General features: G+C 44.9%; 1 protein-coding gene across 5 annotated transcripts; it reads right to left on the bottom strand.

Annotated features, from left to right (window-relative positions):
* Window positions 1-68,653: 68,653 nt before the first annotated feature.
* On the bottom strand, window positions 68,654-140,527 carry Capn8 (calpain 8). 5 transcript variants are annotated; one of them, XM_074048242.1, is made up of 21 exons: window positions 139,622-140,527; window positions 130,566-130,635; window positions 103,455-103,573; window positions 102,803-102,936; window positions 101,835-102,003; window positions 100,966-101,049; window positions 98,989-99,074; window positions 97,096-97,170; window positions 96,230-96,390; window positions 93,443-93,618; window positions 90,258-90,269; window positions 87,325-87,536; window positions 85,014-85,050; window positions 84,483-84,551; window positions 81,295-81,352; window positions 79,755-79,819; window positions 76,309-76,377; window positions 75,829-75,907; window positions 74,676-74,792; window positions 73,666-73,724; window positions 68,654-72,179 (listed from the first exon to the last, which is right to left on the bottom strand). In XM_074048242.1, the coding sequence occupies exons 1-21, from the start codon at window positions 140,021-140,023 to the stop codon at window positions 72,156-72,158; spliced, it is 2,277 nt and encodes a 758-aa protein (XP_073904343.1). In that variant the 5' UTR covers window positions 140,024-140,527; the 3' UTR covers window positions 68,654-72,155. The 5 variants fall into 5 exon arrangements, 3 of the variants coding, with proteins under 3 accessions (XP_073904343.1, XP_073904341.1, XP_073904342.1); XR_012438951.1 differs by lacking the exons at window positions 68,654-72,179; window positions 73,666-73,724; window positions 74,676-74,792; ... (1 more) ...; window positions 76,309-76,377; window positions 79,755-79,819 and having other exon boundaries at window positions 81,294-81,352; window positions 90,221-90,269; window positions 139,622-140,522; XR_012438952.1 differs by lacking the exons at window positions 68,654-72,179; window positions 73,666-73,724; window positions 74,676-74,792; ... (2 more) ...; window positions 79,755-79,819; window positions 81,295-81,352 and adding an exon at window positions 81,560-84,402 and having other exon boundaries at window positions 90,221-90,269; window positions 139,622-140,522.
* Window positions 140,528-144,179: the final 3,652 nt, after the last annotated feature.

Genomic DNA, 144,179 nt, shown 5'->3' with positions numbered 1-144,179 from the left:
GAGTCCAATAGCAATCTCATCTAAGTCCTCAGTGGGCTCCAGCATTAATTCCACACCACCAGACTCCAGGTCTGAGCCCCAAGTGCTTTGTGAGTCATAGTTTCCCCTCCCTACTCCTGTGTGGGCCTAGTGTAGAGATGACAGGTATATTACATTCCTTATGCTAACCCTTAGTCACTGGTAATGACTGAGTACAATGTAGTGTTGAGATTGTTTCTGGAATAATCAGGGAAAAAGCATGACCAATTAGTGATGTCTACCATGGGAGCAGCAGTGGGAGGAGTGGTCTATATACTAAGTGTTTGCCATCCATTTGACAGAGTTCCTACCTCAGTTTCCCTAAATAGCTCTGACTCTGCTGATTCTAAAGTCCAATGCAATCTCTAGCCTGTATCGCTGAAGACCCAAATCCTTTCCATCTCCTCTGACCTAATCGTCTATCCCCTCTACCCTGGGAACCTGCCTGCAGAAAACTAATCATTTGAAAACTATGCTACATCCATTACCTAACCACTCTCAAGTGTCCTGACATAATCATCTCCTCCAGCTGCCATCACTCTCCTAAAAATTCATTCATTGGCTCAAAACCATCACGAGATCTGAAGGCTAGAATCAAAAACAATGTGGAGAAATCAGCAAGCCTCACACACTGCTGTTGGGAATGTAAAATGGTATAGCTTCTTGGAAAATGACTAACCACAGAGCTTCCATTTGATGCAACACCTCTACTCCTAGATTTACACCCAAGAGAAATGAAAATGTCTATACATAATCTTGTGTGCAAATATTTATAATAGCACTATTTACAACCAAAGGTGGAAACAACCATTGCCTACAGATAAACAAAAGGAGACATATCTATACATAAAAGAGAAATAAAGTACTGATGTAAGCTACAGTTCAGATGAACCTTGAAATCACGGTGCTATGAAAAAGCATCCAGTCACAAAAGACCACGTATTATATGATTCCATTTGTACAAAAGTCAGGAACAGGGAAATCTATAGAGACAGAAAGATTAGCCCAAGGCTGAGAAAGGAGGGGCTGCTGTTAGCTAAAGAATGCTGGGTTTCTCTTTGTGGTGATGAAAATGTTCTTAAGCTGACTGGTAATGGTTGCATCTATCTGTGACTATACCAAAAACTATTCACTTGTACACTTTGAATGGGTGGGTTATATGGTTTGCCAATTACATATCAAGAAAGCTGTTAAAAATAATTTTTTAAATGGGCCCTGTTGCCAGCATTTGCCTCAGCCAAGTTTGTGGTCCCTGTGGACTCCTGTCTGACCTAGGCAGGGCTGTATCTCCAACTTTCTACCTGGGGAACTTTGTACCCAGCACCACCCAACTCTACCTCCAGTGCTTGGGAATAAAAATACAGACATGGTCATGAAACACAGGCACACAAAGCTGAGAAAGGGAACCGTGAGCTTGAACAATGAAGGCTGTCAGAGTGGATGTCCACTCTTCCTAGTAAAGGCTGTCAACTCCCTCCTCAGTCCCAGCTGCCTCTTAAGGAGGCCAACTCCCATACTTCATCTGAGGCTGGTTGCCCCCCAGGGGTCTCCACTCTCTCAGGATCCCTCACTAACCCCTTCTCCACAGTTCTTTTTCCTCCTAGTCCTCCAGCACAGCCACCGGCCAGGATGTCTGTCTCCATTGTAGGGCTGATGTGACCAGAAGTCAGAAGAAAAAGGAGGTGGGAAAGAGAATCATTTCAAGGGTTTAGGGCTTAGGAACATTTTTCTCAACCTCTTTTCCACTATCACCCCCCTCAGGAACTCTTTCAGATGTTTTTGTCTGACAATCAAGAATCTCACCTCATAAAAACTTAAGAACACAGATACACTATGCATATGTTTAGGAACTATTGCTCTTTGTTTTCTTCTTTTTTTATTATTGTTGTACTGGAGGCACATCGTGACATTTACAAAAGTTCTCACAGTATATCATAGATGAACTTACCCCCTCCATCGTTCTCCTTTATCCCCCCCGCCCCGCCTCTCCATTCCTGGAATGGTTTCAACAGATCTCACTTTTCCATTTACATACATGTTTCCATAATATTTCTACCATTTTCATCCTCCTATACCCTTTCCTTATATCCTCTCCCTTCCACTGCTACCTACCCCCTCATATAAGACCTGTTTTACCTTCCTGTTCTCTGTTTTTTAAAGAAAAAATGATAGTTTTGTTTGTTTAACACAGCAATACAGGGTTTTGGTTTTTGAAAAACTTTACATTCATCCTTGTATAGGAAGTACATTAACCACATGCACCTTCCTAACTTTCTTTAACCCTCCATTTCTCGTATGTGACCTCCCCTTACCATGACCCATTTTTCATAATATTGCTTGTGTTTGCATTGTGTCTATAGTCCACATATGAGAGAAAACGTGTGGCCTTTGGCTTTCTGAACCTAGCTAACTTCACTTAAGATGATGTTCTCCCGTTTTATCCATTTACCTGCAAACAACAAAATTTCATTCTTCTTTATACCTGACTAAAATTCCATTGTGTATAGATACCACATTTTCTTAATCCATTCGTCAGTGCTGGGGCATCTTGGCTGTTTCCATAACTTGGCTATTGTGAATAGTGCCGCAATAAGCTTGGGTGTGCAGGTGCCTATAGAATAACCTGACTTACATTCCTTCAGATATATCCCTAGGAGTGGAATTGCTGGATCATATGACAGTTCTAGTTTTAGTTTTTTGAGGAAACTCCATACTGCTTTCCAGAGTGGTTGCACTAGCTTGCATTCCCACCAACAGTGTATGAGGGTTCCTATTTCCCCACATCCTCACCAACTTTCGTCATTTGTGTTCTTGATGGTAGCTATTCTAACAGGGGTGAGGTGGAATCTTAGTGTGGTTTTGATTTACATTTTCTTTATGGCCAGGGATATTGAGCATTTCTTCATGTGTTTTTTGACCATTTGGACTTCTTCCTTTGAAAAAGCTCTGTTCAGTTCATTTGCCTATTCTTCATTGGGTCATTGTTTTTGGGGGGAGTTTAGTTTTTTGAGCTCCCTGTATATTCTGGTTATAATCTCTTGTCAGATGTATATCTGGCAAAGATTTTCTTCTGTTCTGTGGGCTGTCTCTTCAAACTATACTGCAGAGCCATAACAATAAAAACAGCATGGTACAGGCACAAAAACATATATGAAGATCAGTTGAACAGAATAGAGGACCCGGATATGAATATATGCAGCTATGCCCACCTGATGTTTGACAAAGGTGCCCAAAACATACGATGGAAAAAAGATAGCCTCTTTAACAAATGTTGCTGGGAAAACTGAATATCTGCATGCAGAAAACTGAAACTTTAACCCTGTACAAGTATCAACTCAAAGTGGATTAAGGACCTTAATATCAGATCTGAAACTTTGAAGCTAGTGTGGGAAAGAGGAGGGCATGCATTAGAATTAATAGGCATAGGCAAGGACTTCCTAAATAGAACTCAAATGGCTCAGCAACTAAGAAAAATGATTGACAAATGGAACTACATGAAATTAAAAAGCTTCTGCACAACAGAAGAAATGGTCACGAGATTGAAGAGGCAGCCCACAAAATGGGAGAAAACCTTTGCCAACTATTGCTTTTTGGAGGGTCACAAACAATTGTAATATCTAAGGTTCTTTTGCCCCAAGAACTAATTTTGCCTCATATCATGACTGATAGGGGATGAGGATATACTGGGGCTCAGAGCCATAGGTGTCCAGAGCCTCAGAAATAAGCCCTAGTGGTTCTGATTCTCTCCTCCTGCCCTACCTTACTTATCTGTATATTTGTTCTCTCTCTTCCTCTCTCTCTCTCCAAAGATGCTTTCTTTGCCATGTAGCCACTTGTAGAAACATGGTTCATAGCTCCCTAGTGTTTGCACTCACTCTGTTCACTCTCTTCAAGGAGCCAAAGCAGATAAAGGTAGAAATCATCAGTCTCCATCCCATACGCTCGTGAAAGGAATTCTCTCAGCTCAGACTGGAGACTGCTAGCTCCTGAGAGAGTGGACTAGTAATTAGGGTCATTTTGTAAAAATGGCTGCAGGAATCTATCACTGTTACTAAGTGGACAAAAAATAATTCCCAAATAATAAGATATGACACTATCTTAGAATCCCAGTTCTTCCAGATGTTCATCTTTTCATAAATCACTCATAAACCAATCTCAGACTCTGGTTTCATTTCTTCCTCCACTCAGTCCTGGACCTCTTCCTGACAACCTGCAGTCAATTCACATTCAACAATGTCCTAGAGAGCCACTGACACAAGCAGGAACCTGGCCCGTGGCTGACTTTGGCCAGCCGCCTGTCTTTTCTAGCTGCTAATACTCAGTGTGTTGTGTGGGTTTCACAGTCTCTTTCCATGCCCAGCTCCAGACTCTGGTCTCAGCGTTTCCCTTAGTGTCCTCCTGGCACCTTCCTGAACACCAGCTCTGCCCTCTCCTTGTCCACTCTGCACAGAGGTCCTGTAGCCAACTGTCTATCACGTGTTGATGCTGGCCACATGTTACTTGCACACTGCCTTCATCCTGTCCGCTCACCCACAGCTGCCCTCATCTCCAGGATACACCTGAACCATCCCCTTTGAGAAATTTCCCAGACTCACTGAATCTACCTCCAACTCAATGACATCTTCCCTGACACATGTCACCCTCAGCAGCTCTGGAGTTGAAGACTCACCCTCTTCTTCCTCTATTTTACCACCCTTCTGAGGTGTGGCCCCTGCCCAGCCCTTGCTCCTTGCCTCTGCACACTTGGTGCTCATTGCCTTGGGGTATTCTTCATCTGTTCTCATCTCCTAGGCATCAATTTTTCGAAGAGGCTACAGCTGCTGGTAGTTTGAAGAGAATTTGAGCAACATATTCTCTGAGCCAGAAGCTGGCAAGATGGTAAGAAATTCTGGGAGGTACACAAACAACTTGGTTTTTTCATTCCAGAGATAGCAGCTGGGTCCTTGGTGTCCAGGTTAACATTTGTTTGGCCTGTAAGACTTGGAGTGGTAAAAGCATGGACCTCCCAATCGGGGTGCTGAGTTTCATTGTCTCAGTGGGGCCTAGACAGATCTTTACATTTAGCTTCCAGGAGCCTCATGAACCCAAGGAGAGGTGGAGGCAGAAACAGATGCAGTCATCTTTAGAATGGAATTGTGGTATGACAGCCCTAGGCCCATGCGTCTAGGCAAACTACATGACCAGACAAGAGCAACTCCAAATGTGTCAGATTCACAGGCAGCCAGACCTTCTCATGAGAGGAGCAATAAATGAAACATGTGCCCAGTGATCTCATCAAGTGTGGTCATGGTGGCCACAAGGATAGGACTCAAAGACATGGGTTAGAGCCCACTCCTGAACTTCAAATGGGAGGGTGCCCTCCTCTTTGTCCCCCATCCCTTGTCCACCACCTCATCTCCTGCATCTGCTTCTCTCATGCACTGAGTCCATTCACCTCTGTCTCTTTGTGCACATCCTTCCTCTGCTCTGTGTCCATCTTGGCTGTTCCCATAGACAATTTTCAAGGGACCATCTGGCTCACAGAATCCCCACTTCTCGAAAAGACCCCTGACACTCAGAAGTGAGCCCCAGGAACTATTTCTGCCCTTGTGATCTTCTGACCCAACTGTTATCCCAAGGGTAGACACCCAACCCAAGCTGAGCCATCTAGTTTCTCTTACAAATTTTAACTTGGAAAGGAGAGAGAAAACAACTGAGGTAGAACCATGTGCACAGCAGCCCAGGAGACCTACTGCTGTCTGAAGCTGTCTTTTCCTCTAATTCCTGTGTCAACCGGAATTATTATGAGTACCTAGTTTTTGCACAAGTGAACCAAGGTTAGACTGCACTGATTGTAACAAAAGAAGTCTGAACCATTTTCTCCATGTCTCTATTCCAGGTTCCCTAGAGGCAGAGAATCTCTGCCTCCCATCTGGGATGGCTTCTCCTGGGTCAGTATCCACCCCAGGACTGATCCACTGAGTGGGTGGGAGTGGAATGAAGCAAGGCTATAACTGCCAAGTTATACTGGGAGTTTTAGAGAAGCTCAGTGCTGAGAAAGGAAGACACCCCTTTGGATGGCCAGAAAACGGGACTTCTGCAATAAGATCGTGCAGGGAAGCCAGAGTAGGAAGGAATTTGGTCTGCCTGAGGCAAAGGGCTTGTGCTGGCAGGCAGCCCCAGGTCAGCCTCAAGTGAGCCTGAAAAAGTGTTTCTGAGGCAGAAGGAAAGGTTTTCTAGAATTCTGTCTACCTCCAGTCAACTCTGCAAACTTTCTAACCACGGAGCCTTGGTGTACCCCATGGGCCTCAGAGACGTGATTTAAGGTAAAGGATAGCTGTGCTGACTAGTATGTTCCATAAGAAACAACTTACTGGTTTTTCTGAGGTCTGTCCAAAGCTATGAGTCTAATTAGTTTTAATATCCTCTTTGCAGCAAAAACCTAATGTGGAAATACAAACACATGTGAGGAAAACACATTTGGTTAGTTAGCCTTGTGAAAACAGGGGTCTTTACTAATGCTCTTGCAGGTCTCTTCGCTAGGCAGCCAGAGCCATAGCTTCCTGGAGAAAGCCAAGACCCTATCACTCTGATTATGACAACCTGCCTGCCATCCTCGGGCTCTGAAAGTGGACTGTGCTGACTGTCGCAGGTGGGGAGTCAGGACCCAGGTCTGGAAGAGAACTGGAAGGTACCTAGCAGCTCCCTCTCACTTGATTTGATTTCATCTCTCTATCTATCTATCTCTCTATCTATGCATATTTTATTGTGGTAAAAATACACTTAACATAAAACTCACCCTTTTGGAGGCTGTGTGCGTGTGTGCTGGGGATCAAACCCAAGGCCTGGTGAATGCTAAGCATGCCTCTACCACTGAGCCCAGATTTACCCTTTTCACTTTTTTTTTTTTTAAGCAGTACTGGTATCTGGAGTCAGGGCCTTGCACTTACTAGGCAAGCACTCTATCACTTAAACCACACCCTCAGCCCTTTTTACTTTAGTTATTTTTCAGATAGGGTTTCACACCTTTTGTCTGGGACTGGTCTTGGATCACCATCCTCCTACTTACACCTCCCAAGTAGCTGGGAATACAGGCACGGGCCACTGCACTCAGCCCTTTTAATTAGGGGACATTCATACTGTTGTCCGACGGTCACCATCATCATCTCCAGAACACTTTCACTTTCCCAAACTGAGCCGCTATATCCATTAAGTACTAACTCACCATGACCCTCCTGAAACTCCAACCCCTTTCACCCAGCCCCCTTCTCCCTGGAATTTATCTTTTCCAGGTATCTCATATAAGTGGAATTGTACCATATTTGTCCTTTTGTATCTGGTTTATTTCATTTAGAGCAATGCCTCCAAGTTTCATCTACATGACAGCACGCGTCAGCATTTCCTTCTCTTCTAAGGCTGTTTGTATATTCCACGCTTTGGTGATCCATTCATTTGTGGGTGGACATTTGGACTGTGTCCATGTTCTGCTGTTGTGAATAAAGCTGCCAGGAACATTACTTTACAAGTTTATTGTTTTTAATTTTAAAGTTTTACTACTTAGGTAACCTATTCTCATTGTGGGAAAGTTCAAAAATTCAGATATACAAAAAACAAATCAAAGTAACTCATTATTGAGAGATAGCCATTATGATTATTCAGTCAGTACTTATCCTTCCAAACAATCTCTCTTGATCCCTCACTGCCTTTCTTCTTCTAGATACATAGATGTAGCTATATTTGTAAACAAGTTGCAAAAACACTGTACATTAGTTTGTAAACTACTTTTTATTTATTTATTTATTTTTATTTCTTTTATTCATATGTAAATACAATGTTTGGGTCATTTCTCCCCCCTCCCTCCCACCCCTTCCCTTTCCCCCTCACCCCCTCGCTACCAGGCAGAAACTATTTTGCCTTTATCTCTAATTTTGTTGTAGAGAGAGTATAAGCAATAATAGGAAGGACCAAGGGTTTTTGCTAGTTGAGGTAAGGATAGCTATACAGGGAGTTGACTCGCATTGCTTTCCTATACATGTGTGTTACATTGTAAATTAATTCTTCTCGAATTAACCTTTTCTCTAGTTCCTGGTCCCCTTCTCCTATTGGCCTCTGTCGCTTTAAAGTTTCTGCATTAGATCCTTTGCATTGAGGACATCAAATGCTATCTTGTTTTTTTTGGGTTTCTTGCCTATCCTCATACCTCCCTTGTGTGCTCTCGCCTCGTCATGTGATCAAAGTCCAATCCCCTTGTTGTGTGTAAACTACTTCTTAAACTTATTTTATTACTGTGTGCATGTCTTCCTCGTCCTCTCTCAGATAGACAGATTTATAGAGAAATTGATCGATAGATAGGCAGACAGATACTTTTAGAGCTGCAGATGCTGTTACCTGGTTTTAAAGACTTCACTGTGGATGTACTGTCATGTGAACCACTAGCATCTAACTTTTGGTTTCCTAGTATTGTTAGACATTTAGATTATTTTTAATGTTTTGCTACTATAATGAATGCTATAATATATCATTATACTGTGTATAGTCTTTTTCTCGTAGGATAAATTCCTTAGTCAGGGTAATAAGAAACTTCCTGATTTTACAAATATGGAATCTGGGGTCCAAAGAAGTGATGTGACTTACCCACTTCTACATGCATAATTTTGTTCCAGTAGGACTGGAAAGGTTTTCAGAGCCCTTTTGGAGGCTACCAAGAGCCAAAATCCTTCATCTTTTACTGATTAGAGACCTCCATTGTGCTGATAGCCTCCTGAGCCCCAACCCCAGTCATTCATGATCCTCCTACTGAGTTCCTTAGAGACATCTAGGTGCCAGGGTTCTCTGATACACCATGCAGGGGTGCTCATGGTTCACAGGGGCTACCCCTCCCGGAGAGGCAGCAGTGACTACAGATGCTTGCATCCAGGTGTCCTAGCATCCTAGTATCCCAGATGTAAGGGTGAGATAAATGAACTCTGCACCTGGATTTCAGATGTACTTATAGTGCTATGGAACATGTGCTCAATAAATACTTGTTAAAATAGAAAAAAGGAAGGAAGGTGGGGGAGAGAAGAAGGAAAACAGGAATGGAGCAAATGAGGAGGGAAAAGAACATAGTCTAATTCAGCCCTTCCCCAGTCTTGTCCCCTTCCCCACTTCACCCTACCCTTGCCCCATCCTTCCCCAAGTTTAGGTAGAATAGGTCTTCCTGACAAAGACACTGACAAGGGAAGGAAGATAAAAGATCCACCTCACCTCTCCCCCAAGCTCCATATTCATCAGGCCGTGAGTTTGGAAGTGTTGGGTGATTTATGGAGCGCTGAGCCTCCATCATTTAGAGCAGCGTGATGAATTAGGGTGGTAATGCATTGAAGGCAAAGCCCTAATGCAGTGTGATACTTCAGCCTGGAGAATTTATGGAGATAAAATTGTGGCTATATAAGGAAAGTGGGGAAAATTCATCTGATAAGGAGTCACTGGGGAGAGGGAATGACTCTGGAGTAGGCCTGCACCCAAACTCACCTGCCATAAGTCTTCTGTTTGTTTAAATGGATCCACACATGCCTGGACTCATTGGATTTGGAGCACACAGATTATAACCAATTGCTGCCCTGAAGAGACAACCTATGGTCAGCTAAGTGTAAGCAGGGTCTGACTTAGTCCAGTCAGTACCTCATGGATATGGCCCTGAAGGGTTCCATGGTCACTGAGTCACTGGACCCCTCAAGTAGACTGTACACTTCATGGGGCAGAGACCCCTTTCTCCCAACTTTGAATCCCAATCAGGTGGCTGTCATGACAGGATACAGCCTGTGCCCTCTCAGTGTTTGCTAAACAAACAAGTCATTCTCATTGCATTCGTTTTCTTAATAAATAGACTTAAGCCACATATGAAATACCTATAACTCAAAGCTGAATGTGACCATCCCACAGGAAGGTACAGAGAGTCACACAAGTTTAGAGGCTGAAGGAAAGATCACACAAGAGATACATGGAGATTTCATGGAGAGCTCCTTAGAGTAGGAGTCTTAAAGGATGAGTGGGATTTCACTTAAAGGATGAGTCTTAACAGATGGGTGGATGTGAGGCTGGGGGACACTGTAAGATGAGAAGATGAGTGTACAGTGTGTAACTGGAATTGTTGGAGAAATGGGAAAAAGGTAACCTGGAGCCAAAGCATGCTGAGATGCCTATGTATCATGACAAATGGGAATGAATATTTAAAGTTGATACTGTCTCCCCAAATTGAGATATATATGAATTCACCCAGATATGAGTGTGCTTACAGAGATGCATAGGAATAAGTGGATACACACAGAGGGATACATAGATACATGCATATAAGTCATATCAGTTCTCGATGAGCTCCCATTTTACAGATGAAGCCAAGCAAGGTTGAATGACTGGCACAAGAAGAACAAGCAGACCCAAAGCTTCTGACTCTGTTGTCATAGTCACCATAGCACATGGTGCCTAACAAGGATGCTGCCCAAAATGAATGCAGGGACAAGGTGAAGGGCATGAGTCACTATATTATTGGGCAGCTATAAATGGGCTGCATATCACCTCTAATTCAGATGCCTTTGGCACCTCACCCCACATAGAGGCCCAGGTCCTCTAATGTCATCTTGCTCAGGAGTGTCCCACGATTGTGCATCATTGACCCTCACCCCCTGGCTTATTCTTTCTTCCATCTCTAGCCCAGTTGTCAGCATATCCCACTTTCCAGTTTTCCCTAACTCTATGTCACCCAAAACCCCCAGAAGCCTGCATTGTTCCCTGTGTCTCAGAGGCATTCCGTCTCCCAGAAGTCCCCTCCCCACAGCCTGCAGAAGTTCTTGGGCCCCAGGCTGAAGGCACAATCTCTAAGAATGTGAAGGCACATTCATCTGCCTGGAACAGTTTTTCTCTTCAGCATCTTCATCCTCTTCCCCTCCTTTGGGCCCCTTACCGACAAATAAATTAGCTGTATACAGGGCCTCCTTGACATTCTCATCAGACATGCCTGAGAGTGGTCTCTTGTAAAAGGCACAACTTAGGCTTCACCAGGACTTCATGAGGGCGTGTACACACCACACGACAATTCCTAATTAAAAGCATTTTTGAAAATTGGTTATTGGTTACCCAGGATACAATCTCCCCTAAGAACAATGCTATAATTACTGGCTAGACCTTCAGAAACTCATTTAGTCCATAATATAGAACTTTAGTTTAATACTGACTTGGTATTATTAGTATTGACTTAGTATTGACTCCTGGGATCGGGCAGAGGGGCAGGATACAGCAAAAGAAAGGAAGAAAATATAAAGAAAGAAAAGAAGAAGGAGGAAGAAAAGGCCCTACCTGGAAACTGTGATCCTTTCCAGTCACATCTCAGGTCCCTCAGGCTTTCATAGTTGAATTTGAATGTGGTTTGTCCTCACGGTGTCCACTGCCTCAATTCTTGCCTCTTTTCAATCTACTTCAGTGAACCTTCCTTACCCAGGACTCTGCTGTACCTAATTTCCACTGTCAAGGTCTCCAATGGCCACTAGCCCAATCCAACAGTCAAGTTCTTGTGCTCATCTCACTTGACCTCCTGGGACACTTGACACGTTAGACCCTCTTTCCTTCTGGAAGCAATGTCTTTTCTGGTGATCCATGGTAGGGAACACTGGTGGCTGCCATTCTCCACTCCTCCCTGCATGCTCATCCTCTGTGTGGTGATTTTGCAACTCCTTCTACCAAAGAGGAAAGTCTATTTTCCCGCACATGACTTTAGTTTCTACATTGTGACTTTCTTTGGCCAACAGAAGGTTAGCCAGGGTGATATGACGAAAGGCTTCAAAAGTGCTTGCATGAGCTTGCTGTCTAGCACATCAGCTATCACTGAGAGAACTTCACTGATCCACTTCACTGAAGGATAGAATCATGTGCAGGGGCAAAGAACTGCCCTAGCTGAGCCAGAAAAGATGAGCTGATCCCCAGAGTGTTGCTTATTGTCAAACGTCCTGTAAGTTTGAGGGATGTTTGTTACATACTAACAGCTGACAACTACACCTTCCAAGGAACCACTCTCAACTCTTCTCCCACTTGCTGCTCATCTGAGTGTCCTTTTTGACCACTCCATTCCCCACCGGACCTCTAAATCTTGAGCAGCCTTGGCCTTTTATATCTTCTCTCTGCACAGTCTCCTCTCCAGGGAAGTGATCTAAAGTTATGGTTTTAAACTCTATGCCAGTGACTTGCAAATTTATAGATAGATATATTCCTGAATTCCAGTTCAACATAGCCAACTGTCTTTTCAACCTACCACTTTGCTGGGTCTCTGTAAGGATACAGAGAGCCAGGACTGCATACTCACCATTTGTGCTTCAGAAGGCATCAACCTCCCCCTCTTTACCCTCTCTGTACTCTCAGGAATGTTGTTCCAGTAAGAAACAGACCAAGCAGGTTGGCACTTCTCCTGCTGGGGAGTGCAGTGATGTGCAGAGAAATTGAGTGCCATGAGGAGTCCTGAAGTCCTAGCTCACCTGGCTGCAAGCCAGGGGAGAGTCCTGTCTGTGAGGCAGCCTGGCTGGGACTCTGTTCTCCTGGCAAGTGGCCCTCATCCATCCTGCTGTCCTCCACTCCCTCTTTTCCTCCATTTATGACCTCACATAGCCTCTAAAACTCAGTATTTTCCCCACAACTCCTGAGACAGCAGCAGCCGTCTCCAGGTGTTGTGCAGGGTATCTGTGGTATGTTGGGGTGTCTGTGGGTGCATTGCATGTATGTGGTTTGTATGAACGTATGGGCTGAATGTGTGTTTGTGTGCTGGGATGGGGTGTCTGTGGGATGCATGTGTAAGGGGAGTGTTATGACGTGTGGTAGGAGTATGTGTGTGTTCCATGGATACAGGTATGTGTTTGCATGTGTGGGCATGTGTGTTAGGGGAAACAGGACAGGTATGAAGTGGTAGTTACAGGAGGCTCAACATCAACTTTGTGATAACCTTTTGTATGAATGAGGAATTTGTAATTACAGTCTTGTGAGCTAGTGCAGTGGCTCATGTGGTAGAGTGGCTGCCTAGCAAGTGAGAGGCCATAAGTTCAAACCCCAGTACCATTAAAAAAAATTAATTACAGTCTTGTGTGTCAGAAACTACAAGAAGAGAAAGAAGAGGAGAAAGGAAAATTAATGACATGAATAATTTGTCGTATATAGATATTTGTTTTGCTCATTTATATGTTGTTTAGCCCTTAAGAGCTCTAAAAAAAAAAAAACACACAGCACAGTGGCAGGCCCAATTAGATGCTTAATAAGTATCTTTCATGATAACAAATGATAACAATGACACTGAGTCTTCTCCCCTCCTCCTTCCTCTCCTCTAGCAGTGCTGGCTCTTCATACTTAAAGCTCTCCGTGTAGCAAGCCCCACCCTCCTCACAGATCCAGCCCTGCAGACAGGGCCTCCCTGGATCTTTTCATCTGTGGACACTGTGCTGTGTACCTATTCAGGTGCTGACTCAGAGCAGGTACTCACTGAAAGTTTCTGTCTTTGACTCAAAGAAGTCAAGCTTCTCCTTGAGGGAGCTGTAATGAAGGCTGAATATCTGCCATACTCTCATTCATGTTCAAACTCACATGTACATGTTCACAGCACTGCCCTCACCTCAAAGCTCCTAGGAGCTCTTGCTCCCCTCAGTGGGTATCAGGGTTCATAGCCTTCCTTGCACAGCACCCAAGAGTTTATAGTATGCTTAACCAGAGCACTTCTCTGTCCATCTGTTCTTGTAGAATGTGTGTTGGAATCCATGGCTCCTGAAGTGCACTCAACACACCTAGAACAGCATGCAGTCCTCCAAGGTTGCCTCCACAGCTGTCTCCAGACCTTGCAGCTCATTCATTCAGTTTACACCCATCTCTCCAATCGGCCCCCTACCCATAGTGTAGCTTCTAAAGTTAGACTCCCAAGGACATGTGCTGTCTTTTTTGTTTACCTTTAAACTCCAGGCTGGAATAGGACCACATAGTAAAAGCTCAAAGCACTACATACTATGAATAAATAAACAAACAAGTGCTAAAACAGCAAATATCCTTAACAACATATAACGTCACCTTCCTAAGGACAAAACTCTCCTTTCCTGAAAGGAAACTAGGCCCTGTTGGAACTATGTGGGGAGGCCTAAGAGGGTCTTGGATTATGTGGAGACTCCTCCCCTTCCTGCGTACCAGGTGTTTTACCTACCAGCCTGACACTGGAGTGCCTGGGAGGATGAGGACTCTATTTGCATTTCAAAGATGATAAGGATTATTAATTACTCAGATGTGGCTCTCCTTCACTGTCTTTTGGAAAATGCTGTCAACCCCCAGAACACTAGAAGCTGAAGGAATGTGAAGTTAATAATTATGACTGCCTCACTCAGACCCTTCTCCCTGTCATACCTGGTTTGACAATTTTTCCTACTGCCTTTGGTCTTCTAAGACAGGAGGCCTCACAGAAGCATCTTCGACGCTACCAGGTGTTGGGGCTCAGTGAGGCCCACATCAAAGACATATCCAGGAGAGTCCTAGGAGGAGCTTGTGAGATCAGGTGGAGGCAAGCCCACAACTGCCTGGGTGGTGGCCTGAAATTCCCCACAAGCTGTCACATTGATGGCTAAAACCCCACAAATCTGTGTGCCTGGCAGGACCAACCTCAGGATTTTCTCTTCAGCTTCTCCCAAACCATCTGCACATGTGTCAGCACCACTTCTGTGATGCCTCTGGCTTCCATCATCCCCTGCACCCCACTCCTGTCACCACTTGGACCTGGCTGCCTGCATCTCTTGTTCCCCCACTGTAGCCCACCCTGCAGATTCTTTGAGCTGGTCACCCACAGCTGTTAATCCTGCCCCTGTCTTACATCACTCCCAGCATGCTAGGGCTGCCATAACAGTGCCATAAATGGGGGGCTTAAAAGATACACAAACACTTAGTGTCTTGAAGTTCTGGAGGCTGTTAGTCTGTCATCAGGGTATTGGCGTGTTTGGATATCTACCTTCATCTTCATGTGGCATGTGTGGTGTGTCTGCCTCCAAATATCCTCTTTTTAATGCCACAGTCCTATTGGATTAGGGACCATGTTACCCAAGTGTGGCCTCATCCTAACTTAACTAATAGCATCTACCACCACCTACTCCAAATAAGGTCACATCCTTAGATACTGGAGGTTAAGAATTCAACACATGAGTTATAAGGGACAGAATTCAACCTGTAACAATAGCTGTCCACAGAATAAAATCCAAATTCCTTATGTAGCTGTCAAGGCTTTCTCTAATCTTGTCCAGATCTGTGTTTCCAGCTGTTTCTTTCCTGCATTCCCCATGTGCACATATGTGGTATTCTTAGGTGAAGGTGGGAGAGAAAGGGGAAGGGTTGAGAGGGAAAGTGACATTCACTGAATGTTTACTAAATGCTACACCACATAACAAATGTTCCATTTATCATACTTCCTATCGATCATCCTCACAACACTCTTGTGAGGTAAGCATTCTACCCATTTTGCAGATGAAAAATGGAGGCTCTGAAGGACCTCCCCTCTTGCAAAAGGGGAACCAGGAGCTACACTGAAGACTGTGAGGCGCTGGAGCCTTGACTCTTGCAACTATGGGACAGGGAAGAGCCTTTGAAAAGGCTCAGGACAGGAAGAAGGTAGTTTGGACAAAGCAGGGACCAGAGACTGGAGTGAGCACAAAACAAGAACCGAGGACAGTTGGGGGTGTCTGACAGTGAGATCCCACATGAAAGGATAATGGAGATTCTGAGTGTAGGATGCTGTCATGAAGCAGATCAGGGAGAGGGGCCTGAGTATCTGTTGGAAGCTGATGGCATTGCTTCAGGGTGAGAAATGACAGGAGAGTCTCTATAGTGTTCAGTCAGCCTCCAGAGACCTGGGGACACCCAGAGGGACCCTGTGTCACAAGGCGGTACAATGCCAGATGAGTCCCTGCAATGGGTAAAGTTGGAGCTGCCTTCTGGAGACACGTTCTTAATTAATACCTTGGCATAGGCCAGGAATGTTCCAGAACACAGTATCCCCAGATCTCCTTAGCAGCCTGGGGCTTTCTGGAGAGAGGGAACAGGCATCAGTATAAAGTTGCAGCAGGTCACATGTAGTTCTGTCAGGCACCTGGAAGAGCTGGGAGGTTTTCAGACTAGGCTTGCAGATGGCTCTGAGGTGGCTGGGGGTTGGTCCACCTGCTGAACTCCATTTAAAGAGAAAGATCAGGAACACTCAAATTCTGCCCCTATAAATACTTCTGGTTTCTCAAGGGGCACATTTTGCCAGATCATCTTTTTTCTTGTAACCTCTTCAGAAGTATCAATAACTTAATTCCTTCTTCAAGAAAGAAGGGAGGGCAGTGGCAACTGAGCTCAGAATCAGGGCTCTGGAAGATGGGGTAGCTGGCAGAGTTTGCTCACCATGGTGGCTCCCAGCCTTGGCTTAACATCAGAGCCATCAGGGAGCATTGAAAAGCACCAAGCTGGGTCCCACCAGGGAGTCTGACTTCACAGAGCCAGAGTGCAGTGTTGGGCACCCCAGTACTACTTCATACCCATTAGGATGACTACTATCCACAAAAACAGGAAATAACAAGTGTCAGGGAGGATGTGGAGAAGGTGGACCCCTTGTGCACTGTTGGAGGGGATATAAGCTGGCACAGATGCCATAGGACACAGTATGGTGGTTCTTTAAAAAAAATAACCATAGGATTACCATAGGATCCAGAAATCCACTTCTAGGTACATACCATTTACCCAAAGAACTGAAAGCAGGGACTCACACAGCTAGCTGTACACCCATGTACAAAGCAGCATTACTCACAATTGCTAAGAGGTATAAGCAACCCAATGTCCACTGACAAATGAGTAAACAGAAAGTGGTGTACACATTCCGTGGAATGTAATTCAGCCTTGAAAGAGAACGAAATTCTGATATACACCACAACATGGATGAAACGTCAGCAAACAAAATGAAAGAAGCCAGTCACAAAAGACAAATACTGTTAGTATTTCACTCATATGGGAAACCTGAAATAACTGAATTCAAAGTCTATTGATGGAAGTTAGAATGGTGATTGCCAAGGGCTGGAGGAAAGGGGATAGGAAGTTACTTTATTATTATTGTTGTTGTTTTGCTGAGGGTACTTTGTGACATTTATAAAAGTTCTTTCAATATATAGTAGCCTAATTCACCCCTTCCATCATTCTCCTCCCTTCCTTATTCCTGGAATAGTTTCAACAGGTCTCATTTTTCCATTTACATACATGTGTAAATAATATCTCCACCACAGTCACCCTCTACATCCTTTCCTTATATCCTCCTCCTCCCACTGATACTTACCTCCAAAACAAGACTTGTTTTGCCTTCCTGTTCTCCATTTTTGTAAGAAAAAAAAAGACATTTTTGTTTGTTTAAGATAGCTACACAGCGTGTTTCATTGTGACATTTCCATGTATATGTGCATTATAACCCAAATTGGTTCATCCCCTCTATTTTTCTCCTTTCTACCTTAGTCCCCTCTTGCGGTGACTTCAACAGGTTTAAAAATTCTATATTCATTCTTGTAAAGAAACCACATCAACTCTATTCACCTTCTTAACTTCCTTCTTTTATCCTCCCTCTCATTTTAGTGACCTCCCCTTAGTGTAACCTGCTTCTCTTACTATTGCTTGTATGTGTATTAGGTCTATATTCCACATATGAGAGAAAACATGCAGCCTTTGGCTCTCTGGCCCTGGCTAACGTCACTTAAGATGATGCACCCCAGTTGGATGGGGAGTTGTTGCTTAGCAGGTTTGGAATTAATTCCAGTTTGGGATAATAAAAAAGTTCTAGAGATGGATGGTAGTGATAGTTGGACAACAATGGAATATACTTATTTCACTGAATTGTGCACCTAAAAATGGTAAAAATGGTAAATCTTGTCATGAATATTTTACCATGATTTTTAAAAAATTCAAAGACAAGGGACAGGGTACTCAGCCTCATATAGGGTGTGAACAGGCCTCTGAAGGGTCAAAAATTTGTTTCCAGATGATCTCAATATGAAGCCAAGATGTGGAGTCATTTGTCTTAGACTAATTCTCTCCATCCCTTCTCTCAGGGAGAACATTTGCTCTTCTGTAAGCTGAAGACAGTCCACACCATCAGTGGATTTTAATAAGGATCCCATGTGTATGAGCTAGCTGACCTACAGTATAGGACTGTAGACTTGGACTAGAGCCAAACTGCCTGGGCTGAGTCCTGCAAGCACCCTTTGCTTGTATGCCTTCAGCCCAGTTACTTCACTTCTCCAAGATGTCATGGGACTACAGAGCACCTGTCCCACAAGTTGTATTGTAAGAATGACATGAGAAAAGCCCATGCAAAATGCTTGCCACGTAGAAAAATCTTCAATAAATGTTGGTTAATATTATAAGCTTTCAAATCAACCTAGAGTGAATAAATCTTACTATACTCCATCAGTTTTGGCATGAGAATACAAAGATTTATCAGAGCCAGTTCTTGCCTTCAGGAGTTACAACTGTATGACTTTCAACTAGGAGCACTGTGAGAGATATATGGGCCAAATGCTATGGGAATCATAAGAGAGAGCTTTAAAACCCACGGTGTTGGGAATTAGGAAAGTCTAAAGGTAATGGCCTTTGAACTGGGCCTGGTGGGATATGAATACAAAGCTGACCTCCCAAGACCTCATCTGGTAATGTTCTTGTCATTTTCCAGTGAGATACCAAGCTTCACAGGGGTTAGAGCCCCCCTCCCTGGGGTCATAGACAGTTCATATTCACATCACAAATATGGCGTGCACAGTGCTGGACCCTTTGCAAACATTGCTTCATTTAAGCTTTCCCACACCTTTACAAGGAAGGTATTTATTATTATTATTCTGGTTTTGCAGATATAAAAAATGAATAAGTAAATGAGATGAATACATGAATAAATGACAATGCCATTTTTCTCTTCTTTTCCATCATGCAAAGATGGCTTACTTTCCTGAATTATAAAAGCTTTTTCAAAAAGTCAGAGGACAAAAAAAATATTAAAAACAGATTAAAGCCGTGTGATTTCTGAACCATTCAGTAAAGGATGAAAATAGCTTTGTTACCCAGAGCCTGACTTCATAAAGTCATTGTTATCATGAGTTAGAACCTGTATTAACTCAGAAATTATAATAATGGCCCCATGTAGGGCAAATTCCGAAGATACGATGATTTTCAAAGCACCTATTATTATCCTCCTGAACTTTAGCTAGATCCAAATGATTTATCATAAGAGAATCCAGTTTAAATGTCCTACTTCCTAAAGACAAAGTAACAAAATGGAATGACACTGAAAACCTTTTTATGTTAATTAGGACTGAAACGATCAGAACAGCACTGGCATTTGTAGAAGTCTTTGCATGCATTTCCCAAGAGTTTTGCCAATGGACAGTTCTGCCCCAACCCACCACCCCTCAGCAGACCTCAGTCTATGTGGGATGAGATTGTTCAAGGCTTCTTTCCAAAGGAGACCAGGAACTAGAGAAAAGGTTAGATTAAAAAGAATTAACCTAGAAGGTAACACCCACGCACAGGAAATCAATGTGAGTCAATGCCCTGTATAGCTATCCTTATCTCAACCAACAAAACCCCTTGTTCCTTCCTATTATTGCTTATACTCTCTCTACAACAAAATTAGAGATAAGGGCAAAATAGTTTCTGCTGGGTATTGAGGGGGGGAGCGGGAGGGGGTGGAGTGGGTGGTAAGGGAGGGGGTGGGGGCAGGGGGGAGAAACAAACCAAGCCTTGTATGCACATATGAATAATAAAAGAAAAATGAAAAAAAAAAAGGCTTCCTTCCAATTCATCCATACAGCATCATGTAGGACAATAAATTTTAATCAAATCTAAAGGCAAACTTAGGAGATATGAACATTACTAAAATAAAACACACAATGCATTCTCCTGAGATACGTCATGACACTTTCTAGAGATTATTCCCAAATGATGGAATTGGGATCCGCAATTGCATCTCTCTAGCAGGTGAAGGTCTGGAAGGAATATTCCTGTTCTCCCCTCAGAATATATTGCACTCTGTGTCTGGCACTTTGCATCAGTTTATGACTTCCTGTTCTGGGGCAGCTCACCATGGTGGGTCACTCCAGGGATGGAGTTTTCCAGGTGCTCACAATTTTCGGCCCTGGGCAAAAAATTCTTCGCTGAGCCCTCCTTCCTTAGCTCACAGAAACACTACTTTGGGCAAGGGAGAGAGAGAAGACTACAAATGAACCAGGATCCTTCTATATTGCTTAAAATGTGCCTTCCCCCAAACTACCTAAGGACAAACTTGATGCGGTACCTCTCACAGCATCTGCAATCACAGGTACATGGCAGATGATAGAAGGAAGGCAAAGAGGGGAGAGACGGGAAGGGAGAGAGGAGGGAGGAATGATGGGAGAAAAGGAACCCAAGAATAAAAAGTCCAAATTATGAGAAAAGAGTTCTTTCTAGCCAGAGATCAACTACAAAACTAGAGATACAGTGAACTGAACTATTTCCATTCTCATTTAACTCTCACAGGAGAAAAGGATCCATGCATGCTAAAATATTACTCCCATCTGAAGAGCTCACATGCACAGTCTTTCCCTAACAAAGTCGTACAGTTGAACTGATTCACAGGTGGCTCATAAACCTCCATCCTCACCAGCCCCCTTCCTCTAAATACACACCAGAAAGTGAAATTTAGTAGTCTTGAGGCCCTTAGCACTGGACAGCACTCTAGAGGCTGATGGCCAGAGATGGCTTCCTGGCACCTGTCTTAGAACAGTGGACCCAGCACAGTCATAGGCAGCCTCAGAGGCTCCTCTGCTCACCATCTCTGCTGGAGACCCTAGGTATGAAGCAGAATTGGAGGTGGCTGAGCTCGGTTCACGAGCTGGGTGGAGGGAGGGTGGTGGCCTGTGTTCTGTCAGTGATCTTTCTTCACCCTCACTCTCCTGGCATAAAGCTTTCATGTTGGAGAAGCCTCCTGCAGAGCCTGCATTTTTCCTTACCTCAAAACAAGCTTCAGGAACATCTTTGGGGGCAATTTGGCTATTACACTGTGGGGAAGGGAAGTGTTTCTCTTCCTGTTGACTGCATGGCATTTGTGTAATTTAGGTTTCTGTTGCACAACTGGGCCGTGGAGGCAATTGGAGGAGTGTACTTACAGATTTGCAGTGGCCCAAGAATGTCAAGCATGCAGGTGCACCTGGAAGATTAGCTTACCTGAGGGGCTGGCAAATTACAGCCTGCAGGCCAATCTAGCCCTCACTCGTATGTGCAGTAAACTAACATATTAAGGGATTGTAAAACAAACAAAGAAGACCACACAACAGAGATATCAAATGCCCTCTGGCCCTTTATATAATAAGTTTTTGAGCCTCTGGTAGGTGGGATAGATCATAACATGTCCGAAGTATGAGAGAAAAGATAAAGCCCCCGAAGAATTCCTGAGGGCAAACATTCATTTCCATTTGAGGATGAGGCCACCTGAGCCTGCCGGGGGCTCCTCTCTCAGCTGATCCCTGCCTGCTTACTGTGGGATATGGTGTGTTAAGGACATGAGGACAGAAGCCTCCTGGGACTGAAATGAACTGTACAGGTGGAAGGTGTGGCGGTCAATGTTATGTCCACTTGGCTGGGTCCTTGTACCCATGTACTCGCCAAATGTATCTGTGATGGTGTTTTCAGATGAGCTGACATTTACACCAGCAACTCAGTAAAGCAGGCTGCCCTCCTGTAATGGTTTGGATGTGGTCTGTATGTCCTTCAAGGCTTCATGTGTAGAAATTTAAGTCCCATTGTGGAGTATCAAGAGGGTGGAAATTTAATCTGATTGTGGTGTTTAAAGATGGGGTCTCTGGGAGGGGGTTAGGATAAGGTCCTTAGGGTAGAGCCTGCATGTTTGAATCCTGGTAACTTTATAGGAAGAGAGAGACCACAGACATACACATGGCTGTGTACTACCTGTCTCTTACCAGGTGATGGCTTGTACCACCTCAGGACTCTGCCAGTAAGACGGCCATCACCAGATGTGACCCCTTCACCTTGCACCTTCAGAATCATAAATTAAAATAAACCTCTTGTTAGTTTATAAAGTTATCCTGCCTTAGTTATTTCATTATAGTAATGAAAATGGCTAATACACTTCCATAATGTGGGTGAGACTCATGCAGTCACTTAAAGTTCTTATGAGAACAAGGATTGACCTCCCCTGAACCAGAGGGAATCCTGACAGCAGATGACCTTCAAACCCCTCATCCACTATTCCCTGGGGCTCCAACCTGTCAGGCTACCCAGCAATTCTGGACCTACCAGCACCTTCTACTATCAGACAAGCTGATTCCTTGATACAAATCCTTCTCTCTTATCAATATCTTATTGACTTTTTCTAGACAATTCTGACCTATTATTAAAAGGGCAGACCATATACAAATTTTTGTAAACTTGCTCTCTGACTAGGAGTAAGGCCTAGTGTGCCTTGTTCCTATGCAACCAGTGGGCCTCTGTTTTCTCTATTTTTCCCAAGCTCCGATGGGCTGGGGACACACAGGAAATGGGCTCCAGGTACCAGCAACTCTCTCTCTCTTTCCAGGGACTCTTGTCATTTGTGTGCTCAGGGCAGGGCTCACATTGGGAGTGTCAAGGTTGGTGGCAGGTCTTTGTCTAGCTCTGCTCACTGTTATTCCTCCTACTTAGGAGGCTGTGTGGTGATGCAAAGACCATGGCCTGGAGCTGAGAAGCAAACTCTGGGAGGGAGCTGAGCAGACAGGAGGGTTACTGAGCAGTAGTCCTGGACCAACACTTTGGCTGAGTGAAGTGAGGGAAGCACAGTTGGGGGGAGGGAGTGGATGAGCTGTGATGGAGTCTCAACAGAGATGTTCTACTATCTGGAATTTGCCAAGCAGGTTGAAAAGATGCCTCTTATCCATGGCAATTGGAGGCTGCCCCACTAAGAGACTATCCTACCAGAATTATGACAATCCTGCCCAAAATGACAACAAACAAACTGGTGCTCTGTCACAGTGCATTTAACAAAGAGATAGAAGGAATAAATGCACCTTTTAACCTATCCCAACCTATATCTAGATGATGGCCACAGCTGTCCTGGTTACACCCTCATTATGGCCTAAACTGGGACCCTGGCAGGGTAGATCAGAACAGCTTGAACCTTCCCCCATTTTTCCCTTTTAGCTGCATGCAGTTGTCCTAGGTGAAACTTGACTTTCTCATCTGTAAAATGGAGACATATCATCCTTGACTATTAGAGTGTAAACTTGGATATTCAGTGAAGTGACACCTGTGAAAAGATTGTGAACTATAAATCACACAAATGAAGAATCTATTTTCTGTGTGATTGTCTAACAACCGTGCTGTGAGGTCATTACTAAATGCTCTGTTCTCTGTCCCTTAGCCTTTGCAGAGGCAGGGACAAGTATTGGAGTCATCTGGGGGTGGGGGCATAGGTCAGCACACACTCCTAGTAGTCATCATCTGGTGAGGATGTGGGTTTTGAAAAAGCTCCCCATACAGTTCCACCATGAACCTCCACCTCTTTGTCCAGCCCTCCCCTTTCCCCAAAACCCAAATCCCCCAAGAAACCCAAAGAGAACCAAGGGCCTAGACATTTCCATTACTTTAGCTTGTTCTGTGCTGCACCCAGAGAAAGCCCATCAAACCTTCCTGAACAGTGACTGTCGGGAGGCACACGTCCTTCTGTTACTGATGCAGGGTCTGTCTACTTATTCCACAGCACAGTGCCTCTTGTTAAGAGGCTGATGGCCCATCTGATGGAGAGGCCTGTGGTGCAGCAAAAGCCTTCGAAAGGTCCCTTCCAGCTCCAAAATTTAATGAAACGCATCTTTCCCAATGCCATTCCACCTTCCAGTGGGAGGTAAAGAGACTTCTGGCACAGTAACCTTTCTAGATTGTGTGGGGTGATAAGAAAGTAGTTTGGAATGAGGCCAAGCCAAATCAGGAGGCCAGGGAGCTTCGGGGTGAGCCAGGCAAGCCCACATACCAAGGCAGCATACCACAGCCAGTAACAAGGCCACCGCTGGCACCCAGTTTGGGGCTCCCAGCCTGGGCAAGCAAGGTGCCCCCAAGCAAGCTCATTCCACAGTGCATCTCATCTAATCCTCACAAGTACCTAGAAAGAAGGTTCTTTACCAACTTTCCCATTTTACAGATAAGGAAACCAAGGCTCAGAGAAGTCAAGTAACTGTGCCAGATGCCCAACAAGTGTCAGGATTTGACAGTAGCTATCAAACCGTTGTGTTATACTTTCAGACAAAAAGCTGAATAGGGCTGGGGGTGGGTGTGGCTCAAGTGGTAGAGTGCCTGCCTCGCAAGTGGGAGGCGCTGATTTCAAATCCCAGTTCCTAAAAGTTGAGTAAGTTCCACAGATCTGTTGTGTCATGTAGCGTCCATGGTAAGATTGTGTTCCTTTGATAATGTGCTCAGAGCAGACCTTGTTACATGCTCTTATACACACACACACAGGAATCCAAAGAAACGTTTGACGGTGATACATATGTTTATAACCTTGACTGTGGTAATGATAACACGAGTTTGTACATACACGCTCATCTAAGTATATACATTGTGTGCGGTGTTTTGTCTACCGATTATATCTCCATATGGAAGGTATAATCTCCAAGGTCATGTGGAAAGCCATAAATAGGGGCTCGGGTTGACAGCTTCCAGGTAACAGCAAGCAGAAACTGTCTGCCATGTTAGTGAGCTATTTGGAATGTTAAACCAGTCAAGTCTTCAGATGGCAAGAAGCCTCAGTTGACATCTAACAGAAGCCACGGAAAGTCCTCAAATGACAATTACCAAGCTCAGTAAATTCCAGAACCATGAGAATTGATTTTTAAAGAATTGTTTTAAGTCAATAAATTTTTATTTGTGGTGCTAGGGATGGAACACAGTGCAAGGCAAGCACTTTACCACTGAGGTACCTCCTCCGCCCAGACACTAAGTCTTAGAGTGGTTTATCACCAACAATAGACAACCTAACCCCGTATTGAATTGCACAATAAATATTTGTGCATTTCACTATATGCAAATTTTACCTTATTAAAAATAAGATTTATGGCAGGTATGATGGCACATGCCTTAATCCTAGCTCTTGGGAGGCCTGAAGCAAGGAGGACTGCAAGTTCAAGGCCACACTGGACTACATAGTGAATTTAAGCCAACCTGGGCTATATAGTGAGACTCCAACTCAAAAAAAAAAAATTAAGATTATAAGAGAATATATTGTACTAGGTTTAGTAGCATATAACAAAAATTAAAATGGCAATTACTCAAATAAACAACACACAAAACACCTCCACAAAGCTAGGAATGTGGGGCAGAATGGCCTAGCAGCCAGAAAGCTCAGAACAGGCCCTTCTTTGAGCTTTAGCCTGTGCAGAGGTGTGAAGCTTCCTTCCCAGTGGGCAATACTTTGCAGGCGACCAGACTTTCTGTTGCACCATGAAGCCTTGGGAGGCTGCCCCATGTGACCCAGTCTCCACCTCTGCATCTCATGGCATCTTTCTCTCAGGGGCGCAACCCTGAGAGCACAGCAAGCCTCTGCTCGTGCCATCCTGTCTGTCCCGCCTTTCTAAAGATCCAGGAGGAAAATGTCTTTGTGTGAGCTGAAAGCAGCCTGGGCATCCCAGCTCCTCTGCAGGTCTGGGTCTGGGGCTGTGGCCCCATGTGTGAAGGTGGGAAGAAGGCAGAACCCTGCCGTTCCTCCACATGCTGGCCTGCTCTGAACAAGCTGTGTTTTTCATTTACTTTTCCTTCTCTTTTCTCTTAGTCATTTATTTTTTAAAAACACTTGTGTTCCATAATAGCTGGTATTCCTCAGTGTTTACTCTAATCATTACTAAACGCTTATTCCTTAAATATTTGCTTAAGGTTTTTTTGTATTGCAAAGGAGGAAGCTCCATGGACCTATGCAAGGCAAGGGAGGTATACACTCAAAGGAATGTAAATCCAGAGGGTCCAGGGGCTCAGGGGCCCTGGCTGAACCCTGGCAAGTTCTCCACGCAGCCAGAACCCACTAAATGAGTAATTGACAAGCTGTTATGATCCATGGAGCCTACAGAGACTAACAGAGGAAAACATGTCCCCCACCCAGAAGGACGGTGTGGAACCTGCCAGCGGCAGCAGCAGCAGGACAGTCTGAGTGGCCCATGTGAGGCCTCAACAAGCCAGAAGTTTCTTTGGGAAGCTCTGAGAACAGGTCTGGCCCAGGAGTAGCCAGGATGTCACCCTAAGTCAGGAATCTCCAGTGGAATCCTGGCTCATCAGCTGTATGGCCTCTCATATGGCCCCTTCTCCAGGAATTAACTTCCTATATTTGCAGACTCCTTGTGGCTTTCAAAGCACTTACACAATAGTTTATTTGATCCTCACATTTCCACAGGACAAGGTGGATATTGGTACCATTTTGCAAGTGAGGCACTGAAAGATTCATGGCTGGCCTATGGTCACTTGACTTCAAAGGAGAAGTCATGGAATTATAAGCCAGACCTTGTCACTGTACACTGCTGGTTTTCTACTGTACCCCCGCCTCCCTGTCTTTTGGAACACCAGGGCCGATGGCCTAGGCTTATCTCAATGAAGGGCCATTTTCTAGCCCCCAAGCCAGAAAACTCAGTGTCACCCTCCCTCAGTTACCACCTCCCACCCTCGACTGTCCTACACTATTTCTGCAAGCCACCCTCCTGCAGTTTTAGACAGTGTAGCCACTTTCTAAACCCAGGTCTCTATTTCTCACAGGTGTTATGCCATCCCCTCCCCACTGTTGTCCACCTGAGCAGCAGAACCCAGGCCTGGCTATCCTTCCTCCTAAAGAATCCTCCAGTGATTCCCATGGACTACAGGAAACCCAATAGGCCTAGCACAAATTCCAGCACTCCCAGTGCTACCTGTTGTTTCCTCTTACAGCACCCAGCTGTGCCCATGTCGCTCCCATCCACTCCCAGTGCCTGAGATGGCACCACCCCAGCCCACTACCCCCTAACACCCTGCTGAACTCCCAGTCATCCCTCAAGATTGGATGCAGCTTCACCTCCTCTGGGAAGCCACCCCAGACTCTCCCTGTCTCAGGTCAATGCTCACACAAGCCCAGATGTCTCCTTCTATCACAAGGCTACTCCCATTGGGGTATCATGGTGGACTTTTCTGTCTCTCCCACTGGACTATGAGCTCCAGGGATAGGGCTGAGGCTCTGAGCTCTGGCCTGGACTTAATATATGCTTTTCAGGTCCCAGGAACTACCTGCTTACTGAGGCAGACTGCTTGGTGTTAGGGTCTTTGAATTCCTTCCCCAAGTCTCTTGTCTCCAGTCTGTCTGGCCCGGACTCATCTTCTCTGGAGAAGTGCCAATGTGATGCCAACCAGGTTTCCCATCTCCCTACATCCTCATCTTCACCTGCCTCCCAGGGCAAGGGGGGGCCATCTGCCACCCTGAAGGATAGGTATGATGATACATCACGTGTCTGCTAGGAAAAGGGTTCTCAGCCTCTCAGTGATGGGGTTAACACACCAGGTCAGCCCCACTCATTCCCAACCGTGGAAGTGGCACACGTGCCCAACTCAGAAACTGTGGGCCTGAGGAGTCACCGTGGCTGCCCAGTCAGGGGTGGCACTTCCTAGCTTCTTGCCTCTCAGCAGGGCAGGTGACCAGAAACCTCTTGCATTGTTATCAATCCTCTCTTTGCCTCGTCTGCCAGTGGGATGCTGATCCTCTCAGCTTCCATGGGAGCCATGCCTCCATTAGCTAGGGCCCCCACACAACTGTAGGACACCAACTCCTGTCTCCCCACTGCTAGTTAGACTTCATGTGAGCTATTGTGTTGCCCTGGAGATTTGGAGGTTTATCTGCTATTAATGAAGGGAAGAAAGAAAAGAGAAGAGCCAGGCAGACAGAAAGGCTCACAAATCAGTCACACCTCTTGGAATAGAGCAAAGTCTGGTGCCCTGAAGAAGCCTCTTGCCTCTAACAGCATAAGAGCTGGTGACTCTGGGGAAAGAACACCTGGGTCAACATCCTGACTCTACCACTTAGTGAAAGTGTGTCCAGGGGTTACTTCCCCAGGCCTCAGTTTTCCTTGGTAATGTAAGGATAGTATTATCCATGCCTCAGAAGATGCTGTTGAAGTCTTACCCAGAGAATCTCTACCCCAAGTCTGCATCCAACAAACCCAACCTCAGACAGGTGAGAGGCTTAAACGAGATTAGGTGGACAAATCTGTGCCTGCCATGTTAGTGAGTGAGTCTGATAATTGTTCCTGCTAGAGCAGTGCCTGGTTGGAGCAGACCAGCAGCCTTGCTACAGCTGTACTAAGTGCTTGTCCCTTGTTGAGCTCACCACACTAGGCCCTGGGGTGTATACCTCCGACAGGGCAGTTGAGTGTGAACACAGCTCACAGCCACTGTTGCTGGTATCTGTAAGATATCATCCTTTGTGCCTCTGTTGTGAATGTGGAGCTCTCATTGTTCTAAGGAGCCAGGACTCTTCATTTATAATAAATAAACCTTCAGGAAGAAGAAAAAGAAAAACCTGAAATAAGGTGTCCACGGGGAGAAAAAAACTGATCTAAACTATGCAACTGAATGTGATGGAACTCCAAAAATCTTGACTTTCTAAACTCACAGACTGCTCTAAGCCCCCTGCTGACAAAATTTCTAAAATAGTCCTATTCAAGACTAATCTGCAGTCTCGTGGTCTCGGGTTCAGCTTTAGGCTCTGTCATCCATAAGAGAAGACATGTCACACAGAGCTTCTGCTCACATCTGAAGCAGAGCACAGCTTAGTACAGGGGTCTCCAGGGAGAACCACAGCAGTTGGTACAGGGCTCTGTGAGAGACCGTCCATTGTACCTCTTTTGTGGAAATGGAGCTCCAGGTAGTTCTGGGGTCTATACTCTGAGCGAGGCTCACACTGAACCCAAGTACTTCTGTGCCATTGAAATAATCAATTAAGAACTCATGGTGGCAGGCGACAGAAAACAGAAAGGTGGGAGCCAAGGGCTGGGGGAGGTGATGAGGAGTTAGTGCTTAATGGGGACAGAATTTCAGTCCTTCCAAGATGAAAAGTTCTGGAGAATGGTAGCAATGGCTAAACAGTACAGTTCAAATGGTTTAGATGTCCAATTTTATGTTATGTGTATTTTACCACAATTAAAAAGGAAAAATAAACACACTCAGGCAAAGACTAAAGTGCTAAAAAGGTCAAAATGGCATGCACAGTCACCAGGTTCCCAGAGCCCTTAAGGACAGCACTTGAAACAGGCTGAGGTTGTGGGGGTGGGTGCGCGGCAAAGGGTCTGCAAAGGCCTGCGGGAGGGGGAGCAGTGAGGACCAATCCTGGGCACATGGAGAGAGTAGGGACCCTGCCACCCCTCCCACATTTCCAGTTGAAATGAAGAATCCCAAACAAAGCTGTGCTGGGAATGAAACAGGAAGGATGTGGGGCTCTGACACCTGATTTTCTCCAAGGACGGATGAATGTATTACCTGTGGGGTATACCTGTGACTGGCTGGGCTCTAACAGTCAGTCAACAAACAGGCATTTCCAAGTCTAAACCAGTCCCTAGGGATATAAAGAGGAGTGAGTTCCTGTCCTCCCCGGATCCCAGCAGGAAGGCTGAAGGGCACAAGGGTAACAGTGGGCCTGTAGTGTGGATTATTGGGGGTATTACTTGCAGGCAGTGTGGGCAGGGGTAGAGGGTGGCGGAATGGGACGGCAGGCTTATCAGGGAAAGCTTCTTGCTTCCCAGAGGAGTTGATCTAGGGAGCTTCTCATCGAGCTCATTAGGAGGTAGTGTGTGCTCAGGACAGGAAGAAATCTGTGAAGGCCTCTCACATTCTAATTGCCTTCCCCCCATTTCTCCAGAGTCCTGCTGGCTGCCAGGCAAGCTACAAAGAGGAAAGACCCCACCCCTTACCCAAAGCCTGTCTGCTGAAGCATTCATCAAGGAATTGAGCCTGACTGAAAAGAAATGAAAGATCACTTGGGGGAAATTCTAAGTACTCATACCGTGCAGTGTGTCCTTGATGCCCAGTGAGCAGAGCCACCGTGGCAGAGGGCAGAGGGACACACGGTGGCAGTGAATGACACTGTGCATTTTTGTTTCTCAGGTATGTGGCTCCAGAGACAGGGCACACCGCTTGTGGTAAACACACCACCCACACAAACTTGGGCAGGACTGATCCTCCAAACACCCTGCCAGAGGCCTCGACTCCCTGTGTTCATTGTTAATAACTCCTCTAGGGGGCGTCAAGTGACACTCTGGCCACGTACCCCAAAGGGTGGCCATGCACCCTCAAGGAGGCGAGGTCCACATTTCTGGCTGCACTCAGCCCCTCACTGTCTCAGCCAGGGAGCAGATTTCTCTGGTGGTCCCTCCTTCTTCCCTCCCCGTTCCCACCTCTGTATTCATTGCCCTCAGATTTGATTTCCCAGTAGAGACCTTTATAGCCAGAATAAAAAGGTCCCTCTTCTGGAGCTGGAGGCACTTTACATATTATCTCATTTGTCTTCCCAGCCTCTCTGTAAGGTGAAGATTGAAAAAAGTAGCATGATGGGGGGTGAGATCCGTAAAGGGCCCTTGAGTGGGTTCAATCCGTGCTGAGAGTCCATGGGATGGATGCTCCCCAAGGGTCCACTGAGTCAGGCACGAGAGGCTCCATAGCATCCATGTCTAACCTCCAAGAAGCCTGGTGATGGAGAGCTATACAACCGGAATGGGCACTGGAATCCATGTGAAGGAAGGAATGAACACTGCCCAGGGCATCTGCTCTGGACCACAACGTATGCTCAGCCTTGAAGGATTGGCTGGATCTTTCCAGGAGACTCAAGGAAGAACAGGAATGAGCTGAGCCTATGTGCCTGGCTGGGTCATCTGGTGCCCCTGGGAGCTGTAGCCAGGGGAGAGAGAGGGCTGGAGATCAGAGGGTGAGCTGGACTGCCAGTCTGCAGGACAGCAAAGACTGGGAGGATTTGGAAAGTAGGGAGGCCAGAGGTGAGTTACAAAGCTATTCTGATCAGTCAGTGATGTAAAGGACAAGCTAGAGGAAGAACGGTTGGCAGAGACTCAAGGTTGGCTAGGAGCTGCTGCTGTCCGTGGATTTGATGAGGGCCTGGATTAGGACAGGGTCCTAGAAAGTTGGGATACCAGAGGCCTTGTCCAACTTACAGAGGGGCCATGGCTTCTACTCTGTGTTGTGAACATACCAACAGGGTTAAAAGATGGCCTTGCTTCTAAGGAGCCTCGTTTGATTGGGAAAAGCAGCAGAGCTTGACCAACTTGAAAGCAATTGCTTTAGAGGATGTAGCTCTGAGTCCAAATGAAATAAAATTTCAGAGACAGGAAGGATCAGGTATGAGCAAGAGAAGCCCAAGAAGTCACACCACAGACTTGAGAGCTGAACCAAGAGATACAGGGAAGAACACATTTAGACAGGCAAAGAAGAGGACAGACAGATGTCCAGGGGCAGGGAGAGGAAGCTTGAGCAAAGGCTAAGGCAGAAGCCAGTGAGACCCCTGTCTTCAGCATCATGATTGTGCCTTGATGGTCCACTTTCCTGTTGCCCCCTCTACCCCACCATCCCACCTTGACGCATGCGCCTCTCTCTGTTGATATTTTGTGTAGAAAATAATGAAAGTTGTCATGTCCCTCTCTCTATGACATGAAAAGCCTACTGTGGTTCCAGGTTTGGGGGAAGAATAAGCCTTCCTCTCCCAGGGGAATCCCAGAGAGCCTGCAAGATATTGGTCCTCACAATTAGTTGTTGAATCAATGAATGACCCAGAGTCTGAACTCTTTTCTCTTCTCTCCCTTGCTCATTACACACAACCCATGGTGGTCTAGCCTCACAGTATAGGGGGCCAGGAAGGCAGGCGCCTGACATTTTTATAGAGAACAAAGTGATGTTGGTAATAGCCAACCTCAATTCAGGACTAAATGGAGATGATGGAGTGAACTGGCCCCGGGTCATGGTTTCCTTGTTGATAATGTGGGGGGGGGGAGGTGATATGCCTCCGTACCCCCTGGGTTAATGGAAAAGTCAAGTGGACAAGACAGTGGATGAGAAAATGACCTATAAATTGAAGAACATGCCCCGCATTTGAGGGATTTTCATCTATTTTTTGAACCCCTTTTCATACTCCCCATTGGGGTGAAAACTCTTACCTCCTTCATCTTGCTAGATTTCTCCATCCTCTCAGGAAGAGTGATTTTAATCTTGATCTGTGCCCACTACAGGGCCCTGTTCATTTGTAAAATTAGACAGAAAAGTTTCTATTGATGCAGAATAAACTCTCCTTTGCTTTAGGGATCATGCCTTAGTAGATAGAGGTAATTACAGTTATTGCCCTGCCTCCAGCCTGTCCCTAGACCTGGCAGGCACTTTGTCTTACATCTGTGTCTCCAAGAGTTTGTATAGGCATTTGACAAATGCGTCTGAGTGAGGAACAATGCCCAAATTGGCCAAATGCCCCAGGTGCCTTATTCATTACCCCTCAACAGCCCATGAGATGTTCCTTCATATTTGACAGCCAAGGCAGTGGAAGTCCAGGGAGGTGGTTAAAAATATTGATGGTAATAGTATCGGTGATTGCTAAGTCTCAGTGGTTGCTGCTTAGGGACCAGGCACTGTCTAAATGGGTAAGCATATAATCTCATTTAGTCCCCACCACAACCCTATAGTGTTAATAGAATTCCCATTTTAAAGATAAAGAAACTGAGAAGAGTTAAGTAATGCACCAGCTTCACACAGCAAGTAAATGAATGGAAGAGAGGATGAATGAGCACTAAGTGAGCATGTCCAAAAAGAGGAAGTCATTTGATTACCACCTTGCAAGGGTCCATTCCTGCAGCAAAGATCAATAGACATGGGTGGACTTGGGCCTTGCCCCTCCTCCTGACTCCTTCAGAAAAGAATCAATGTGAGGTGTTCCATGTGTCACGTCCTCCCACCATGGGAACGACCTCCAACACAGAGCTGCTGCTCTCTAGATGATAAAGGACTCTCGGAAGGGCTCCCGGGGAGGAGAATTAATTAGTTCACAGCAAACAGAGTAAGACTCTGATTATTCCCACTGCAGGGAGTTGATAGCTTGTGATAAAGGCTAAACTGGCCCAGAAAGTTTGATCTTCTGCACCTGCACAGGTGGGAGGACAGGGGACCTCTCCTTTCTTCAGGATCCAGAGCCATCACCCAAACAGACAGAGATTTTAAAAAGTCCCTTAAAGGTACTCCTGACCTACTCCATCCCACCCTACTATTGTCTGGACTGCAAAATGACATGGGCCATTATCATGGAGGCCCTGTCCTCACCCTCAGTGGAGTATAGAGGCTTGAGTTAGCAGAGAAGGCACCAGGCTGCTCTCCCTGTTCCACTGACTAAATACCCTAAGACACTCCTTTGGCATTTCTTGAGTCTCAGGATCTCTCGTCTGTAGAGGGTAGCAAGAAGTACCCAAGTTTGGAATAAAACACCCTGGTTCAACAACAAGGGGATTGGACTTTGATCACAAGATAAAAGCGAGTGCACACAAGGGAGATATGAGGATAGGTAAGACACCTAAAAAATTAGCTAGCATTTGTTGCCCTCAACACAGAGAAACTAAAGCAGATACCTTAAAAGCAACTGAGGCCAATAGAAGAAGGGGACCAGGAACTAGAGAAAAGTTTAGATAAAAAAGAATTAACCTAGAAGGTAACACACACTCACAGGAAATTAATGTGAGTCAACTCCCTGTATAGCTATCCTTATCTCAACTAGCAAAAACCCTTGGTCCTTCCTATTATTGCTTATACTCTCTCTTCAACAAAATTAGAGATAAGGGCAAAATAGTTTCTGCAGGGTATCGAGGGGGTGGGGGAGAGGGGAGTGGGCAGTGTGGGTGGTAAGGGAGGAGGTGGGGGCAGGGGAGAGAAATGACCCAAGCATTGTATGCACATATGAATAACAAAAAAATAAAAATAAAAAAAAAACACTCTGGTTCAAATCTCAGTCTTTTCATTTACCAGCTATGTTACCTGGGCTGCACTTCTTAGCCTCTCTGAGCACCAGTTTTCTTACTTTAAAAAAAAAAAAAAAGAAAAACTAATGCTGTGAGAACTTAAAGGAATAACATTTATAAATTGTTCAATACAGTATTGCTCAAAAAGCATTTATTCCCTTCTCATCTGTGAAATAGAACTAATCTTACCTGCCTCTCTCTGCTGTTGGGTATCAGCGTTCTCATGAGGGAAAGTGTGATATTGATTCCCCAGGGCCAAATGGCCTCACAGTGTGTATAAATTACCCAGGGTCCTCTGTGACAATTTTGGCACTCAGCTCCAAAGCAGAGAGGTCAGTGAGGTCCCCATACCTCACACTCAACCCTACCTGAGCTTCTCTCTAGCACCTAGCAAAGTTCAGGAGAGGGAAGGGGCAGTCCTAGATTTGCAAGGAAGACTGACCCCAAGGATGGCAGCCCAGAATACTAGCATGTCAGAGCCCAGACTCAATGCATCAGACTGGAGCACAGACAGGAAAGCTGTCTGCATGCCATACACACCTGCCATAGATAGGCAGGGGCTGGAAGGCCTCAAGCAGCCTGTGGTGGGAGGTTGCCCCAGCCAGAACTGCAGGTGAAAGACCACTGGGAAAGGTTCCAGCTCATCTGGAAACCTGGGGTCCAGGGACAAGACCCTGGGAAGGTGCTAAATGAACACAAAGGAAGTTCCAGGCACAATGGCGGTAGCATGGCCTGGGACCACACAGTCCTATAACAAAGCTCTGGATGTGAAGACAGGACTGTGCCAGGAGCTGTTGAACAAGACAGTGGCTGAAGCGTGTGGCTAGGTAGGAGGCTGGTCACCAGGCACAAAGCAGGATCCAGAAGGTCAGAGGCTTGAGACCAGACAGCTGCTTTGTGGTTCTGACCCTCTCTTTCCGACAGCACCACCACGACCTTGGGCAAAGGCAGTCACCAATCACTCTCAGTGCCGTTTCCTCATTAGAAAGCCTGAGAAAATAGTAATTATCTGTTTCAATTTCAGAAAGTCTTTAAATAATTAACATTTATGGGGCAGCTTTGAACTCCTCAGATATGAGCTGCTGTGAAAATATTATTATTGTTTTAAAAAATAATATGTCTCCAATCTCAAGCTGCTGCTGAAGGGTCTGTTATCTTATCCTTGGGGGTAGCTATTTGCAAGCCAATTAATTAGAACTCAGTTTCTCTGACTTTTTAATTTAGATGTTAATAAATTCAGTAATTTTATCCATTTGTTGTTGTAGATAAGATCCTTCAGGAATAACTTCTCATTTATGATAGTGACCTGGGTAAGAAAGCTCATAAACTACATTATAAATGCCTTACATATGAAATGGTGAAAATTGTCCTATGAATACAGCCACCTCAAAGGCTTCCAAATTACCAGACCCACTGCTCAGCCCAAGCATCACTAATGAGTTGAGTTAATATTCATATAAGAAATGTAATGCTTATGTGGTCTGATTTTGTTGTTTAATTTCTCTACCCAGCCCTACTGACTTTTCCATTTAATTGACTTTGTCTCGATCTTTATCCAAAGGAATGAAGATAGAGACACAGAGGGAAATGGCTTCTGCTGTGTCCCTCCCCTTTCCCCTTGGTCTGTCTCCTCTCTCAGGCTAAGAGGCAGGTCACCCAGAAGGAGACACAGCTTTCAGGCCACAGGGATCTTGGGCAATGTCATAAAAGGCAGGGAAGAGTCACGTCTGACTCTCACATAGAGTGGTCACCTTTTCTCTCCATGGAAATGCCTATGAAAGGTGCATGGGAGCTAGGAATGGTCAGAAACGTGGGGAAGGAGAAGTCTTCTGCTGTATCCAGGAGAGCTGCCTGTAACCTCCAATGCAGCAGCCTCTTGGGGGCTGGCTCAGCAACACAGATCCCCAATGGACATTTTACTAGGAGCCATAATCTTTCTGAAGGACCCCAATTTCAGACCTGTTTAAGTTCCAGGACCTTGCAGAGAAGAGCCCAACACTTCTTTGGATATGACTGCTGCCCTAGTTTGGAACTTGAATGGCCCCCAAAGGCCGATGTGCTAAAGGCTTGGCCCCCAATGTGTTAAAGGCTATTGGGATATGGTGGACCTTTTTAAGAAGCAGGGCCTAACATCATCAATAGCTACAGCAAGGTAGCAGGATATAAAATCAACATAGAAAAATCATTAGCATTTCTATACACTAACAATGAGCAAACTGAAAAAGAATGTATGAAAACAATTCCATTTACAATAGCCTCAAAAAAAATCAAATACCTAGGTGTAAACCTAACAAAAGATGTGAATGACCTCTACAAGGAAAACTATACACTTCTGAAGAAAGAGATTGAGGAAGACTATAGAAAGTGGAGAGATCTCCCATGCTCATGGATTGGTAGAATCAACATAGTAAAAATGTCGATACTCCCAAAAGTAATCTACATGTTTAATGCAATTCCCATCAAAATTCCAATGACATTCATTAAAGAGATTGAAAAATCTACTGTGAAATTTATATGGAAACACAAGAGGCCACGAATAGCCACGGCAATACTCAGTCAAAAGAACAATGCTGGAGGTATCACGATATCTGACTTCAAACTATATTACAAAGCAATAACAATAAAAACGGCATGGTACTGGCACAAAAACAGACATGAAGACCAATGGAACAGAATAGAGGACCCAGATATGAAGCCACACAACTATAGCCAATTTGTCTTTGACAAAGGAGCTAAAAATATACGATGGAGAAATAGCAGCCTCTTCAACAAAAATTGCTGGGAAAACTGGTTAGCAGTCTGCAAAAAACTGAAACTAGATCCATGTATATCACCCTACACCAATATTAACTCAAAATGGATCAAGGATCTTAATATCAGACCACAAACTCTAAGGTTGATACAGGAAAGAGTAGGAACTACTCTGGAGTTAGTAGGTATAGGTAAGAACTTTCTCAATGAAATCCCAGCAGCATAGCAACTAAGAGACAGCATAGATAAATGGGACTTCATAAAACTAAAAAGCTTCTGTTCATCAAAAGAAATGGTCTCTAAACTGAAGAGAACACCCACAGAGTGGGAGAAAATATTTGCCAGCTACACATCAGACAAAGGACTGATAACCAGAATATATAGGGAACTTAAAAAACTAAATTCTCCCAAAACTAATGAACCAATAAAGAAATGGGTAAGTGAACTAAACAGAACTTTCTCAAAAGAAGAAATTCAAATGGCCAGAAAACACATGAAAAAATGCTCACCATCTCTAGCAATAAAGGAAATGCAAATTAAAACCACACTAAGATTCCACCTCACCCCTGTTAGAATAGCCATCATCAGCAACACCACCAACAACAGTGTTGGTGAGGATTCAGGGAAAAAGGAACCCTCTTACACTGTTGGTGGGAATGTAAATTAGTACAAACACTGTGGAAAAAAATTTGGAGGCTACTTAAAAAGCTAAACATTGATCTACCATTTGATCCAGCAACACCACTCTTGGGGATATACCCAAAAGACTGTGACACAGGTTACTCCAGAGGCACCTGCACACCCATGTTTATTGCGGCACTATTCACAATAGCCAAGTTATGGGAACAGCCAAGATGCCCCACCACTGACGAATGGGTTAAGAAAATGTGGTATCTATACACAATGGAATTTTATGCAGCCATGAAGAAGAACGAAATGTTATCATTCGCTGGTAAATGGATGGAATTGGAGAACATCATTCTGCGTGAGGTTAGCCTGGCCCAAAAGACCAAAAATCGTATGTTCTCCCTCATATGCGGACATTAGATCAAGGGCAAACACAACAAGGGGATTGGACTTTGAGCACATGATAAAAGCGAGAGCACACAAGGGAGGGGTGAGGATAGGTAAGACACCTAAAAAATTAGCTAGCATTTGTTGCCCTTAACACAGAGAAACTAAAGCAGATACCTTAAAAGCAAATGAGGCCAATAGGAAAAGGGGACCAGGAACTAGAGAAAAGGTGAGATCAAAAAGAATTAACCTAGAAGGTAACACACACGCACAGGAAATCAATGTGAGTCAACTCCCTGTATAGCTATCCTTATCTCAACCAGCAAAAACCCTTGTTCCTTCCTATTATTGCTTATACTCTCTCTACAACAAAATTAGAAATAAGGGCAAAATAGTTTCTGCTGGGTATTGAGGGGGTGGGGAGGAGAGGGAGGGGGTGGTGTGGATGGTAAGGGAGGGGGTGGGGGCATGGGGGAGAAATGTCCCAAGCCTTGTATGCACATATGAATAATAAAATAATATTAAAAAAAAGAAGCAGGGTCTAGTGAGAGGTTGAGGTCGTTGGGGGTGTGCCTTTGAAGGGGATTATAGGATCCTGATCTCTTTCTTTTTCTCTTTGTTTCCTGGCCATGAGGTGATTGGCTTTGATCCACCATATGCTCCCACCATGATGTGCTGCCTTACCACCTACCCAAAAGCAACAGGACCAATTGATCATGGACTGAAATTTCCAAAATTTTGAGCCAAAGTAAAATATTTTTCTTTCTAAGTGGATTGTCTGGAGAATTTGTTATAGAAAGCTGACTAACACAACCATCCATCTTCCAAACCTCTGCAGAGAGCCATAGTCTGACCTCTTATTCCCTTGCTTCAGCCTTCCCTGCTCTCCTCCAGCCTGCTCCTTGTTCTGTGGTATGACCTCATCTTCCTTCCCCCACCCCTCAGTCCTTGCTAACCTGCAGACTCTCAGCCAGTCTGACCGCACATTCCTAGTCAACCATCACTGCCTAATCAATGATAAAGATTTGCCATCACCTCTCAGTTACCTGTGTAGACTCCACAGCCACAGGTGTTACTATTGGAATGTTGAGGGGGGGCTTTATAATCTCCACTCTCATTATGCCTCCGTTTGGGAACCATTAAAATGAACATCATTCTGCAAGCATAGCCTGCTGGAACAAAGTAGGTATTCTGTGGGGCTAACCGAGGGCTCGAGAAACACTCACCAGACCCTATGGCAGGCGGGTCATGGAATTGGCTCTCTCTAGCTGAGCCTTTCCTCTGCTCTAGCTTTAGTGAGCAGACACAAATAGTACCAATAGTCCCAGGATCAGACTGGATGGAGAGATTTGCCTTTGAAAGTAAGCAGTATAATCAGACCATCTGCCAAGCAGAGAGGTGAGAAAATAAATCCCCATGGACTTAGATGCAGAAAGAGCAGTCAGCGTGTTTTGCAACAGACTGCTCTGAATCCCAGCCATGTGGCAGTTTCCCTCTGGCTATGTATACAGAGCCTGCTCGCTGATGTCACAAGATGACTCAGATAACACCTGTGTCCCTGGGCCTCCCCTGACCTCAGCCCTCACATGGTTTATCAGGTTCCCCGCGGCAGCTGAGTTCACTTGCCTCCCATCTTGACAGACCTAACCATGCTACTTGCAAAGGTTGCAGTTTCTTCTAGGAATTCAAATTCTGTAGCAAGGCAGGTGTAAGGCCTATGTGATCTGCCCGCTCTCCTCTCCAGTTATCACTTGCCATGGACCTCCAGGAACTTCCTAAGGAGGTGTGCGATCTGAGTGCTTGAGCCTTTTCCCTCACCTGTCCCTCCCCAGAATGCTCCTCCCCTGCTTCGAATCTCTATGCTTCCAGACTCCCCAGCCAGCCTTTCCTCCCCTTGTTCCAGTCTCCTAGAATTCCCCCCAAACCCTCAAGGGCCACTTTGTGGCTTTTAAGCTCTCCTCACCTGTCTCCCCCTCTTTAGGTTAAGCTCCAAGATGGCAGGGCTGTGTCCTCTTCTTAATTGTATCCCCAAGATCCAACACTGCATAGGAATCCTGGAAGAAGCTCAATAATTCACTTACTTTCCCTCCCTCATCACCAGAGCAGGAAAAGTCCTAGCTTGTCTAGGTCTTCACAGCAGCCTGAGGGAGAGGTGGGATAGGAAATGCTTAAGCACATGGGTTCTAGACCCAGACTACCTAGGCTGGAAGCCTGGCTCTGCCACCTTCTACCCATGTGACTGGGGCAAATTACTTACTTCTCTATATCTCAATGTTCTGCTCTCTAAAATGGGCCTTGGACTGGAGGTGTGGCTCAAGCGGTAGAGCACCTGCTTTGTGAGATCAAAGCCCTGAGTTCAAACCCCACTACCACCAGCATCAAATATATATAGTGTTATATATTACATATATATAATAATAGTATCTCCTAAAATGGATTGTTGCAGACAGTGTCTAGCACATAGGAGGTACTGTGCAGGCATTTGCTGTCATTGTTAACAGGATGCTTAATCCCTGCAAGGCAAGGACTGTGCTCTATATACCCAGATCTCTACGTGGTACCTGGCATTTAATAGCAAAATCATCTTGTGGGAAGTCTTAATGGTGAGACGAAGCTGGACTCAAATTCTGACTGTGGTTTTGGATGAGTTATATGTTAACAATGAAGATCAGTCTCACCATCTGAAAAGCTGGCAAATTGCATGTGAGATTTGGAATCCCTTGTTAGGGATAAAGAATTTGTTTATAAAGCCCTTATTAGCATAGTTCCTGGTCCCTGGTGGGCACTGGATAAATGATGGTCACAGTCTTTATTATTATTACAGAATGAATGAGGTGACAGTGAGTGGCAGACCCTCCAGGGATGGGATTAAATCTCCAGGAAACCCATACCCACCGAGGGCAGGTCCGGCCACATAAATTGTAGGGCCCAGGGCAAATTGAAAATGTGGATCACCTGTCCAAAAATTATCCAAAATTTTAGGACAGCAACAGTGGGATGTTGATTCTAGCACAGACCCTTCTTAGTACATAGGTCCTGCCAGTGGGATGTAACTGGTACTAGCTTCAGACAAGAGTCCATGCCCAGCGAATTCTGGTACCTCACGTCACTTTTCTTTTGGATCATTTATCAAAGTGAGGCCAAGAACTCAGAATCCCTAATACCAAGTCCAGTGTCATTCATGACTGTCAGTCCCCAACAGCAGCCCCAGTACTCCACTACTCCCGTCTCCTCGGCTGAGAACTTAGATCACAAAAAGTAATCTATGTTTATCTTTGAGTAAGTTTGTACTACTCAAAGGCCATGTTTATCTTTGAGTAAATTTGTACTAAAAAATGTACATGGGACCTGTAGTTCATTGAATTATTAGCCCTATTTCTTTACTGCTCTGTCATAGTATTAGACCTTTACACCTTGGCCATGGCATCCCAGTGATGGTATAACCACCCCTTAACTTTAGGGTTTGTCCATGTTACTTGCTTTGGCCAAAGGGGATGATTGGACTTGCCTCTTTTTTTTTTTTTTTTGTGGTTCTGGAGTTTTGAACTCAAGGCCTTGCACTTACTAGGCAAGTGCTCTACCATTTGAGCAATACCTACAGTCCTTTTTGCTTTAGTTATTTTTCAGATAGGATCTTACCTTTTTGCCCTGTACTGACCTTGGACCATGATCCTCCTGATTAGCTGGGATTATAGGCATGCCTGGCCCCCAGACTTGTCTTCTTGCATATCTGCCTCTCACTATGGGAAGAACACACCCTGGGCATCCACTGTACCAAGGAAGATGAGATTTGTGTGGAGCAGATCTAGACCCAACCCACAGTCCACAGCCATTATTAACAGGATGCTTAATGCCTTGAAGGCAGGGACTGTAGTCTGTATCTGGAGATCTCCACATGGTACCTGGCACATAACAGCAAAATCATCTCATGAGCAGACCTAGACCCAACCCACAGTCTACAATCAAACTCAGCCAAACTCAGCCAAGACCAGCAGAACCTAACCAACCCAGATGCACAAGCAAGATAAAAATGTTTATTGCTTTAGGCCACTAATTTTCAGTTATTTGTTAAGCAGAACACTGTGGCAAAAGCTGACTGATACAATATCTTAGCTTCCAAGATCAGGTGTATACAGTGCAGTATGGACCAAGACTCTGGCCAACTGATATATCTTGAAACTCAAAAAATCTATCACTTATTCCCCAGACACTTATTGATTGCACCAGGCACAGTTTCTAGGGACTTAAAAATGAAACACATAGCCAAAACATATGATGGAGAAAAGGCAGCCTCTTCAACAAATGTTGCTGGGAAAACTGGATATCTGCCTGCAGAAAACTGAAACTATATTCATGTTTATCACCCTGTACAAGTATCAACTCAAGGTGTATTAAGGACCTTAATATCAAACCTAAAACCTTGAAGATAGTACAGGAGAGAGCAGGGAATACACTGGAAGCAATAGGCATAGGCAAGGACTACCTCAGTAGAACACAAGCAGATCAGCAATTAAGAGAAAGGATTGACAAATGGGACTACATGAAATTTAAAAACTTCTGCACAACAAAAGATACGATCTCTAAATTGAAGAGGCCACCCATGGAATGGGAGAAAATCTTTGCTAGCTGTACATCAGATAAGGGACTGATAACCACAATATACAGGAAGCTCAAAAAACTAAACTCCCAAAAAATTCAATGACCCAATGAAGAAATGGACAACTGAACTAAACAGAGCCTTTTCAAAGGAAGAAGTCCAAATGGTTACAAATACATGAAAAAATGCTCACCATCCCTGGCCATAAAGGAAATGCAAATCAAAACCACACTAAGATTCTACCTCACTCCCGTGAGAATGGCTAACATCAAGAACACCAACAACAACAATAAATGTTGGCAAGGATGCAGGGGAAAATAGATCTGCCATACGATCCAGCACTCCTAGGGATGTGAGTCAAGTTACTACAAAGGCACCTGCACACCCATGTTTATTGCAGCATTATTCATAATAGCCAATCTATGGAAACAGCCAAGATGCCCCAATACTGATGAATGGATTGAAAAAATGTGGTATTTATACACAATGGAATTTCACTCAGCCACAAAGAAGAGTGAAATTTTGTCATTCGCAGGTAAATGGATGGAACTGGAGATCATCTTAAGTGAAGTTAGTCAGGCTCAGAAGGCCAAAGTCACATGTTCTCCCTCAAATGTGAATTACAGACCTAAAACAAATGCAGCAATAAGATGGAACACAGGTCACACTAAGGGGAAGTTACACATGGGAGGGATAAGGGAAGGGAAGGAAACCAAAAAGTTGAATTGGTTGATGTGCTCACTGTACAGGAATGAATATAGTAATCTTAAACTGGCCAGGGCCACCATGGGAAGGGGACCAGGGAGGAGTGAAGAGGACTGGTAGAGATGAACCAGTTGGGGTTGTAATACATGTATACATGGAAACAACACAAGGAATCTCCCTGTGTAGCTATCTTTATCTCAAACTAGCAAAAATGCCATGTTTCTCTTTTTATCTTTTATGTTTTTTCTTCTACAAATTTGGCAAACAAGAGGGTGGAACAGGTTCTGGATGGGGGGTGGGGGTTGGCATCAGTGGGAAGGGTGAGGCGTCAGGGAAAGGGGTAGGAGGGTGAATATGGTGCAAATAATGTATACACAAGTATGTAAATGCAAAAATCATACCTGTTGAAATTGTTCCAGGATTTAGGGGAGGGGGGATGAAAGAGAGCAGTGGAAGGGATGAATTCAAGTATGATGTATTTGATACATTCTAAGAACCTTTGTAAATGCTACAATGTACCCCACCCCAATAAAGGTCAGTACAGGGCAAAAAGGAAAGATCCTATCTGAAAAATAACTAAAGCAAAAAGGGCTGTGGATATGGCTATAGAAAAATAGCTTTTTAAAATGAAATAACCATGCAAATATGTGACTGTTACTATTATTTTATTCATTTGCTACAATAAAGCATAGAAAAGTGCTTATATTTAAGAAGAAAAAATAACACACACACACACACGGGCTACACATCTGGAAGAGAAAGCTCTCCCAGATATTCATTACACTGAGCAAGTCACTTTGGTTTTGTCTCCCAATTTTCTTCAGCAGTACTTTCTGAAGCCCGGATTCTTCTGCCTCTGGGTGAAAACATGCCCATATGGCTCTTCTGGTCACTCTTAACCCACACACACAGAGTACTACACTACTCAGTACTCACAATCACGGTCTTAGTGTAGCAATTAGCATGCCAGCCTCAGAAACCCAGGCAGCATTCCATTCTTGGTTTAAGCTACAGTCCTCTCTTAGCTTCCCCGCCTAGGTCTGTGGAGGATGGAAGGCTGACCAGGCTATGGAACTGGTGTGGAGAAGGGATAAACAAAAGGAGTGGGGAGGTGATCCGGCATCTCCTCTAAGTCATGATGCTCTAAGTCAGGGAGCACTTCCATGACTTCCCTGGAGACACCCTAAAGCTGGGGATCTTGTGCCATCTGATTCCTTTGGGTTGGTTCTTTCTCTTTCCCCAGCCTCTAAACCTCCAACAAGCCCTCCAGTTCCCTTCTACTGAGGTCTGTCTGCCCCTCCTGTTGGACCCCTACACAGGAACTAAGAAGAAGCCATACTGACTTTCTTCCACTCATGGCTCACGGAAATCACTCCTGCACCCTTTGACCTGGCAGAGCCCAGGAATGAAGGCCAGTCATGATTTGGCAGAACCTTGTGTTTCAGAGAGACTCACAACCTGGTCCAATGTGTCCTGCCAGCTGTAAGGGACCCATATCGAGCTTTTGGGGTGGTCTATTTCAAACCCTTCCCTCTTGACCTGAGGTGAAAGAGGATGAACCTCCCCTGCCCTGGATGAGCAAGAGTTTCAAAAAGAGAATAGAAACCTCTTGTTAATTTACTCAGAAGGGCTAAAAGCCTTTCTGTCTAGCAACACTCCATGCATGTTGTCACACATGGATGTCAAGAGACTGATGCATCCTGACAGTAGGAGGAGGACACAGAGTCTCCACATTTAGAATGTCCTGAACTCTTTCCTTTGCTGATTATAAATCCTAATCATGATTTCAGTGAGTTTGGAGGGGCTTCTAACAAAACTGTGGGACCCAATGATTTGGGAAGTTTTTGGAGTCTCCTGAATTTGCAGTTGTTGTCAGAGTGAGGGCAATCCAGTATACTGGCCCCTCTAACTGTGTAGTTGGCTAATTCACTCAGGAGTTAGATGGTGGAGAAATTATTGGTAAGCCAGAGGAGACAGATTCAGATCTGCCACCCCCAGCCCACCCACGAGCCTCAGGTTTATCTCTAGCAGTAGTCCCAAAGATCACAATGTTCCTGCAGCTGCCCAGAGTCTACAAAGTGCAGCCAGGCAAGAGCCTGGCTGGGAAACAGAATTCTCTGGAAAAACTCAGAACTCACACTCCTGTCACCATGCTGGAGGAGAAAGAATGGCTGCAGTCTCATCTATGGCTTCCAAATCTAGCTCTAGAGCGTCTTTTTAGCAGAATTAAGTTATACCCAGAGCTCTGCAAACAAGGGAGTCCAGGAACAGGATTCTAGACTTCCTGAACAGAAGAGAGTCAAAGTAGGTGACCAGTCAGGCTCATCAGAAACATCTCTGAAAATCTACTTTCTAATTGTCAACCCCCAAGTCTCTGTTGCTTTCACTAAGAAGGAGGCTTTGGGACACATATGGCTGGATTCTGGAGCCTTCAATGATAAATTCCACAGATGGTTTCCTTCTTTCAATGATGTACGTGTGCTCTAAGAATTTCAGCCCAAGAACTATTTTAACACCCCATTATACCTATAGTAACCAAGGCTACATGGAACACCTGGAATAATGAAGAGATGACATTTTACTCCAAATTTGTCTTTGGGTATTACAGGCATGATCACAGAGCCTGATACTCAAGTGGAACCACAGATGGGGTCTTACTTTAGACTTGTTTATTTTTAAAATCTGAAATTACTAGACATAAATTAAAGAATAAGTAAAAAAATACCTGATTTACAAAATAATTTACATTAATGATAGGAATTTCTAGATATTTACTACTTGTCAAAACAGAAGAAACACCAAAGTGTTAGTTGAACACCAATTACAAGTGCCAAGAAATAAGACCCGCCTATAAATTATGGGTAGGCTTATAAATTATAGCATGGGTGGATAAATTTTCTCCAGGGGCCTGACAGGTACATTTCCTGTCTCCCCTGCATGCTAACTGCATGCTAATCTCCTAGAGAGGGAGATTCTGTTTTCTGTGTGTATCACTTAGGCTATACCGTGTTTGGCTGCATGTGCAAAATATCCCAACTGAAAAGGCTTAATTAATAAGGATACTTAATAGCTCTTATGTCAAGAAGTCTGGAGACAGGAAGTTCTCAGCTTGGTTAATTCCATGGGACAAAGCCATCAAGAACCTACCTATTCTTTCTACTCTTCCACTCTGCCATCCTCAGTGTCACCTGGTCCCCTCGAGGTGCCAAGATAGCTAGCAGCCATCAGTCCTCTTGCAATCTCATCAGAAGAAAGGATAACCTCTCTTCACATTATTTTTTTCCTCAGAGAGAAAATCTTTCCTAGAAGTTCCCTAGAAGACTTTCCTTGCTGGTTCCTTAATCGAGACCGGGTCATATGTGTGCTCCCTGCTGTGAGGAAGTCTGATGGTATTTTCAGCTTCTGTCATATGTGGTGTGCTCAATCAGAGAAGATGAAGGGCATTGAGGAAAGTTGTTGACTCAGCAAAGAAGCATGTCATCCACCACACAGGACTGTTCTCGCCTACAATCATAGGCCCATGCTCGGCACACATTAGATGCCAGGCAAATTCAAAGCTAAGAAATAGGCACCCAAGAGCCAACAGGCACTGTACTCACTCAGCTCCATCTGAGTGTCCTATGGGATGTTTCAACTTTAGTATAGGAGCCTCCTTTGCAGACACCAAGAACTCACCCCCATTTTCCTAGCCCTTGTCCAGGAAGTGACAGCTGACGCTGACCCAGGACACAAGGAAAAGACCATTTCCAAGTTTGCCATCCTCTTGTTCTCACGTAAAGCAAGAGACTGACTTTCCCAGGCAGTGGAAGCCTAGAGAGTCCTTCTGAAGAAGAGCTAGCGACAGTCCGAAGCTGTCCCCACAGAGAGGAGAGACTTCCTATGCACAGCCTCAGATCTGGAAATAGAAAGCCTTTGTTCTTGTGGCTGAGGAAATCGAGAAGAACATTCTTAAGATAAAAGAGTGCTTCACACAGGTCTTTTGGAGGGGCTAAGACCAAATGCTTTCAAGAGAAGAGAATAGTAGTTCAGAGGTAAACTGAGCTGGACTACTAGAGAACACCGTCCCCAGCAGGGACCTATGCTCAAGATGTAGATGGGGACTCAGTAAAATGTCACAGCCTCTTCACCCTGCAGTGAGGACAAAACCTCATTGATAGTGTGCACCTCTTTCTGTGTATACCCAACTTCTTCCAAGAAACCTTAGCCTGAGCTTGTGCCACACGAGATCAGAAGTGGACTTTGCCACAGATAATTCTGAGATGAATGCCAGGTGCCTCCCAGGGGGGCCATAGACCATTTGAGCCAGAAGGAACTCAAAACTTCTCCTTTTATACCTAAGGAAACCGAAGTCCCAGAGAGAGACACGTAGGTACTTTGTCTCATCGGAGAGGCTAATGAGCCCACTCTCCTCTCCTAATTAGTTATATAAATTGGACAAGTTAATAACCACTTGGAATATTGGTTTCTTCATCTGTAAAATGGGGTTTGTGGTATTGACTGCACAGGGCTGCTGGGAACATAAGACAGCATGAAACATGGGAGAGGCGCTTCCTGAACTACAAAGTCTCCGTGACCATCTCCTCTCCAACCTGACCTCCTCACTCTGCCTTAGGGTTGGGGCAGCAGGGGCTGGGCATCATCACCGAATGAACACTCTTCTCTCCCCAGCACTGAGGCTGCAACTCAGGGGGACAAGGAAGGCACATGAGTGCCCACCCTTGAGAGTGTGACATCAGGGAAGGGCTGGATGGAGTGGAACTGGGTGATGGGGCTGCCCTCTGAGGAACCACAGCTGCCTCACTCCCTCCCCTTGCATGCTTGCGGCCATCTCTTCTTTGCCACCACAGAGAGGACAAGCCTCTGAGCCTCAGAGAAGTCTGGGATGTGTTTCTTTTGCCTCTTCTTTCCAAACCCATGTGGGGCCTGCCCTCCTGAGGCTGCTATGACTGCTTCCAGATTCTGTCACCCTCAAGAGCACTTCTGGTCCTCAAGGATAAAGGACACATCACACCTCTCTCCTGCTGATCCCCCAGGAGTGCCTGAACAAGACATACATTCCAGTTATGCTATATTTAAATTCTGTATAGTTCATAATTATCCCACTAGAACATTAGGGGTTGGGGGGTAACTCAGTGATAGAACACATTCTTAGCATGCCTAAGACCCTGGTTCAATCCCCAGCATGGCTAAACATTAAAAACAAGCAAATAAATAAGAATAAAAGGCCACATGGGCCCTCCTGGAAAAGCATCTTCAGGAAAATAGTTGCTGGTCAGGATGAATTCTTCTGTCCTATAGCTCCACAGATGAGGAGGGACCTTGGGTGTCCTGAGGACTGCACCTAACCAAACACCAGCTATGCTACTTTCAGGTCATCTGTTTTCTGCAAATTTTCTGTTAGAATTGGAAATGTCTCCTGCAGAGGAACCTTCCAGCACACACAGAAATATCTAGAGCCTGGGGGCAGCCCTGGGGTGGCAGCCAGGACTCCTGCTTGCAACTCCTTATGGGACCTCAGCAAGCAGCGTTAATGCTCCAGGTCCTCCAAAACTTGATGTGTGGACATGATCTCCTCACAGGGACTTGTAAGAATAACTGAATAGCAATTTAAAGCACTTTGCAAAGTGGCACATAAATAACTCCTCATGCGAGTGACTGTCTATAATGCTATAGACAGCAGAAAAAAAATGTTTTGCTATAGGCAGAGACATCACCATACCAGAAAACAGGTCTCTGGGAGTGAGGCACCTGCAGAGTACTGACAATTAAGTCAGCTGAGACTCTCTCCCTGTTTTTCATTTCTCTCGTTGCCACATGCAGACAGCAGGGGATGGGTTATGTGTTCTAAAAATCACCAGCAGTAAATGGATCAAGGATCTTAATATCAGACCACAAACTCTAAAGTTGGTACAGGAAAGAGTAGGAAATACTCTGGAGTTAGTAGGTATAGGTAAGAACTTTCTCAATGAAACCCCAGCAGCACAGCAACTAAGAGATAGCATAGATAAATGGGACCTCATGAATCTAAAAAGCTTCTGTTCATCAAAAGAAATGGTCTCTAAACTGAAGAGAACACCTACAGAGTGGGAGAAAATATTTGCCAGCTACACATCAGACAAAGGACTGATAACCAGAATATATAGGGAACTTAAAAAACTAAATTCTCCCAAAACTAATGAACCAATAAAGAAATGGGAAAGTGAACTAAACAGAACTTTCTCAAAAGAAGAAATTCAAATGGTCAAAAAACACATGAAAAAATGCTCACCATCTCTAGCAATAAAGGAAATGCAAATTAAAACCACACTAAGATTCCACCTCACCTCTGTTAGAATAGCCATCATTAGCAACACCACCAACAGGTGTTGGCGAGGATGCGGGGAAAAAGGAACCCTCTTACACTGCTGGTGGGAATGTAGACTAGTACAACCACTCTGGAAAAAAATTTGGAGGCTACTTAAAAAGCTAGACATTGATCTACCATTTGATCCAGCAATACCACTCTTGGGGATATACACAAAAGACTGTGACACAGGTTACTCCAGAGGCACCTGCACACCCATGTTTATTGCGACACTATTCACAATAGCCAAGTTATGGAAACAGCCAAGATGCCCCACTACTGACGAATGGATTAAGAAAATGTGGTATCTATACACAATGGAATTTTATGCAGCCATGAAGAAGAACGAAATATTATCATTAGCTAGTAAATGGATGGAATTGGAGAACATCATTCTGAGTGAGGTTAGCCTGGCACAAAAGACTAAAAATCATATGTTCTCCCTCATATGTGGACATTAGATCAAGGGCAAACACAACAAGGGGATTGGACTTTGAGCACATAATAAAAGCGAGAGCACACAAGGGAGGGGTGAGGATAGGTAAGACACCTAAAAAATTAGCTAGCATTTGTTGCCCTCAATGCAGAGAAACTAAAGCAGATACCTTAAAAGCAACTAAGGCCAATAGGAGAAGGGGACCAGGAACTAGAGAAAAGGTTAGATCAAAAAGAATTAACCTAGAAGGTAACACACACGCACAAGAAATCAATGTGAGTCAATGCCCTGTATAGCTATCCTTATCTCAACCAGCAAAAACCCTTGTTCCTTCCTATTATTGCTTATACTCTCTCTACAACAAAATTAGAAATAAGGGCAAAATAGCTTCTGCCGGGTATCGAGGGGCTGGGGGAGAAGAAGGGGGCAGAGTGGGTGGTAAGGGAGGGGGTGGGGGCAGGGGGGAGAAATGACCCAAGCATTGTATGCACATATGAATAATAAAAAAATAAAAATTAAAAAAATAACAAAATAAAAATAAATAAATAAATAAAATAAAAATCACCAGCAGTAAAATCCACTTAAAATATTAAAATCTTGGACTAGAGGCATGACTCAAGCAGTAGAGTGCCTGCCTAGCAAGCGTGAAGCCCTGAGTTAAAACCTGAGTACTGCCAAATATCTTTATCTATATTTACATCGATATATGGATATCTGGATATCGATTTAGATATAGATACAAATATTAAAGGCTCATGTGGAATATTTAGGGTGACTTGGGTTCTACTGATTACTGCCTTTAATTCTCTGAAAAGTGCAATAGAATAAGACATGCAGTATTTTGCAATGTTGTTTGTGGTTGCCAATTCTTTTCTCGCTGAGCACTGTAGAGATTTTGAAAGGGGGAGTCATCCTTCCCCTAATAAGTATGGTGTTTGTGTGAGTGAAATGCCATTTATGCGTAACTCAAGGCCAAATTCTTTCTTCCCAACACACACACTCACTCACTCACTCCACTCCATTTTGATAGAACAATGTTGAGACAGCTCATCCTTAGTGCAAAAATATTTTTCAGTAGTAAAATATAATTGTGTAAATGTTCACAGTTCTTTAATGTGACAACTTTGGTGTGTTAGCTTTAAGCTCAGAACAAAACAAAGTACCAACCTGGTGACAAGCTAAAGCTTGGAAACAGTGACAATAAAATACTATCAAAATTTGATCCAAGAGAAAGTACAAATAAAATACAACGGGGATGAAATATAACAATGCAACTGCAAAAACAGCAGAGATTTAAGCATAGTAAGAAAATATATGAACAATTTTGTGCCAAAAAGGTTAAAAACTTAGATAAAACTGAACAATTTCCTAAACAACTTACTTCACAAATTTAGAAAGAAATAAAGGCAGACTTAAAACAGCTTATTGAATGCACACCCCTGCCTTCCATCCTTACTTTCTTCTCTTTACTCTTTCTTCCTTTCTTCAATGCTTATTCTGATAAAACTTAAGTTTACTAACTTATTTTCTCATCGTCACACTCATAGTCCTTGGTTTTGTTTCTCTTCTTATAAAAGTAATTCTTTGTATAATTTTTAAGCACAGTTTTATGTGTTAAACCTTCTGAAGCCAATATGTATATATATAATGTATATATATTATATAATATAGATATAAAACACGTGCATCTAGTAATCTTTCCTCACAAACCCCTATTAAAACTACCAGAAATTATTTTTTGAAGTTAAAAACAAAAAGAAGCTGGACATATGATAACTGACCTAGCAGTCTTAAGAGAAATGAATGTAGCAGTCCCCAGGCAGTGTGTCATGTGTGTCCACAAACACCTGTTTCCTATCCTACTGCCTAGCCACCCTCCCTTTTGGTGACCACTGCTGAGAGGCACGTGAGGGTGGCTTCTCACTGCGGCCACAGCTCAGCTGGGCCTGCGTGCGCCCATGAAAAAGCTGGGTGCCCACCTCTCTCCAGGTGCGCCCAGCACCACCAGCATCCGAGGGACAGAAGCCACAGTACATTTTCATCTGTTCTCACTGAGTTATCCTTTGGTAGGGAAAAGACTTAGCATTACACTCGCTGTGCCTTTGGCACACTGTCCCTCCTAAAGGCAACTCTCTGTTTCTGTCATAGGACCAGGAAGGGCACTAGGTGTGAGATGAGGCTGGTACCATCTTACCTTCCTTACACCAATGTCAAATCCAGTGCCCTTTCCCCCCCAGGAGCAAAACTCCTGCGAAAGTTTACCAGAAGCACCAGTCTTGTACTTCCTAGCAACTTTCAGTATACACCAGACCCCTTAACTCCCACTGAGCACTTCAGGGCCCACCCTGGGCCCCTGTTCCTCACACAGTAATGGTTTCTTAAATCTAGAAGAGTTAGAAAGAGAAGAAAAGATTGTGTCTAACTTGTTTGTACTTAAAATCATATTCAATGACTTCGATGTAAATGTGTCCTTCTTCATACAAAATTTTAAAATGTCATCAAATTTACTTCAAAACATTTTAAATTCTCATTTCAAATGAGCACCAAGCAACTGAATTCTTCAGTAATCTAGCATCTCTTAGCTTTTGTCAGGTTATGAGAAAATGAGCAAAAGTCAGAGACTAGAAGACGCCATCAACAGTACCGTGAAAAAGAAAGTTATATTTGTCTGGACTAAGTGCCTTTTAATATCAAGAAGGTAGAGAAAGATGCTATCCTGATTTTGTTTGGGTTTTCTTTTGGGGGGGGGTGTAGTTCAGGCTGACCTTGAACTTGTGATCTTCCTGCTTCAGCCTCCTGAGTGCTAGGATTACAGGTGCTCATGAGCCACTACACTTGGCTAAGAAAATGTTTCTTTAAAGAATAAAAAAATCTGAATTTTCTGTATATGATTTTTGCTTTTAATGCTAGAATAGCTAACATGGAGTATCTTCTCTGTGCCTGTGCCTGACCCAGGACTGTACGTGTGTTAATTCATCCAATTCTCACAGCAATGTCAGCCAATAGGAGCCACTCATACCCATTTTACCCAGAAAGAAATGGAGGGCTTATGAGGTTAATGTGGCTACTAAATGGTGTCTTTCTGGAATTTTCCCTGAACTGTCCCCATGTATTCTGCCACTAATACTTCATTTTCATTAAGTTTGAGAAAAACAAACCACTGCTCAGACTGAGCAGAAAGAATTTCTGTCCCTTCAGATGTTCCTTTATTGCTCAGGTCAGAATGCAAACTTCCAGAAGTTCTCTACTGAAGTGAGTCAGAGTCCCAAGGACTCAGAGCTTGCTGTCACAGGGTGGAAGGACAAAGGCCTGTGGCAGTTTGGGCACATCAGTTGCATTTTCCTGGTATGCTGATCCTAACAATTTTTATTTGGCCTACAAGAGTATTGGCAAGAGCTCACTGAACTTCTGTTAGGCTAGTCCCTGGACTCTGTCTACGGAGTCCCTCACTGACCTACAGGCCTGGGTGGCCCCTCCAGGCTTGTTCAGTACCCCAAATTCCCTACTCCCTAAGACACCCTTTTCTTATCCTTCCTGGCCACAGAGGAACTTCCTAGATGTCCATGTCCCACAGCTACCAAATGGAATAACAACTGATTCACTGACCCCTCTAAAGCACCCACAAACCCTATAAAGAGCTGCCACAGCTGTCAGCACCTCAGCTCACGGCCTGCCGCAGGCTATGCCCCTACACCTATTTTACCCACACCCATCTACTTTGACCCTCATCACCAGCTCCTGCTCACCCACCAGCTCTCCACTTCATGCCTGGTCTCAGCCTTTTCCATCTGATTCTGTGACCTAGTTCTTAGACCACACTCAACCCAGTCCTTGTTCTCCTTAGACCCAGTTTCCCTTTTTGCTCACTGGTTGCCCTTTACCGCCTAATCACAGGCCCTCCTAAAGCTGTACAGCCCTTCATGTGGACCTCCCCCACTGAGAACGGGAAGGAGACATTGAATCCCATCACCCAGAGAGGGAAGGAACAGCCATAAAGGGCTACACACTACAGTTGTCACTTAGTCTCTCAACAACTTGTAACTTACTTATCCTCTACTTTATTCCAGAAATGGGTTAAGAAGCCCTGGGAGACCACATAAAAGACCAACTTAGCATGAATTAGGAGTGGAAGCAAAAGAAGAAAGAGAAGTAACAGGGCACATAAACCAAGATTAAATTGCAAAGTGTGCTACATAAATCCCTCACTCTGTGTGGGCTATAACCATGTCTCTGAAATTCCCAGCAGCCTCTAGGGAAGAAGAGCCGAGTGGTTCTGGAGGCCAGCATAACCACATCTGTTACAGATGAGGAAATAGACCAGAAGTTGAGTAGTTCATTCAAGGACACACAGCTAAGAAGTGGCAGGTGAGATTTAAACCTTTGCTGCCCAAATAGAAGATGTTTCCAAATCTTCTAGTTAGACACTCCTAAGCTCCCCTAGGACCGTGTTTCCAGTGTCGTCCAGGGCCAGATTTTCCTCCTGAGCCAGAGGCATCCATCATTTGCCGTTGCCCTCTTGCAGCCACAGTGGCCTCACCTGGATGAAGAGGGAAGAAGCCAACTGGTTGTTGTGGCCCTGCCTCTCCTGGGACTGTAGGAAGGGGTCATGGCAGCATAGGAAGCAGGAGGCTCTCACCTCTCCGTTCTTGTAAGAAGCAGAAACCAATCAGCATCTGGCATAAGGAAGAACCAAGGGAGCGAGGGAGACATGGGAAGCCCTTTAAGATGTCTCACTCTTCTGTGTGACTGCCCTATCCCTGCTTCACTCTGAAGGCAGTGTGCAACTAATAGGCTTATCATCTGAGGAGATAACATTAGCTTCATCATTACGTTCTACTAAATAAGTCATTTTAAAATTAATTACACCTCACGCTGAAAGAATTAGCTCTGGTTGACTTTCTGTTCCTGCTGATTACTGAGTTGGCAGAATTCATTAGTCCTGTAGATAAACCAGTGTTTGTGTGTGCACTGGGTATAGACAAGCTTGTCCTCCCTGACAGGCTGATGTCTGGGAAAACACTTGCATTCAGGCCACATGACCTTGGATCCATTGGTGGCCTCTCACAAGGCTGTGGCCCCTTGACACCAGCCATCAGCCTTGAATGTGGCATCAGACTATGAACAGCCTCTTCTCTGGTTGGCTTGTCCTTTGTCTTCCTCTGGGATTCTGTGGGTAAATCATGTGAATTAGCACGTCAACTGCTTTCTCCAGATCTGAGAGTGTCAAAGAAGGAAGGGGTACACCAAGCTCTGAGGGAAGAGGAAAGGGAAAGACATACTTCTTGGGCCTGGACCCTATGTGGTGGAACAAGCTAGAGCTATTCTGGGAGAAATGGGTGGTGTGTTAGCACAGGCTTGGCCACCTCTCCTTCCCCTCTCCAAGCCTCCATTGCCTCAGTGGTAAGTGGAAATAGTGGCACCAATCTCCTAGTGTTAATAACTAAATTTTAATGGAGTCGTTACCATTTGTTCTGACACTATTCTGAATTCATTTAATCTTGACCTCACAACTCTATAAGTTATGTACAGTAATTACTCACATTTTCAGATAAGAAAACTTCAGGACCAAAAGGTCAAACGAACCAGTTGGCCCCAGGCCACACAGCCTGTGAGTGGCAATTCTAGGCTCTGAAGCTACATGGTCACCCTCACAACCTTTCCTCTTCACCGTGCTTCTTTGTTGATTAAGTAAGACAATGCATGGAAATTCTGGCACTTAGGAAAAAATCCAATAATCATTTCCTAATGTTGTGGTTCATTATGTACCTTGCTGGGATAGAAAGACCAACTGGGCACAATGTTTGGTAGGGTGGATCCTGCTCCTCAGGCTTCTCACTTTCTGTGCTTCCCGCTCCGCCCACAGTCTCCCTGATGAAAGGGGTCCTGGTCATGAACTCTACTTCAGAAGCTACACCCTCAATAGACACTAAGACTTGTCCTAAAGAATGTTAGTCCTGGAGTTCTAGAAAGCAAATTAAGCAAACATTTAGCCAAGTTCCTCACATTACAGATGAGGAAACTGAGTCTTACAAAAGCCATTGATCCAGTGCAAACACAGCCTGGCAGAGAGCATGGGTCCCCTGACAGCTCAGGACTTTTTCTTCTAAGTAACTCAATGTTTTACACTCCTTTTTTTCCTTCAGTGCTGGGGACCAGGGCCTCATGTGTAGGCAGGTTCTCTACCACTGAGCTACACTTCCAGCCCAATGTCTTACACGCTTATTGCTTATTGCTTTCCATACATTTGCATCTCCAATGACTCCATATACAAAACAAAACAAATGAATTTGTGTATATCAAATTCAAAGTTAATAATCAACATTCTTGAGGTGTAGAAGAGACCCCAGATTGCAAGGAAGTAGCCTCTAAGGGCCTGGGAGGGAGGTCAGGAGCACAGGGCGTGGCCTCTCTGTTCACAGTCAGAAAGGTCACTAATATGGAAGGTGCAAACTACCCTGTACCCAATGTGATCCCATAGCTACTACAAGGAGCTGCCAGAAGAAGCCCTTCACACATTCTACCAGAACTATTATACAGATCTTCATGGGCTCTGAGAGAACTGAAGGAACTTCCCAGACATCACTGTACAGCCAAAGAGAGAGCCAGGACGAGGATCCATGACTCTTTACTCCAAGCCCTACAATTATGACTACCTTCAGGCTGATGCTGTGATGAGGCCCTGCTGAAATGCAGTCTCCTCCTGACTGGGCAAGAGTAGTCTCAAGACAGCTACTAAGCCTCCCATATTGGCTCAGGAGCTCTCCCCTAGGAAACCCAGAAACGATGAGGCCATGAACGGCTGTTCCCAAGGACGGTGAATGCTGGGACTGTATGGACACCTCCTGGGAGACCTCAGGGCATAGTTCTGGTGCTAGTAGGTCCTGATTGGCTTGATCTTGTGACATGGAGCAGATGGAGTGGGAGAGAAAAATAAAAATTCTGCAGAGCCCCAAATGGGGAGGAGAAGTCAATGGAGCATCCCAACACTGGCTAAGGGAAGAACACCAGGTCTGAGGGCCCAGGAATAGCTTGTCTCTCTCTTCCAGAACCCAAGGAGGACCAGGGACAAGAGACAGATTAGCACAAGGCCAACAGATTCCTACCCCAGTTGATGGAAGTGGCCTGGGGAGGGAGTCCTGAGAGCTACAGTTAAAAAGAGATTGACCTTCAGACTCTGAAGCACCAAGAACTCCCTGGAGGTTCATCTGTCTGTGGAGGGCAAATACTCATGTCAGAGACAGCCTGGAAGACACCATCTCAGACTACAGTGCATTTGCATGCAGAAACTTGCTAAATACAAGGAACCTCTAGTTGATTCCATGCAAGGGCCTGCCCCATGCAAACTCAGGGAAGCATTGCCTTCTCTAGAGATAGTCAGAGACAGGATAGAAAGCCATCTTTCTGAATCAGGCTGTAATTGTGCCTGGAACAGACAGATGGGTTGTCAGTGGCTCAAGGCCAGTCTTGCAAACCCTTCCTCTCTGGTCAGGCCCTGGCCTTCTCTCTGTGTAAGCCTGGAGGTTCCTGATGAATAGGATGTATGCATGTTGGCAAGACAGAAAGAGATTCTTTCCCTCTTTGGTGGGTATGGAAGGGGTTTGGTGGCAGTGTGAGTGTATAAGCAGAGCAATGGCAGCAATAACGAGCCTCTAACCAAAATAACAAAATGCAGCTGGAGGATGTGGGCCTGAAGGCCAGATCGAGCTGACCAGACCTTCTTGGAATTGTCAGCTCAATAAGGAGAGGGACAGACAGGTGGCTGAGTTCAGCAAAAAGTTGACTCAACACCAACCAATCACAAATACAGTTTCAAGGTAGAATAGTTGGACCTAAGCTAGTTTATACCCTATATCATCTCCTAGACTTCAGCTATTATTTTTTGGCTTAGTTCTTTCACTAAGTCCCACCCATCAGGGTGATTTCTATCCTTTCAATAAACTTTGTGCTTGCTTTACTCTTAACTCCTGGTCTGTGGCATGAACTTGCTTTAACTCCTAGCTGCTTGTCCAGTGTCTTCATTCATCAACTGTTCCAGGACACGAACCCGGGGAACAATAATCCAGTCTGATATCAAGTAGGGCACCTGAAGAGGAGAAAAAGGCAGAAATAGCACATAGGTTGAAGGAATAGCAAAGCTATTAAACTCACACTTGGTGATTTTAATTAATGCTGAGTTTTGTCCTGGGTGATTAAAATACAGCCAAAGAAATGGCTGGAAAAAATGGAGAAATGGCTGGAGACCTATCCAAGAAGATCATAGGCACCATGCTAAGGAGTCTGACTTTCACTCACTGGTCACACAGTGCCACTGAAGGTTTTGAGAAAGTGATCCACTTGGTGCTTTAGCAAGTAACTCCTGATGCAGGGAACAGAGAGACAAAAGTCCAAAAGTGTCGGAGACAAGGCTCCCTTTGTGAGCCATTCTGTCTTGACCTTGCCCTGGAACATTCTGCGGTTGTTTGTCCCAACTTCTCCATCTCCAGCACAAGATGGCGCCATCCCTGCTTCTCTTCCGGGAGTTTACCTTGCCGCCGGTGCGAACCGGCACCCTATAGCAGAACCAGCCAACCAGCCTGCACCTCTTCATACCCCTCACTCCCTCAGCACATAAATACCCCTGTGTGAACAATAAAATTTTGCAGCTTGATCAGAACTCCTGTCTTGCTGTCTCCTTCGTGTCTCTTGTCCCTTCATTCTTCCCCTTCTAGGTTCGCTACCCACGCTGATGTGTCCTGCAGGACGGGACACAAAAGGAGAAGGATTCATTAGGCCTCTGTACTAGACAAGGAGAAACAGAGTGATAACCTGAATTCCAGCTGTGGGAAGGAAAGAGGAAATTAGGAGAGAGGAAAAGGAGAGCTGACAAGACTCAGCAATGGGTTAGCTCTGAGGATGAGGAAGAGGAAGAAGTCAAAGACAACTGAGCCTTGTAGCCAGATGGCAGGGTGGAGGCATTAAGTAGCATCAAGGACTTGGTGGGGGAAAGAGTCAAGCATGAAGGAAAAAGGATGAGTTTAGTTGGGGACATGAAGAATCTCACCTATCTTCAGGGCAACCTTGTGAGAGCTCTAGAAGTCATATGGAAACTCAGGACCACTTCAGAGATACTTTCAGGAGAAGGCATGACGGCCAGAAAGCCAAAGTATCAAAGAGCCTGAGAAGAAGAAGACAGAAGGAACAGCAAGAAATTGAGAAGGTAGCCCAAGAAAAGAGTGGATGAATGTAAGGATGGTCAAGTTCTTGGTGGCTCACAATGGGGAGACCACCCATGGGTAGCTGGAGTCAAAAAACTGAAAACAAAACAAAACAACCCTCCCCCCCAAAAAAATCTCTAAAACTCATGAGTATATGCTGAGAAAATGGAGACCCAGAGCATATAAGGTCACTTCAATTCTCAGGTCCCATGTGAGAGATAAAAATTTCTATTCTTCTGTGACCCATAGGGATATTGAAAAAAATGCAAATATTTTGAATTATTCAAAAAAATGATTTAGGAGCAGGCATATGCCTATAATCCCAGCTACTTGGGAGGTGGAGGTAGGAGAGTCTCAGTCCAAGGTTGGCCAACGCAAAAGCATGAGACCCTATCTGAAAAACAAACTAAAAGCAAAAGGACTGGAGGTGTGGCTCAAGTGGTAGACTGCTTGTCTAGCAAGCACAAGGCCCTGAGTTCAAACTCAAGTACCACTAATAATAATAATAATAATTTATGTACATTAGGTTATTATAATTTGCTTTCTTCAGATTAATCCTCTCTCAATGAATAAATATGAAGTCTTTTCATCATTCTATATCATAGCTTATTGAAATATTATAAACAAAGAAACAAACAAAAAACTTCAGTTATCTCCAGGCTTCAATCGCTCTAACCAAAGATGTTATCTTCCATGACCCCTGCCTTCTGCTCAGACCCCAAGTCTAACAAGGCAGCAGACTCTAGAAATTCTCTTCAAAACATGTCAAGAATCTGATCACTCCAACACGCCCACAGCTATGGACTGGTCCACACTGCTGTCCCCTCACACCCAGGCTGCAGCCACAGCCTCCTGACAGTTTCTCTGCCGTTCCTCAACTCAACAGCCAGAATGGTCCTGATAAAGTATAAACCACACCTTGCCACTCCAGCTCAAACCCTCCCTCCAGAGACCTCTGTACAAGTCCGTTTGTGCTGCTATTGCGAAACACATGAAACTGGATGATGTATAAATAATATAAATTTACCATCACTTCCCACTTCTGAATACCACCACAAGGAGATTAGTTTTCAACATGAATTCTGGAGTAGACACCATCATTCAAACCAGAGAAACCGTTCCTCCACATTTTCCAGGTCTTTACTCAGAGGTCATTCTCTCAGAAAGGCCTTTCCAGAACTTTGTATTTACAGTTGAACCCTCATGCCCACACACACACACTCACACTCCTTATCCTCTTCCCCACCCTCACTTTCTTTCTCTTCCTGTAATATGCAATGTATTTATAATATGATATATATATATCATACATATATATATAGCATATTACAGAATTTATTCATTTGTTATCTATTCCTTCAACTAGAATGTAAGTCCCCTAAGACAGGGATTTTTGTCTCTTTTGTTCACTGATGTGTCCTTAGGGTTATAAAAGTGTCTAACACCTTGTGGTGCTCAAAAACCTATGGTGAGTGACTGAGTCTCTAGCTGATTGGAAGACACCAACTTCTGAAGCTATTGAGCTGTGATGAGCTGCCACTGGCCTCAACTAGGCTCTGCCAACAGGGGGCGCAAGTGGAAGTTGACTCCTCCTCAATTTTCCCAGCATTTGTAGAACAAACCTCCTTGTGGCACAGCCTTTCCTTCCCCAAGACAACAGGTCTGTAAAGGTCTAAGTTTCAGCTTAAAGGGTCTCTCTGCTAAGTTTCGAAGTTTTACCACAGCCGAATACCCTGGTGTGTGCTGACAGCCCCAACTACTCAGGAGACTGAGACAGAAGGATTGCTTAAGCCCAGGAGTTCTGGGCCAGTCTGGGCAACATAGCAAGATTCTGCCAATAATAATAATAATAATAGTTATTATTATAGTAATATAATAATATAATAGTTATTATTATTATTATTCAACCTTGTCCTTTGGTTCACTGAGCCCCACTGGTGGTAGCTTCCTGTGGTTGCTACCTCCACAATACCTTGATGTACTCTGCATCCATTCAGCTACTAGTTATAACTTTATACCTAGTTAAATTACAACCCAACACTCACAACAACCACCTGAGGCCTCCCAACCTGGGCATCTGCCTGTCACCCAGGGATGGAGGGGCAACCAAAGGCTCCCCAGTCCTCACAACCTAGATAATAGAGGCGACTCAAGTTTTACACCCCTCTGTCTCATGTCACCTTGCTCGAACCCCAGGATGGAGCTTGGGTCTCCTGTGCCTCACTACCCCCTATACCTGTCTCCACCGTTGCCCTCATCATCTGTTGAGGCCGCTTGTTTTTGGTTTGGTTTTTGGTGGCAGTATGGAGTTTGAACTCAGGGCTTTGTTCCTGCTAAATAGGCACTCTACTGCTTGAGCCATGCCTCCAGCCCTTTTTGCTCTGGTTATTTTTGGAGATAGGACCTTGTATTTTTTTTTTTCTGCCTGGACTGACGTGGACCGTCATCCTCCTATTTTAGGTTTTCCACCATTGCTTGGATGACAGGCATGTGCCACTACACTCAGCTTTTTTCTATTGAGATGGGGTCTTGTAGACATTTTTTGCCCAGGCCAGCCTGGAACAGCTCCTGCATAGATGGAATAACAGACATGTGAAGCTATGCCCAGATATTGGTTGAATGGGTTCTCATGGACTGCCCCCACCATAGCCTCAAGCCACTATCCTCCCAATCAACCTCCCAAGCAAAAAAGTAAGTCTATGACAAAGAAAAATATAAGATTTGCTGGCAGAGTGGCTCAATCGGTAAGAGTGCCTGTCTTGCAAGCATGAGGCCCTGCTTGAGTTCAAATCCCAGTTCCACTAAAAAAAGAGTAAGTCAACCTCCCAAGCACTAGGATTACAGGTGTGAGCCACCAATGCATGGCTAGAGGCCACTTTTTTCTCAAAGCATTTTTATTAGCATATATTAGTTGTACAGGGGAGGTTCATTGTGACATTTCTGAAAAGGCTTACATTGTACATTGGTTAGGTTCACCTCCCACCATCTCTCTTCCTCATCCGCCTCCCTCCTACTCAAAATGATTGCAAAAGGTTTTATTGTTCTATTTCATATATGTATACAAAGTACATCAATCATAGTCACCCTCCTTTATCCCTTTTATTCACTCTCTCGCCGCTCACAAGTATGCACCCATTCACAGGACCTGTTTTACCATCCTGACCATCTTCATTCCAAGGTCAGTGTACAAAAGTGTTTCTCAATGTATCTCACTTGTGAATTTGGTCACTTCAACCCTCTCTATTCCTGACCTTTACCCTTTCCCTCCTACCCCATTATTCAACAGCTTTCAGTTCATACCGTTATGTCATCTACCTCACAGATGTTATGTATTGCGAGATTGTTGACTCTCTATTGTTCACTTTTCCTTTCCCTCTTCCCTTAAATGCCATAGCATAGTTCCAGTATCACAAACATGTGAGGGCACTTGCTTTTACACCTGTCAGTCTTTCTCTTCAGACCGTGGTGCCACAGTGCTATCTTACTCATATTTGCCACCCTACTGCTTCACAAACTCTCCAGCACATAGTAGGTGCTCAGGAATGTTCAGTGATAGCCCAGTTACTCCAGCATGATATGAAAACCCTTATTTTAATGTGCTGTACAACCTGGTCTAATTTTTTTTTAAATTCCAGGTGGTAGTAAAAACAAAAGAAAAAAAAAGACACAGAGAAAGTAGTCTCTGCTTTAATCACCACATGCAAATAGGGATTTTCAGATGTGAAAACAGGCCAGTCTCCAGTGAGTCTCCCTCCTCATAATGTTCGGCTATAATTATGTTTGCATTGAGTCTGAATGTTATTATTTACATTTCTGTGTTGGCAGGGTTCCCAAGGAAACCCTTCCTATCTGAGCCTAGTGGCAGCTAAGATCCCCAGACAGCAGCCTTGTTCTAAGGCTAGAATGGTCTTGTCAGCTGGGCTTTTATTTTCCATCTCCCCCCTCTCTCCTCCCCTCTCTTCTCCTCCCCTCCTCTTTGCCCTCCCTCCCTCATTGCTGGTAGAGCATCTATGAGAATCACTTGTGCAATAGATAACAACCCTGTTATAGCTGCTAGTGCTTCCCCTGTGTAATTAGAGTGTGCATTGTTGTGTAGTTTGGAAATTAATTAGCAGTAAATGTTTCAAGACTGCAGGTAGAAGTGGAAACCTCCTGCACTCCATCAGCCGTGCAGCTGGGTTCCTGTCCAGATCCTGGGGAACATTTCTGGGCTCACCCAGGGACATTCCCCATAAAGAACATTGGCAGGGCTCTGAGATCCTGGGGGCCCACCCTCTCTTCTTGACCCTCCATGGTAGGGATATAGCTGCAAAGGCCACAAGCTAGCCACATACTAAGGTGCAAAGCTAGACAGTAGCCACAAACGATATCTCAGCTTTCCAAAGAGCTCTTGGGGTTCCAGCCCAGAGAATGGATGGGGGCAGATGTTACTAAGCAACCTGAACCTTGGGGAGTCTGAGAATCTTGCTCTATGAAGAAAGTAGCCTGAAATTACTTCCCATTGGTATAGGGTAGGGGAAAGTACCATGTGTCTTAACATAGACAGGCTTATGAAACAAAGAAATAAGCAAGGAAGCTGCTGCTTCTGAATCCTCCAGTAAGCCCAGGCATCTCCAAATAGGGGCTGGCTTTCCCTGTTCCCTTTGCTTCTCTTATGCTGTTTCTTCCATCTGAAATACTTTTTCCTCTCACCTACCAGTGCTCACACAATCCCTAGAATAGGCCTGATATGTAATATTTACTAAACAAATGAACAAATGAACGAATGAAGTTCCATCTGTCAAGAGGGGGTGCATTTGATCAAAGGTCATTACATGCATGTATGGAAGTATCACAATTAAATTACTTTCTTGTTGAGCATGGTGGCTCACGTCTATAACTCTAGCTACTTGGGAAGCAGAGATTGGGAGGATTTCAGTTTGAGGCTAAATTTTGAGAAACCCCATCTCCATCAACAAAAAGCTGGGCAGGGTGGTACATCCCTGTCATCCCAGCTACACAGGAAGTGTAAATAGGAGAATCACAGTCCAAGCCAGCCCAGGCATAAATTCAAGACCCTATTTGAAAAATACCTAACGGAGAAAGGACTGGGGATGTGGCTCAAGTGGTAGAATGCCTGTCTGGCAAGCATGGAGCCCTAAGTTCAAATTCTAGTACCATCAAAACAAAACAGAACAAAAAAACCCTTTCATTGTTCAATTAATATATGCTAATAAAAGAAAATCTTCCATCTGTCAATTCCTATCCTTCTTGCAAGAAACCTGTTTCCTGAGGCAGTATTAACTCATTTCTCCTCCTGACTGGCTTTTTTCATACCTTTCTTACCAGTCTTATGTCACACTGGTTTAAGTTACTATTACTCATGTGTAAATCTCTCCCCCACTGGATGGCAAACTTCTTGGGGCAAACACCATCTTATTCCGTCCTCCTGCAACTCCAGGTGCAAATGCTGAGCCTGACATGTGGTTGGTGATTAAGAATGTTTAGTCGAATTATTGAGCAGGATTGAAACAAGTGATTCCATGCCTTGGGAGCCTAACCCACTCCCCTTGCCAGGGGCCAGACAGGAGCACCCAGTGCCCACTGGGCAAGGCTACAGTGCACATCTATGCATTATTATTTATGATGCATTGGAACAGAAATCCCCTCCAGAGCATAAGCAGGAAGGTTTTACTACAGGATGGTTTGGGCTTGAATTTCATCACCAGGCCATGGTTCTCATATCATTCCATTCAACAAGCCTAAATTGGAGGCTTACAATATGCACAGAACCTTGTACAGTCCTGGAGTGTTCCCATCTGCCTTGCTCTATTTTTGCTAACAGAGCCATTCTCTCCAGCTGAACTCAGAAGCTGGATTGCTTTAGCTGGGTCCCTCTCCTGGGTCTGGCATTTTCAGAGCTTCAGAAGACCAGGACAGGCACAGCTCTGCCCACCCTAGTCAAAAGGAACATGTGAGCTGAGCACAAGTGGCTCACACCTATAATCCTAGCTACTTGGGAAGCTGAGCTCAGGTGGATTGTGGTTCAAAGCCAGCCCAGGCATAGTCTGAAAACACTGTCTCAAACAATAGCTGGATGCAGTGGCGTGCACCTGTCGTCCTACAATGGCAGGAAGTGTAAAATAGGGAGGACACAGTCTAGGCCAGCCTGAGAAAATGATCAGAGCAAAAAGTACTGGAGGCCTAGTACTTTTTGCCTGCCTAGCAAGTGTAAGACCCTGAGCCCCCCCACCCCGCCAAAAAAAGAGAGAGTTCTGGGAATGTTGCTCCTCTTAAATTTGAAATTGATCAGGATGGAAGGGAAGCCCAGCAGGTAAGCCTCAAAACACATAAAAGACCTAAATGCTGCTTCTAGGAATAGCAACTACAAAAGCAATGATAACCACTGACACTTATTGTAGGGCACGTGCACTGCTCCATGTGCTTTCCTGCGGGGTTTGTTGATCTTCACAACAGTTCCATAAAATATGAATCTGTCATCGCCCCATTTACATGTAAGGAAGCTGGCAGCCAGATGACAGTCTAGGAAATCTATAGACATCTTCTTGGAAAAAAAAAGAAAGAAGGGGAAAGGGAGAGAGAGAGAGAGAAATGAAGGAAGAAAAAAATCTGCTTGAAAGTGGAGGGGTGGTGATTGAATGAACGAATGAATGATTCCAGCCCAGTGTGTCACTTTTGGAGAGGTCTAGAGTATAACCTTTGTCTTACCATACCTTCTTTGTACCACTGAACTGTTCCTTTAATGTACAAAATAATTCACTCACGCCTTAAGTCAAGCTTGTTTTCCTTGTGATTTTCCTTCCCATGGTGGTCAGGAGGTAGCCAAGCTGTGTGCTGTCTGGCCTCAGGAGATGACCACTGTAAACAGAGACAGCCTGTCTTCTGAGATTTTCTGAGATTTTTCTTTTCTTTTTCTTTTTTTTTTTTTGCAATGCTGGAGATGGAACCCAGGGCCTCGTGCAGGTTGGGCAAGCATTCTACCACTGAGCAATATCAAACCCAGGATTTTTCTTGTCTGAAAGCTGGGATTCCAGGAGGGAGCAAGAAGAATTAGGAAGGAAGGATTCAGGAGGGATTCCTGGGAGCCAGGAAGCACAATCTAGGAAAGAGCCCAGGGAAAGAAAAAGACCGAGCGTGGGTGCCAGGCAGGGGCTTTCAGCCCAGACAGTCCTGAGATGTCAGGGCCCCTGCAGCAGAGAGAGCAGAGAGGCCCCCTCCAAGCACAGCAGGCTTGGACACCAATGGTGGCAGAGTGAAATTAAACACGCTTTTACATTTTCCAGTAAACCATTCTGGGTGGCCCTGGGGAGAGAGAGGAAGCGGATAGAATGGGAATGCTATGTAGATTTAGTCAGACTGAGTAACATGTAGCATGAATTCACATTGCCAGAATTCTTTTTAAAAAGCTCAATTATTCATTAATCATTTGATGGCATGAAAAAGAGGAAGTTTATTGTAGATTATAAAGTGCAACATGAGGACCTTATTTGTATCTCCATTCAAATAAACCAACTGCAAAAAAAAATATGTGCTTAAGTCAACTGATGAAGTTTGACTATAGATTGGTTATTAAATATGATTAAAGAATTATTGTTAATTAGATAGGATAATGGTGTCACGGCTGTATTAAAAAAATGTCCTTTCATAGGGAAGCATAAAATAGACATGATATCTGCAATTTACTTTACCAAAAACTTCTTCAGCAAAAAAGTGAAGAAACAGATAGTGTAAAATATTAAAAATTGTTCAATTCTGGCAATACATGAGGCTTCTATATACTATTGTTTTACTTGTATTTATATTGAACTTATACAAATACAAATATGAAAAATATAAATTTTATATAATTTGGTAAGTAAATAAAATAATTTCTATACCCAAGTGTGGTAGCACAGGCCTGTAATTTCAGCATTTGGGAGACAGAGGCAGAAGCATAGAGAGTTCAAATTCAGCTTGGGCTACATAGAAAGTCCCCAGCTAGTCTGGACAGCAACACTCTGTCTCAAATAATAATAATAATTTCTATATAGAATAACTTACAGGGAGCCAGGCAGTGGTGCATGCCTGGAATCCCAGTATTCGGGAGGTTAAGGCAGGAGGATCACCATTAGAGGCCAGCCTGGGCTACATAGGGAGACCTTGTCTAATAAAACCATTGGCTGAAGATGTAATTCAGTGGTAGATCACTTGCCTGGCCTGTGAAAGAACATGGATTTGATCCCCAGCACCACCAAAAACAAAAAAGAAGAAGAAGAAATGAATTTATAGGATCTGGAAGAAAGCTCAGTGGTAGAGCATGAATGAAGCACTGAGTTTGATCTCTAACATATAAAAGTAGTGAACTATAAAATATAAATATAAATGTTTTCAAAAAGAAGAATAGTGTCAGTGGATGGCAGTGAATTCCAGCCTCTCCCCCATGTACCTGCATTCCTCAGCTCTGCTCCAGAGGCTAACAGGGAGAGAGAGCTGACAATATCTGCCTCTGCAACTTGCAAACTCCCAAATGTCACCTCCCTCTTCCTGCAGCCACTACTAGTGAGTGGCTGATGTGATCCTTCCCACAGAGCAGTGCTCTGAGAGCACACTCAGGTGTGGCAGACTGCCCATCAGAGGGTGTTCAGGATGCCTCTCACTATCCTTGCTGCTAATCCAGCCAGACTACTTTAACACAGTGCTATGACTGAGTGGCTTCCTAACAAAAATTATTTCTCACAATTTTGGAGCCTGGAAGTCCAAAGTCAAGGCAAATTTGGTGTCTGGTGAGGGCCCACTTCCTGGTTCATAGATACCTGTCTTTTTGCTGTGTTCTCATATGATAGAAGGAGGTAGGGAATTTAAAGAGTATTAAACCCATTTATAAGCATTCCGCACCCAAGACCTAATCACCCCCAAAGGCTGCATCTCCTGATAGCATCACGTTTAACAAATGCATTTGGGGAAGTGGACACAAACTCCAGTTTCTAGCACCATGTATACCATATAGATGACTTCCGTGGCCAGAGCTGAAGAACAGAGGAAAGGTGGCAGATAAGTCTCCTTAAAAGACTCTTTCTGATGCTGTCTTTTCTGAGATTCAAAGATCCATGAACTTGGTTATTCACCGTCAATTATAAGAGCTCTCAAGGTCAGCCATGACTCAGAGGAAATGGTTAATGTACACAAGAGAGACATCCATTTGTGACTTGGATCTCCCACAGGAGAAGAGCAGTGAAGCAGTGGGCTGGGAAATGGGGGGACAGCTGTGTCCTGGGGCCAGAGCTAAGAGTGCTTGAGGCTCACAAGAAACTGAGGCATCTAAAACTGAAAAGATGCAGGAGATCTGAGGAACTAGGCAAGCTGAGTTTAAAGGGAGAAGAAAGAGGGAGGGATTAAGCCTAGTCAAGCAGAGAAAACACAGCTGACAGAAGGAGAAAGTCATTGTTCCAGAGGCCCACCGCCACAACTCAGAAGAACAGCTGGCATGGAGAGGAGCCAGGAGCCAGAGCGAGACCACCCAGGCAGGTCAGGGAGCCTCACTGCCAGTTGACAGGACCGTGATGCACAACCCTGCAGAGCCAGCCTGGAAGATTCTCCCGTAGCCTGTGGATGGGTTGTGCCTGATTCTCCCAGCCCTACTCCAAGCTGCTTCTGTGATTGTGCATAATTTTGAGAATCCCTGCCTGGACAGGTGGATGTGAGGAGAAAGCTAATCCATGACTCTCAGCAGGAACAGAGAATTTGCCAGAAAGGCCTTGTGGCTGTGGAATTATACAGCATACTAGATACAGTCCTGATACTATCACCTAAATGTCAGCTTCCCTGTTCCAGGAGATCTCAGAGTCTGGGGGTTGCCTGGGGACCCGTGTTTCTTCACATTGACTAATGAAGAAACAAATGATACCTTTAGGAGGTGAAGGAAATTGAGTCCCAGGCTAGGGAGGACGGAGTACACTAGAGGAACCCAGCCCTGCAGATGTCTCTCCAAGCTGATTTAAGCATCCCACAGAGCTGTTTTATTCTCCTCACAGGAGGTGGGAGAACCCACAGAGCTCCCAGGAACTGAGCACAAATTGGACCCGCTGACATGGGGTTGTCCTCCGGGGCCACTGCTTCCTTTGCTCCTGGCATTGTGGGGATGGGAGGAGCCCAGGGAGGGAACAGCGAGCGCAGCAGGGAAACCTGCAGGTGCAGCCTCCTTCACACCTGAGAGTCCTGGCTTCAAAGCACTCATATCGCTGGGCTTCTGCCATGTCATCTGTGAGGGTCTCTACTGGGAAGACAAAGGGAAGCCCTCCTGTACACAGCCTCCTCATTTGCAAGAGGAAAGACATTATTTCATTCACTGAGTGCCAGCTGTGTCCAAGTACTGCTCTACACTCAGCGGGAACAAGGAAAACACCACAGACTTCTGATGGGGACAGGGAAGATGGGCAACACACACGCAATGGAGTGTAGTGAGTGCTCAGATAGGGGAAGCATAGGATGCTTGGAAGGGAGTGGTGTCTCCTGAGATGTGGTTACATTTAGGGGTGGTATGGTTTGAATATGGGTGTGTCACCCAAAGGCCCATGTGTTAAAGGCTTTGTCCCCCAGAGTGGTATGAGATTGGAGGTGGTGGAACCTTTAGGAGGTGACGCCTTCTGGGAGACTCTTAGGTCATTCGAGTTCTGCCTCAAAAAGAATTGTGGAGCTGGATGTAGTGGTACATTCCTGTAATCCCAATAATGATAGACTAAAGCAGGAGGATCTTGAGTTTGACGCTGAGTCTACATAGTGAGAACCTGTCTCAAAAAAAGTATGGAAATATCACAAGGAAACTCTTTACCTTATACAATTAATATATGCTAATAAAAAAGGAATTTACAAAAGGGGGGGAATTGTGGGACTCCACCAGTACTCTTACTCTGCTTCCTGGCTCACGATATAACTTTTTTTTCTATCATGTACTCCCTCCATGATGGGCTGTTCTCACTAGGAGCCCATTCGTCTTTATTTATTGTTTCAGGTATTTCACTATAGTGACAGAAAGCTGACCGAAGCAAGGAAAGGCCATGCCTAGAAGCAGAATCTCTTGGCACCTTAATCTGGGAGAAAGGTGGGAAAAGGAAGCAGAAAGCAAACTCTAAGGTGTTCGAGGTGGGAACTCTGTAGTGCTGGGGTCCTCAGCCTGCTTCATGACTGTATTGGTAAGGAGTCTCCTGGAATCTAAGACCTCAAAGCAAACACTATTTTTGAAAGGAGACTATTTTGTTACTGGACTATTTTGTTACTGGACTATTCCCTAAAGAAGCTGAATCCTCTATAAAATACAATAAAATAATAAAATAAAATAAAACATGTGTTGCAAATTGATTGTAATACAGATGGTGCCAATTTATGATGGTTCCATTTACAGTTTTTTGACTTTACAATGGTGTGGAAGCTACACACTTGAGTAGAGACCATACTTCCACTTTTGAATTTTGTTTTTTTCCCAGGCTAGTACATGTTGTGTGATTGGTTCTTGTGATTCTGGGCAGTGGCAGTGATCCCCAGATTCCAGTCAGCCACTCAATCAGGAGAAACAACCATGACTCCACAAGGCACTGTTGCCAATGTTTTTTTGGATACAGTTTTTCAATAAATTCCATGAGATATTCAGTGTTATTATAAAATAGGCTTTGTGTTAGATGACCTGGTCCAACTGTATGCTAATTGAGTGTTCTGAGCACATTGAAGTAGGCTAGGGAGACCATAACGTCTAGTCATTCAGTGTTTAAATGCATTTTTGACTTAATGATACTTTCAATGAGTGATGGCTAATCAAGATATAACCCCGACATAAGTCAAGCAGCCTTTATATAGTACTTCAAGTATGGGGAGAATGGGTTTGTAAGTCTTGTTTTTAAAGAATGGGGCTGAGTGGGAACTTGCACCTGGTGGGCGAGCATGGGAAGAATTGCCATTGGATCAGGCAGGGGTCTCTCAGGCACCCCAAGGTCCTGGAGTCCTGCTGAGTCCTGAATGGAAGCTCTGGTCTTCCCCCACCTGTGTGCCCCCAAATGGATAAGGAAGGATCCCTTTTCTTCTGGGACCCACAGGTGACTAAGTCAAATGTTCTTCTACCATCTCTGCTATGAGATCAACTGAGCCCTCCCTTCCTCTCCCCAAAGGATGAGATCCCTGAGCCTTCAGCTAAGGACCTGCCCATCTCTCTGTCTCCACTGGGCCTGGAAGACTTAAAGGCAGTGTGAAACTGACTGGTGTGTCACCTTGCTTATGGGTCATAATTCTTCAAGGAACATTCACCCAGCTCTACCTCTGGGAGTGAAAAAACAGCCCTTACCAGACTAATATAGGGGCCAGGGCATGTGTGTGTTTTCTCCTTTTATACCTCATTTCCAAAGACTGCATGGAAGAACCAGTTCTACCCCCATCTACCCATGAAGACACTATGGCCGTGGCCTCCGGTTTCCCATCAACAAGAGATCCCTGTGTTCAGCTGTGAGCAAACTAACCTGAATTGCATTTGCCTTCTAGCTTTTTGCCAGGGAAGAATCTCTTAGCACAATATAGAATATCCCTTGTCTGTCAGTAGGGAAGAAAGTTCTGGTCTTCCCACCATCCGCATCCCTGTACCCTTCCTCAGCAGGGCTTCTGCTGGGCCTCTTTCCTAAAGGCAGCCTCTGGCAGCATCTCATCTATAGCAGGGCTCTCATCCAAGAAAGGCTGAAAACCTTTGGATAGCTTTGAATCGTCATTTCCTGAAAACATCTTGCCCACAGCCTGAAAAGCCCAGGGTACTCTTGCATTGCATATCACTAGAGAAAGGCAGAAAACATCCTGGCCACAACTTTAATTGATTTCTTTCCATCCCCTGGGTCCTGGGATCAGCTTAAGTAGCTCGTAGCTCTGTGCTTCTGAGAGAGACCAGTGCTCCCCAGCCTGCTATGGTAGGACAGGCCAGTGTCTTAGGGAACACAAGCTGGAACAATATGAATAATTAGTAAATGCCAAATGAGGGTAAATGTTCACAAAACTGTAAAGAAAGGGAGAAAAGGGGCAAGCCAGGAAGCAGAGAGTTGTTGATGTCCAAAACACTGGGTCAGACCAACACGCAGCAAAGCCACTGCAAAAGAAGAGACAAAGTAAGTTTTCAGCTCCTTGGAGCAGGCATGCTGCCCACATAGCTGTCCTCCTGCTCCACGTGGTATCTTTTTTCGTATTTCCATTCTTCAGGAAGTGCCTTGCTTGACCATAAGAAGCCAGAAAGCCCTTAAGGACATCACTAGTTCCTAGGCCAGAGCACCATAGAGATGTGACTTAGAAAACACTCTAGACTCAAAGGGGCTTCCCAAAATAGGTGTGGGTATGTGCACCACTGGCCTCCATATCCTCAAGGTCCACATCTGTGATTCAACCAACAGCAGATTGAAAATATTCAGAAAAATAATTGCATCTGAACTATGGACAGATTTTTTTCTTGTCATTTAGTCACTAAATAATACAATATAACAACTATTTGCATTGCATGTATGTTGTATTAAGTATTATAAATAATCTAAAGATGACTTAAAGTATACAGGATGATAGGTGTAGGTTAAATGCAAATCCTATGCCATCTCATATAAGGGACTCGAGTATCTTTGGATTTTGGTATCCAAGGAGGTTCTTGGAACCAATCCCCAATAGATACTGAAGGATTTATATTCTTATACATATATATTCTTATATATACACCTGAATAGTCAAATATTCTTATATATGTACACCTATATTCCTACATATGTATCTATATTTTTCCTGTATGTGTATCTCTATTTCACACCTATGTATATGTATCCCTATATGTGTGTCTATGTTCCTGCAGATATGCTTTAGTTAAGGCTGCACACTATTGCTCAGATGTCTGCGGCAATCCACAGATATGTTCCTAGGAAGGCCTTTCGCAGATCACAGGAAAGGAGTCAATAACATTTCCATTTAAGAGCAGAAAAGGAAGTGGTTGAGCCCAGACAACATGCAGGGCCAGCAATAACCTGGTCCTGTAGCTTCACTGCCTCAGAAGCAGATGAAAGGCCAAGACCTCCCCATTGACCTGGACCCTTGGGAGATATCCACACTTCCTGGTGTCCCCTCCAGCCAGTGACGGCTGCTGCTCTCCAGAGGGCAGTTATATGGTGCTTTCAGCATAATGCAAGCTGACTTGCGCACACTCAAAACACTTGTTTATTTTTCACCTTTGTTCTACTGTGTTGCAGTTTCATTTTTTGTTTGCAATGTCCCTTTATATGTCAGCCCAAGACATCTGGTCCTAGAAGTCAGCCATTTCTACCACTTGCAATTCTATCCAAATTATCAAGGGCTTGCATCTTTAAAATTGTTTGAAATATAACTGTAGCTTTTTATCTTTAAGATAATAATAATAAATTGTAAATATTTGACAGTGCTTAAAAGACAATCACATTCCCTTCCCCCATGCCTGCCACAGAACATACATAGTGTTTACATGGAAATAACATGGCCAATAGGAAGGAACACAACTTAGCACCTATACTGTCCAAGAATTTCAAAGTACCATCAGCAAGCAGTTCATCAAACCTCAGGCCATTTACCTCAGCCAGGGAGAGCTGCACAATGCCATTCTGGTCCTTGTCCAACAGCCTGAACAGTTCTGATACACCAGAGAAGGAAAGGAATTAGTCAGGTCTGTTCCTGGACTTTGGAGCCATCAGAAAGCTGCCTGTGCTCACCCCATCCCCATCTGAGACTCCTCTTTCCCCTAGACACCCCCTCCCTCCAGCTCTCACCTAGCCCTGGTGACCTCAAAAAGCTAACTCTAGATTCAATACCCAGGGTGAGTTTTGTTGGCAGCTGGTGTCCCCTTGCCAAAATGGAATAACCCAGGTATCGGCAGATAGGGTCCCTTTGGTATCTCCATTTCCAAAACTTCATGTAAAAAACTTGCAATTATTTTACTAGATGGGATATGGAACCCATTCCTTAGTTCCAGCGCCAGCTATCAGATCTTTCACCCCTAAGACTTACTACATTATACCCCCTCCCCATGGAAATAAAGACCCTCCCTTAATAAAATATTTTATTGATTATAAAATGGAAGCATCCCAAGATCCAAGGGGGAAGTGACACAGGCTCTCAAGAGAGCCTCATGGCAGCATAAATGTGAATAGACACTAAAAACCATCTAAGGATGGTATGTGACTCATTCACCTTAGACTAGTGACTGCCCATAGCAGGTGCTGTTTAATATGGACAACTGCTTTCCAAGTCTCCAAAGAAAGCTAGCCTCTATACCCTTGGATCTGGCCAGCTCAGACTTCCTCAGTCCTTTTAGTGTCTGTCCAACTTGCCACAGTTTCAAAAGTTCTATCTGTGGAGCTAGTGGTGTGGCTCAAGTGATACCTTGCCTTCCAAGCAAGCATGGGGCCTTGAGTTCAAACCCCACTACCACCAAAAAAAAAAAAAAGAATGAAAAGTTCCATCTATGGTTTCTTGGACCCCTGGCCTCCCAAAGGCAATATCTGGTCCTGCCTCTTGGCCCTGCCCCTGCCACTCCCTGCGCTTCCAGAGAAACGGGATGGGGATAAAGGTGATAGTGGCTCACTGAAGAGGGTCTCCAGGCGGATCATACAAGCCACGAAGCCATCGAAGTCGATGCCCAGTTTGCTGCATGCATACCGTATGGCAATGGTCTGCTGCACCTGGTTGTTGAGGTTGAAACCTGGGAGTAGAGAGGGTCCAGGTCACAGGTGGTGTGGAGGACTCAGCACTCCCCAATGAAAGCTTAAGGGACTGATATGGCAGAGGCCCTCTGGGGTTCTATATAAATCTGCAGACTGGGCCTACCCCTCCTCCTTCAAGGGGTCCCAAAAGGTGTCCTGTCATCCAGTCTCTCCCCTTTTAAATACTCCCTGCCAGCCTCCTCCCTTGTCCAACTTCAGCCCCAGCTCAGCCATAGCTACAGCAGTCACAGCAAGTGAAAGCAGAGAAGGTGAGGGGCCGTGGGTCTGCTGGGACCCTCGGGGAGCCACAGCCTGTACTTGCTGTCACCTCAGTAAGGTAGAGTACTCAGAAAATTGTAAAGTACTATGCTGTTCAGAAAGCTTGCCCTTTCCTTTCTGCATTGGAAAGGTACTCACTGAAGCCTTCCTTTCTTTCCTTTTTTGTTTGAAGTCTTTTAGCCTTTATTCATTTTTTTTTCTTATTTTTATTAGTGTATATTAATTGTACAATGTTGGTGTAAATTGATTGTAGAAAATAATTTATTCATGTTACAATGTACTTTGATCCTATCTCCCCCATTCCCTTCTCTTGTCCCCCCTCCCTCCTCTTGCTAATCTTCTTCTTCTTCACTAATAGTCACCCCTCTATTTTCACCTCATTTTTTTAAAATCTATTTTCCACATATGAGAAAAACATGCAATATTTGTCTTTCTAAGTCTGACTTATTTTGCTTAACCTGATGACCTCCAGTTCCATCCATTATCCTGCAGATGACATAATTTCATTCTTCTTTATGGCGGAATAGTACTTCATTGTATATACAGACCACATCTTCTTTATCTATTTATCTGCTCATATTGATATCCAATATAACTCCCAATAATAATCATTAGCAGTCATCATCCTGAGAACAATGATTTAAAATGGGCACATCTGAGTCCTAAGACCTTGTCTATAGGACATGTCCTCATCTAACTGCTTTTTTTTTTGACAGTACTAGGATTTGGACTCAGAGCCTCAGGCTTGCTACTCACCTGACTTCTTGAGGGCTGTCCTCATCTCATGGGCATCAATGGTCCCTAAGTGGTTGCAATCTATTTCCTTGTAGATCTCCTAAGATCAGAAAGAAATTCCAGACAGAGAACAGCAGCTCATGGCCTCTAACAACCATTTCCCTCCACTCCACTGCTCCCTCAGAAGGCCAGAGACACATTCTAAAGAGATCTCAGTGACTTCTCCCAGGAAGATTTCAGAACAAACAGAAGACCTTGAGCTGATATGTGGTATGGCAAACTCTCCAAATGGGAATTTCAGTACTAGGGTTGACATTAGTGTCCCTCATTGCTTTCCTGTCCATTCCTGAATAACGTATGCAGGTTTTGGTGGCTTTGAACATGATTAAGGGTCTGGTCAGACTAGGGTCCAAAATAAACCAAGGATGAGAATCATAGAGGGTGAGAATGGAGCAAAGGGGCCAGGACTCAAAGGATGCCCGAGAAGGAAAGAAAAGTTACCAGATACTTCTGGATCTTCAGCCAGAGTGTCTTGAGTTCCACAGGTCCCAAGGTGCCCGTCCCATGGCTCTAAGCACGTTAAAGGTCAATATGATGGTACCTGAAATCTACATGCTTTATAGGTTTCTTTCTCTTGTGAGCTTGCATGGATGCCTTAAGGCCTTGGTGAACCTTCCATGCCTGCCGCACACAAATCCAAATAAAGATTAAAAAGTCAAATACTCACTCCTTCAAAGGCCAGCCATACAAAGGTAGAAACAAAAGGCAAATCAGCAGACTAAAGATCTCCCAGATATGCTCCTAATTAGCATCAAATTCCCTAATCACCCTGGTTGATAGAGTGGGTGAGCTACATGAACTGAAAAGTCACTTCCAAATTTAAATTTCTGTGATTGATCATTCAAATAATGACAATTTATTAGAATGTCAGAATGTTAGAAAAATCATCAAGGGGCAGAGGACAGGAATTCTCAGCCACATGGTCTGCTCACAGACCATAACATGACCAAAACTGGTAGGAGGATCATGTGGAATTTTCCATGTTCAACTTATGTTCGTTCCATGGATATTTATTGAGCACTGGGCTGAAATGTGGTGGCTTGGTTTTGAACTGTCCTTACCCTCACAAAGCTAAATCTCCTTGAAAGGCTACCCTTTTCTCACCAATCATGACTAATCAATAAAGGCCAGAGTGTTACAGTGCATTACAGAGTTTGACATTCAAATTCTGAAACAGACCATCAATTGCTCCCACCTCCTTCATCCAGACACACAAAATCTTGTTTATACCCAAGAGCTATAGTTTGGATCCTAATGTCCTCCAAAGGCCCATGTGTTAATGGCTTAGTTCTGAGCTTGGCACTATTGGGAGATGGTGGAACTTTTAAGATGTGGGATGTAGTGAAACATCTATAGGTCATTGTGGGTGTGCACTCAAAGGGGATATGGACTCCACCCCTCCTCTATCTCTCTCTCTTTTACTTCCTGACTGCCATGAGATAAGTGATTCTGCTCCACTGCACACTGCCCCCATGATGTACTGTCTCACCACAGGCTCAAAAGCAATATGGCCAATTGATCATAGAATGAAACCTACAAATCTGTGAACCAAAAGAAACCTTTTCTCTTTATAAGTTGATCATCTTAGGTATTTGTTAAAATAATGGACAGATGACTAATATACCCTTTTAAGAAAGTCCTGTTCTTTTATCTATGATCAGCACTGAGTTCTGGCTGCAACGCAGCTTTCAATCCCTGCATAGTAATACAAACAACAGATCTCAGTAAAGTGATGGCCTCGGGGAGCTGATGTCCTGGATCTAGGACACTGGCATCTCATTTTATCCTCACAATAGCAACACATAGTAGATATTACCTAATTTTCTAGAGATGCAGAGATTCCAAGCATTTAGTAACTTTTCCAAATTTATATACCTAATAAGTGATGGAGCCAGAATTTGGACCCCTCCTTGTCTGTTCCAAAGCCCTTGTGCCAGAACACCTGAGGTCCAAAATTTCCAATGGAATTGCCTGTGGAGCCCAGACCTACTGGATCAGCATCTCTATGGTTGAAATTCAGGCAACTGTATTTTCCATCTCCATGGGTGAGGAAGTACTGACACATGCTAAAGTACTTGAAACATCATGCTAATGAAAAGAGCCAGTCACGAAGGATTCCATTTATATTAATGTCCACAATAGGCACATTTACACAGATGGAAAGCATATTAGTGGTTGCCAAGAAATGATGGAGATCCAGAATGATTGTTAATATGAGTTCAGGATTTCTTTCTGCAGTGATGAAAAATTCTAAATTGTGTGGGGATGACTGCATAACTCTGAATTTACCAAACCTATTGAATTAAGCACTTTAAGTGGGTATGTAGTTTGGTATATGAATTATATCTCAATAAATCTGTTATTTTAAGTCTGTATGGGCAGTCCTAACGCACACCATGATTCTGAACCATTGTCCCATACCATTTACACTGAGGAACAAAAACTCCTGAAGAGGGACAAAGTCATGATGGTTCTCTTGGAGTCATGAGAAATACAAACGCCACTAGTAATCATGAGTGGGTGACAACAAGGTAAGTCGCAAATCTGAACTGAAGTGAACAGCAAAATTTGATGAGAATGATTCAGAAACCAAGGAACTATTTGCAGCAAAGAGAATCAACACAGTTCTCTGTGTGGCTCACAAAGAAACTGTTAACCACACAGACCAATGGAAGGACATAAGGGCTGAAGACTCTAGCACTGTACAGGGAGAGGCCACCTAAGACTCTGAGACCACTAGATAACCCCACCTCTCCATCACTGATAGCCCAAGCAGAAGGGCACACACACACTCCATGCTCATAGTCCTCAGTGTGAATACTGCACGTGGAAAATCATTCTTCCTTCTCCACCTCAGAGTTAGGCAAGGATTCCTGCAGAAAAGGTTGCTCAACCTCATCACCAGTGAGGGCTGAAGAACTGAGGAGGGTCTCCCAGGCTAAAGGAATCCCTTTCACCACCAGCACTGTGAAGAATGATAACTTAGACCTGCCCTAGGCAAAGCTTTCAGGAAATGATATTGATCCAGATCTAGAGTACTCCTTCTACCTTGAACACCCCAACCATCTCTATTCCTCCTGAAAACTCCTACCCATTGCTACAGTCTGAGGGTTTATGTCCCCCAAAATTTATATGTTACAACCTGCTCCCAATGTGAGGTATTAGGAGGTGGGGCCTTTGAGAAGTAATTAGGTCATGACGGTAGAGCCTTCACAAACAGAATTGTACCCTTGTAAAAGAGACTTCAGAGAACTCTCTCATCACTTCCACCTTGTGAAGTTATAGACATGGACCAGGAAGCAGACCCCCAACGACACAAAAGCTACCTGTGCCTTTATCTTTACAGCCTCCAGAATTGCAAGAAACAAATTTCTATTGTCTATAAGTCAGCTGGAACAGACTAAAAGACCATTTTCTATAGGAAGCAAAGGTTAAATGAGATCAGAGAGGAAAAATAGGTTTTATCTTGCGTGATAATTGTAAACTATTGGTAGTGGCTGTCTAAGAGCCATTCTTAAATAAAAGCGGGTGATGGATGGGGAGAGCCAGGAAGGGCCTGAGGGCGAGGATGGATGGTGAGGAACATCGTGACTAACAGTGTGGAGGGAGGAGAGGAACAAATGCCACATATGATTTCAGACAAGCCACTTAAATGTGATATGCCTAGGTTTTTTTGTCCTGTGAAACACAGATATTCTCAAGTTTATGGAGGAACATCAATGAAATGATACCTTCTCTTTAATACTGAAATGTGATTCCTGACATGTGTCCAATACATGTTTTTTCCCCCTCTCATGTTCTCCTCATCTACCCTGCTCCCCCTTCTTAATAAAAAATGCTGAGAAGTCTTTAAAAATAGCAAAAGTCATGTGACATTTAAAGGATACATCCAACAGGCTGATCATTTCCCGACAAGTGTGGATGCTGAATCCATCGAATTTTATGTCTATTCCTAAATATTTAAATAGGAAAAAAGGGTAGAAGTCAGGATTGTTTGAAGACAGGGGAAATAAATGACCTCCACAGTAGGAGACCACAAAAGAAAACATGGTGTCCATTAAAAAGGAAGAGAACCATGGTGGGCTCAGGGCAGGTACCGCCAAGCCTTCTGAGGCCCGGGGATGCACACAGACAAGTACCAGCATCGCAGCTCAAACTCTGAAGCTTGAGTTTGCTACTCACAACATGGACTTGGGAAGATTAATATTGCTGAGTTTTAGTTTCCTCCTTCATCAAATGGGAATAAAAATAACAATAATAATGACAAAATTTGCCCCAAGGATTGGTTGGGCATTAATTGAGACAAAATAAGTGCACCTAGTGCATGATAAGTTCTTAATAAAGCAGCTAACTTTTCATTAGCTGTACATCTACTCCAGAATAATCCCATTTGGCAGAGCTATTGTTGTCCTTATTTTATAGATAAGACAACTGAGACTCAGAGGTTACCTAGTTTGCTCAAAGTCACACAACCAGTGGGCAGAGCTGGGATTTAAACACAGATCATCTGGCTCCACACCTGTGCCTTTCACCAGAACACACAGTGACTTCATGACAGCTGTCAACCTTACCTCTACCCTCACCTTTCTCACACCTGGAAAATAAGACAGGCATCAGAGACACTGTAGCCCTTTCCATTTCTCTCTGCTCTTCTTGGCCAAGAGCAATAGTGGAGCAGAGGATGGAAGGGCCAGGCTGAGCCAGGAATGGGCCAAGACTCTGAGCCCCAGGGATCTGAGCCCTGTGCCCATCTCTGGGAGGAGCCTCCCTTGGCCACTCAGCCAAGCATGTTTCCTGTGTTCACACACTTGCTGCAGTGGGTGAATGACGACCTGTCACTCAGCCAGCTGGAGGACTCAACTTGGTCAATCCCTAGACCAGAAAGGAAATTGTTTCCTGCCAGCTCCAACAGCTCTGAGGCTTAAAGCCTTCCTCAGGGGGCAATTTAAGCCCTGGGCAGCCCTTGAGGCTTGCTAGACTCTGAAAATTTGTACTATCATTGAGTACAGGCAGTGATAGACTCATCCCTTCTACCCTGCTTCCCCAAAAAGCCCTACAGATGAGAGTCAATCTGCAGAAGTTTCCACTGTATCAAAAACATTAATTTTGGGCAAAAGTGTCACATAAGTCAATCACAGCCCAGTGTCTTTCCTCCCACAACTCAGCAAATGACTGTGTTGTACATCACAGGTTCTTGGTCATTCAGGGTCTTGCTGTTCCCCAGCTCCGACATCACCACTGCTCAGAGTCTCCTCCTCACCAGCCTCTCTGGCTTCCTGGCTCCTGCCTTGATGGACAGAACCAGGACCCCTAGGGTCAGAGGTCAAAGCCCCTTCTCCCCACCTGGGTACTCCTGGCCAACTTCTGCCCCCTCACGCAGCCCCATCCTGGCATGGGATTTCTGAGAGACCCCCTAGGGAAACTTACGTTTGGAAAACACTCCATTCAGAACCGTCTTGAGCTGATTGGCACCAATCTCAGACTCCTAGAAAGAGGAACCCAACTGTGAATCATGTCTTAATGCAGCCCATTCCTGGGCCAGGCAGAGCTTCCTCCGCAGTCAGATACCAGGCCGACTGGCCCTGTGATTTTGGAAGCATTTGACATCTTGAGAAACAAATTCTCCATTTCCTCTGAGGTCTCCAGAAGCCTGGTTGGGGGGTGGGGGGGCGGGACAGTTGATGTACCCAGCACCACAGAAAGCTGCCACCCTTGCCACTTTTCATGGAGTTCACTTAGAGAACAAAGTGTGACAAGTAGTGATAACAGGAGCCACATACCGATGTGGCTTCAACACAGTTCTGCATTCATGCTATAATTAGAGAACTATGATTGTGAAAACTATGAAAAGCCACATACATACATGATGTCATTTGTCATTTTCCTGTGATATAGTGGCTTAGAGTTGTACCAGGCAGTGGTGCTATCCCACGCAGTAACCCACTTTAAACAGGGGTTGGAGATTTGGGCGGTAGGATATCCTACCTGATTCAGAGGAATGTCCATGCCTTAACCATAGATGGAAGATGGGCCTCAGGCAGAATGATGAATGAGGTGCAGAGAAGGGGTACTGGACGGAGAGATGGACTCCAATCTGGACTCTGCCCCTCACTCACCCTGTGGCCTTAGCCTATCACTTCCCATCTGTGGGGAGCAGATTATAAGAACCCTATGAGAACTTGACATAAGCACAGCAGTGTCCAATAATCGGCAGGCTGAGTTTGTCATGGCCCCAGCCGCAGAAGAGAACCGCAAGAGGCAAAATGCAGCACAGCTGCTTTCCTAAATTGTTTAGGTTCAGAGAAAGAAGTAGGAATGCAGGTTTCTCTTGTTACAATGTCACACTCCTCCCTGAGAATGATTTACCACTGGATATAAAAGACTTGCTGAAGGAGGACAGGAGGTTTTTTGATGGGGGATGGATTGATTGGTTGGCGGCTTACGAGGGGCCTGTCGCAGAATGAGGCTGGCTGCTGAGTTATGCTAGAGATTACAGGAAACATGGGACAGAGCAAGTCTGAGTACCGAGACTTTAAGAAAGCTAAAGAGAGAACATGGGACAGTGCAAGTCTAAGGACCAAGACTTTTAAGAGTTATACTAATGCAGTTTTTAGACAAGGCTGCTGTTGTTTGTCTGGATATCTGAGTACCAAGATTTTAAGGGAACATGGGACAGTGCAAGTCTGAGGGCCAAGACTTTAAGAGAGATTATGCTAAAGAAAAGCTAAGAGAAAACATGGGACAGAGCGAGTCTAAGGAAAGAGACCTTAAAGAATAGAAAGGAAGACTTTAGAAGCAAGGCCTTAAAGAATAAAGACAGAGAAAAGAAGCAGAGTAAAGAGAAGAGAAGTAAAAAAGCAATGAGGCTGTTGTGTGTCTCCATCCAAGTGCCCAACACATCTGACCCCAATTTTCTGCATGTCTGTTTGTCTATCCTTTGTCCTTTCTGCATCTCCAGTAGCCCCCAGTCAGGCCAGTTAGGTCAGGATAAGAAGGGAGCGAGAGAAAACTCGCTCTGCCCATCCTCCCATCCTGCCATCCTCCATCAGCTAGGCCCTGGCACCAGAAAGAAGAGACCAAAGCTGCACAGAGCAGCATCTCTGCAGGACAGCTGACCTCATTCGAGCACAGGATAGTCAGTCCCCATCATAATACCTGAGGTCCCTCTGAAAAGCCTCCAGGCTGGGATATAGCCCATTCACCTGCCATGAAAAATGTGGGTAGGATCCTGACAATCTACATTTGGACTTGATCCTGACCCTCATGTGGCCGTGTGTCCTCGGCTAGCTCTTTAACCTCTCTGTGTCCATCACTTTACTAGAAGAGCAGCAGAAGAGACCAGTGCTGCCCTTTCAGCAGGACAGAGAAGTAAGGTAAGTTTCAGGAAGAACTCTACAAGTATGGAGAGCTTCTCTCTCTCTCTCTCTCTCTCTCTCTCTCTCTCTCTCTCTCTCTCTCTCTCTCTCTCTCCCTGGCAGTGCTAGGGTTTGAACCCAGAACCGGGTGCATGCTAGGCAAGTACTCTACCACTAAGCTGTTTTTTTCTGTCATTTTCTGTCATTCTGGATATGCCAAATAAAATATGGCTCCTTGACACTGGGGAAACAACTTTTGTTAGTAAAAACACTGGTCTGAGCATTGGCCTAAAATAAGTTGACTCCAATGGCAATGTAAAGGAACTGTTCACAGGTTTTCTTTCCTGAAGAGGTTTCTGGTGTTTTTCTTCCATTCATTCCTTTTCTTTTTTTTTTCTTTTGACACAAGGTCTCGTCATGTTGCCCAGGCTGGCCTTGAACTCCTGGGCTCAAGAGATCCTGCCTCAGCCCTCTGAGTAGCTGGGGCTGCAGATACATACCACCTTCTATTTCATCCTCAGGTTTAGAAAGCTTCTCAGAACTTCCCCAGGAGGTGGAGAGCATTGCTCTTTCCTTTTCATGGTCCTATTGGCACTTTATTACCCGCCAAAGAGCAGCACAAGTCACTATTTGTAGAATGGGGCTTGGGGGATGCTTTGAGTCCTGGGTGAGCTCTGACTAATGGCCCCCAAATAACTAGTTCCAAAATGAATCCCAACCAGCAGGGGACAACTCTAAGCACCCCTGATCATGCTCGTGCCCAGAAGAAGCTTGGATTCCACAGGCTGAAGGTCTCCCCAAGGGCAGTTAGCCAAGCTACATCTACAATTCCCAGCCAGGTTAACTGAGCCTGTGCCAGCCAAAGCTGAGCAATTCCGCCTCCAAAGGATATTGATTTAGAGAGCTTTTGCTACCCTGGCTTTCTAGTCAGAGGCTCCATCTGACAGGGCCAATTTACAAACAGAAAGGCTTTTGGCTGGACCAGAAATTTGGCTTTTCTATTTTCTCAGGTCAGTCAACATGGCAAGCAAAGTGGCCTCGGGATGATGATTACTCACCCTCAAGCAGCATAGCAATGGCCCTCCATCTTCAGACAGGATGAAGTGACAAGTGACAGGCACAGAAGCGGGGAGCACAGAGAATGCAGCCTCACCCTCTGCACTACTCAGGACCTGAGGGACTACAGGCCACCATGATCTGAGTGTTCTGGAGTGTGCTCCTGCACAGTTTTGAAGTCCCAGATGCCCTCCCCTCACTCACCTTCCCTGCGAACTTCCCAAACAGGTGCTGGAACTGCTCATCTCCTTGCTCTACCTCATTGGGACGCAGCTAAGAGGAAGGAGAGTTGCAAAATTAAGATAGGAATCGTTGAATGAAAGGTGAAGATTCACAGTCCATTCATCCATCCATCCATTAGTGTCTATCGCAGCCAGGTTTTGGGCTATGTGAGGTCAATCCAAGATTGGGGACTGGATCTATTTCTCCCACTGACCTCTCTATCCTGCGTTGAACACTCATGTACACAGTGAATGCTCTTTCAGTGGGTCCCCTGACTGAATGTGGGAGATGCTAAGACCTCTCTCCAGGGCTTGGGAGTGCATACACAGCCTGCACACCAGTGCTGCTTCTAGCTCAACTTCCTCAGGAAGAGCCAAAGTCTGGAAAATGTGGTCCTGATGAATAAAAGGCTACCATCCTTAATATATAAAGGACTCTGACCAATCAACAACAAAAACTCTAACGAATGCTAAGCAATAGTAACGGAGCTCAGTTTACTAAAAGACTGCATACCTCATGTGGGTTTCCAGCCACCACATTTCCAATTTCCCTGAAATACAAAGAAATGGACTAAACATGAGGAAATAAGAAATTCAACTAATAGGTAGGTACTTTGAGGAAGTTTTTGACCCTTCTGGGAAATTGGCTTCTCCAGAACTTTCAGTTTCCACTAAAAACTGTATCAACCAAATCCCTCCCCCTTCACTCTCCCACCCCACCCTGAACTTTTCACCAGAGACAAGAGCTTCAGGTTCAGTTCTCTCTCAGTGAATGTTGGCCTGGAAAATTCTGGGGGATTTTTCACCAGCTTAACCCAGTTGCCTCTTCTCTCCTACCTTGGGAACTGCACTACAAGAATCTGTTGAAATGGCCTCATGGAGAATAAGCCAGCAAGAACAGCTCCTGTATACATCAATGTGGTGTGTGCTGGTGTGCACGTGTGTGTACAGTATGTAGTGTGTGGTACAAGTGTAGTATGGAGGATGGGTATTTTGTGGGGACCATGTCCTGTGCATGTGATATGTGGAATATACAGGGTGTGTTAGTGTGTGATGTGTGTAGTGTGCATGGTGAGTGTAGTATGTGGGGAGTATATACTCGGTTTGCGTGTCTGTATGTGTGTACTGTGTGTATGGTGTGTGCTGTGTGTGTGGTATGTATATGGTATCTGTGTGCTGTGTGGTGTGTGTATTGTGTGTGTGGTGTGTGTGTGCTGTGTGTGTGGTGTGTGTGTTGTGTGTGATGTGTGCTATGTGGTGTGTGGTGTGTGTGATGTGTGTAGTGTGTGTGTGTGGTATGTGGGGTGTGTGTGGTATGTGGTGTGTGTGTGGTGTGTGTGGTGTGTGTTTGTGTATGTGTGTGTGTGGTGTGTGATGTGTGAGGTGTGTGGGGTGTGTGGTATCTGTGTGTGTGTGTGCTATGTGGTGTTGTGTGTGAGGTGTGTGAGGTGTGTGTGGTATGTGTGTGGTGTGTGTGGTGTGTGAGGTGTGTGAGGTGTCGTGTGTGTGTGGTGTGTGTGTGTGGTGTGTGATGTGTGAGGTGTGTGTGGTGTGTAGTGTGTGTGTGGTGTGTGTGTGTGTGGTATGTGGTGTGTGTGTGGTGTGTGATGTGTGTGGTGTGTGTGGTGTGTGATGTGTGATGTGTGAGGTGTGTGTGGTGTGTGTGGTGTGTGTGATGTGTATAGTGTGTGTGTGTGGTGTGTGGGGTGTGTGTGGTATGTGGGGTGTGTGTGGTATGTGGTGTGTGTGGTGTGTGTTTGTGTATGTGTGTGTGTGGTATGTGATGTGTGAGGTGTGTGGGGTGTGTGGTGTCTGTGTGTGTGTGTGCTATGTGGTGGTGTGTGTGTGTGTGTGTGTGGCGTGTGAGGTGTGTGTGGTATGTGTGTGGTGTGTGTGTGATGTGTGATGTGTGTGTGTGTGTGGTGTGTGAGGTGTGTGGTGTGTGTGTGTGGTATGTGGTGTGGTGTGTGTGTGTGGTATGTGGTGTGTGTGTGGTGTGTGATGTGTGTGGTGTGTGTGGTGTGTGAGGTGTGAGGTGTGTGTGGTGTGTGTGGTGTGTGGTATGTGATGTGTGGTGTGTGTGTGGTGTGTGATGTGTGTGTGGTGTGTGATGTGTGAGGTGTGTGTGGTGTGTGAGGTGTATGTGGTGTGTGGTGTGTGTGATGTGTGAGGTGTGTGTGGTGTGTGGTGTGTGTGGTGTGTGATGTGTGATGTGTGAGGTGTGTGGTGTGTGTGTGTGTGTGTGTGGTGAGAGAGGTATATACATGATGCATATTAGGTCTGTATCTTGTGTGGCTTGAGTGTTGTGGTATGGGTATGATGTGTGTGCATATGGAGTATATGTTGTGTATGTGTGTTGTATATGTGCTTGTTGTGTTGTATATGTGTATGTAGTGTGTGGGGTATGTACATTGTGTGGTGTGTGTTGTCCATATGTGTAGAGTATGGGTTGTGTGTGTTGTGTAGATATATGGGTGAGGAGGGGAAGAGGTGCTCTCCCCTAGATCCTGTTCTCTGGCCTCCTGTGCCCCTGTTGGATGGTGGGCCCCTCTCACCAGGCTGTGACCTATGCCCTTTCTCTCTAGCCTTGTCTTTTTGTGTAAGGAAACTCCCCCTGTCCTATAGAGAAAAGTAGAGAGGGCAGGATGGGGACACCAGGGAGGACCTTGGGACCGTGATGTTTTACAAACTTCTTCTGGCAACGACACAAAGAACCAGGGGTGAGTCACTTAGTGACTGGCTCCTGCACCTCTGCCTGGCCATTTCCCTCAGCTGACCCTGAGTTGGACAACCCTCACCCCCACCCTGAGCCAAAGGAGCCTCACAGGGCCTTGGCCTTCTTCTCCGAGAACACCCTCAAGCAGAAGTCGCCATCCTTGAAGGGCTCGAAGGTGGATGGCACCACCAGATACTGCCCAGGTGGAAGACGGGCCCGGCCAGACACTTCCCGCTGATTGATGTAGGTGCTGGAACAGGTAGAGGGCTGGTGGCCCAAGAAGAAGTCCCGGCCCAGGTGTGTGTCCATGTGACTCTCCAGCTGCACAAAGCAACAGGCAAACAATTTCTCTTTAAATCCTGAACAGTGAGGGCCAGGAGTTCATGTTTTTCCTGCTCAGTTAGAGATGATTCATTGTTTACCACTGTGCTGAGAATCAGAAGGCCTCAGGTTCTTCCATGAGCTCACTGTGCGTCAATAATCAAGTATATTTTTGAGTACCTTCTGGGTACCAGGTCATAGTGTTTGAACCACTGACCTTGACTGTGAAACCTTGGCCAGACCATTTGCTCTCTCAGCCTCCCAGGTAAATGAAGGGCTGAGCCCAGGGCCTCTAGTGGAGGCTGTTTCTCTTCAGATATTTTCCCTCATGATTCCAATAGCCTTAATCTGTGGCTGCCCCTGGGGGTGTGGCATGGACCTTCCTGGTATAGACCTGAGGTTGGAGAAGTGAACTTCAATTTTGATCCTTAAGCAAAAGCCACTAGAAGGGCTACTCACCTTTGACTACCTGGGAAAACACTCAGCAAGGTGACTAAAGTGGTCAGACTGCGAGCCCAAGGAGGCAGCCACAGCCAAGCCCAGTTCTGGTCCCTCCTGGCCTCCGAGAGGGGAGGCTGCTCCCCATGATCTACCTAATTGTTGCAGGAAAGTGGGAGGCTGTTGGTGTGTGACACGGGCTAATTAGTGACTACAGTGTGCTTCAAAAACACAGGTGCCAGCATTGCTACTGCTATCATTAGACCTCCTCACAGCACTATATCTTTACCATCAATCTTCATCATGACACCTGTGACAGAGGGCAGGTGCTGCCAAGCTGCAAGAGCTGTGATTTCTGTGAGGCCTGGAGATGGATACCCACCCTGGAGTGGTCAGTGTCCATGCATGGTTGCCAGACCCTCCATGGCTCCCAGGTCTGCTAATCAGGGGAGGAAAGCAGCTTCCTCCTACCCGTTGCCCTGGCCAGGGCTCCACAGGGATCCCCCAGGAAGCCCCTGCAGAACCAGCCACTAGGGCAGCCATGATGTTTGGAATTCCCCATGAAAATGCTTAAACTCGTGGGGGCCTTCCAGCAGGACCATGGCCAAGGGTTATGGGTTCAATGCCATTCTTACCATCCCTGAGGATAGCAAGGGGAGGAGAAAGGCCCAGCAGAAGAAATGGTGCAGCAAACTCTAATTTGGGTTCTGTGAAAAGGAGAAAGCCAAGTTCCAGCAAGAATCCCAGAGTGGAGCAGATGAGAGAAGTCCTGTTTGGGATGCTAGAGTGGGAACTGGAGACACTGAGATAAGAGCTGGGTCTCTACTTTCCTACTAGAGACCCCATACAGGCAGGTGCCACAGGTCCCTGACCCTGACATCCTCCCTCACTGTGACTCAGCCAGCAGTGACAGGAGGGGGATCACACAGGCTTAACTGAGGGTGGTTATCAGTGTGTGCCCAGAATCCCCCATGGGGTGGAGCAGAATGCAAATTAATAGACCTCACCCAGACCTACAGAACCAGAAATTCTAGGGGCAGGACCCAGCAATTTTCTTTAACAAGCCTTCCAGGAGATTCTAAGACAAGTTCAAGTTTGACAGCCATTGGCCCGAAGATTCCCTGGCACTTGCAGAACCTGGGATCGCCAGGGACACATTGAGGGGCCTGTGAGGTGCTATTGGAGTGAATTCCACAGTGTGTACATGTGGCCCCTCATATAAATGGGGCATCTCTGATGGGAACCACCATTAACTGGATTTAACTCACATTTGGTTTTAAATATGTTCTAGTAGTGAAAGAATTAGCATTAAGTCACCCATACTCCCTTGTCTCTTCCCTCACAATAACAGCATGTATTTGTGATCCAAGGGCAGGGTAGACAAGTAGCCTGTAGCCTTGGAACAGCACATGGGCTGGAGCCTGTAAATTTGGGCCCTGTTGGCACATGCCACATTGCTGGCCAAACGTGAGAACCTGGGAGAGTAGAGGGAAGGCTTCAGGAAGGCAGGTACACCTGTTTGTAATTATTGGAATTGACTCCAGCTCAAGGAAGAACAGTGGTTCTCAACCTTGGCTGCAATTGGAGTCACCTCTTGTTTATAAGCCTACTATGCCTGGGTTCCCCACCCCAAAGATTCCCCTATCATTGTGTTGGGATGCAGCCTGGGAATTAGGATTTTTTAAAACTCTATAGGCTGCCACCAAGTGGATAAAAACCCACTGGGGTCTCACTTTGTGCTGTCTGTGTTCCCCCAGTGAGCCCTCCCAGGAACTCCCTTCTCAGGAGTGCTGCGGGGGTACAGGCGGGTAAACCAGGAGCACAGAGGAAACTCCAGATGTGTGACAATGATGATATGACTCTCTAACCCACTTGTAAATGACTGAGGAACAGAGGAAAAGCCAGGTGCCAAAAAGATAAAGTTGGTAGGTACTTCCTTTTCCAATCAGAGATCAGGGCATTTATTTCTGTTGACCAGATAAATAGGAGCCTACAGTGTGCTGTGATTCGTGATTGCTTTGCTTAGACTATACCACCAGGCACATTGGCAGGGGGGCGGGGGGAGCAGGCAAAAACCACCCCTGTTCCCTTCTCTTGGGGCCTGAGAAGTGAGACTTGGGTTTATCTTTACCAGCATTTGGGGTTACCAGCCCATGGGGTCATGTAAGGGAGTCCAGGGGAGAACTGGCTTCCATCACAGGATGATGCTGGGTGCCCATCCCAAAGACAGTCAATCTCATTCTTACCAAAGGAAGGACATCTGTCAGTGCAGTACTCACATACCTCCTTGGGAACCTACAGGGGAGATAACAAGAGCAGGTTACCTGAGAGCACAGGTCTCCCAGTCATGCTTTTGCATCCCTCCCAGCATCTTGCAGACAGAGTCTGAGGAGCAAGTTCATGCTTAAATAAGAAATTAGTCAGTATTTTGAAACTGGAAAGTCATTGATGAATTTCAAGGCCTCTGAAGACTACTGAATCCTACAAATCTGGGAGTGAAGGAGAAGGTTCTTCTTTTTTACTTTATTTTCTGGTTGTAAAATCTACCAGAAGCCGAAATTCTTTAAGAGTTGGAGCTTAAGTAAGAGCTAATGTCTTCTTAAAGACCTATAGACCTGGACTCCCAGATCATGGAATTGGCCAGGGGAGGATCTCACTCAACCTGTGTCATAATTAGTCCTGCCCTTGGTGAGTGGTCAAAGAATAGGCACAGGACAAACCCGGGCCTATCAGAGACTTCTCTAGGATTTTAAAGTCGGAACTAAGGTGCCCCTTTCTTTTTGCTGGAAATATTAGAGCATGAAGAAATCTAGACCAGACAAATACCATGGGCACTAGAGAGATGTGGAAAGAGCCCTGGTAGCATCCGAGTCCCTTGTCCCAAGCATCCCTCTCCTTCTGTAGTCTGATTACATGAGATTCTGTTTTACTAACTTAGCTTTAGTGAGGCTCTATCATTCCCAACTGGAAATGTTGACACCCATGAGAGATGAGCTCTTAGACCCAGAATGGGAGTCCTGCCATGCCTAGGGTCCTGTGCTAGGGTAGAAGAGGGCTCCAATCCCCATAGTGTCATTCTCCCTTATTTTGCCCATGCCATGCAGGCTGTTCAGACCAGAAGAGCAGGAGGGACAGGCTGGTGTCTTGGGTCAGCAGGCAACTGTCTACAACTCTGAGAAACAATGAAACTAGGGAGAATTGGGTTCAGCTAGTGTCCTTGCAGCAATGATAGAACAGTTCAGGATCACTGTCACTTATCTAATTTTGAGTTTAAACCAAAATCACCCATGCAGAGGTCCAAACTGGCTGAGAAAGCAAAGGCCTCATAGGAATTTTCCCTCCTTTCAGGACTGAAAGCCTTCCCCACCCCACCGCTAACTACCTTGGCAGCCTTTCCATCAACAACTCGACCACTGCCCTGACATCAATATGCTCCAAGTCCACCCTGCCAAGAGTCACTGGGCAGGAACCGAGCCATGCGGGAGCAGCATGGCAGGAAAGCAGGCCTCAGCCACTGCACGAGGAGGGATAGGAAGGGAGGTCATCTATGAAATGCAGGATCCTGAGTGCAAATGACAGGTCTGCCTGGCAGGACCCTATTGTCACTGCAGGAAGAGAGGAGGTAGAGGCCAGGTGAGGTGGGCTCTTCAGCCTGCAGGGATTCCTGACTGCTACTCAACTGGTGACAGTTTTCAAGTTCAAACTATTCTCCAGTTGCACACAGTTAAAGCCAGAGGAGGGAGACACAAGGTAATAGTATGGTGTCTCTACTACCCTAGCTGCTCCCTCCAGCCCCAGCTGCCCCCTACATCATTTCCTCAACCTACCTTTTAAATAGTTAATGTTTACAGATGTCATGTCCTAAATTATAGGCCTCTGTACATAAGACGAAAGACCACAGATCACATACACTGGATTATTTTATAAGCAGCTATAATCTGATGTCTGAAAAATTGACATGCTTTGTGAGCACAAACATCATGCTACACAAAGCTATTTCAAAAGAATGCTTTGTTGATCTGGCTACACAAGGTAGGCCCAATGCAGGAAGAACTGGTACCACTGAGCACACCCTGCAGCCATGCCTGCCTACTCACCTCTCTCCAAAACTGTCATCTTGTCAAGAAGCACGTGGAGCTGGAATGCTCTCCCTTCTTCACCTTTGCAATTTTAGTCATCTTTTGAAGCCCTGATCAAAGTCTCCTCCTCAGCTGAGAAGCCCCAGCCCCTGTGTCGGTCTCCATCACAACAGATCTGGCCTTTCCTGTGGTCAGCTGAGTGTGTGACTGACTTCCCACTAGAAATCCTGAGCGCTCTAAAGGCAGTGACCTTGGGATGTTCCTCTGTCTCTCAGATTTCAGTTCCACACCTGGCACATGGTAGGTGCTTAGTAAAGTTTGGTATTGGTATGTATATGCAAAGGACCTTCTCAGGTTTTTATTCCTATAAGAATTGAGTCTTGTTTTGTACTATTTACAATCTAGGTAGCCAAGCTACCAAGCAGCCAAGCTGGAGGAGAATGGGAGCTTATTTATTTGCAATTCTTTTCTTCCACCATCGAGTGGCAATTCTTTGCCAATTCCCTTTCTTCCAACATAACACACACACACACACACACACACACACACACACACACCTCTGAAACCCTGAATTAGAAAATATGATAGAAGGCAGGAGGGTGGATGAGCTTAGCATTTGCATGTTTCCTTCCTGGTTTCTTATTACAATACTTCTTTTTTACATATTAATTTACACTGCAATGTTGGACCTCCAGTCAGCTATTGGTCTTCCTGATTAGAATTATATTTTCCTCTAAGAAATTCATTTTTAACAAAACTGTGAAAGACAAAAACAAACCCACCCGTAAAATTCTCTGAAATTTGTTATAAGGAGTCTTTGCCTATAAAAAGAAATGGGCTCAAATTTGTTTCTGGAGTGGGGGTTACTAAGAGGGGCTGAAGCCTGAAACCAGAACCAGCTATGTTCACCAATCCAGAGACACCAGAACCAAAAATGTCCATTTGGCGTCAGTCACCCCAGCCCATGCCCTGTGCGTCCCAAGGGTCTCAAGGTTGTCCATGGCGGAAAGAGTGGGTACATATACTTGTATCTTTGCCCCCTTCCCCCACTCACTGGTTCCCCTCCTCCCTCAACTGCCTTTTGCACTCATGTTTTGCTCCTGTCCCTGAAACACCTCTACTTGGAAAAGAGCCTAATATAAACATTCACCCTGAGCTCTCAATGACAGTAATGAATTACAAATCTCAGTGTTAACAGTAGACATTCGAGCCATAGGAATAAGTCTCTAATTGTGGAATTCAGACCTCAGGAAAGTCTTTCAGAGAGGAATTTGGGGAAGAACAACATGTGATTAGAAATATCCAAGCAATAAGGAAAGATGTACTCCAATTATTCAGAGCAAAGACGTGGGGTACACACAATGAAGGAGGAGCCCAGCTGGGCAGCACCTGATAGACAGCGTAGCCAATGCTGAGTGTGCCTTGTCCTATCCTCTTCTGTCGCCTGCGATTCTTCTGCATCAGACCCAGCAGCACGGTACAGCAGGGTTCACCAGTGCCCTCCTCCTGGTCCTCATCCACCTCTTCCAAATGGATTTTGAACTGGGGATTAGTCCAGTAAGTGGCTGCAAGTCCCCCAGGTGATTGTAGTTCCCCGTGGGGGTGAGGAGATGGGGAAGAATAAAATAAAGGGAAGAACCCCGATCATCCCAAAGAAAGCATAAGTCTGGCCACACTGCCTGGTGAGCTGGCCTCAAAAAATGATCTTTCCACCTTCCTGACCCACCACCACACAAGCAGACACATCTGTTAGTACTTGTCCATTTAATGATCAACCTGGTACCCAGACCTGCTTGATTGCAAATAGCCCAGGGCTACCCTGAGCTGCACTGGGTTAGGAGCTTTAAGTTCTCCTGGACAAACAGTGCATCTCTTCCCGTTCTTAGATGGAGAACACCTGAAGGAGGGGAGATCACTGGGCAAAAAGCATGTCTCTGGGACAGATGAGGACAGAGTCCCAGGGGAGTCTGACTATCAAGGAGGTCTCCGCCTAACAGACTAGACAGCCCTCTGATTGGCATATGTTCTCCTTCCAAAAGGCCCCAGATCAGATCACAGCCCCAAACATCCCTGAGAACAAGTCCTTTTCCTTTGGCTCTGGGACCTCACGTGATAGTGTGGGTATTGCAGCTCACTGACAGACACGCTCCCTTTAAGACAAGTCATTTGATGACGCATTAGGAGTCATGATGGGCAATGAAGACCCATTCCTGCCACACCACCCATGGATATTTGAAAAGACTCCTTCATGTGAAGGTGACCTTTGGAAAAAAAATCTCTCAAAATAGTGACTACACAAGCAGAGGCACAGAGAAGTCAAAAGGAACATCCAAGGGCACACAGCAATTCCATTCTATGACAGTTGAGCAGCAGGGTATAATTAAAGAAGATAGGCCTGACAGGTTGCACCATGCTAGAGCCTCAACGGTTTCAATAATGATACACCCTGGGTGAAGGAATTTTCTTTTGGAGCTGGGAAAGTTGGGTATTTCTTTTTTAATCCTCTAAATAAAGGTTCAATTCTGTGAAATAACAATAGCATTTACAAGTAACCAAGGGTCACCTGATTATTATTTTTTCTTAACTGTAATTCAATTTCACCTTTTGAGACTCTTCATTTCCAGATTTTTTTATTTAAGGCACAAGCAGGAATTTTTAAAGTCAAGTGTCTATAGATTCCAGAGGAGACAGAAAATTTGGTGATCTTCTGTACTTACATCATTACCCAAAGGCAAGAATATTCCATTGCTTCCTGATAGCACAGATGGGATTATGATTTGGTGCACACAGATACCTTGGGCACCCCTACAGTTCTGAGCTCCCAGAATGATCCATGCAAATTTCCTATGCATTTGCTACAAGCTCACTAATGGTGAGCATATTTTAATTTCTCCCAAATGCAGCATTACAGCAGTCCCTACATTTTTTGTTTACTCCTTAACAGTACTGGAGGAAAAGAATGGGCCATAAAAATAATATATCCCATTTGTACAACACTGCACAGTTTACAAAACACTTCCCTATGCACTCCACATTACAATGCTCACTGAGACCCGCTGAGGTCGGAAGGTAGGAATTACTACCCAATTTTGAGGATCGGGAAACTAAAGCTCAGGAAAGGGAAATGCCCCCCATGTCTCACAGCTATGAAGCTAAGCAACAAAATAGGGTATGAGTTCCCCCTTCCTCTCTGTCTGCTCTCTGTTGCTGGAAACAGGAGGTCTAGGTTGGATGGGGATGTAGGAGAAATCTAGGCAAGACCCCAGGATTGCACCCACGTGGGTTTTATGATGATTCCACTTCCACAGCGCTGAGCACAGACTTGCAGTGAGCTCTGATTGAGAAGAAAGCAGCTGGCCCAACCCCTGTGTGTACACTCTTAAGTCAATCAACAAAAATCAACATGGCCATGGCAAACCAGCCAAAAGCATGGGAAGAAGGAGGCAGAAAGTGAAGAGAGCAGGTTTTGCTGTCCTTGGTTTCTCCTGAAAGACGTGGGATGGTTTTGTGGAGTTTCTTCTTCAGGTGCTGCCTCTGGATTTGACCTAGGAGGAGCCTATTCGTGTACTTATTAGTGACCTTTCATGAACCCAGGAGGCCGCTCACCTCTAGTAAGATGAGGACCCAGGGTTAGTACAGAGGCAATGGTTTGCACCCAACTGACCCTCATGGAAGTGGAGCATGGCCACACGCATGCCCTGTGTGTGACCATCCTGACTCCCACTGTTCTCCCCTCCATCTCAGACTCAGGTGCAAACACAAAGCAAATGGCTGCTCTGTTGGGTGCTGTTGGAAACAACAGATGTTGTCCTTTAGCAAACCATTAGCCACTCTGTCCCCAAGCTCAGTGGGATGGTGTCAGCCAGCTGGGTGAGGTAGGGATGGTGGAAGCCCAAGGGAAGAACAGGAGGCCTCAGCATAGGGCACCAAGAGCAAGGTCAGTAAGCAGCACATCCTTTGGGAACAGGGACGGGTGGGTGACGCAAAGGGAATGTGAACACACAGCAGCTGAGATCAGGCCTCAGGTGGGTGGCTGCAGAGCCACCATCTATCCTTGCTACCATGGCCTCCAAGCTGGGAGAGAAGCAGAGTTTCAAGTACAAAGCCATTATCCAAACATCAGCATATGAAGTCACCCAGCTGAGAGAGGACAAGCCAGGCAGCCCTTCGCCTCACCTGGGTAGTTCTGGCAGCCCCCAGCAGTAGAGCCCCGCGTCCAGCGGCCACTAAACAGCACTAGGTTCCACTTATGCACCTCCTCACTGCTCAGAGAGTCTGGGGACAGGTTGCAGATCTCCAGTCGAGAGAACTGCTTCAAGAAATCTGAAAATGACATCCTGGAGGGCAGAGGAACCAGAAAGCTGTCAGTCAAAGGGGCTGGGTAACAAAAGGCACCCAGTGGAGCACAGAAATGAGTCCTGTGAGTGGCCTTCAGAAGATATGGGTTAGAAGAATCTTTTCTAACCTCTGGTACAAGCATCCAAATTCTTCGCTGTGGTTAGAGTGTCAGTTCTTAGAGAACACATCTCTACTGACCACGCAGAGTCAGAACCATAAGCTAGAGGAAACCCCAGGAGGTGAAGTGCATGCAGCCCCTGCCTCCAGGCTGGGTTATATTGAAGTCTGGAGGTTCCTGCCCATGTAATTCTCAGGGATGTCCAGCCTAGAGATGTCCTCTAAGCTGTACCATGTTCAAAATGTACTATGTATCATCTTCCTTAGTCCCCCAGCAAAGGAAGGTGTTCTGTTTTAATAATAAGTGATATCTTAGACCTATAGAAATAAAAGTAGTGCCCTGGGCTCATTCAAAAAGTAGCAGGCTGATGGCTAGCCACGTTGAGTCCCCAGTGGCTTGGTTTCAGTGCTTTAGGTATATGAGTAGAGAGATAAAATTATATTAGAGCAAAAAGGGGGAAAAGAATGAAAGACCCATGGCTGGGACCCATGTCTCATTCTTGGAAGTCTTAGCGTCTGGCCACGCCCATGTCAGAATGTGAAATGGGCCCACCACCAGGGACAGCTCTGCAGCAGCAGCCTCTCACCAGAACTCGCCATCCTCAGCTTTCTTGTCCAGCTCTTCCTTCCGCCTGGGATCTATGTAATTCCACTCAGGTGCACTGGGGAAATGAAGCAGAATTCACTCCTGGGGAGCAAGCTAAATGTGCCACCCCCTCTAAAAAAAGGGCCAGAAATGGGATGCCCAAAAACAGCAGGTAGAAAGCAGGCTGGACCGGGTGTGTGGTACTGCACAGGCTGGAGAGGGAATGAGGCAGAGGACATGGGTGCCAGCAGGGTGGCCCTGGACCTGTGGCAGAAACACTATGGCCCTGCTCTAACTTTTACTGTCTGGCAAGTTTGACATTTCCAATTAAAACTACCAGGCCCCTGACTACAAGAATGAGGAAGTCCAGGAGAGGAGATATAAGATGTCCTGTCACAAGAAGGGCACACACTCCAGTGTCAGTTAGTAAGTTGTCAATCCCATTTGTCTACCAGTCTGGAGTGAATGTATTGTGAGAAAGTCTGAGCAGTGCTGGATGCATGGACACAGTTCACCTCCTAAGCCTGCAAGAATGACGATCAGGCCTGAAGTAATGCCACCCTGTGAGGCCTCCTGCTGGTGGCCTTTCCACAGCAATATCCATGTGCCTTGTCCAAATGCCATCTCAAACTACCTGACCTTTGCAAAGTCAAGTTTTCCTGAAATACATGTGCAATGTCTAAATAACTAAGCAGTATTAAGATCCATCTTTTTTAAAAAAGCAAAAACAAAAAACCCTTCCCTGAACACTTTCAGCAAAACCCAAACCCTTTCTCTGCAGCATGTGAGCTGGGTGCATCCAGGCCCAGACTTCCCTGGGGCAGGCTTCTAAGAGCCCAGGGATTAGTGGAAGAGTTTTCAGGGGTTCTTTAATTAATGGAAACATTCATTTAATCTGAACTAAGTCTTAGGATGTGCTTATTACAAGCAAAGATTAAGGGACACATTGAAGAATTCCAGATCTAACTTAATCTCCCACTTGGTTGTTGTTTTTCAAACTAAAGCAAATTTTTAAAAACCCAAATAAACCAAAAATAAGAACAATAAACTCTAGCTAGACATTGGGCTGGGTTTGAGCACCCTCCTTCTTCAATTGCTATATATAAACATATAATGCCAGGGGAGAGAGAAGAGGTGCACTCAAGACTCTAAGATTGGGAAAGGAATAGTATAACAACTCATTTCTGGTGACTGTTTATCAGTAAGACTGGTGCATTGTAATTCCTTCCCCAGCACCAGCCAGTCTCCCCTGGACCAGCTTTGCTAACTGGATGGAAATCACCTCATGCCATCCCCATCCTCCTGCACCATAGGAACATCAATTCCCGGGTACAGCTACCCCAGGACATCACTGCCTCTGACTGGCTTCACTTCACCAGCAGAGAGGCTGCCCAAGACATTCCCCTCCTGCCAGTGACCACCCAGGTCCTGAGCTCATGGGGTGAGCAGCATCCCCTTCACCACCACCTGCTGGGACCTAGTCCCATTTTCTCACAGCATCATTTCCTTTTGGTACGGAGGTGTTTGGCCTTTGTCAGAGGGACTGGTGTTTGGGGAGTGGAAAGAACAGATGATGCTGATCAGTTTGACCTTCCAACTACAGCAGTGTGGTAAGTGGAAAACAGGTGACCCTTCAGCACTAAGCAAAATTCAATGGGGCTGCCAAATTTTATGCCAAAAACAGAAATCCAGAATCAAAGACAACAGCTAAGTGGTTTTTATTTTGTTTTCCCATCCCGGCACTGTTTGACACTTTTTCCTGAACAGGCTGTGGCATGTGGAACAGAAAGTGCTGCAGAACCCACTGAGCTGCAGGACTCATGACTGTGTGTGCTGCTTGCCACCTTTCTGCAGAGCAAGGGGAAACATGACTGGAAGGTAAGAAGGAACTTACTCATCGCTCCAGGCCCCCGACCACTCCACTTCACCCCATGGGTTTCTGAGTCTGATCAGCTTCTCTGGGGAGCCACGGAAATCCACCTGCAAGTTCCAAACACAGAAAAGGAACAGAATTGTCGTGCTCCTGCTGCCCTGCTTTCATGCCCACGCCCGAGAGCTGAGACCATGCACATTAAATGTTTCAAATGCCTCTAAATGACTACACTTCTATTTTCTTTCAATGTGTGTTTTCAGTCTTTGGCCAAGTGCCCTGTTTTTCACTACTAGTTTAGATTTAAAAAAAAAAAGAGAGAGAGTAAGTCTAACACGAAAATAAGCTTGTGTCTGCTCTACCTTGAATTTTTATAGTTCACTAAGTTTGACTCCATTCTTGATATTTGAGATATTATAATAATAAAAGCCTTCTAACAAATGCTGATATCACAGCAGTTAGCATTTATAGTGTGAACTATGGACTAGGTTCTGTGCTAAGCATTTCAAATGCATTATTGCCTCTTTTAAAACTCACAACAATCCTGTGAGCTGAGCATTATCTTCATTTTACAGCTCAAAACTCTGAGGTTCAGAGAAGTTCAGTCCGAGATTGCCTAGTTAGCACACAGTGGATGCAGTGTCTCCAAAGCTCAAACTCGAAAATCCAGGCACACGCTGCTGCTATAGTTTAATCGTGGTTTTCCCCTCTAAAACTCATGTGGAAATTTGGTCACCACTGGGGCAATGTTTGGAGGTGGAGTCTTCAAGAGACATTTAGATTGTGAAAAAGAGTTAATATTCTTCTCACTGGACTGGGTTAATTCTCCCGGGAGTGAGTCTCTCCCTCAGGACTGGGTTAGTTGCCAAGAGAGTGGGTTATAAAGAAAGTCCAGCCCCTTTTGCTTGCCTCTCTTCTGAATGTGTCCATCTATTCTTCCAACATCCACAATGTTATGGAGTAGCATAAAGTCCTCACAGCCACCCAGTCTTGGACTTCGCTGCCTCCAGATCCATGAGCAAAATAAACCTCTTTTCTTTATAAATCACCCAGTCTTGGGTATTCTGCTGTAGCAACAGAAAACAGGCTAAGACACCACCCCACCCTACTATTTATTGAACACTCGAGTGTAAGCCCCCTCTCACATACATTCTTACACTTTCATACTTGTCCAAACACAATGGTCTGTTAGGTCTTTGTCATCTTAATTCCTTTTGTGTCCTCCATCATTCCATAGCTCAATGTTTCCATGTACATAATCAATCCATATTTATGGAATTGGCTTGATTACAAACACATTCATGAAGCAGAGATACATATGAGAGTATTCATTCTATTTTAATAAATAGCAAGAGCTAGAATACCCATTGCATTTCTCTTTTTGCATTGGCCATTGGGAAGCCCAAAGCAAATTAATTTCTCAATTATAGCACTGTCTTTAGACTAGATTGATGTATCTTATCTTAGTTGTATGATCTGACTGTGTCTATGCTTTTAATTGCAAACTACCTCAAATCTTTTTTGAAATTAGGGTGCAGAAAGGAAATAAAAATAATGAAAATTATAGGCCATGCTTTCCGAGCAAGACCTGAGCACCTTCTCATTATAGCTCTTCTGAAAGTTGGAGCAGTTTACCTTTTCTGTTTTGGGGCATCCTGTGGTTTTCTCCTACTTTACTTATATTTTTATTGGAATGTATATTGAACCCAACCCATAATCTCTACAAGTTTCCTGGCCATACTTCAGAAGAAAGTTTGTATTTAATTAGAATCATAGGCTACAGTGCAGAGGGATTAAGTTATCCATCTCCTGGACAGTGAGAGTCAGAAGAGCACTTGGGGTATGCAAGAGCTAGCCCTCCTCTGCCCGGGGCTCTGGGCATCCAGAGACAGACTGAACTCGGAACCTCTTAGTGCTGATCTCCTCTCTCTTTCTCTCAGGGGTGCCCTGGATTTGTGGTAATAACATTTCATGCCCCCACCACCACCTGCCCAATTTTACCTCTTCAATTCCAGTGACAGAGTATGCGTGACTCTTAACCAACTTCTGCCTGGTGATGGCTTCTGCTTCAGCTGCACTGGAGACCTGGGGGAAGAAGAGAACCTACTCAGGGTGGCTGACCCTGACCTCTTTGAGGCCAGCCCTGTGATCCTTTCTAAGGATATACCACACAGCCAGAGGGCCCTAGTGTGGGATGAGAGGAGCACAGGTGCAGCAATGAACCACAGGCAAATAAAGCCATCTCCAGTCAACCCTCTTTAATGGACCAGGCAGGTGCTGAATGGCTGCCAAGCTTGGAGTATGACTTGCAAGCTTCTAAAATGCCAACAGGCATTTATTCTCTGAGACTGGTCCCTGCTTCCTGAAGAAGAGTATCCACTATTATCCACTATGACAGCAAGACAGGAAAACAGAGAAGCCAGAGGAGTGGTGGTTTCCATGGCACACTGGAATTCCATACCTTCCTGTCAGGCCATGACCCCTACCTAGTTTCAGAACCTCTTTTCTTTTCCTCAAGGATCTCCAAGGCCATGGAGTATTTGCAATGATCATATTTGTTTTCCAAAATTCCAAGATTATTTCACAAAAAGAGGTAGGGCCTAGGATCCAGGGAGCAAGGCTGTGTTCTCAGGGCAATTCTAGTAGTACAAAAGGGGTTCTATCACTTAAGGGGAAATCAGAGCTCCTGCAACTAACCAGAGTTCCTACCCACAACTGTCTTTACCAGCTCCTGTGTGCTGTGGTCACCAGATTTGCCTATTTAATCCAAGACGGTGCTTGTCCAAGACCTTTCCAGGCCTCTCTCCCTACTCCCATCCCTCCTCTACCACACCTAGGGAGCAGGGACAAGGAAAAGAATTCAAGCTCACATCAATGGAGCAGCCCAGCAGAGACCCTGCTTGAAGGGCTTTCCGGATGATATGATAGAGGTTGCCTGGGGCCTTCTTTAGATCATAAAACTCAGAGATGCCACCTGTGAAATCCTCAAACCCCTCTATTGTGGAGCCTCCAGCAAGAGCCTCATAGGAGCCATTGAGCCTGTTGGAAAAGAAAGAAAACATGCAGCATCCACAGCCATTAACAACCCCAGGGAGGGGACCACAGGGGTTGAGGAAAGGGACAACACTAGGACCTTGTGGTCTGAAAGGTCAAGGAGGGCCCTTTGCCAATTTTGACTTTGGGCCTGGAATGTGCTTAGGCCACTGCTTCTTAGCCAGCTCAGTATTTTACTAGGAACTGATCTCAGACAACCGTTCCAGAGCTGGCCTAGCTGCCTAAGTTCCTGGGGGTTGTGGGCACAGACAGCAATGAGAAGGACCCTCCCTCAAGGAAGAGAGGCACCTGATGAGGCTTGCTTTGGGAACAGGACTAGAAAATAACTGGGGTTTCAGGAAAGAGTGTCAGTAAACAAAAGGAACCCAAAAGAAGCCTCCAAACACTGAATGTCATTGAGAAGGAGAATAACTCTGAGGAAAGGGTAGAACCCTTTTTAAGTTTGGTACACTTTTTTAATTCTTCTTCATCACTATTCTAAAAATTCACATTGCCCTACAAAATTACCTTAATGTTTGAAAGAGGAAAAAGCTAAGGCCCAACAAGTCAGGTAGCTAGCCAGCAATGCACATATTCATGTGGGGATGGAGCTGAGATCTTAAACTCCCAGCCCAAATTTCTACTTTTCTTCATTCCTAAAGGATGCTTGCTCTCCAGCCTTTGGAGACCCCAAAGACTTGGCCACACTACCTTGAGGTGAGGTGTGAAGACAGGTGTGGGTTAGGGCAGATGAGAGCATTCGGGGAATCTCTAGAGTCCCTTGGCTCCTAACTGCCCCGCTTACTTGGCGTAGGCCTTCTCCAGCAGTGCACTCCAGAATTCATTGCGTTCTTCAGAGTGTAGAAAGAGCAGCTCCCCATTCTTGGTGGGCAGCCTGTCATCGATGACCACGTCCACCCACTCTCCATACTGCCAGAACTATGGGTGGGAAAGCACAGTGCTGTTCACACAGGTAGCAGAGGGAGGCCCTTCAGTGGCCCTGTGAGGGGTCCCTGTACAGTCAGTGACCAAGTCTTGGATCCTTCCTGAATGTCAGGCTCCTTAAGAACAGGATCTAGGTCTCCACATGCATAGGGGATGCTACATAAACCAGGAAACATCCAATCTGGTGTCTGGGTTCATGGATATGAGAACTTTCCCAGAATCACCAGTGGCAACAGTGGGTGACTCAGACTCTCATTTCCTGACACTCAGTCCCAAGTACTTTCCTTATGGTCCCGTAGCCTGAGGCAGATGGGAAGGGGATGGACACATGGAAAATTGAATGGATGATTTAAAGAAATGGTACTCAAACTTGAATGTGCATCAGAAGTCAGCTGGAGGGACTGTTAAACATAGTTACTGGGCTCCACACCCAGAATTTCTGACTCTGTAGACCTCAGGAGAGATCTAAGACAGAGAAAGTAGTGATAAAGACTATAAACAAGACACAATACCTGAAAATGAAAGATGCCCGCATAGTTCTTCTGGAAGTTCTGGTCCCTGGGCACCACCCGGTAAAGCAGCTTCTCATTCAAAGTAAGGGAGGCAATGGCTGCCAGGAGCCAGCAGTCACCTGTACAGCAGCATAAGGGGACACAAATTGGTCAGGTCAGGCCCTTGCTGTCCCATCACTCCAAGATCCTTATCTGTCTTAATCTGTCCTTGCCGATATAACAAAATTCCTGAGCCTGAGTTATTTATAAAGAACAAAAATTTATTCCTCACAGTTCTGGAAGCCAGAAAATCCAAGGTCAAGTCACCAACAGATTCAGTGTGTGGTGAGGGCTGCTTCTGCTTCCAGGATGGTGCCTGTTGCTTGTCCTCACTTGGCAAAGAGTGGAAGAGCAAAAGGACCTACCTAATTCTCTGAAGCCTTTTAAAAGGGCACTAATCCCATTCTTGAGGGCAGAACCCTCATGACTTTATCACGTCCTAAGGTTCCACATTTTAATACCATCACAATGTGCCTGAGGTTCAAGCATATGACTTTGTGAGGGACATATGGACTCAAACTACATAGCATCAACCCACTCTCTTCTAAGACAGATGCTAGCGTCTCCTGTCTGAAATGCACATGCAGCAATCAGCTCCTGAGGCCTCACTAGTTTTTTTTTGTTTTTTACTCAGAAGTGGAAATTCCTCCCCATCACCACTCCCTCCCCCACACACTAGCCACTGTTTCACCTCCCAGGCAGTAGGAAATGGAAACAGGAAATGCCTACTCCCAGGCAGTAAGAGTAGGAAATGAAAAGAAAGAGGAAAAGCAGCAAAAATCTGTCCCTTCAGTCCTTTATTGGCAACTCTGATAAATTTGGCTGAAGGAAATATTGAAGCTATGTAGCCAGTCCCTAAATCTTGTGAGTGAGTAAGTGAGTGAGTGTCCCTCTCAGAGCCTGGGGTAACAGGCAGCTGACTCTGTGTGACGAGTTTAGAACACGGTCCTTTTGTGTTTCCGAGTTCGCCACCACGAGAGCCTCATTGGTCAGAGCACCCTTGAGGTACTGATCGGCATCAAATAATCATAATTTGAAGCAGAAGAAATAGAAGTCAAGAAAGGTTAAAAATCCTAGGGCTTGGCATTGGCCACTTTGAATATTCCAGTAAATTCAGAAGCAAACTGCAATCCCCTTTCTGTGTGAGTCAGACTTTCCAGACTGATGCCGCCCAGTGCCATTTTCTGGGATGGCATCATCATCCCCTGATGTCATCTTCAAAGGGTTAAGTACAGGCACCTGACACCATTTGCTTACCTTGAGCTGCTATGGAGGGGAGGGAAGGCGTCATCTTGGGAGTGATGTGTGCTTCTTGCTCACATCCATGTAGATGCTCAGACACACCAGCCTCTGAGAGCCACTGTCCTAAGTCTTCATACCATGTGAAAGCACACTTCATCTTACTGCCAGAGCTGCCTCTTCCCAGCTGCACTGCAGATCCCTAGCTCTAGGAGACTGGAGTTTGGGGAGAAAGTCCCTGTTCCTCTTATTCATAGGATTTATATGACTCCAAAATCTTGCCTGTGTGTCCTAGTCATCTTCCCCATATAAAATCTCTGAACCTTTTCAATGCGTCTTCAGACAGAAGACTCTTACAACATTCTAGAGACCATCCAAGGTCCTTATCTAACTCTGTGCTTTCTTTCAACCCTATGACCAAAGTTGCTTGCATATTTCAGGTGTAAACATACAGTGCTTTTCACAGGCTCGGGTTGCCTGAGTCAGTAGTTAGTAGACTGTGACCCAGGACCCACCTCTAAGGATGTGCCACTGTGTGGTCATTCCTTATCTTTCTCAATGGAGGCTCATGACTTGAACCCCTAATTTCTATCCCCAACCAATCTTGTATTCTCAATCTCTCTCTCCCTCTCTCTATCCCTCACCTCTCTGTCTCTCTCTCTCTCTCTCTCTGTCTCTCTCCCTCTCTGTCTCTCTCTCTCTCTCTCTCTCTCTCTCTCTCTCTCTCTCACACACACACACACACACACACACACACACACACTTACTTTGCCAGGATCCCTCTACTTCAACAAAAAACACCATCTTTATTTTATTTTATTTTATTATTCCTATGTGCATACAAAGCTTGGGTCATTTCTCGCCCCTGCCCCCTCCTTCTCCCCACTCCCCCCTCAATAACCAGCAGAAACTATTTTGCCCTCATCTCTAATTTTGCTGTAGAGAGAGTATAAGCAATAATAGGAAGGAACAAGGGTTTTTGCTGGTTGAGATAAGGATAGCTATACAGGGCATTGACTCACATTGATTTCCTGTGCGTGTGTGTTACCTTCTAGGTTAATTCTTTTTGATCTCACCTTTTCTCTAGTTCCTGGTCCCCTTTTCCTATTGGCCTCAGTTGCTTTTAAGGTATCTGCTTTAGTTTCTCTGCGTTAAGGGCAACAAATGCTAGCTAATTTTTTAGGTGTCTTACCTATCCTCACCCCTCCCTTGTGTGCTCTCACTTTTATCATGTGATCAAAGTCCAATCCCCTTGTTGTGTTTGCCCTTGATCTAATGTCTACATATGAGGGAGAACATATGATTTTTGGTCTTTTGGGCCAGGCTAACCTCACGCAGAATGATGTTCTCCAATTCCATCCATTTACCAGCGAATGATAACATTTCGTTCTTCTTCATGGCTGCATAAAATTCCACTGTGTATAGATACCACATTTTCTTAATCCATTCGTCAGTGGTGGGGCATCTTGGCTGTTTCCATAACTTGGCTATTGTGAATAGTGCCGCAATAAACATGGGTGTGCAGGTGCCTCTGGAGTAACCTGTGTCACAGTCTTTTGGGTATATCCCCCAAGAGTGGTATTGCTGGATCAAATGGTAGATCAATGTTTAGCTTTTTAAGTAGCCTCCAAATTTTTTTCCAGAGTGGTTGTACTAGTTTACATTCCCACCAACAGTGTAAGAGGGTTCCTTTTTCCCCACATCCTCGCCAACACCTGTTGTTGGTGGTGTTGCTGATGATGGCTATTCTAACAGGGGTGAGGTGGAATCTTAGTGTGGTTTTAATTTGCATTTCCTTTATTGCTAGAGATGGTGAGCATTTTTGCATGTGTTTTTTGGCCATTTGAATTTCTTCTTTTGAGAAAGTTCTGTTTAGTTCACTTGCCCATTTCTTTATTGGTTCATTAGTTTTGGGAGAATTTAGTTTTTTAAGTTCCCTATATATTCTGGTTATCAGTCCTTTGTCTGATGTGTAGCTGGCAAATATTTTCTCCCACTCTGTGTGTGTCCTCTTCAGTTTAGAGACCATTTCTTTTGATGAGCAGAAGCTTTTTAGTTTTATGAGATCCCATTTATCTATGCTATCTCCTAGTTGCTGTGCTGCTGGGGTTTCGTTGAGAAAGTTCTTACCTATACCTACTAACTCCAGAGTATTTCCTACTCTTTCCTGTATCAACCTTAGAGTTTGTGGTCTGATATTAAGATCCTTGATCCATTTTGAGTTAATCTTGGTATAGGGTGATATACATGAATCTAGTTTCAGTTTTTTGCAGACTGCTAACCAGTTTTCCCAGCAGTTTTTGTTGAAGAGGCTGCTATTTCTCCATCGTATATTTTTAGCTCCTTTGTCAAAGACAAGTTGGTTATAGGTGTGTGGCTTCATAGCTGGGTCCTCTATTCTGTTCCACTGGTCTTCATGTCTGTTTTTGTGCCAGTACCATGCTGTTTTTATTGTTATTGCTTTGTAATATAGTTTGAAGTCGGGTATTGTGATACCTCCAGCATTGTTCTTTTCACTGAGTATTGCCTTGGCTATTCGTGGCCTCTTGAAAAAACACCATCCTTCTGATGGCATTGGGGTTTCAAGATAGAGTTCAAGGTGAGACCATAGACAGAGTTGGTATGGGTGGCAAGCATGGGTTACGTGTGTCTCACTAGAGAAGCCTTGAATCAGGTAGTATCTCATTAAAAGGCAACTTCCAAAGAGTAGATAAAATAAGAGTTTCCTTCTCCCACCCACCTCCTCTCAACCCAGTTTTCTTCCTGTGAACACATGTAATCATGTTATTCCTCTGCTCAAAGACATGCAAACGCCCTGCACGGCTTAGATACAAAATTAAAACCTGAGCAGGTTTTAATCAAGACCCTTTACAACACCACTCCAACCCATCTCTCTGATCTAGCTCCAGTTTTACCCCCACTATGCGTCTGATCTCCCAGTTACACATGGACATGTGCAAAACCAGCCCTTGGCTTTCTCACCGCCAGGTTTCCCCCAGTTATTCTCTCTGTTTGCAGGGTCCTTGCTGCATCTTCACCAACTGAGTCTTGTCCTTCTCCATGAAGCCTGTCCTCCCACCTCCACTCAGAAGTCACCTCTCATTCTTCATGTGTCTGGAAGACCTTATTTATCTTTCTGCACACTTTCACAAGCTGCCACAGATCACAGTCAGCACACAGCCTGGACTCCACTCCTAGGTGGGGTTTTCCTGTGCTTACCCTGGCTCACCTCCCAGCCTGGAGCCCTTCTTCCTCAGGGTCTCTCCTGCAGAGCAGAAATGTGTAGTGTCCATAGAAGTGACTGACATATAGTGGAGATCCAGTGATTTTTTTTTTTTTTGGCAGTACTGGGATTGGACTCAGGGCCTCACACTTGCTAGGCTAGGCAAGCACTCTACCACTTGAGCCACACCCCCCTCCCCAGCCTTTTATTGTTTTAATTATTTTCCAGATAGCATCTGCTGCTTTTCACCTAGGATCGTCCTCAGACTGTGATCCTCTCACCTTCACCTCTGGGGTAGCTGTGATTACAGACATGAACCACCACACCCTGCTTGTTTTTGAGATAGGGTCTCATTAACTTTTGCCTGGACTGGCTTCAAACCTCAGTCCTCCCCCATCTCTGGCTCCCAAGTAGTTGGGATTACAGGCATGAGCCACTGTGTCCAGACTGAATTTTTGACAAATAAAAATAAATAAGCAAATGGTCAAATGAATTAATGAGTCAAATTTGTTCTGCAAATCTCCAGCAGCACCTTTCATAAATTTGCACCTGACTCTCTCAGGTCTGGAGTGAAGTGAGATCCAACAAGGACATGCACTGAAACTGACAACCACCTATGGCAACAACAAGGTGTTCACTATCTAAAGATCTGTGGCAGAGGGAGATAAGCAGGTGGGATGAGCACAGGCCCATAATCCTCTGGGAGTGGACGGGGTGACTGCTCTGCAATGTCCTTTCAAAGAGACCAGAGAAGCTACATGGCCCAGAGTGGCCCTAGATATCATAATGAAGCACACAACAAAATGCCTCAAGGAACAAGACTGCCCCGTTGGGGAAACTTTAATTTTCATCTTCTTCACTGCTGACATTTCACAGGGTCCACTTGGCTACTGCAGCAAGCAGAGAGGCTTGGAGGGGTTACTGTGGGTGTGGGGACATTTGGATCCCTGCCAATACATAAAGTATGGATGCTAGACTGTCATGACAAGGATGCTTTTTCTAGGGAACATGTCCAAATGAATGTGTTCCCTTCCAAGGGTCCTCTTGGAATGATAGATGTTTACCTTATTGCCAGAAACATTTTAGAAACTTGTTTGAGGGAACTGCCTCAAAGCTTGAGGTGTGTTATTTAGGCTCTTCTCAGTGGAGACGCAGCCTTGATCTTTGAGCATAGTTTTCATTTCCAGAATCAAAAGGCTTTTGGATCCAAGTTTGGTGATGAATAAAGTACTCAAAAAAAAAACAAACTGGGAACTATCTTAATGAACAAATTCTTTCTTCCCAGCCACCTCCCCCCAGCTAGGGTAGGTCATAGGTTAGAATTCTCACTCATGAGCTTTAAGCAGAGGTCTACTCAGTGGGAATTCAGGAAAAGCATCTGATTTCTCAATGAAGTGTGACAGCCTTGGCAACAGTCTTTTCTGCCCACTACCCGTTCCTCCCACCAGGAAGTCCACATTATGCCTGGAGAAGCAGAGCCATCTTGCAACCCCAAGGCTAAAAGGGTCAAAGTCAACATACTTGGGAGAGAAGATCAGAAGCACAGCCTGGGTTTCCCAGGCCATGACTCAACGCTACACTAACGCAGGGTGCCCATCACAGATTCCTTGCTACAAAAGAAAAATCAGCCTCCTAGTTGCTCAAGCCACTGCAGTTGGGTTCAAACCTGCCTTCTGCCAACATTTTTCTACTAGTCAATGAGAATGATTACAAAGTGACTTAGGATGCCCCATAAATTGGCTCTGAAAAAAAAATCCACAAAGGAGTTCTGGAAAAATTGTTGGGAATGAGGGTAGTTGAAATATATATGTTAACCCATGCATGGGGATGAATATGTTCTGAGGATACTGGAAGACCTGGCTGGGAATGTCTATGTCTGGTCTACAGAGAGGGTCACAGCAATGAAGTCACAGAGTACAGGCAGTTGCCTGTGGACGTCAACCAGCTGAAACAGGGAGGAAGCCTGCCAAAAAAACACAAGTAGCTCCCTCAACCCCAATAAGCATGTGTATACTTTGCCAGACAGGAAGGATGCTCTTCTGAGAGACACAAGTGCCTTAGCCTATTCTGTGGCTATCACAGAATACCCAAGACTAGGAGATTTATAAAGGAAAGGACTTCTGCTCATGGTTCTAAAGGCTGGGAAGTTCAAAGGCATGGTGCCAGTGAGGGTCTCATGCTGAGTCAACGCATGCATGACTGGAAACAGAAGGAAAAGTAAGGGCTCACCGAAGAGAGAAAAGAAGGCCAGTCTTCTGAGACAGTCACCTCATTCTCCAGAGAAAGGTGTTAGTCCCATGCTACAGCCTCAGCACCTCTGAAAGTCCCCAGCCCCCAACACCAGCACATTGGCAATTAAATTTCAACAGGAATCTTGGAGGGGACAAAAACCATACCCAAACCATAACCACTGGGATGTGTCTGTGTGTGTGTGTGAAAGAGAGAGAGAGAAAGAGAGAGAGAGAGAGAGAGAGAGAGAGAGAGAAGGGGGGGGAGGTGATCAGGAAAGCACGGATATTGTCAAGAAGAGGAAGAGAAAGAGCAGTTGGGACTGGGACTCACCTAGCCCACCTGAGTAGGACTAACAGTCAAGACTCCATGGACAGACTGTTCTTTCTTTTGCCAGTGCAGAGAATAAACTAGGATAGCCCATGTGCGTGGCAGGCAAGAGTAGCTGGGAAGAAGGGGACAGTCCCTAAAAGGTGTAGTAGAAAGACCCTGTCCCTGCAGTGTTGTCTCACTGAAGCAAACTTCAGCTGAAAAGGCATTGGCTAGGGAACAGGTGCCAGAAGCTGCTTTAGAAAGGACTAGATTTCATCAAAATCACAAATAGACATGTACTGAAGGACTCATAGTTATTAGGACAAACACAGCCGTGAGTGGGAGCCTGAGGGCTCTGTTGACTCTGTTCTGATCACTGGTTAGGAAGAATTTTGTGTTTCAGGGTAAAGTTCTCATAGTCTAAACAGATGTGACAGTTGTCAAAAAGGGATGTAATGAAAAAAGAGGGCCAACAGACAGGGAAACTGGTTGTTGGCAGCTCTGAGTTTCATGAAGATGACTAGGAGTAAGAAAATCCCCCCAGAACTTAGGAAACTAAACTCTCCCAAAATCAATGAACCAATAAAGAAATGGGCAACTGAACTAAACAGAACTTTCTCAAAAGAAGAAATTCAAATGGCCAAAAAACACATGAAAAAATGCTCACCATCTCTAGCTATAAAGGAAATGCAAATCAAAACCACACTAAGACTCCACCTCACCCCTGTTAGAATAGCCATCATCAGCAACACCACCAACAAAGTGTTTGTGAGGATGTGGGGAAAAAAGAACCCTAATCCACTGCTGGTGGGAATGCAAGCTGGTGCAACCACTCTGGAAAAAAAATTTGGAGGCTTCTTAAAAATCCAAACATAGATCTGCCATATGATCCAGTAATCCCACTCCTGGGGATATTCCCAAAGGAATGCAACACAGGTTACTCCAGAGGCACCTGCACACCTATGTTTATTGCAGCACTATTCACAATAACCAAGTTATGGAAACAACCAAGATGCCCCAGCACTGATGAATGGATCAAGAAAATGTGGTATCTATACACAATGGAATTCTACTCAGCCATGAGGAAGAATGAAATCTTGTCATTCGCAAGTAAATGGATGGAACTGGAGAACATCATCCTGAGCGAGGTTAGCCAGGCTCAGAAAACCAAAAATCATATGTTCTGTCTCATATGCGGACTTCAGATCTAGGGCAAATACAGCAATGGTGCTGGACTTGGGTCACATGACAAGGGGAGAGCACATATGGGAGGTATAGGGATAGGTAGAAAACCCAAAACATGAAAGCATTTGATGTCCCCACTCCAGAGGAGCTAATAGAGAAACCTTAAAGTGACAGAGGTCTACACAAGAAGGGGATCAGGAACCAGTGAAAAGATCAGTTAGAGATGAATCAACCTGAGTTGTAACACATTTGTACTATGGAAGCAATGCTAGGAATCTCTCTGTATAGCTATCCTTAACTCAACTAGCAAAAACGCCTTGTCTTTCTTATTATATTTATGTCTTCTCTTCCACAAAATTAGAGATAAGGTAGAACAGATTCTGCCTGGAAGCAAGGGGGGTTTGGGGGCAGAGGGTAGGGGTGGGAGGCAGGAGAGAGAAATGACCCAAACAATGTACGCACATGTGAATAAATGAATAATAAAAAAAGAAAAAGAACCCAGATGCACAGCATGAAATATACCATATAAGTTCATTTAAAAAAAAAATGAAAGAAAGAAAGAAAAAGTAGAGATACTTCTTTGGAAGGGTCAAAGGAAAAGAAACTTCTAGAGCCTTGCAGATTAACAGCAGTGAAGGTATATAATACTCTTAGAGGGAAAATAAAACAAGATATAGGTTAGAATCCTGGTTCTGCCATTTACTAGCTGTGTGAGCTTGGAAAAGATACTCTGCCTCTCTGAGCCTTGGTTCACCATCTACATGATTTGGGTAATAATAATAATAATAATAATAACAGCTACTGCAGAGGGGACTGGGCGATCAAATGAGATCATAACAAGTAACACAGTAGGTGTTTATGAAATTATAGTTTCCACAGCAAAAAAAAAAAAAAAAAAGGCTAAGAATCAACCCCTACTGGGGTAGGATGCAAGCCTATCCCATGGGGTTCTGGAAAAAAGAGAAGAGGGCATTCAGTAGAACAGATTGATCAACAGACACAGAGATCTAAGAAAATGAGGACAGAAAACTGACCACTGGATTCAGCAATGTGGAGGTCCTTAGCAACGGTAGCAGAGCCATTCACTATTTGCCACATATTCAAGTGCTCCTCAGCTACCCCACCCCCCTTTCAGGGCTATGTGACTCCTTCTGGCCTATAAATGTCTGTTCTAGTTGCTATAGCTTCTGGATTCAATGTCACTGAGTCACTGTTTGGAAAAGAGTTGCCTTGGAGAGCTCCAACCCAATAAACCCAGTTGAGAAAAAAAAAATTAAAACCAGGTGTGGAGACATATGCCTATATAATCCCAGCCATCTGGGAGGCTGAGGTAGGAAAATGACTTGAGCCTAAGAGTTCGAGCCCAGCCTGGGCAACACAGGAAGACGTGCCTCAATAAACAAACAAACAAACAAACAAAACCAAAGCTTGAGTGCCTGACCACCCAGTATATTATAACAAGAACTCACACTATATTGTAAAAGAATTTCCCAAGCACCTGGGGAATGGAGATGCTTCTGAGTTGCAGGTGGAAGAGAAGAAGGAAAGAAAAGGAAAAAACTGGAACCAGGCACAGCCCCTCCCTCACCTTGAAAATGAACAATGACTAGATTGGAAACAGTAGTAAAAGTCCAGATGGTTTGAAGAGGAAGCCCAAGCAGAGAGCACTTATGCTGGGCTTCCCATTCGGGAATCTGGGAGCAGAATAAAAATGGCAATATGGAGTGCTAAGGCAAAGAGAAGGTGGGTGAAGACGCCGTCATCTGACTGCTGAACTGAATGCAGAGGGGACAAGGCAGGTCAATCTATTTCAAAGCCTATGCAGTGGACCTCATGGGTCAGGGACTGATAGACAGTGTGATGTGTCATGTCAGCAGCACTCGTTAGCACTCAGATGGAGCTGAGTCAGGCCAGGAAAGGCCACTGGGCCCTGATGAACCAGGAAGAGAGACCACACAATCCACCGCCATGTTTCTAAGAGGTCAGCGAGGCTGCACAAAGACAAGCCCCTCCCCACTGTCAAGTCATTTTGGCTTTCCTTATATTTGGGCACCATCTTGGGGAAGTAGGGGAGGAGCAAACTTTGAGAAATGAGAAGCCTCCTGTGTTTGTTGATTTGTGCTGCTACAGCACAATACTGTCAACTAGATGGCTTATAAACAACAAAAATCTTTTTCTCACAGCTCTGGGGGCCTGGAAGTCCAAGATTAAGGTGTTGACAGATTCCATGTCTGGTGACAGCCTCTTCCTGATTCATAGATGGAGCCTTTTCACTGTGTCCTCACATAGTAGAAGGGGCCAGGGGGCTCTTCAAAGTCTCTTTTATAAGAGCAATGATCCCATTCACAAGAGCACCACCCTTAGGACCTAATCACTTCTCCAAATCTCCTAATACCATCACATTTAACACGCAAATTTTAGAGGGACACAAACATTCAATCTATAGCATCTCTCACTTGGAGTAATTGAAAGAGGAATATTTAGCCAAAAGAGATGGGAACCTGAAACAGGCAGAGATGTCACACCTTTGATTCCCTAGTTTACACCTCCCTCCTACTCATGGTACATAAAATCATGGCTCCCCAGCAAGCTGAAAATAGTTAAGAAAATAAAAAATGTTTCACTGATTGGATAGCTGAATGTAATTGTAAAGATTTTGACCCTGCTAATAAATGCTTGTATTTTTGAAAATTCGCCTTCAATATTTTATCACAGATGAGACATCTTTTGCCTGTTCTTCCTTACAAGACTACTGGAAGTGCTTTTACGCACAGGGCACTAATTTAGCTCTGCTGCTTACTGCTAAACAATCACAGAAGCCTCCTTCCCCTTCCTGTTGGCGAACATGGCTTTTCAAGCCCTCAGCATTCAATTCATGCTGTTTTGACAGCATTGAAACACACATACACTTTTGGCTCTTGCTTTGTGACATTTGCCATCTCTCTGGCTGGACCTGAAGCTGGCTGGAGACAGATGGTGGGCTTCAGGCTTCTCACAGACCCCAAACACAAAATGTTCATTGGACGAATGCACTTTAGGATGAATTTGTCAGAAGTGATTGGAGAATGTACACTTTGATTACCAGTAAGAAAGTCTTATGATTGGACCCATTTGACGGTTGGTATCTCAAACAGGGAAAGAGAAGGCTACGTGTACTAATACTGTGTACAGCTAGAACCAGACCTAGAACTTAGAGTTACTCTCTTTGTGAATAAAGTTCCTATAATACAGACCTAACCTGCCAGAACAGGGTTTCTCAGCCTCAGCACTGGTGACATTTTGGATTGGTTAATTTCTGAAGGCTGATCATGTGATATGGATGTTGAGCAGTGTCTCTGGCCTCTACCACTAGGTGTCAGTAGCAGTGTGACAACCAAAAATGTGTCTAGATATTGCCAAATGTCCCCTGGGCAGGGGGAAGGAGAAACATGTGAACACACACTGAGAACAAGTGTAGTCAGAGGTTGGGGAAATTCATCCTGTGCTGGAGGGAGGTAGGGGAAAATGGTTTCTCCTGAGTCTATGGTTCTAATCCACTGCTTAGTATTACAGACGTCACTGGTAATATTGACCCTGATATTTCTTTGCCTATCACTGTTCAAGTTCTCTGGAACCTACTTTCTGCTTCTCCTTCCTTTTCTCTTGTTTGCCTCCCCTGGCTTCAAAATTTGTACCAGTCAAAGGTAGTCTCTGCCTTGCTCCTCAAGCTGAGCACCCATGCAAGAAGCAGTCTCATCTCACCCAGCTTCTAACATTCATTTTTTTGAATACTCCTGGCACATAGTGACAAGACTTGGGTCTACCTGAACTCTTGGCCTCCTGCAGGCCCTTTGAGTCATAATTCAGTCTTCTCCATTCCTTCTAAATCATCCATATGCCAACCCTCACTCCTATGAACAGAGACAGAGCTAGACAGTTCCAAACCTAGAAGACAGCAGCTCAACTGAGTCCCCCAGGACCCCCCCCCACAAGCCCTGACCCTCCTCTGTGGCCACCTTTCACCCCAAGATATGCTTCTGCCCTCTCCAGCTTAGCCATGATGCTAAGCCCTCTCAGGACACCTGCTTACAATGAGATCATTATCTCCTGAACTACATCACTGCCTAGTAGCAATGCCTGTGTAGAGAGGTTTACAGGATTACTTCTGTATGTCATCATCACTCACCAGCATTAGCCAGCATCATCATGTACAAGACAGACTACAGTACACTGGGACAAGAGAGCTTGTCAAGGTCATGATCCCTGACCTTGACAAGCCTACAAATTTAGAAGAGTAGAAATAACTCAGATTTTGGATTCAGAAACCTGTGTTCACATCCCCAGACCCTTGTTCCCTAGTGACCTGACACAATCATGGGGCTCCTACAATCCTCAGTTTTTCATCTACAAAGTGGGTCTGTACCTCTCAGCTTATTGTACATGATCATTTGATACTGAGCAAAATAGTGTTTATTTTTAACAAGAGAATGTGTATAAGCAATGATGGAGCACATAATGACATTTTAGTCATCCACAGACTGCATTTATGATGGAATCTCAAAAGATTACAATAGAACTAGAAATTCCTATCACCTGGTAACATTGGAGCCACTGTGAGTCCTAGTACAGCCCATTACTCATCTGTTTGTGGCAATGCTGGTGTAAACAAATCTACTGCACTGCCAGGTCTATAAAAGCATAGCATGTGCAATTATGCATAGTACATAACACTTGGTAATGATAATAAATGACTATGTTACTGGTTTATGTATTTACTACACTATAATTTTATCATTAGTATGTACTCCTTCTACTTATAAAAGACAATTTAATATAAAGCAGTATCCCATATTTTATCAGCAGCAACCTCATACATCTCGTGTTTACATCTTTTGAAGGCATGGAGAGGCCTCGTCAAGGGACTGACCTGTACCACTTGATTTGTGTAAGTGCACTCTATAGTGTTGGCATATTGACAGATTTCTTGAAACTGATCTCCCATTACTCAGTGGCACATGACTGTGTATATAGTCTCTGGTTGGATAGGGAGGACATTAGGACCTAAAAGATATAAAAAATACACGTAAGTGTGCATGTAACGCAGGTGAAATATTTTTGGAGTGCCTCCTGAGTAATATTCCCCTGTGGTAAGCCAACTTCTCTCTCCCCAACCCCATATGCCAGTAAAACTTTAGGGAAGTGAGATAGTGAAGACCAATGAGGTGTGGGTTTCAAAACCCCAGGCAGGAACAAGGTGCCTGAATGGGTTGAGGTGAGCACAGAGGAGTGGGACCTCTTGGCCTCCTTCCCAATTGGGGCTCAGAGAAAACCAGTGTGGAGAGAAGCTCTTTATACCTGGACAGCTCCAAGGGTTAAAAAAGTGGTGAGCCACAGCTGGACAGATGCCTAGCCGCCACCTGTGACCTCAACAGAAAAAGAGCAGGTGACCACTGGTGTGATGCTGGCAGCAAACACCAGCAGAAGGCTCAGGGTGGGAACCAGGCCAATCTCACCTTAGCACACACACCCAGTCCACATACCCAGCACCATCTTGGATTGGGAGAGGAGAAAAGCAGAGGCATTTGACAGACTGGATATTATCCTGAAGAGAGTGAGTTAGGTGGAAAAGCTGTTTAAACTATTGAATTGAGCAAATTTAGTTCCTCACTTCCCTGGCCAGGGCTCCTGAGGAAGATGAAAGCTGTTTTAGATCTCAGACTTGCTCAGTGCCAAATCAGGGACTGTCAGAGCTCACCACAGATATTTAAGTCACTTTAGTAAAGTCTCCCCAGATAAGCAACCACTTGTCTGCTCATAACAGAAAATCCCTTGGCCTTCCTGTATTCAGGGCAAAACAGGGTCTTCCTTGCTTCCTAGAATCATAGGTGGGGCTTCGACCACAGTCCCTGGCTATCTACAGAAGTCTCTTAACCCTTCTTCAAACAGAAATCATGCAGCCAAAGGAGGTGCTCCCGAGAGCAGCAGCTCACACTCACAACTGCAAACTGGAGCCCTAAGCTGGATCGCTGCTGTGCCCTAAGTCTTCACCCTGTCAATCACTCACCTGTTGAGTCAGGCTTGACATGCCCCTTCTCCTCAAGTCCTACGCTTTGCACAGGTGAAGTGTATATTTGACACCCATTTGCCAGGCGGATAAAGCTGAGGCTCTGAGCAATCAAGTGACTTCCCAAAGTTAAGGCGGTCAGTGTTAGACCATCTGAGTGATGAATCTGCTTCCTCTCCCTCCCCCTAGTGCCAGTCAGAAGCTGAAGTAAACTCGATCATCACTACTCTCGATATATGTCCTAGACCTCTGTACGAGGGGAGCAAGAAGTTCCAGGAATGATGTCTCCTCCAAGTCCCACAACAGCCTCTCAACCTCTCTTCTTCCTTGCTCTCCATTTGCTTCCAAACACCCCTCTCCCCACCCCTCCTTAACGCTGAGCTCACCCTCTGACCTACCTCATATAACAGCCTCTGCTTACATGGCAGTCACACTAAATAGTCACTTCTTAGGGTTGGTATGAAGATACAAATGAAGCAAGATGTGTAAAGTGCTTGGCCTAGTGCCGGCCACATCGAAAGCCCTCAATAAATGTCCTCATTACGAGCTATTATCACCCAGCACACAATTAACCCAAAACACAGGAGAGCCAAACAAGGCACTCAGCAAACATTTATGGAGTGTCTACTACCTAGAAGAAAACCAAACCAATAATGATAGTGGAAAGTTGCTGGTGTCTTCCCTATGTCAGCACTGCTATCTTGCTCACAACCACCTGCCCCCTGGCCCTAGACGTACCCTCTTGAATTGGCACTGCTGGGTTCTCCGTTGGGAAAGTCTAGGAACCATCCTGATTCCTCTCCCCCTTCATCCTACCCATACCCAATGGCTTCCCAAATGCTTTTGATTTTATTCTGAATTAGCTCTAGAATCCTATCCTGCCCTCCAACACCACTGCCATTGTCTCCTGTCCCACTGGGACTATAAGGACTCCCTCTTTCTCCAAATACTCCTTATCCAGGAGCTGAAATGAGGAGGTTGCAGAAAGAAGCAAAATTATGACATGAAAATATTCATGAGTTTGCAGTCTGACACCCATTCCCACTTAACCTCAGTAACGTTCATAACTATCAACCATCCATGCAAATACAATGTGACTTGGTTGCAAGTAACTATGGTTTGGATGTTTGTGTACCCTCCAAAATTCATGCGGAAACTTAATCCCCAGTGCAAAAGTATTAATTAAGAGGCAATTGAGTCATGAGAACCCTGTCCCTGTACCCTCACAAATGAGATTATCTGCCCTTTGAGATTGACAGAGTTTGTCCCTGTTTTTCCCTTCTATCTTCCCCCAAGTAAAGGGTGTGGCATTCATTCCCTTCAGAGGACACAGCAACCAGGCACTATCTTGTAAGCAGAAACACCAAATTAGCAATACCTTGATTCTGGACTTCCCAGCCTTCAGAACTGTAAGAAAGAAATTTCCATGATTTATACACTACTCAGTCTGTTGTATTTTGTTACAGCAGCACAAATGGGCTTGGACAGTGTCACTGAACATTATGCTAAATTTTCAGGATTTCATGAAGTTAATGAAAGTGACATTGGATATGACTGACCAAGGAGAACTCGACAGTTAAAGCAGTTACAGCTAAGGAAGAGAAACTGCCTTGGCTTGCAGCAGGATTGGTGTGAGCACTGAGGGATTGAAAGAGACCTTGAGAAACTCCTGGAGCTATTAAATGTTTTCATGATCTGTTTCGACAGTCAGGCGAGAAGTAGGGGTGCTGCATCCTGCTGTCTTGTAAAAAGCACACCCCTCAAAGAGTAAACAGTTGCTCACCCCTTGTTCTAAGAGCTAGCCCAAAGCTGCAATTTTTACATAAGTATGGTGAAATATAAGAAAAATTCTCATAATTTCTTGCGTCGAGTGATAGAGTGCTTGCCTAGCATGCACAAGGCCGAGTTCAATCCCAAGTACCACACCATAATAATAATTTCTTGCATCATTTTTCAAATATACTAATCCAACCTTTTTAAAGAAACTGTTTACTAAGAAATGAGAGCTTCCATTTTACTTTTAGTTGGCTCCTTCCAAACCAGTTATCATCAAATAGTGAAGGCCTCTTGTATTGCTGTTGTGTCCTGCCTGGGGTTCTCATTCTCCATACTGCAGCACATCTAGCTACACACACCCCAGATTAAAAACCTTCCATGCAAAGGAGATTGATGGAGGGGGTGAGTTCAAACATGATATAGTTGATATATTGCAAGAACGTTTGTAAATGCCACAAAATAACCCCAGCACAACCATATTTTTTTAAGTCCATTATAATTCTGTTCATACCATATCAGGGCCCTGCACGATCTGATCAGAGCCTTGTCTCTTCTCTTAGCTCTTGCTCCAGCCTTACCACCTCCTTGCACGTGCCCCTTTTTCTAGGTGAAGGACCTTTATTCATATTCTTGCTGCCTGGAACCTTCCCCCTACCCACCTCCACCAGGAGAGGTGAGACAGTGCTTGTCTGTTCTCACTGCACCCCTGCAGAAGGAAGAACCTTAATAAGTATTTAAATGAGTGAAGGAACTGTGAACGTTCTTCCTTATTCTGACCAAAGAGTCTGTCACAGGAGCCAAATGCTTCTTCCCTCCTAGAAGCATCTCAAGAACCAGTAACCTGAATCCACCACCATTCAACACCTCCTGTGACTGTGAGTGAAGAATCTAGCACATCTTTCTGCAATGGCATCCAGGTTTTATGCTTGCATTGTAGCAATCACTGTTCCAGAGGCAAAACACCAGAGTGCATCGGTCCTGTGCTTTACACATGTCCAGTAACTCTCGAGGGCCCAGCAGCGGATGGGGTATTGGGAGGAAAGTTACAGATACAGTTTCAAAGATTAGCCCCAAGTCTTACTGGTAGCTTTCTGAGCAATGGCAGTATGACTCATTTATGGCAACTGTAATTTTTATGTCCTCAAAATAACTCTTTCCAGCTGTACCACATATAATAACAAAACACACTTAATAATCCACTTCTGCCACCCCCCACAGGTCGCCTTGCATCTCCACTTCTGGTTCCCATGGTGACCCAGAAGGGGCCCCTCAGACCTGACAGCAAAGCCCACAGCAGTGTGGGGCAGCTTGGCTGGGAGGGCCCCTGTAACACATCACGATATTTGCCCAAAGATGACTCTGGGATGGGGGAGTCTTCAGTTTTCAGGAGCTACAGAGCACCCTAGAGAGTAAATGTACTTCAAAAAAGGAGGAAAAAGCCAGAAAAGGTTGGCAGGTCATCTTTGAATAAGAGGCCATTTTGCTTTATCTTCTAAGTTACCAGTGAGGAGGAAAAAGAAAGAAAGAAAAAAAAAAAGCAAGAAAGCAAACGTTTCACAGCCAAGGGAAATTATTCAGATTATTTGAGAGTTTCTTGGAGTTGTATATAAAGCCCTCCAAGCCAATGCCCATCTAATTTCTGTTATTGTCAAAGAAATTAAACTCAATGGCATGAAACTATTTGGGGACTTTCTGCCCCTTTTTTCCCAGCACCCCTCCCTCCCAATCAGGTTGAAATCAGACTTTTAATGCTATTTAGAAGGGAAGAATGTCTCAGTAGATTACAAAAGTGGAATTGATTCACTCAACTCCAGAGAGAGGAAAATCACTAAGTAAATATAGTCAGGACTTATGTAAATACATCTCAGAGCCAGGTTCAAGGGAAAGGTCTGGCTTGCTTACTGAGTTTAATTATAATGCCCTTTGGATTAAAAAATAAGACAAAATGTTAGAAGCCAGGTGTAACGGAAAAAAAAATGAAAAGATGAATGCTAAGATTCAAATATCAGCTCCAACCATGACTGAAATGCACATGGTAAGACACAAAACTGGCACATTGCTGTTTGTGCTGGCGACAATCTTATTAAATGTCCCCCTCAAAGATGGCTGGAATGTGTATGGTGCTCCCAAGTCAGCGGGGCTCATGAGGCCTCCAAATCTGTATGTGGGTCAATCAAGTCCCAAATTGGCCTTCCCACCCCAAACATACTGAGACGGGGTGATGTGAACTCAGATGCAAAATACAAGCAAGCCTGGGGAGTGTTGTGGACAGAAAACAGGTATTTTGAGGCTGGGAAAATATCCTAAATATAGTGTAAGAGAAGAAAGAGGCAAGGAGAGAGGAAGGAAGCAAAACTCTTCCCTAAAAGTGACAGAAGGGACTCTGGCCAGCTTGATGAGCAGGACAACAATGTAGAAAGCAATGTGAGCCAGTATCCAGTGCAGGCACATCTGAGGTGCCTCTACCACTGAGCTCCCCCATGAATTCATACCACAAACATTTATCAAGCATCTAAGCATACAACAGTGGAGAGAAAATCCTAGATATCATGGAATGAACATTTTAATAAGCAAACATGTGCCAGGTGGTGACAATTGCCATAAGGAAAGTAAAACAGGGTGAGGGGAGCAAGAATAACCGGGGGTGGGGGTGTACTGTTACTTCCCCCTCATGCAAGGCAGACTCTGGTCTGCCACAGTCCCCACTACTCCCTATTGTTCCCACTCCTGGCCTACTTTACTCATTTATGCAGCCTCTGTAGGCATTTAAGTTGTGACCCTTGGAGCTTATCCTTCTCCAGATACCCCCAACTCTAGCTACCCAGGATCCTTGGTGATACCACATCCAAGTGGATGCAGAGAACAGGTAAAGACAAATGGGACTTGAGTAGACAAAGAAGGAGCAACCCAGAAAAAAAGGCCAACAAGCCCAAGAAAGTCTTCAGGAGCCACTCTTCGGGCACTGTCCTGGAAAACGATGGAGAAACACAGTCATTGAACCTGAACAGGTAGACAGAAAGGTCTCAAGATGCATCTGGACAGCAAGGTGTGGGGGATCCCCAGATCTTTTTCTCTTCCCAGCACAAGCCTGGAGGATGGGGCAGCTGCCAGAGAATCAGGCACCAAGGTCAAGGCAAGGATGCAGATCAGGTGACCAGGAGCTAGGTCATGAAGCCTGGGAACAAATCCTAGGGCATTGCCACCATCCGGTGGGGGTTGCAAGGAAGGCACAAAGAGACCTCTTGAAGCAGATGGGAGAGACAAAACCAAGATTCCAAGCACGGAAGGCTCCCCGCTTCGGGGGAGGTATGGAGTAGCTTCATGCAATCCCGAAGACAACAGGAAATCCTGGCACTTTATGAGGTGACTGAGATAGAGGGACATTTGTAGGGAATGGGCTATGCCTCTGTGGGCTGCTGAGGGACTGCATAGCCCAAGATCTCCAAGGACAGCTGAGATGGCAAGAGGGAGGCAGCAGGAACTGACAGCCCAAAAGAAAGTGACCAAAAAGAAGTGGTGTCTGCCAAGGGCTCATGACACTCTGTTTCCACCTGTCACATCAGTAGCCTTTTAGAAGAAAAAAAGGTTCTGTCTTCTCTCCCATGAGCAAGTGGCATGGATCTGCTCTGTTTCTTGAATGGTGGGAGTCAGCATGATGAAGGCCTGAGGGTGTACCACTCAGAGCTTCAACCCAAGATGCAGCTGCTGGGGCCTGCAATAAAGGCCCAGGACTTCCCTAAAAGGGACAAAGGCCTGAACACAGACTGTGACCTCACCCTTCCTGCCCCTGTACCAACCTACCTCCAGACTCTCCTTTAACCAGGCACGAGTGCCAACCTGATAGCCTAGGTGGGACAGCCATGTAGCCCTACTATGCCAGATAGCTGGAGAACTCCAGGACTTCCCACTCCTCTGTGATATAAAACTGTCCTTGGGCACCCAGGTGACTGCTGCAAAACTTGAGCCACAGGTGGCATCTAAGCTACCAGATGTCAAGTAGGGCACTAATAGTGGGGTCTATGAGATTTGTTGAAATAATTATCCACTAAAAAGGTAGAGAGACGGATTCCAGCCAGACCGTCTGAGTAGGAATCATCCATAATTGGGATTCGGCTTGCAGACCAAAACCTCAGGCTGCTCAGTCAAGAGGAGCTCAACACACACACACACACACACACACACACACACACACACACACACACACATCCCACACGGGACCCGGAGGCTTAAATCTCCCTCCTGCAAAAGAAGTCTCAGCCTGGCAGAAGCAGCCTGGAGTTGCTGTGGGGCAGGATTTTTCACTTCTCCTGTGGTGGGCCCCCTATAGCGGCTCAGTGGAATCAGAATGTGATCTCAGAATAATACTTCTAAATGTAGAAAATTTACAAATGGGAACCATAAAAAACAAGTCTATTGAAAATTATCACAAATGCTTTTAAAGTTATCATAAACATTTGTGCTTCTTCATTAAAAAGATTTGGGGAGGGCCATAATAAACAGAGTAATGGTGAGGTATTGATAAGCAGAAGGGGTATTTTAGATATTTGTGATAACTGTTCTATGCTATCATGGTAATGAGCTGTGATTTCTATCACTGTGTTCCATTGCTTACATTTATACTTGAAGGAAATAAGGTAGTGAGAGGGTGAATGGAGCTGACCACTTAATGTAGAATTCTTTCATGCTCTTGAAATAATGCTCCATAAGCAAATCTTCATGCAACCCACTATCTCAAATTCTCATTAAAGTGTAAATGGTTGTCCCAGGCACCTTGGCTCAGAGTAGAAACAACAGAGGTAATAGTGGAACAGAACATGAGACCAGGAGACAGGAATGAGGTAAAGGGAGGAAGGAGAACATTGTAAGGAAGAAAAGGCTTCAGTAGCAAAGCAAAAGCCCCCATATCACAATTTCCGTGGGCCACACAGAACTGTCATCTGCAGTTTCCTGCCTCCCGGGGGCCTGACCCTGTACTCTCCTGAATCAATGAGCGGATTTGGCCCTTCATGTTCTCTGAGGCTTCCCTGATTGCTCATTAAAAGTAAGCATCCAGTCCTAGTGAATTGATTGACTTCGCCCCAGTCCTCCAAGGATGCTACAGATCAAAAGGTATCTTAAGGATGCTGACACTACTCCCAATTACTGACAAGCATATGCGCCAGGCCCCATTCCAAGAGTGCAGGCCCAGCTCCATAGGGGAGCACTGGCTTATGGAGGAAAATCAGTGTGAGGGAAGCATGGAGAAGGCAATGAATTTAGGTCATCTTTATTTGTTCTTTGTCTTTAGAGACAGAAGAAATGGTCCTGTCATTCTCTTTTCAAAACAGGAATGCAGACTATAAAACTCTATTCAATAAATATAACAAAGATGAAAAACATCAGTCCCAGAGAGGTGAAAAAAAAAAAAACAGGTCACTAGAGAAAAGAAGGTCAGAAGATATGAGTGCACACAAGCACAAACACACTAAGACAGAGTGAAAAATAGATGGAAAAGGCAGGATGAAGAGAGGGAAACCCCCATACTTACTAAGGCCTTCAAAGCAAGGCTCATCCCACTTTTGGAAAATAAACCACCCAAAGGGCTCAGTGTGTAGCTCAGTGGTAGATCACTTGCCTATCATGCACAGGGCCCTGGGTTTGGTTGGAAAGAAGGAAGGAAGGAAGGAAGGAAGGAAGGAAGGAAGGAAGGAAGGAAGGAAGGAAGGAAGGAAGGAAGGAAGGAAGGAAGACAAGCTACCTAATAGAGTAAAAATTTATATAAACATTATAGTGTGTGCTATACAGAAAGCACTCTGATTTCTTTCTCCATTCTGGAAGCCTCTGGTCCTTGTTTGTTAAAGAGGAAAATCTCCTGCTCCCTGTTCCTGAAAGCAGCAAGCATCCACTTAAAGTTTCTAGAGGCCAAGGTCTGTACTTTTGCAGAGTGACTCCCTCATGGTACTTTTGGGCCCGTTGATGCCTAATGATGTTTGAAGTCCTGTTTCATTTCCACAACCAAGGCACAAATGATACCACATTTTAATGTCTCCTACCTATGGAAAGGTAAGGACTGGATGGAGCCTTGGTGGTTGGTAGAGTTAGCAGTTACCACTGAGCTTGCAAAGAGACAGGCCAGCTCTGAAAGTTCCAATAATGGCTACAGGACCCAATAAGCAGTAAGTGGAGGTTTCTCTGTGTGCTTTTCTTCACAGCCACAATCAAGGGTCCATTTGTGGTCTGTTTCTAGAACATTCTTCCACTGTTGAGGATCAGCAACACATTCAAACACCTAACCGTTCCTGCCAGTCCCTAGCAGTGTCAGCAAACTGGGAACAGACAAAATGGGTAAGCTGGTTTCCATGCAAGTTCGAAATCCTTTGAAAATTGAGACATACAGACAACTTCAGGATGAAACGTTTATTCTAAATGCCCAATCCAGCCTAATTGTCAAGAGTAGTACTGGTAAGCAAGGAAAAAAAGCACGAAAGCTTCAGATTTGGCTATACCTGTTTTCAAGTATTTTAACAATAATGTAAGACAGAGATCAACAGATAAAAAGTGCCCAGGTCAGGCTTAATGGCACATGTGTGTAATTCCAGCACTTGGAAGGAAGAGGCAAGAGGATTCAAGTTTGAAGCCAGTCTGGGCTACATAGTGAGTACAAGTCCTGCCTGAGCAACATAGTGAGATTCTGTCTCAAAAAAAAAAAAATTTTAATTGCACCAAACATTCACTGAGCCTTCTTTGCACCAGGTACTATTACAAAGACATTTAAGACAGTCCCATGGAGCACACCCAGGACTCCCAAGGTTATTGGCATTCATTTCCATCCATGGTAGTACCTGCTTCCTGGAAGGTAAAGAACCCTAGTGCTAATTCTGTACTTGTCACAACCACCTTTCAATCTGGGTTTTATCAATGCCCACTTTGCAGCTGTAAAAACAGGTAGAGAGGTCATAGATAAAGACCCAGGTCTGCAAGTATGTGCTGAAATTGACCTGACTAATGGTAGATCTGGAAAGAGAGGAGGGGCCCTCAGAAAAGGCAGTTCCAGGAGAATTGAAGGGTAGTTAATTTGGGGGTAGGGAAGATGCCAAGGCCACTGGGCTCAGAGGACAGACATGACCTGGGAAAGGGAGCATCCAGGCCAGGCCAGACCTGCCCCCCTGTATTTACATAGAGAAGTGGATTTTCCTTATTTTGTCTGTGCAGAGCCACTGCTCCTTCTTTTGGAGAATCCTCCCTGTGGTTTTGGGGAGGCTCCCAACCACAAGAGTGAGCCATGACCTGGTTTGGGCCAACCATATGGATCCTCAACCTTCTGTTTGCAGTAACTGGTCCAAAGAGTGAGTGAAGATCCAAACTATCACATGAGAGGCTTTTTCTGAGATGTGTTAAATAAAACTTGACTTACCACATTTCTGATATGAAACTTGGAACCATTTAATGGTCATATTTCCTTCCATATGGAGCCTATCTGCCATAGAAGAGAATGGAGCCAACCCACACAGACAAGCAGAGAAAAGAGATGGGCAGAATGTGTGTCAGGAACATTTAGATCCTTGGATCCAGGCTTCCCCAAGGCCAACACTACCCTTCTCTGACCATGGTCCTATTGGCTGAGCCAATATATATGCCACTTTTTCTTAAGATATTTGGGTGGGTTTTCTAAAGCCAGTGACGAAGGCATTCCAGATGATACAGAGGTATGACGTGCTATGTGAGGGGCACAAAGCAGAAGACGTACTTTATATATTGGACAGGGTCTGTTTCAGTATCACAAAGACCTCAGGTACTCTTGAACATGCATGGGCCAAATTGAAGGGCAAGATAGCTGCTGTTACAAGCAGCAAGGGAACCAGTTAGGTGCCTGAAGCTCCCTAAGTGACTTGGAAATGGACCCTGACAGCTCACTCAATCCCAGCATGGGGAGCCCTGAGATTTCCTCACAGTTTAGTGGGACACTGTGTATGGATAACACTTGCCCAACCTGGTGACTATGGGCTCTACTGTGAAAATGGAGCAGGGAAAGACAGATTGCTGAGGACAGTGTCTTTGAAGAAGAACTCTCCTCTTCAGTGTGCCAAGAGGCCTGGGGATCCAGGAGGGACTTTTGTTTGAGGGCTGTTTTAACAAAGGATGTTCAGTGAATTACTAATATGGAAGATAAACCACATTGTCCTACTGCAGTGACTAAGCTACCCAAAGAAAAGTTCCATACTATAGTAAGAATTATTTGGAACAATTGGATCCTTAGCATTCAAGCCTCCCCAATCTTTATTTTCTTATAATTATGTTTCCAAAGAAAACCTGCTTCTGAGTCCATAGGTGAGTATAAACTAGGTTAGGAGCCAAGAGGCTTGCTAGGTTTGGATAAAGTCTGGCTTAGCAAGAACAGTCAAGAGGAAGGATCTGTGGAGACCACACCTAGACCAAAACAGCCAATTACCTCACACATATTAGATGTATATGAACAAAGACAGGCACTGCCAACACTATGATAAGAAAAAAGAGAAAATAACTCAAATGCCCATCAAAAAGAGATAGCATCAGTCCACTGTGGTACTCCACACAATGGAGTCCAGTATGCTGAGTGATTAAGAAAGAACAAAGTTATTAGTTGGGTATGGTAGTGTATACCTGTAATTCTAGCTACCCAGGAGACTGAGGCAGGAAGATCTGGAGTTCAAGGCCCATTTAGCTGAGGCAGACCTTTTGTCTAAAAAAACTAAACAAAAAGAGCAAAGTTCTTTATAGACTGATATGGAAAGATGTTTTAAGTGAAATAAGAGTAAACAATAGCAAGGGGCCAAAGAGTTTCAAGAAAAGGAATTTGCATAAAGAAACAATGAAAGAAATGAGCAATGAAAGCAGTGAGTGGTGGAGCAGATGGAGACAGGAAGGACACAAGTGGTTAGCACATTTTTCATTGCCTACCTTTCAGTTGTTTTAATTTTCAGACTATGTGTATTCAAAATAATAAAAATAATACAGAATTCAATAGAAAAGATATCTTTTTTCATTATATAGATCAACTGTTAAGTAGATCCCACTGGGCTGTGTTGAAATCTGAAAAGCCAGCAAAGCATGAAACAAACATTAACCTATGTCCCGCCCTAACTCAAGTGCTGCGTGTACATGAGGCCGCCATGTTCTTGGGAACCCACACTGCCCACTGAGGAATCATTCTTCTTAATCTCACCACAATCCACCCATTGCTCAGGGCCAGCCCTGGCTCACATCTCATGGGCCGCACAGGATGTTGTCACTTAGCCACACCCCGACCCGGGCACTGAGTTACAGCCTCAGAGTCGTGAGGCTCCTGCTTTTCTACCTAAGGTACAGTCAGTTGAACGGGGGTTCAGACTCTGCCCCACATACCTGGTCCTTCTCAGGTGCTCAGCAACATCTTCCTGCTCTGTTCATTAAAAGCCACCACAGAGTGGCTGCCCCCACTTGTTTTGATGCTGGATTCTGGGAATCAGTTGGGTTCATTTCCTGCACTTCCAGCCTCAGTCTCCATGAGCTGCCCCACTCTCCATGGTAACACTCCAGCCCCTTTTTGGAACCCCTCAAATCTCCTTGCTTAAAACTATTCAAAGGACAATCCCTTCAAGTCAATCACTGAAAATGCACTCATTAAATACCTTTCCCAAAGTTAAAACATCTCCACCAAGGAGCTATTAAAAGCACACATTTAAAGCTGTGTTTCCCTGGGACATGTGCTGAATTAAGTTAAATGTTTAGCTGGGAGTAAAAGGGCACTGGCACACTTACCCAGAACACGAAAAGGTCAAAATGCTACCCCTCTGTGAGCCCTCACACAAGAGCCAGGGGATGCAGGCTGTGGTTTTCAGGGAGCAGGGCACACACCTGTGTGTGGCACCCCAGATTGTTCTCACTGCTTTGTAGTCACATTCCATTAGCCCTGACTAAGGCACGTTTGCTGTACTAGTTAGAAAAGAGACACTGGAAGCATTTAAATAAAATGCCCTGTGATTTTCAAAATCATCACAGTTCCCTGCAGGCTGAAGAGAAAAGGTTTTCTGGCTGGCACAATGAGGAAAGAGAAGGAGAGAAAACTATCTAAGAAATAAAAGGTTATGAAGTTGGTACGGATGTTGAGATTTTTCTTTGTTTTGCTGATTGTTACCAAGTAGACACTTTCTCTTCTTTGCCTTCATCCCCAGTCCTAGATTTTGTGACTGTCGCTGGACAGCGGTTTGAAAGCCCAGAGAATTCAATTCAGTCTCACGTTATCTCATAAAATGCAAGCATTGTACAACTTAGTGCAGAAACCCCCATCTGTGAGGCCGTAGGGTCAGGAGGCTTATGGGATCACAAAGCTGATGTACTAAGACAGCCCATGTTTCTAACAACTGAGGCCAGAACTTCAAAACAAAGATGAAATTATTTCTTAAGTGTACCTGTGCTAACTTGAAAGGAATATGAGAGGTTGGGAAATGACAGGTTGGGGTCTTTTTTTTTTTCTTTGCTTATTTGTTTATTTTGGTGCTGGAACCCCATGCTTGCTAAGTGCAAACTTTACCACTAGCAAGTACCTCCTCCCCCAGTATCCTATATGAAGATTCTTGATTTCAGGATCAAAAGACTGTATGGCCAGAAAGATAAGATTCTTGGGCCCAAACAAATTTACAAACATATAAATAAATGCATAAACAACTTTTTTAAAAAGGTAAGATTCTTGTTTCCTTACTGATTCTAAAGACATCTACTCTGGTCATCCGTAATTACATAGACATAACCATTCCACAGGTAGCTGTATCTGCTTAAGGGCAATTATTAAAAACACAGGACAGCACGGTTATTGTTGTCTACTCTATGCATCCAATCCTGACTGCTCACTCTAGCAGGAAAGGGGCTGTAGGAGCTAGCAGAAATCTCTTACAGGGAGCCAAAAGGTAGTTGCAGTATTCAGACTCATAGTGAAACGTCAAGCTCCAGGGCCATTGGTGTGGTGTGTGGTGTGGTGATTTAGTCAAATCTAATAGCTTAATCTGATTGCTCATTGTATGTACTCACCCTTCCTCTCCCAAAACAAACAGGACTCTCCCCTGTTACTCACCTAGACCACCCTGACAGATGTCTGTGCGTGTGGCTCCACCAACGATAAACTGAGGGTTGGAACACAATTCCTGAAAGTAATTTGGAACAAAACACAAGTTACAAGATGCCCAGTGATGGTGGAAGCAGTCTGGTTGAAGGAACATCAGAGGCACAGAATTCAGAACTGGAAGCAATCTATTGCACATGAGTCTTTGTGTGCTGAGGTCTCTAAAGTCCAGAAAAGGGAAGACACCTGCCCAGAGTCACACAGCTAGGGCTCCACAGAGCAGCAGCTGGAGCTGGATCCCTGAGCCTGTGTTGTGAGGAGTATTTCTATTACTATGTGTATTGTGTGGGTGTGGAAAGGTGGCAGAGTGTGAGGGAGGTAGAAGAAAGGCAAAGGCTAAGATAATAAGGTGACAAAATATGCTTCTGACTGACAACGCCCCTATTTACATACAGAGGTGATTACAGTAATGTTTGGCAAAGCGCTACACACCCTGTGGACACTCATTAAACACTTGATTAAGGGATAATAATCCCATCACTAATGGATCACCCAGATGTCAGGAAGCAGCATTTCCAGAGAAGGACTCAACTCTGAGAGTCACATGTGTGACCTGCACTCACTGGCCTGCAACTGGCACTTGCCCACGGGTAATGCCCCACCCTGGAACTCTGCATAGGCACAAGGCATGCTTTAGGCTGTTTTTTTGGGGGGGGGTTGGTTTTTTTTCTTTGTGGTGGGGGAGGATGGGATTTGAACTAAGAGCCTTACACTTGCTAGACAAGTGCTCTACCATTTAAGCCATGCCTCAGTCCTGACCTTTTATTTGTCTACCCAGAAAATGTTAATTGACTCTCCATTCTAAATCTGGTACTGCTTGCACCATAGCAGGCAGGGGAAAAAGGGGACCATAGTGAAGTGAAGAAAGAAAATAAATAAAATACTTAAGCTCAAAGTGCTTTGGGTCTACATGGGAAAAACCAAGCCTACAGTATGAAAATAAAAAATCAGAGGAAAGGGGCTAGTGTGGAAGAAAAGGACATAGACTACATCCACAAAGAAGAGAAATGAGGACACCCAATAGGAATTAGGAAAAAGACTTAAGTGGGAGGTGACACACATCTATTAGGCAGACTGTGGAGCAGTCTACAGGGAGTTTCCCAAAGAAGAGTGGGGTTGGATTGTCCAGAAGGCAAATTATTAGTGAAAAAAAACTCAAGGGATAGAAAGGAACTCAGACTACATTTAATCAGAGGCTATTAAATTGATGAGCTATCCTAAAAGGACTGTCTGGCTACAGTGAGAATCACTTTTATCTCACCCCGTAGACATGAAGAAATAGCCAATCAAAAATGAGGAGGAAACAGGTGAGGTGAAGGCAGATGCACAGGGTCCAGATGGAGCTGTGACAGAGATCTGAGGACCCTGCTATATCAGAAGAGCCTTCAGAGTGACAGTCCTACTTTGTAGAAGGCTACACTGCCTAAATAGCCAGAAATAGCTCCTTTGGCCTAGCTTTATTTTCCTCCCTCAATGATAATATAAAAAATTTCATTTGCTTGTTTTTAACTGAGAAAGTAAATAAATGAGCATGGATAGGAATCCAACAGTGAATAATGGAATAAACAAAAACTCCCTTCTATTTTATATTATTCACTGTTTACATTTTTTATGTGTCCTTCCAGAAGCTGTCTTCTGATATAAAAGCACATTTTCATGTGTGTGTCTGTGGCTGTGGCTGTGTTAGTCAGCTTTCCATTACTATAATAAAATACCTAGAATAATCAACTTTAAAAGAGGAAATGTTGCCGGAGTAGTGGAACATGCCTGTCATACCAAGACTCAGGAGGCTAAGGCAGGAGGATAACAAGTTTGAGGTCAGCTTGGGCTACATAGTGAGAATTTGCTTTTTTAAAAAAAGAATAACCAAAAAAGAGGGAAAACTTGTCAGGGCTCAGAGTTTTGGAGGTTAAGTGCATGATTGGTTGGCCTATTGCTTTTGGGCCTATGGTGAGGCAGAACACCATGGAGGGAGTGTGTGGTGGAGGAAGCCCATTTACTTCATGGCAACCAGGAAGAGGAATGGCCAGGGTCCCAACATCCCCTTCAAGGACTCACCCCCAATGACCTAACCTCCCTCTACTAGGTTCCACATCTCCCAGTAGCACCAGAGGCTGGGGACCAAAACTTTAACATATGGACCTTGGGGAGCATTCAAGATCCAAGATCCAAATTATAGCTGTGTGTGTGTGTGTGTGTGTAATCACATATGCCTTTTATGTCTTTCCTTAGAACATACAGAGCTTTACAATTTCCTGTAAAGTACCAGGAGTTATTTTGCCAGTTCTATTTAGTTTTTGTTTTGTTTTGTCTCAAATCTTTTGTAATCTCTGATGGCAACTGAAAGCAGGAGGTGGCATCAGCCAATGTGTGTGTTAGAAAAGTGGGCAACTACAAAACTGATCCCAGGTGCTCAAGAGCTTTCAGCCTCTAGGCAGTCATTTCTTGTCAAATAAAAAGTGGAAAGATTTGAAAATTTAATAAATAAAAAGGAACAAACCAAAATTATTTTAATTTTATTTTTAAGAAGAGTTTTCTTTGTCAAGGAAGAAAGGAAGAGAGACCACTAAATAGGGGTATGAAAGAATCTCTTTAAACACTCTCTTAAAAATCCATCCACCCATCCCTCTGCTGAAATCTGTCTTCTTCCTTCCCAGCTCCAGAAAACTCTCATGTAAATCATCCCAGCAAGAGCATTTTTCTATTCCAGTTTTAGGAACAGCTCCTTAACATTTCGTGCTACTTTCCCTTCTCCTTTGGAAAACCCTCCTCACTGGACTTTTGGATCCTTACTAGCTCTTGATTTTTCTCTCACCTCTCTGAAACATCTTCTCAGTCTCCTTCATGGGTTCCTCTTCTCTGCACACTCTAAGCATCCAGGAACCCCCGGGCCTGGGCCTCAACCCTCTGTAATGGTTCCTTTTCATACATCAATTATCTGTACTAAGCATTCTCTCTTAGTGACATCATTCAGATTCATGCCTTCAACTACTAACTACAGAATATGCTGGTGCTTCCTACCCCATTACAGCTTCCATGTGACTCAAGCTCCTTAGACTCATATCTGATAGGTCTACCAAGCCCTGCTAAAGTTTTAGGTTTGGGTTGGAAGACAGTGGTTGGCAATTTCAAGTACTAAGTGGTTTACAGGTAGAAGGAATGTTCATTTTACTGCATGTTATTCATTAGTTTGATTCAAAATGCCCTCACCAGAAAAAAAAAAAAGCACAAGAATGTCACAACTAATATGTTGCATGAATCTTTCAGTGGCCACAGAAAGTCCTCAGCTTCACAAGGAGATTACATCTCAGCAGGTTGCCCAACAAACCTGCTGAGGTTTGCCAACAAACCCAAGTCTTCTCTCCCTTGGAACCCAGATCAGAGACACAAAGCAAACAGACAGCCAAAGAGATTTAAAAGCAGGCAACAAGCTCCCTCTACCCACACTTGGAACACTATTGTTTCCTTCCTTAATAGCTGTCATGTTTGTTAGTAACGAGTTTCTTGTCACTCAAGTGCAGATCTCAAACACTCCATAAACACAAATTACCCAAGCCTTGGATCAGCCTCTGATGAATGGGTGGAAGAGAGACAGGGCAGGAAATGACTTTACAGCACGCATTCGCAGAGATGATGGCTACTCAGAAACAGTGCTTTCCAGGAAATTAGACAATCCTGATAGTCTTGGTTTGACATTTCAGGAGCTCTGGCAGTATACTTTCAGAAGGCTCATTGTCCCCATCAGGGTTACTTGACCCTGCAGGCTCCAGCCCATTGGACATTTCCCATGTTCTCTCTGCTCCGGTTATTATGTACTACTTCCTTCCTCTAAATGTGCTTGCTGTGATGCACGTCCACGGCCCAGTGCTATTATTCACACCTGAGCCTTCTCCGTGGGCTCTGTCATGACCTCTTCCTCCACCAATCCCAGCTTCACTGGCTCCAGTAATTATCCTGTCCCAATTCTGTAGTCAAATTTAACTGCTTCTTCCCCTGACTCGCATACACTTTGTTCACAGGTGTATTTCACTCTCTGGACGTTCTGTTATGTAATAATATGCAGAAACAGCTCACCGTACTAAGCATTTGCCTAATGTCTTATCCAATCTTCCCAACACCCAGGGAGGTGGACAGTATTATTGTTCCCATTTTATGGATGAAGAAACTGAGTCTTGAAGAGATTAGTAACTTTCTCAGCTAGTAAATGGAGGACAAGGGGCCAGAACCCTGTTCCACCTGACACCCAAGCCTATGTTCTTCTCCACTTTGCTGCCTTCCATGGTCCATTTGTCTCTCCCTGACTAGCTGAAACTCCAGGAAGACTTCTCACTAACACCTGTCACAACCAGCTCACAGTAAAACATGGCCAAACTGAAAACTCTGAAGCCACTAATCCTAGTGGGAGCAGCTGAAGAAAAAAATTAGAGTTTCAAACTAAATACCCCCAGCCTTAACTTCCCAACAACTCAACCCCTTCATGGCCTCAACTTGGATCTTTATTATGCATCTGGCATGGCCTCACTCCTGTCTCTCTCTGTACTTCTTCTTAAAATCAATATACCTGTTAATTGCCAAAAAATGGGTCCTCCAGTCAGAGAAGGAAATCATTGACTAGGCTGCAGAAGGCCGTCTTATGCTGGGTGTTCCTTACAGCTTTGGGCCTGGGTTGGGCATTGACCCAGAGTGGTGAGGGAGTAAGGAAGGAGGAGGCAGAGGAGCAGCTGTCAAGAGCACTCCTTTTGTGATAGGGCTGCTACTCTCACCCAACACAAGTGCAGAAAAACCTCCTGTGATTTCAAATAACCCAAGAAAGCTCATCCTGAGAATCCAAGTTTGACCTTGAAATCTGGACAAACTTATCTTCCAACCCGTGGGACAAGGCCCCAGGCAAACTTTCTGCTCAGTAGCTTAAGAATAAAAGACTGGCTCAAGTGGTAAAGCGCCTGCCTAGCAAGCATGAGCCCCTGAGTTCACCCACAAAAAAAAAAAAAGAAGAAGAGGCAGAAACAGCCATACCACTCCTGAGTGTATACTAAAGAATAAAGTCAGCTTACTACAGAGATACCTGCACACCCATGATCATCACTGCACTATTCATAATAGCCAACTTACTGAATCAACCTAGTGCTGGTCGACAGATGAATAGATAAAGAAAATATGGTATACACAATGGAGTATTATTCAGACATAATGAATGAAATTATGTCATTTGCAGAAAAACAATGGAACTGGAGATAAATGTGTTAAGCAAAACAAACCAGAATCATAAAGACAATGATTGTATGTTTTCTCTTCTATATGAAATATAGCAGGGGAAGACATGAAAGTAAAAGAGGGACTATTAAGGATGTAGAAGGGGAAAAAGGGGAATGGAAGGATAAAGGAGGATCACAGGGGAGTGAATAGGATGAAAGTGTGTTATATGCAGTAAGGAAATGTCATAATGAAACCTATTACTTTGTACAACTAATATAAGCTAATAAAAAATAATAAGTAGCAGGTGTGGTGCTGCATACCTATAATCCAGCTACTCAGGAGGTAGAGGTAGGAAGATTATGGTCTGAAATCAGTCTGGACCTCAAGACCCTATCTGAAAAGAAAAGGACTAGGGGTACAGCTCAAGTGGTAGAGAGCTTGCCTATCAAGCATGAGGCACTGAGTTCAATCCCAGTACCACCAGTAATAATAATAAGTGGGGGTCTGTATACGTAGCTCAGTGATAGAGCACTTGCTTAGCATGTATGAGGCCCTTGGGTCAATCCCTAGCACTGAAAAAACTAATGAAGAAGAAGAAGGAGAAGAACCACCAGCAGGGGCAAAAGGTCCAATTCTTTAATTCCTGAAAACATCAAAGCGTCAAGCTTTATACACTATTGAGAGAGCGCAAACATGTATATGCACGTTCAGTCTATTTCATCTCCTTTCCCCTACAGATGGGTAAAAATTAACATCTTTGTGGGAACCAGCATCATAAGAGCTGCATTTGGGCAGTTGACTTAAAGCTCCCAAAATAAGGAAGTAAGGAGTCACCCTCAAAGGCTCAAAGAAAACAAAAAAGCAAAACTGGGCAAAGGACTAAAGTAGACATCTCTCACAAGAGGATTTGCAAATGGTCAGTAAGCATATGAAAGGGGCAACATCACAAATCATTAGGGAAATGGAAATCAAAACCACAGGGAGATTCTACCTCACACCCACTAGAATGACTCCTATCAAAAACAAAACAAAATGAAACAGGCTGAGGCAGGAGCATCTTGAGTTTGAGACCAGCCAGGGCTACATAGTGAAACCCTGTCTCCAAAAAAGTAAATGAATACATAAATAAAACAAAATAACAAGTGTTGACAAGGATGTGGAGAAATTGGAACCCTGCAGTGCTGTTGGTGGGAATGACAGTACAGTGATTCCTCAAAAACTGGAAAATAGAATTACCATATGACTCAGTAATTCCACCGTAACCCAAACAATTGGAAGTGAGCTCTCAAAGGGGTATTTGTACACTCATGTTCATAGCAGCCTTATTCACAATAGCCAAAAGGTGGACACAACCCAAGTGTTCACTGACAGATAAATGGATAAACAAAATGTAACACACGGACACAGCAGGACATTCTTCAACAGCAAAAACAAAGGAAATCCTGACACATGCTGCAAGTGGATGAACCTGGAGGACATTATACAGAGTACACTCAGCCAGTCACAAAAGGACAAATGCTTCTAGAGTGGTTGCACTATGTGAGCACTGAAATTCATAGAGATGGAAAGCAGAATGGTGGGTACCAGAAACAGAGAAAAGGGAGAATAGGGGATTAGTGTTCAATAGGGGACAGAGTTTCACTTCTGCAGGATGAAAACACTTCTGGAGGTGGATGATGGTTATGGTAACACATGTGAATGTACCTAATGTTGCTGAGTTATATACTTAAAAAGAATTAAGATGGTAACTTTCATGTTTTCTGCATTTTATCACAACTATAAATACATAAGTACACACAAACCACAAGTGAGCTTGTAATGCCCTGCATTTCTAGACATCCCAATTTGTTTATAGGGTCCTGAGAGACCTCTTGGAGAAAAAACAAATGAATAAACACTTAGGAACAGGTTCATTTCCTCAGAATTGAAGGCATATCCCTAACACAGAAGCAGAATGCTTATTGATTCAGGAGTCTATTTAATAATCTATGAAATCACAGAGGATAAGGCTGTGTCCTCTGGCTGAATGCGGCCATGCGAGGATGGGAGTGGAGAGACGTTTGACACATATTCACTTACTCAACACACACTTGAGAATCCCAACCAGGAGTCCTTCAGATCCACTGCCTCATTCTCTGAACTTTATTGCCCCTGTTGATCGGCACAAATTAGTACTTCCAGTCCAAAATGATTGTATTTACATGGGCAATGAGAGCAGGAGAAGGCAGGGCTGGGAGGTGAGGAGCTGACAGTGAGGTGAGGTGAAGGTCCTTATGAATGTCAAAGGAAGCAGGGAAACTAGGCAAAGGTTAACTGATACCTGACTTTGGTCATGAGATAAAATATCCACCCCTCCCCCATTCCCACCTCACTGCCTTCCCCAAGTCCATTGGGACCTAAAACCCTACTTGAATGCTTCCTCTCTCTGAGTCTTTCCAGCATTCAGTGGTAACATCCCTGGTTCCTAGGGCTCACTGTTTATAACTGCTATGGACTCTCTTCAGTCCATGCTGGATTCCCTCTTCCCACACTCTCCATCAGGGCAGAGCCCACCACTCTTTCCTCAGTTTCTCCCTGACCCCTTCCCAAACAGTGCTTAGCCAATGCCTGGCCCAAAGCAGAGGATCAAAAAGTTGTCGAAATGACAACTTTAATGGTAAGTTCTTGAAACTTTAATGCTAATTCCCAACCCTTGGTTTGGTCAGCATCTCAAGGTAACCCTAGGGGTGAGGGGCTTGGGAGGACAGGCCATGCTGGGCAGGAGGTAGGCTGTGTCAGCAGTTGTTCTCAGAGGCAGAAGCTGTGGTAGCAAAGCAACAGGGTGAAATCAGCCAGAGTAGCTGTAGCTGAATGATGACTTGGGCCATTTTCAAGAATTAGTGTGTCCATATCTTCCCTTTTCAATCACTGCCAAGAATAAAAACTAGGACTTGATTTCCCTACCACGGTTTAGAATATAAAAGGTGCCCTGGCCAAGGTCCACTGAGTGGGCCCACTGAACAGTCCCTTTCCTGAGGCTTGTCATGTGACAGACACTGAACACAGCACTTTGTGTGGATGATCTCAGTTTTCCCAGCCACTCCATGTGGACAGTGTTCTTATCCCTGAGGTTCAATCAGATAACAAGGGTCACATCAAGATGGGTCATGAGCCTGGTTTGGGATGATAGTCCTCCAACCTCTGCCCTGGAGACTGTACAGTGTCAGTGGCAGCATCCAGGAACCGCTGACTTTCACTGCATCCACAAAGCCATGGCTCCCACCTCCCCTCTCCATTCCACCCACCAGCCCTGCTGGAACAATGACCATCTATGACCTCCAGCAGCCTTGGGCCTTTCAGCAATGATGTTAGTATAATTTACCCAGGTCTGACCATGTCTAGCACTGATTTGTTCCTTTGTGTACTGGGGACCCTATACTATCTTATAATCACTATCATTTATTGGGTTCAGGTGTTCCTCTTACATTCCATACTCTGAGATTTACCTCCAGTTCCCATATCAATCCTGAAAAATGGTGCCAGTTGCACCATTTTACAGATGAGAAAACTGAAGTTTACAGAGATTAAGCTATCTGGCCAAGGCTGCAGCCGCAGAACCAGTATTCATAATTAATTTGTCCAGTTCCAAAGCCTGTATTTGCTCTTCCCTCTATACTGCACTGCCACTAAAAACCATTTCAAGAGGTGGAAGGCCAAGGGTCTGAAATAGGAGATTCAGAAGCAGAATTCACAGCCATGACTTCTTCAACTCCAGACCAGACTTGAGGGCTCTCTACACTGTGCGACCCCCAACCACAAACCCGCATCCTTACCGGGGGTCGCTTCCAGGTGATGCCTTGAGTTTGGGGGGAGCCTGGTCCAAGATCCTTGTAACCCAAAACTGATGGACATGCTGGGAACTCAGGGTCTTTAAATAGGACCCCTGAGTCCAAGCACTGTTTCCTCAGAATCTCAAAGTCCTGGCCCAAGTACTTCACAGCTTTCTGGTTGGAGCCAAGACCTTGAGCAATTGCCCGTTGCTTGGCCACTCCAGCTGCTAGGGCTGCCATGGCCACGGGCTCCGTGGGGTGGACAGGAAGGCAGGACTGCTCTGTACTCTCAGACACCTGCCCCACTGGGAGGTGAACTATAAGGCACCATGCAAGGAGGTGGAGCAGGTAAACATTTCCCCTGAGGCTGTGCTCCAGAGGAAAGTGAGTCAGCCAGGAGCACATATGTATCCAAGGAGCAAAAAATCTGCCCCGCCCTCTCCTTTTGTCTGTCACAGTTCGGATGCTGGGAACCTTCCCAGGTCCATCCCAGGCATTAGCCTAAGAAATCAATTAGAACCTGGACCGTCCCCTGTCTCTGCAAGGCTTGCTCCTCTCACCTTGGGCCCATCAGTTGAGATGAGAAGGGTTATTGAGGCAAGAGTTCACCAAGAAACTAGGGAAGTGATTCTGAGCAAGAGAAGGGAGAGGGTCTCCTTTCCTGCCAGAAAATATGAGTTCCATATTTTCTAGGAGGGCAAAAATATCAGAGAAGGGTCATGTATGGAGTAGATTCATAGTAAGCCTGACTAGAGGCTGTTCCACTCCTGAATGAAGGTTTGGCCTCTGCCTAAACAGAGGGTTTCTATCCCAGCTCTACCAGTAATTAGCTCTGTCACCTTCAACAACTTATGTAACCTCTTTCTCCCCTTAATCTTCTGAACTATAAAAGGACACATGATCATGTGATGGTTTGGAAGAATGACGAGGCAGTGGGTGGATGGAACTCCCTCACACAGAGCAGTACAGGAGAAGCATTTGGTAAATGGCAGATCGTATTATTTCTCAGAGCCAGGACAGAAAGAGGGCCTCGGAATCTGGAGTGTTGGTTCTAATCTCAGAAGTGAATTACAGGTTATGTGCCCTTGGATTACTCACCTTTCTCTGGGCTCCAATTTCCTATGCCTTGTCTACCCTACAGATGTGGACCATATGGATGATTGAATTTGATTGGGTGTGGAGGCTAGAAAATAAGCCCCGACAGACACCAGGTCCTAATCTTTAGAACCTGAAAATGTTACCTTATTTAGAAAAAATGTATTTAGTGATATAATTAAGTTAAGGGTTTTGGGATAGGGAGATTATCCTGGCCCTAAATGCACAAATGTGCTAATAAGGAGGCAATGGGAGAGTCAACCACAGATAAAAGAGAAGAAGTCTATGCAATCAGGTAGGCAGAGACTGGGGAAACCCTGCCACAGGCAGAGGAATGCCAGCAGGGGCCAAAAGCTGAAGGGGCAAGGAATGGGTTCTCCTACAGAGCCTCTGGAGGGAGTGTGGCCCATCCCTGCCTTTACCTTGGGTTCAACCCAATGAAACTGACATTGTACTTTGGGCTTCCAGAACGGAAAAAGAGTATATTTCTGCTGTTTTAAGTAACCACATTTGTGCTAATTTGTTATAGCAGCCACAGGAAACTAATACAGTTTGCATAAAAATCCTCTGGAGCCCTTGCTTAAAATACTGGTTCCCTAGCAGGCCCTACCACTGCCCCCATCTCCAAAATAAAGACGGTAGGTTTGAGGTAAAAGCCAGAAACCTGTGGGTTTTATGTCTTTAATTATCATATTATTGTTGTGCTGGGGGTGCATTGTAACATTTTCAAAAGTTCTTACAATATATCATAGTTGAATCCATCATTCTCCTTTATCCTCCCCTCCCCGAAGGATTTTTTTTTTTTTTTTTTTTGGTGGTACTGAGGTTTGAACTCAGGGTCTCACACTTGCTAAGCAGGCACTCTACCACTTGAGCCACTCTGCCAGCCACCTGTGGATTAAAGCCATTACCGTACAGGTGATGCTAATCCAGGTACTAACTTACTCTAGGGGCTGTGGACTAGCTGACCTCTAAAGCCTACATCTCTGACCTTCAAGCCAGTGACAGTCCATTGTTCAGCACTTAACTAGGTGGCTGAGTCTGAGCCAGAAGAAAGCAAAATCTTCTGCCCCGGGTATACAGGGGAAAAAATGTGGTTTTTCCCAGGTTTCATCAGAAGCACAAGATCTGAATGGCTTTCAGAAGCTCAAGCTACATCTGAAGGATTTGGCATGCTGATACCCCCATGAGGGGTCTCCCTTTATTTCTTTGACACCTCTTTTTCCCCAAGTTCAACCTCCACCCACTATTAAGCTCATTAGTATTCACAGTTATATTTTCATGAGCTCACAGAGTTGAACCTGGTCTCACATGGGTAGACCATCTTTCCCTAAAACCAGAATCACAACTATTCAATCCACTCAGGAACAACTATTCAAGCCCCTTAGGAACACTGGATTCCAGGAAAAATCTAGCAACTTTTGTGTAGGAAAGGAAAAGAAATACTTACGTTTCTTTCTGAATCTACTGCCTAATTACCTGAAGCTTGTGATGGGTAGCTGTGAGCTATCTTGTTCTACCCAGAGTAGTCATTTCACACGCAGATCTGACCAGTCACTGCCATCCTTTAAACCTTCCCACTGCTCTGAGAAGGAGAACAGGGGGCTTTTGCATGGCCAGTAAGACCTGTAGCAGACTGGCCCTACCTGCCTCTCCACCTGTCTTGCAAGCTTTTCCTCCCCCCCCCATTCTCTCCTGCCTTTCTTTTTGTTTCTAGGTTGTTATGCTCTGTCCCATCTCAGGGTTTTACACCTGTTGTGCCTATATCCCACCTCCTCTCATCCTTCATACCCTGGCTGCCTCAAGAAGGGTTTTCTGAGCCCACTCCTTACACTAAGCCATTTCCTCTCTTAAACATTTTCAGGTGGCCTGCCAGGGCCCTACCCAGCACTGACTCCTGCAATCACTGAATTGATGCCCCTCTGCCTCATCAGGCTCTGATCTCTACAAGATCATTTATCACTGTTTGTGTTCCTGGATCCTAGAAAGCTCCTGGAACACAGTAGGGCCTCAAAAAAATATGTGGTGCATGAAGAAAAACACCCACAGGTCAAAAATGTCCAGTGTGTGGATCCATCTAAAGCAGACAGTGGACCTGACACCCAAGGCAGAGCTGTTAGTTAATGAGTAAGGGCCTCATGGGATTGTTTTCCCTGCCTATTTCTACCTGTGCCTCCCTGAAACATTACCTTTAGACTGACAAAAATGAAGAAACCCTTCCTCCTCCAATCACAGAGGAAACACAGCTGGTAATTTTCTTTCCCCACAAGGGAATTCCTTTGGGGTTAGCAATCTCCTTCCTTCCCACCCCACCTGCCTAAATTGCCTAACTCCTGCATTCAGATGCTGTGCAAACAGGCCCTCCTCATCTAGCAGGCAGGCAGGTCTGAGCTGCTGCAAATAGAGCCTTCATTTGCCCAGTCACAGAAAGAACAGTGAGTGGAGGTGGGAGGCCCCTGCTCACCAGCCCCTTGTAAGCAGCCAGCCAGCATCTACCCATTATCCATCCAGGCGCCCAGGAGGGAGCATTCTGCACCTGCTGCCTCTGTCCACCTGGCCAGATGTCTTTCCAACCTCATACCCCAGACATCTGCAAGAGCCAGCACCAGCTCCCTGCCAGGAAGCCTCAGGATCCATTACAGAGGTGACAAGGCCATGCAGACACATGCCTGGCAGCACCTACACAATAAGAACAATGCTTGGCAGACAGCCCAGGTGAATGCCTCTCACTTCTCCATGCATGTCAGCTGAGCCAGAACACTGAGCCTTACTCACAGGCAGCCCCTCCCCGGCTAGAAGGATCCAGGCAGTAGAATCCCCTCAGCAAGATAGATAAATCACGCTGGTTGCACCCAAGGGCCCAAGTATGCTTCTCGGGCAATTAAAGTTTGCAAAGCTTGTTGTCTTGTATAACTATAACTTCAGAAAAGGAATGGGTGGAAGCTGGCAGCAGATTTCTGTCTCCTGAGCCTTCCATGTTCAGAATGCTAAGGCAGACGGGTTGAATCCAGTGTCAAGAGTGTTCCAGAATCCTCGTACACTGCTGGTAGGGATGTGAAATGATGCAGCTGCTTTGGAAAACAGTCTGGCTTGTTCTTCAAAATGCTAAACACAGAGTTGCATGGTTACTCCCAGCAGCCTCCCACTTTCACAAGGAATTGAAAGAGAATTGAAACAATACATCCACATAAAATTTGTACATGAACACTCATAGCAGCATTACTCATCATAATCAAAAAGTGGAAACCCAAAATTTCCATCAAGGAATGAGTGGATAAACAAAACCTGGTATATGCATACAACAGAATAGCATTTAACCATTAAAAGGAGTGACATAGCTGGGCATGGTGGTATATGCCTGTAATCCGAGCACTCAGGAGGCAGAGGCAAGATGATCTTAAGTTCAAGGCCATCCTGGTCTGCATAGGGAGACCCTGTCTCAAAAAAACAATAACTGGGCATGTAG

This window comes from Castor canadensis, chromosome 11 (assembly GCF_047511655.1).
Source record: "Castor canadensis chromosome 11, mCasCan1.hap1v2, whole genome shotgun sequence".
NCBI classification, from domain to species: Eukaryota; Metazoa; Chordata; class Mammalia; order Rodentia; family Castoridae; genus Castor; species Castor canadensis.
This window is presented reverse-complemented; position numbering and strand designations above follow the sequence as displayed.

Excerpts from the sequence above, each read along its gene's own strand:
- Capn8 (XM_074048242.1), bottom strand. The coding sequence starts at position 140,023 with ATGTGCTCCTGGCTGACTCACTTTCCTCTGGAGCACAGCCTCAGGGGA. Across the intron at positions 81,353-84,482 it reads TTGGGAAGTTCGCAGGGAAG|GAGTCTGAGATTGGTGCCAA; the intron begins GTGAGTGAGGGG and ends TCCTCTTTCTAG. Across the intron at positions 75,908-76,308 it reads TGAAGATCCAGAAGTATCTG|GAGATCTACAAGGAAATAGA; the intron begins GTAACTTTTCTT and ends TTCTGATCTTAG.